We start from the raw sequence: 144,179 nt of genomic DNA on the forward strand, positions 1-144,179 counted from the left end.
AAGCTCAAGGATCAAATTCAGCTGCATTTACAACTATGAGTAGGGATATGCTAGAGCGCGCGTGGGGGCGAAATAGACTACTGTATAGATATGTGTCATGTGACAAAAGGAAACCACACCGAACATTTGTAACACACTGTCTGAAGCTTGGGCAGTTATTGTACATGTTATACATTTTTTGTAATACAGTCCTTTCAAACCCGATGAATTATTTATAACCACCCTGTATTGTAATATTCTTATTGAGTAGAGGTACAATCTACAATATTGAAAACACTACCAGGTTAGCATAAATATTACAGATGAAATGTGTTCCTTGCGGAATCATATTTAGGGAGGGTAACTCTTTTGTATTTGGTAACATGAACGTTTTTAAAAGGTTCTATTTCATGGCTATATTATTTTCAAGTATAATGTGTTGTTAGCAAATTCAGTAGCATCGTATTTTTACTAAGTACATGTTCCCTTTATCTGTCTTATATATCAGCATAATTTGCATAATAGTTTCTAGCCATCTGGAATTAATTTTGTTCACTTCCATAATTTTGTTTCAGTAGTTATTTAACAGACTTATTTATTTAGTTGGTAGACATACAAGTTAAGCATATACTCAAATTATGCACAGATCTCTTGGATTTAATTACTGTTATATATTTCTCTATATCAGCTATAAGGGAATCTGAATATGGAAGTTTACAAAGTACAATGGCAATTCCCTATTGTATCAAAAGAAGAAGGAAAGGTAGAAGTATCTTTGGAAACAGTTAGTGACCAAAATGAAGTCAATATACATAAAATCTATAATATACATAAAATCAATACAAATCTATTTGCTATTTACATTGTACGTAGTACACATACAAATGACTTCAAAGAAAAAAAGACACACACACACAAGAAGAAGAAGTTTGTGAAAATCGAAATACTTATGGCTCTATATGCAAAAGAAAAATGTTTTATAAAAAGTTTTTTTCTTGTTCAATACACACAATTTTGAATGCCACTATTCGATTGTATTATTTCATTCACACACAAACACACATGCCCAATTATCCAATGCTTTCACAGCTTTGCATTTATTTGCCTTTCAACTTCTTTAACATATACTTCAGGTACTTTTTGAGCTCTGAAAAAGAGAGAAAACGATTGACATAAAATATATATCTTATATGTAGGCTTCTTTTTGTCCATGGTTGACTTAAAGCAGGTTATGCATTTCTACCGCAGATGTAAACTAAGAACAATTACTTATATATATATATATATATATATATATATATATATATATATATATATATATGTTAATGAACTATAAGAGATGAACTATGACAAACTGTAAGAGGTGATTCCTTACATTAAAATAAGAGAAAACGTTCATATTCATATGGACCTATGGCGAAAAATTTATAGTTTCAGAGCTAGGGCTGTCCAAAATCGCGAAAAAGCCAAATTTGAACAGGTCCTATTTCGAATTCCAGAAAACTGTGGATGGTGGTCCTTATCAGCGCAAAGGAAGTCACGCATACGCAATCCAGAAATGCATATTTCATTAATTTTCAGTGGGTGTACAGAGTATTGCATACAGGGTGAAATTTCAAGACATGACATCAATCTAATTTTGAGATATCCTCTGACTACTTTATGATTGGTCCAAACTAGGCAAACGATAAGCCTTGATAGCAGTAAACACAAAATCCTTTGGCGCGATGTCAGAAGTGTTAAGGATCGTCAGCAGCACGGTTTCTCGTACTCGGGAAAACACATGATGTAATGTTTTCTTTCACGCTTATAAGTGAAGAAAACGTGAAATATACCGTGACGAAATACCTCGCATCTCACATTATTCCGTACACGAAAACATGGCGCTGTCTATTCCTAACACTTCCGACTTCCCTCCGAAGCATTGGATGTCCATTATTGTCAAAGCTTACCTCCTGCCTACTTTGGTCCCTCCTTGAAATCAGGGTATATCTGAAAACTATTTAGATTATATATGAAAATTACACCCTGTAGGGAATACCCTGTATACCTATTGAAAATTGACGAAATATGCACATTTGGATTGTGTATGCTTGGCTTCCTTTACGCCAATAAGGACCACCATCCACATTTGTGGGATTCGAAATAGGGCCTGTTGAAATTTGGCTTTTTTCGCGATTTTGGACAGCCCTACTCTGAAACTATGCATTTTTCGCCATAGGTCCATATGAACTTTTTCTCTTGTTTTCATGTGAGGCATCACCTCTTACAGTTTGTCGGTATAGTTCATTAACACCCTCTATATATATACACAGCGTTTTTGTTTCTAAGAATAAGGGTGCTACATATGCTTTAAAAATGTCTGATTCTTACATCTTAATTTTATAATACAATAAACATAGTGGTAACAGAGGGCTGCAAATGGAAACCACCTGAAAGTTGTTTTCGTTTTGATAGGTGAATTTAATAGTTCTTGACTCGCTGATTCCGAAAATGAAGTCCGTTTTTTCTCATCACCCTAGGTTTTTCCGCAAATTGACTTTGAAAATCCAACCCAGTGCCACAAAATTTGTACGTAATATGGGAACAGAAACACGAAGGAGCTATACAGATGTCTGTACTGAAATGAAAATCTAAATGAATACATTCACCTACAAAAATATGTTCATTCTTATATATATAAAACCCTACATCTGATGAATATGTAAGAAAAACAAATACTTTTCAGTTGTTTTTCAAACGCTTTTTTCTGGGTTTTGGGATAGGTATGTCTGGTCCATGACCCACAGGTCCTATAGCCAGTGTTCGAAGTGGAAAAAGAGCAGAGGCGGTATGTTTTATTACGATTTTGACTCGACGTACCGGCTACCTAAATGTTCAAATACAGTGAGGGTATGTTACCTAAAAGATTGCATTTCAATTTACATAATGGCTGAAAACCACTGGAGAGCTTCTCTTTAGTTACGAGGGGGGAGTTAATCCGTCGCCGACAACTTTCTGAAATATATATATATATATATTCTCTTATGTTTTATTATAGAGAATTATACACAAAAATGCTCAAACGCTGAGCTTATATATTAACAATTTCCTGCGGGAATGTTCCCGGACCCCCCAACCACTCCACAGAGGTATTCCAAACCCCCGGAAAAATCGTCCCTACAGCACAACCCCTAAATCCGCTCATACCCTATATGAATTAAGACAAAAAGACCCGAACATACATACGAAAGAAACAATTCAATATGGCACATCAAAATATAAACTAGATAAACTTCTTTGAAGACAACTCATTTTAAAAACAAAGGTAGAAAAAAGATAACAAAAATGTCGATGTTATTAACTTAGAAATTATTTGTACGTAAGAAATAAAAAAAAAAACTTTTTATGTGCAAAGCTATTCCTTAACTACTGTGTATAAAAATGGATTTATTAAAGGTATTTAGCATCTCCTCTCCAGTGATGGTATGTCTTGATCACTGAAAAACCGTAAAATATTTTAGCCGTAAAATAGAATAAACTTGAAAGGTTCACAAACTACTATTGATTGCTAAGAAAATCATGTTAAATGTCGAATTTTCGCTGTCAGCTGTCAACATTGTTAAGGCATTGGTAAGAAAATGTTTTGTGGAAAAATGTTTACGTTTACATTTTTTTTATATCATACTTCTCGTTCATACTATCCCCACTAAAACTTTTCGTACTTATGTGTTCACCATCTTTGAAGAGGATAGAGAAACCATGAGTTTCTCGCGAAAAGTTCTGGTCGCTTGTGTTACAGCATCCCTAGATAGTACACTTGGTTGACTATTTGACCTCATGTTACAAACTCATACTGTAGTATCCCACAGATATGAGAAAATATTAACATCGTTTGGAGTTGTGATTTTGATTGCCGGAACATTTTCGATTCTGGGGAGTCACCTGTCTTCCATTAGATACTGTCGTTTTGTTTCAGGATCATACGCGAAGGTTTCATTGCCTGTCATTATTTGGCCCAAAACTTCGTCGTGCCTCTCCAACAGGTCTGTGCACACTTCCACCCTCCATTGCTTTTGTTCATCAGTATGATCTTTTGAAAGTATATTAGGGATGCCAAGTCATGCGTTAAAATTTTCCGCACAATTTCTCTATCAATGTTCACTTTGCTTGCTATAAATCGCACAGTCAGTTGCCGATTTGCATGCATAATTTGACGAAGTTTGGCAGTTTTCATCTGTTCGACTCGTTACAGTCCGCCATACCTCTCGTCGCCAGTCACTTGTTCTCTCTTCTCCGATAATCGTTTAACTCATTTGTATATTGATGTTTTTCTTCATGGCATTTTTGCCGTATACCTGCTCTAACTTATCCTACGTATATTTCACTGCCTTTTTCCCCAACTTTACCAAAAATTCCACGTTTGTTCGTTACTCCGTTTCCAGCTCAAACACTGCTGTGAGACATTGAAATATAAGCTTCTGGAAAAATATAAAGCTGCTTACGTAGGCTGCTCTCAATCACATATGGAGGCGAGTTCGCGAATTTAATTTTCAGAACTTATTATACAGAGATTGTTCAGTCTACATTTGGCCAATTTCGACTTACTTAAAAATTTAGAAGAATCCATGGCGCCAGGTCCGTAAGTGCTCGATGTGTTTCCCTTGGTTCCTAACAATAGCCCGACAGCGTAATTTCCACTGTAATAGGCTTCTCTGAAGAACTGGGAGGGGAATCTTATCCCATTCTCTTTGCACAGCTTTCCAAAGTCCTTCCACAGTTGTCTCACGCCGTGTTCCCAAAGCCCGCTTCAGCAATACAAATCCACAATAGTCCATAGGACTTGCATCTGGAGATTAACAGGTACTTCATTGAAATGTATCACATGTATACCACTTGCCTCCTCCATCTCCCTGTAGAATGCGAGGGACGATCGTGAGGTATGTGATAAGGCCTTGTCCATGTGAATGCGCACCAGATTGGCGTCATTTCCGTACATTGTTGGAATCTCATGCTCGTAGATCGGCCACATGATCTGCTCCTGAAAATACTGCGAATTTATTTTGCAGTTCTTCGCCGCCCTACGAATCTTCAGTTTACCTCGGTAACAGTAGCCAGTAACGACCATGAACCCTTTTGGGACGGATTCTTTACAGACACGGACCCACATTCTGAAGTTCTTGGCGCCTTTCTCTCGGTACATGATGGCTCTCGGTTTGCCGCAATCGGAAAGGTAAATCCATGCTTCATCGAGCGTTACGACGTACATCCACCTTTGTTTTGCCAAATGTCGTTCGTACAGCTTCCGGGCGTTACACTTTCATTCCTTTTGGTGGGCATCCGTGAGAAGATGGCCGCGAGCTTCCATGACTTTTTCCAGCTTGAGTTGATGGTGTAACGTCCGGCTCACAGTCCCCTAAGACACGTCAAGACGATTAGCCATACACCTTTGTATTGGCGGATTTTCTTGCATTGCCATTTTGCGAAGTTTCCTCTGCATGGTGGAGGTGGCCTTGGTGCATTCCCGCTTCCTAGGCAATTTCATTGGTGATCCAAATGGTGGAGCTTCATTGCCCTTGTACTTTTTAATGACATTTTTTATTCCACTTAAACTGATGTTGCAACCATTTTTCTTGCACTGTTTTCTAATGACAGGAACACTAAAGTGGGCGTCATAAAGAGCCGCAACATAGCCTTCCCAAAATCAGCTTAGTTTGGGCAGCATTTTGGTCACAGAGCGGAAACCCACACACTTGGAAACAAATTTAACACAACACACAACAATGGTCCTGTTTTGTGCGTTATTGTCGTCCGCGCAGAAAAATAAACTCCGTTTCCAGGAACTCACTGCACAACACTGCAGGACACCACGAGCCAGGTCGGGTGAGTCTATTCTGCCCGGGAGGGGGAAGGAACGAAGTCGGCCAAACGTAGGCTGAACAACCTCTGTATATAAGAGGAGTGATCAGAAAGTAAGCTTACAAAGCCTGAAATGTGTATAACCAATACAGCCCACAGATAGTACGTACATTAGTTTACTTTTCAATATAGTCTTCATATCGGTTGAGGCATTTGTCGCATCGTGGGATGAATTTGAAGATTCCCTCCTGGTAAAAATCCTGTCCTTGCGTGTTCAGCCATGTTATCACGAAGTGTTTTACCTCCTCACCTGAAGCGATGCGACGACCTCTTGAGTGCTCCTTGAACTGCGGGAATAGGTGAAAGGAATGAGGTCCTGGATGTAGGGAGTGTCGTCGATGATGTTCCAGCGAAACTGCTTCAATAGCGTGGTGGTCTTCTGGGCTGTATGCGGGCACGGGTTGCCTGAAGGAAGATGACGCCCTCGGTGAGAAGTCCTAGCCGTTGCATCCTGATTGCTTCGCGCAATCGTGTCATGGTCTCACAGTATCGGTCAGCGGTCACTGTGCGCCCTCTCTCCAAAAACTACACGAGTATAACACTGGCGCTGTCCCAAGCCACTGTGGCCATCACCTTCCCGGCAGATGGCGTCACCTTAAACTTCTTTGTCTTTGAAGAGGAGGGTGTTTCCGCTTCTTTGATGACCGCTTACTGCTGGGGGTGTAATGGTAGACCCATGTTTCGTCACCCATGAGAATGCGGTGGAGAAAACAGTTCCCTTTCGTGGAGAACCGCTCCAAAAAGTTGCACACTTGTCCCCATGCGCTTTTTCTTGTGTTGGTAGGACAGATTACGTGGAACCCATCGGAAACAAACTTTCCAATACTGCAGAATATCGTGCACAATGTGACAAATGCTTCCGAACGATATTCCCAGTTCTGCCAACAGATGCCGTAACGTGATCCTCGTGTTGTCCTGAATCAGCTCCTCCACGCGAACTGTGTTCAAACTTGTTGATGCCGTGCTGGGTCGGCTATTGCACTCCTCATCGGTGACGTTTTCTCTACAAGCCGCAAATTTTCGACAGCATTCTGACATGCTGACGAGATGAGATATTACAATCTCTCTCTAAACCTCTACCAGCTGCCGGTGAATTTCAGCCGCGGTTACATGTTTCGCCCACAAAAATCGAATAACTGAGCGGACTTCTTTACGAGTTATGTTTATCTACAACTAGTGCCGTAGATGGCGGGTGGCTGAAACTCAGCACAGTTGCCAACTCTATTAGAATTACTACACACTCTTTTCTTTATAATAGACCAAACTCCAGAAATATCGCGTCTTGAAACCTTACTTTCTGATCCTTCCTCACACACACACACACACACATATAAAGGTAACCAAGAAAGTTCTGTCGTTTTTTCACCCACCACCTTCGAATATCGATATGTTACCTAAGGCATACCTGGAACATCAAAAATAGTACCCATCAGCATCAACGACTTTCTGCCAACGCAACGTTCTGGAAGACCATGGATTCCATCGTGGTAGAACTTGGTAGGCCGTGAAGCTAAGAAGGTATCAAGTGAATTTTGCACCCCTACTAGGGATTTGAACTGGCAGTCCAAGTGATTGTCCAAGGAATGGAACAGGCGATAGTCGGACGGTGCAATGTTCGGGGAGTAGGGTGGATGCAATAGTGTTTCCCATCCAAGGTGTAGAATGGTGTCCTGGATCATCCTAGCCACGTGGGGCTTAGCGTTGTCCTGTAACAGAAGGACCCCTTTGCGATTCAGAAGTTCTGGCTCCAGAGTTTTGAGTTTCTCTTGAACACGGCTCAACTGCTAGAGTATACACTTGCATTCGTGCTCTGACAAGCTGGTACCAGTTCCCGATGCACGATGCCGTGAGGAGTCCACCAAACACACAGGAGGAATTTCTTCTGGTGCAGTGCTGGTTTCGGTTCATGGGATGTTAACCAATGATGACAGCGCCGTGGAGCTTCGTTCAGAACCCATTTCTCATCACATGCCAACAACCTCCCCAGAAATGGCTCCCTCCTCAGACGAGACAGCAAAGTAACATAGCAGTCTGCTCGCGCTGCCTTCTGGCCAGAAGTCAAATCATGTGGGATCCATTGAGCTAACTTGTAGTGCTTCCCAAGTTGATTGAGGTGCTCCACTCACACTGAACTGTAGTTCCAATTCCTCACATGTCTGGCCACTGTTCGCCTCAATTGGTGCCTGAAGATCTTCATTTTGTACATGTGTTTGTTTTCTAGCACCTGGTGCGTCTTTGAGTGTTTCGTCACTGTTTTTAAACTTGTTAAACCATCGCTGCACTGTCTGAATAGTCACAACAACCTCACCAAAAGTCTGGCATATCTTTCGCAACGCTTCAGCACGTTTGACTCCAGCTGGAACTCGTACAGTATACACGCCCTTATGACACTCTGTGGAGGTCCCATGTTCACTCTGTCCTTAAGCATGTTCACGGTGTAACTGAGCTGACACAACCAGGTAGTATGTTGGATATACCCACACCAACAACTGACCTTCGTCTTATTCATTCGCATTCAACTCACGGTGTGAGGGCCAATTGAACACAGTCCTCCGCAAAAAGCGACACTTTCTTGGTTACCTTATATATATATATATATATATATATATATATATATATATATATATATATATATATATATATATATATGTGGGGTGTTAATATATATACTACACCGACAAACTGTAAGAGGTGATATTCCTCACATCAAAATAAGAAAAAGTTCATATAGACCTATGGCGAAAAGTGCACAGTTTCAGAGCTAGGGCTGTCCAAAATCGCGAAAAAGTGAAATTTCAACAGGGCCTATTTCGAATTCCAGAAACTGTGGATGGTGGTCCTTATCAGCGTAAAGGAAGCCACGCATAAACAAGCCAAAAGTGCATAATTCGTCAATTTTCAATAGATATACAGGGCATTCCCTAAGGGTGTACCTAGGTAATTCTCACATATACTCTCAATAGAGTTTACAGATATACCCTGATTTCAAGGATGGTCCAAAGTAAACAGGAGGTAAGCCTTAACAAAAATGGACATCCAATGCTTCGGAGGTTAAAAACCTGCAGCTTCATATATATATATATATATATATATATGTGTGTGTGTGTGTGTGTGTGTGTGCGTGCGCGCGCGCGCTGACGATCCTTAACCTTTAGGACACGAAGTAACTATATTTAGTTACCTAAAAATAAGGCTTGGGACACGAGGTAACTATTTATAGGTACCTTGCAGTTTGCCCACTAAACCTAATTGTTTTTTAACTTTTTGGGTATCAAATACATGCACTTGCATGTCCTTTATTCAGGGGACATACTAGGCAACTGCTGAATACAGAAATGATGTTGTTATTGTTTTTTAAAGTGAAGGAACGTGACTGTTTGTATTTGTCATACAAGCTCTTTAAAACGCATTTAAATTTTTAAAGTGCGCAGATTTGTTCTTAGAGGTTTAACACAACAATAAGTTAATTGTTGTGAAAGAAAATATAAATAATCACTCAGGAGACGTTTCCCTTCCAATCTTGGTGCCAGGGACGTAATTGGGAATAGAGGATGTGGGGGGAGAGGTCTTGACCTGGCTGAGAAAGAAAGATTTATTTCTGCACGTGGTAACAACATACAGTGATAAGAGAGTTGGTTGGGTTTCTGGGCTACTACAGCCCTTGTAAGACGTAGATATCGTTGTTTCTCTTTTCATATGTGTGTTGTTAGTCTGAACTGAGTGTTGTGAGCGCGTTGTTTCCTGCATACGAATTTTAATATAACATACAGTAGAATATACCTTTACGGACCCTAAAATTTGAAAATTTGTTATATACCGTTGGTTTTACTTGTGAGACTTTGGTGTTTCGTGTATTAGTATAAATGGCATTGAGAGATGTTCTCGGTTCAAAAGACATTCGAGACGAGTTGGAAGCAATGGACACAGATTCGGAGTGGGATGAAGAACAAATTGAATTTCCTTTCTCAGACACTGACGAATTTAATTTTGATGACTTTGATGATGATTCTCCCACCCCCTAATCCTTGATTACAGTGATCGGGTGTAAAGCATATTAATTATGAAACTTCCATGTATTCTCCGTAAAATGCTTCAACTTTTGTGAGTCTACTGCTATTAGAGCCTGAGCTACGATCATTTGAAAATAACCTTGCAGTTTGTCATTTTTGTCCTAATCAGTGGCGTAGTTACATTATAGTTTTGAGGATTGTCCTAATTATGCTGTATGTATCTTATGTTAACACTGCTGTTATATGCTATTGAGAATATATCAAAGAACATTTTGATGCACATTTTATACGCATCGTCAATTTCTAGAGCAGCAGAGGGGGGATGGAACTCAAAATTTTTGTTAGAAAAGTTTTAAAATTCTGTTTTCCCCCACCCTGTAGTCCTAGATTAGAGTGGTCGGGGGTAAACGATACTAATTATGAAACTTTCATGTATTTTCTGTAAAATGCTTCAACTTTCGTGAGGTTACGACTATTAGGGCCTGATCCACAGCCATTTGAAATTAACCTTACATTTTGTTCAAAATTGGCGCCGTATCCCAAACTTTATTTTTTAAAAAGGCTCCGTAATTAAAAGGTTAACACTTCCAACATCGCACCAAAGGATTCCGTGTTCACTGCTTTCAAGGCTTATCGTTTGCCTACTTTGGACCAATCATAAAGTCAGAGTATATCTCAAAATTTGGTTGATGGCATGTCTTGGAATTTCACCCTGCATGGAATATTCTGCACACTCATTGAACATTAACGAAATATACATTTTTTGATTGCGTATGCGTGAGTTCCTTTACGCTGATAAGGACCACCATCCACATTTCTCTAATTCGAAATACGGCCTCTTGAAATTTGGCTCTTTCGCGATTTTGGACAGCCCTAGCTCTAAAACTATGCACTTTTCCCCACAGGTCCACATGAATTTTTTCTCTTATTTTGATGTAAGGAATCACCTCTTACAGTTTGTCGGTATAGTTCATTAACACCCTGTGTATATATATAAATATAATAAATATTTATTTTTCCATAATTTATCTTGCTCAAGGAGAGATTAAACCTTGAAACTCTGCCTCCTTGCGTACACCACTGGCCACTCGATAATTTTAATAATGTCTTCAAAGAGAAAATCACTGGAAGTTCCAGAGCTACGATTTGATTCTGTGGGGGAAGGGTTGAAAAAGCCAGGTTCACTACTACTGCCGTTGTGACTTCCATCTTGTAGAACCAGAAGTCGCCACAGTCATGTGCTCAAATCGATCAAGTCTTTCCAATATTATTGACAAGAGAACATGTAGCGAAAAAATATGTATTTTTGCTGATGACTGTATAAACAATTTAAAATTGTCAATACTATCTTAAATAAATAAAACATCAAGTTTGTACTTTCGCAATCATTCTAGATATACTCGTACTTAGATTACTGATTACCCTTGATTGTCTACAACTGTAACAATCCCATGAAACTTACCTCATCTCTTCAATTTTCCTTTTCATTACTTCTTTCAACCTATCTTGTCTACGTTCCTGTTCGATTCTAGTCGCTTCCTCATCTTCAAATTTCTTCTGTTGCTCTTCGATTTTCAGTCGTTCTCTTTCATAGATTTGCTTTTTAATATCACGTCTATATTGCTCCAGAATCTGCCAAAGAAAAAGGAAACTATTTTTTAGAAACAAATGTACAAGCTTCGTAAAGTAGGAGAGTGAATTTCTTAAATTGTAAGAGAAATAAAATAGCCTTTTTCTTTAGTTAATTTATTCTTGTGGAAAGAATAGATTAGGCCAGTCGAATTAGAAATCGCTTAGTGCTCGTGGACATAAGTAGTACTGATTTTTTTCTTCATAAGACTATTTTAATTCTTCCTCAACAACATACCAAAAGTCTCCGCTGATTTGATTTGTGATAAGACCGCCTTCTTGGAAAATACCAGACGAAGAGGCACCATTTGATTTTTAGTTAGTCTCTCAAAAACTGCTAACTTTAGAAAGAGAATAAGCAGGGTTAATTTCAGAGAACTAAATTTTCTATCAAACAGAGTTTTTGGATTTTGCTTACCACTCACTGTTCTCCAGAAACTGATGGTCACTTTCCGGAACAATATATTTATAAGCACCTGAGAATTGTCAGTTTCATCGAAATGTTGAAATACTTTTAGGATTAGAATTGATGGGGGCCGCGATAGCTCAATGGTAGAGCGCTCATTTCTGACACGTGAGATCCCTTGTTCGATCTCAGCTCCCGCGAAGTTTACTTTGTGGTGGACGAACACCGTGTGTATGGTTTTCCTCGGGTTTCTTCTGTTTCCTCTCACTTTTTTTTATTCCGTCTCATAACCGTCTTCCTTAACCTCGGTGCACAATTGTGGAACGCTTAACTTAAAAAGAAAGAAAGAAAGAAAAAAAAAGGAAAAGTCGGATCAGTGGAGACTTTTAATATGTTGATGAAGAAGAGAACTGCAACAATCGTAGGAAGAAAAATATTTATTACTAATTATATCTACGATTAATGGCTAATACGACTGGTCAAGATAGAAGCACAGTCTTGTTCTTAGGACGATGTACCATCCCAATATTTACAGGTTCGATTAGGGGAATAACATCTCAAGTATAAGATCCACAATAGCAGAATAATTTGATTTCCTTATTTGCTGAATTATTTCCGTTTCTTAACCTCTGTATCATAACTACAGATCCAACCGTTTATACCTGTTGAAATAGATATCTGTAATATTATAATATCCAATCTATAATGCAACTGCAGTAAACTTAATCCATTGCGATGACAAAATAATGTCGCCTTTATCAATTAGGATATTATTAGCGTTAGGCGGGAAAGATTATACCTAGTTCTTAGAAGTACAGTACTGGAGTTCAGGTTTGTGAACTTCTGATAACTGCAATTTAAAGGATTTGATATCTGTCTAGGCCGATCTTGGAATCGTAAATAGCCGAGATGTATATAAAATCCTCGGTTACTTATGATATACAGGATGGACCAATTATTTTGATATGCCTTTTTAACTTTTAAACTAATGGGTTATAAACACTGAAATTTTCTACTATGCAAATATCGACAGGGGGACATACCCTGCAATATCACCAGATTAATAGTGTTGCCAACCCAATATTAAGTTATGTTGTTTTAAATACTATTACGTTAGGTTATTACATATCTAAAATCTACATAGTAAACGAAGTCTTATAATATCACACTTCTTATACAATGCTGGAAATAAGAACGTTGCAACAATATCACGAATACAGAAAAGCAACAGAATTTGAGGCATCTACAACGGTAATAACGCAAGTAAAATAGACGGGGCCAATGCACATCCAAACTACCTTATTGTCAAATATTATGATCATGATATAACATATTTCCAATAAATATGAACGAAGTTAAAAGAGATTGAAAACGGCTTTTTTAATTTTATTTTTTCAAAATACTTTATTCGGAAAAGCTGCTGAGACAAGGATTAGAAATTAGATTTCTGTGCTTTTGGCATCTATGGCCATATTAGCCCGTCATGTATGAGGAATGACGTCCCTTGGCAATCACACAGAATAGGAAATTGGGAAGGAAGAAAGGAAGCGGCCTGGGACCATTATATGAGGTACCATCCTGGCATTTGCCTGGTGCGAATGTGTAAAGCCTAGGAAACCCTCAATCACGATGGCTGGTCTGAAAAAGATTTTAGATTTTTCGACCGAGTGCTTTATTGGGAATCGAACCCGGGACCGCTCGCACCAAAGGTGAGAACATTAGCTACTGCGGGGCCATTAACTGTTGTTATATATATTACATTCAATCATATAGATGATTTTCAATAGATGTAGAGATCTTAATGTCGTTCACACCAATTTGAAATCACAAACCGTTCTGGAAATATGGTAAACAGTGATAAAGTTTGCAACACTGCTTAAAATTATAAAATTCCGATAACTTGATGTAGTTCCTTCCTTCCTTCCACCTCATACGAGGGTTTTTTTTCATTAAAGGCACAGATCTTGCATCCTTGATTGCCTATATCCTGAAAATTGAGATTATAATAATTAGTATTAAGTAAGTTGTTTAATTTTTAAGGTTGAATACTATATGACTTTTTTTTTTTTTTTTCATTCATTTATGCATTTGCTCTTGACTAAGTTCGCAGAGTTGTATAAGAATATCTGATGAGTTCTTGTTTGTTATTTTATCCAATTACAACTACCAAAAACAATCGTTGGAATGTTACAGAAGCAAATGATAGTAACAATTGTTTTAAAAAGTTTTCTAAATACAGTGAAACCTGTCAACTTGGCCACCTCTCTAAGTTGGCCACCTGCTTATCTTGGCCTAGTTTGTCTTGAACCTGCATTTTCCCATAAGACATTCGTTACTTACTACTCTATAAGTTGGCCACCTGTCTATCTTGGAAGTTGGCCACACTGAAGCAATGTTTATCCTATGATGATAATGATAAATTTACCTGCGTATCTTGGCCACGCAAAATACAGTTTTGTTATTTTCGTTAACTCTTTTGTATTCCCATATGAGAGGCAGATCTTCTGTATTTATGACTGGAGAAAAGAAGCAAGGATTCCTGCGATTTGCTCTTGGAGGTCAATGGCCAGAAGACTACCCTGATAAAGGAGTGGTGAAGGAAGATGTGAATAAGAAAAAAGCACGTACAGGAATTCAGGAAATGGTTGTACGTATTTGTTTATCCTGTCTGTTTTGGTAAAACCATTAGCTATATCAGCTCCTCTCATCAGTGGGTAGCTTTAGTAATTCTGGAAAATTCTCAAGGTTAAAACTAACCATCTCAATTGTCAACTATTGGCACCTGTCGGCTTGTCAAAAGGTAGCGGAGTTTTTCAGATATGAATTCCCTCAAGATTTTCTCAAAACATCTTTTGCTCCGAGGGAAACACTTCTAGCTCATTAATAAGAGGTAGTTACCTACAATATTAGAATGTGCATATCTGCCAAAAAGAATAAAACAAATACGTCTAGAATGAACCACTATTTAGTAACAACTGAAAAGAAGTCATGTAAATTGCATATGAATTTCTCAATTTATAACAGCTTTTCTTGTTTTCAATCTGAATAACTCAGTGTGCTATAATATCAATTTCAATAAACTGCGTACATACGCTTCTGTTTCATGGTTGTTTGTGTTATCATGTTTTCAATCCGAATAATCCAATGTACCAGACTAGTTTTTAGGAAGAGAAAAGTATGCACATATATTAAACATACTATAGTAATATTTTCTATTACTGTATATTTTTATTACTCTATATACATTATTTATAAGTAACTGTCGTGCCACTGCTTATTAAAATTTTACAATCAAGTAATACTAGAAATCATATTCTAAAAATACACAAATCACACTTATTTTCTGTAAGTTGGCCACTTTTCGATGGAACCGATGGTGGCCAACATAGACAGGTTTCACTGTACATTATTTGAAGCAGTACAGCAATCTTTACCAATATTTTTCATATCTCCGGACCGATTTGAGATATCAAATTGCTGTAAATGACATTATGATTTTTAAGTCTGTTGAGAACCATCTATGTGTTTGGATGTGATACTTATCTAAACACTTTCCAAATAAAGTCCTTTTTAAATAAGTAAAATTTTCAATTCCTTGTAACTTTGTTTTTATTTATTCGAAATGCGCCGTATCATGATCGTACTATTCGGCATTAAGGTACTTTGGATATGTTTGTGATACTGTAACACCCTTGATTTGTAAAACTGAATAATAAATGTGGTATTGTAAGTTTTAGTTTTACGTGTACTATAAATGAAATATGAATAATCTGACGTACTCCCATTTGGACAAAATTAACTACATTGAGTTGGTATCACCGTTAGTCTGCTGGTACAGTATTGTAGAGTATGTGAAACAATATCGTTCTGTCGATATTTGCGTGATACGAGTTCAAAGCTTTTTTTTTTATCTATTAGTTTAAAAGCTACAACGATGTATCAAGTTAAATGGTCAATCCTATATGTAGTCCAACCTCCAGTGAAGGCATGTGTACTTTGGATTCCACACTAAACTGTGGTCTGTGTAGATTCAATGTTGAAATAGAACATCAAACTAATTAAGAATTAAACTACATCGAACATTAGATTTAAAAATAAATAAGTGAAAGTATGTACAGTCCGAAAAAAAAAAAAAACTGAACACGAGCATGTAAGTCTATTGTGAAACGACGAAGTCTTTTGCTCCAAAATAAGTGTGCACGGGAGGACGCCGAGGTTTGTCCTGGAGTGATTCGTGCCACTTAGTCGTTATGTTGATTCCCTGCGCTGTTAGGCGTAGTTTCACAATAAACTTACATGCTCATGTTGCAGGTTTTTTTGCTGCGGACTGTACAAATTGAGAGAAGTATGCTGAGATGTACTGGAACAATTAGCTAAAAACTGTAGGAGGAAAAAATAAACATGACTTAAACTGCTCCATTCCTGAAAAAGAAAAAGAAGCCGTATTTTTATCGAAAAATGTATTATTCATTGTTTTTATAATAATGCTTATCAAAGTATGATGCTTCTTTTAGGTACTAAACGTTAAAAGTGATTATCAATATGTATATTTTTAGAAACTTACTTTGCATTGTAGATAAGACATTTAAACTTCGAAATAAAGGTTTTGATTTTTAAAAAATGCGTAAGTTTTGGAACCGGGCTATATATATATATAGGGTGGTAAATTTCTGTCCTATCTGCTTATTCCAACTGAAATAAACATAATTACAACCATCTTGTACAACAAATGCATATTACAAATAACACTAGTTAATCGACCGGATTATTAGCAATATTTTAAATATTAACAAAATTACCTGTTTCTTTCTTAACTGTTCCTGCCTTTCCCTTTCTTCTGCCTCTGCAATAGCTTTCTTCCGTCGCTCTAACTCTTCTCGATCCTTCATTAGTCCCTGCAACTGCATCTTATGAAGATCTTCAATTTGCTTCGCCCTTGCCTGATTTAACATTCTTACTTCATCTCTTTTGCGCTGCGCTGCTTCACGCTCCTTCTTCCTCCATGCACGTTCCACCTGAACAGAAACAATGTCTTACATTCTATTTTCTTATACAGAGCGTTCAAAAAGTCTCTATACACCTGAATTGTCACATATTCAAAGCAACGAGAAAATTATTTTACTCAAAATTTATTATATCTTATGGCATAAAAGCACTATGTACAGGGCATAGCATATACACACACATTTTCACAGCAAATGTTGGAAATGTCCCCCATGAGCCTCCAAACATGTTTGCATAACCCCAGAAGTAAAAATCCGGAGGAGACAAGTCAGGAGACCGAGGTGGCCACAATCCCTTTGAAATTATTCGATCTCCAAAAACCTCTTGCAGTAATCTCATGGATTGGCGAGCTGTATGTACTGTAGCACCATCTTGTATCCAAGCATTACGAATTTCGTCTTCCGTTAGTTCTCCCATGAACTGGTGAATAATTTCACAATAACGAGTTGAATCTATTGTTTGTCTGAAAAATATGGGGCCGACTATTCTTTTTCTGGATATTGCAATCCACACCCCTACCTTCTGGTCATGCAGAGGAACTTCATGTATGACATGTGGGTTTTCTGCACACCAAAAACGTGTGTTCTGGGCATTGACGTAACCGGAAACCTAGCTGCAAACTTATCTTTGACTGTCTGTTTGTACTCACCTTGTTCACGGAACACATGTTCAACTAGGAATATTCGTTGTTCCAAAGTTAACACCATTGTTTCAGAGACCGCTAACTAGATGCAAAATCACTTCAACGTCACTTTGCCGACTGGAATCTAAGAAAGGAACTTCACGCAAGGCGATAATATAGCAGTGTTGCAAACCTTCGCATAAAATTTTATTTCATGAGACTTTGAATGCGACTTTGACTTGCCGTGATTCAGGTGTATAGAGACTTTTTGAACGCTCTGTATTACTAATGCTAGAGATTTCTAATTATTTTTGTTATCATTAAGAATAGAACTAAATCCATAATTAAGGCAAAGGAAAAGCTCGTTCCTCTTGCAGACAAAATACACTGTATCTATACAAAGCCTGTTTTGCAAAATAAACATAACTGCTCACATAACGAAACGAAAATACACTGTTTCCATTGAAATAAATTTATTAAAGAAGTTCGCGCTCATCGAGGTGCCAATCCTTTAACCTTGATACGATGTTTACAAATTCCAAGTATTTGTTTTTGATAATATTTATCCAATTTTTGCGACTCCAACAGCTTTGAAGATCTTTTCAGAGATATTCAGTACTCGTTGGAATGTGTTCACCGACTCATGTGAAATTCATCCCACAAGAGCTTAACAGGTGACAAACTGTGAAACTTTGGTGGCTATTCCATTTCTGTGTTGATGTGAGCCTGTTCATTGTTTTGCAGATAATTACTGTATAACTTGGGAGAATGTTTGGGGATTGTTATCCTGTGGTAGTACAAAGTTATGGCCCAAATCCGCGTTCCTAATTGAATTTTATCTCATTTAAATGTTGTGATATAAGTTTTCTTCAATTATTCTGTTGATTGAATTTAAATCACCAACTTGATTGCCTATAAAGCAATCCAACACAATAACAGTACTTTTTCCGTGTTTCATTCTAGGTATTACACAGTCGGATTGAAAGCACTTTTCGGAAGGGCGATGCACAAGCATCTGACGTTGGGAACCGAAAAGTTGAAATTTATGTTCGTCGGTAAAAGTACCCCCTTCCATTGTTCATTGCTTCAGTCTTTATGTTTTTCCCCAAGAGTACCTTTCGGTATGTTTCCTAAACAATAAACTAAAGGAAACGCTTAACAGCGTCCAAAGATAAATCCTGATAAAACTAATAAAATTATAAAAACAAGTCCAATTGAAAGCCTAAATATACTAACTTCAGAAAAGCCTGCACACTTTTTAGTATTAGAAAATCCAAAGAAATAAGGAAAATAATCGAAATTTTAGGAAAGATACTGGAGAGTGATGAAGAACTTCATAAACTAAAAGATAAAAGATGGCACGAGGAATAAATAAACACATCAAAGGACTCTAAATTAAAAACATATATACCAACACTGGATATACGAAGACAAATTGGGCACATTGAAACAGAGACTATGCAATATCTTTCGGTACACGGTCCCTTTAAATCACACTTTAAGAAGTTAAATATCGATAATAAGATGTGTGAATGTGGGAAAATTCAGAACCCAGAACATATTCTATGGAATTGTGAATTCTATAGAATCGGAAGAAATTAAAACAGAGGGACAAATTCAAGGAATTAGGCATAAAGAAAATTTTAATGGACAAAATTTCGACAGACCTGAAAACATATTAAAATATATAAGGAAAGCGTGGGAGAAAAGAAAATACTATCAACAAAATTTAAACTGACTACTAACAAAATTCAATAAAAAGGTACAAGTTCCCGAATCAACAAACAAACAAACATACACACACACTAAAAAAAGTTTGATAATAATCAAAAACTGCATGAATACTTTCTTTTAAGTGTTAGTGTTAGTATTTGTCTAGTAAATAGTGCGTTGTTTGAGTTTAGTGTTGAGTAGTACAGATCAATAGTCTTGTTTTTGAGTTTGTGTGGGAAATAGAAAGTGGTTGTAAATCTTTCCAATAATTAGTTGTAAACCAAAAGCAAATGCGAAATTAGTGAAAATGTAAAATGGAAATGTTTAAAAACCATATAAGATAATAGCGTAAAGTGTGTAAATGATGGCAGTAAATAAATGAAATAATAATAATATTAATAAAACATAAAAACAACGGGAAAAATATAATGCATAATCTTAAACTGAAAATGCCATATTATCAAGCAGCTTACTTAAAGAGAAACAGATGAAAACCAAAGAGGAAAGAAGAGATGTGAGAGTGTGTGAAAGTATCCATACATAATGTATGTGAGAGTATCCATACATAAAAGGAGAAACTATAATGAGGAACCACAAAGATAAATATGTGAAAGGTGAAAATGAGTGACAAACAAAAATAAAGAAACAGGAAGATACCAAAAATATGATGAGACAAAAACATAAAACTAAGAAAGACTAACAAATACTAAGCATTTTGATAAATGTATTTTTTGTTTGTTTATTAATTATTTTTGTTTTGGATGGTGGAGGAAGTTCTATTTTGTAAGAAAAAAGAAAAAAATAATTTGAAAAAGGAAAAGTAAGCACGTTTAAATGTATAAGGTAATGTGCTGCAGAAAAAGTGCCTTACCACAAACTGAAAGGGATTAAATCGAAAAGAGAAGAGAGAAAATGAAAAGTGTGTAGAGAGAGAAAAAGAGAGTGGGAGGCAGTAGCAACTGTTATATAATAAGTCCTGAAGATACAAGCAACGGCAGAGGAAGAAGAAGTAAAAAAAAAAAAAAAAAAAAAACTATGTACTACTGACACATCACGACCCGCGCAAGCACTATCTGTGCGGAACGCCAGCTATCACTTTTCAAGTCAACTGCACAATGTGTGCTGTTCTGTCTTTGCTGATATAGGTTGTACTTTGCACACACTTATACTTGTTGTTTTGTTGTATCATTGTTATATTATCTCTGTGCAAATATACTGCTTCTCTTATGGAGCAGTGTTGCACGAAGGTGGACATAAGTGATGGTAATGAGGAATCCTCTACCGGTGGAGGCGATGCGCCAACAGAGGCGATAACCTCCCAAATGGTCATTAACATGGATCATTGGGCCAGGGAATGTATGTGGTACCTGAGCACGGAGGTTGAATGATCTGAGGTAGGAATTATTGCTGCACCTACCGACGGACAGCAAACTACTCAAGTGGTGATGTCCAAATAATCAAACGGTCTACATCAGTCATTGGTACAGGTAATGTACGGTGTACTTCTACCGTAATTACAAATAGGCAGCGTTTGGGATTCTGTCGCTCTACCGGAAGAGAGAGCTCGCCTCTCATCCAATACGGTGATTTACACGTACTATTGGGTTCGGGAGAGATACTTAGTACCTAACGTTTCGTGATATTTCAGCATGTAAACTTGAGGTAGTCGGGGCTGCCCAACAGTGGGTGGATTTGGACAACCCTAACGGGAGGTTGGAAGGATTCGGCATATCTCCCAAATATGTGAGTAATACGTGTTATTGAATGCGGGTGGACACGATGGTGCACACGTAGTACCACTACACGGAGTTTGAACGATCAGAGGCAGGGTCAGGAAACAGCAAACCCTCCGGGAATTCCTCGAGATCCGCAATTTACGTTTGTTTCTGCCAAGTAATAATTATACCGTGCGATCGATAACTTATAAATCTTACTCCAAGGGGAGTTGAGCTTGCCTTATAACACGCGGGTGCCAACAATTTATGCAGGTAGATTCCGACTTGTTAGGAGAGTTCCCCCAATCAGTAACTATAATTGGTAGAAATTTAGGGGCCCTAAAGGACCTGTATAGGAGGGGTCTCCCGCGCCAATAATGCGTACGCTAACCATACAGCCAAGAAAGAGCTCAATGCTACTTCTGCACTTAGGTTTGGTACCTAGTTTTAAATCTTTTATTTGATGCAGTAGGCGATAATTATAGTGGTTTCTTGAGAGTCTTCAATATCTCCGAGTACGATTCAGGAAAAACACTAATCTCTTAAACATATTTAAAACTCACTCATCTGGTACGGACATTTTCTTCAAACTCCACGTACCTTCCTGTGAGCATGGTGCCTACGATCAAATGTTCACCTGTGTTGCAAAGGCTACCTCGCTCGGTTTGAGACCATGTGAGCTTACGATAATCGATATGGTACACTTGAATTTTCCCATGACTCTCTTTCTCCTTTCACTTTCTTTACAAATTCTTTCATCATTACTCATTTGCAGTTATCGCTCGTCTTCTAAATGGCATAAAACGTGGTGTACTAAATACCTCATTTTACCTAACTTCTCGACATGAAAAAAAATCCTACTATTAAATCCAATTTTCTGGATATGGAGAAACTCTTACCTCTTCTTGAGCTCTTTTAGCCTTCAAGGCATCCTTCTGCGCTTGTGCGTCTGACGCTTTTTCTTGCATTGCTCGTAGTCTAGCCACTTCTCTCTCTTTCTCAGCTTTAATTCGGTTCTGCTCTGCCTCATGTGCTGCTTCTCTTTCTGCCTTCTGACGCATGAATTCTTGAACCTAAAAATAAAACAATAATATACTACATATAACAAGAAATCAACGTTACTACCAACACAATGATAAATAGTAAAACGTGTAACACATACACTTCACTAGCAGAAGTGCTTCCTTTTCACCCGGTAACAGTTAATGGAATAATATGTATATTAAAATTGGGCAGGGAATGCTTAAAAACGGGACGCTACTTAATTCCTACAGTCTATATGTCGTTTATAAAAAATGGAAGAGTATTATGTGTGATCTAATAGTCAAGAAGTTCATATATAAATTAGTGAGAGACTAGGTTTTCTTTTGCGTGTAACCTAAAGTTGTATTTAAATACATGATGCTATGTGAGAATAGATGTATTCATATGGTGAGGAATGAATAAACAAGAATAATATGTGCTAGGTGAAAATAGCGTTTTCTGTTTGCATGGCAGCACTTATATGATATCGTTATAGTACTACGAGGTAAGATCCTTATATGTTGTGCCTGTATATACTATTTGGTAGCTCAGGGCTAATAAGAATGTTCTGGTGCAAGTCCAATTTAACAGGACAAGTGTGAGAAAGTTATATTAGCAACAATAAGTTGGAGATATAAGCATTACAGAGAACAACTTTTGAACATATAAAATTAATTGAGAATATTTGAAACATATATAAGCTTCTGTCTTCTGCTCAGAAAACTCATTGACACGAGATCAAGTTCACTAGTTCCTGACCCCTAACAAGAATATTTCCCATCGCTTTCTCGCATGCAAAAGTGTTAGGTTTACTCATTTAATGACAATTGTTACGATAAATTGTACTCGAACTAAATTTACCCGAACAAGCTCCTATATGACTCTTCTTACAGTATAAATAGGTTTCGTGCAACCGAAAAACAACACTCGATTCTAAGCAGTCAAAATGATGAAAATAATTATTTGATTTTTTTATGTGTTTCGCTCTGTATCTCAATTACCTGGATGCTAAATGTGATGATGGCCTAGAACCATCCTAACATTACATGAAAACATTAGTAAAAGATTCACTGAAATCAATCTAATAAACGTTGGGAGGTGATTCCTGACACAGAGATAAGCAAAAAAAAAAAAAAAAAAAAAAATCCTATGAACATATAGGATATTGGGAATATTGACAGAATTAACGAGGGCGAAAGCGTGGGAACAGTAAGTTCGAAGCGGTAGATACCGACGTGCACAGACACACAAACGCACGTTAGTCGGGCACATCACAGGAGATGTTCAAAGTGTCTACCATGGACAGCAATGCATGCATGACAACGCCAAATCATGTTGGGTCATGACGAGGAGTTGCACAGGCCTTATGAATGCGCTTTTCGTTGAAATCGTCGTCAGGAGTAGCATAGACTGCAATTTTAATGTGTCCCCACAGGTAAAAATCCAGTGGATTCAGATCCGGAGACCGGGTAGGTCAATGTACTGGACCACCGATCCAACGTATTGGGAAGTTGTTCAACCACCGGCGGATATTTACATTGAAGTGCGCAGGAGCCCTATCATGCATGTACCACATGTTGCGGCAAATCGCTAGGGGAACATTTTCCAGTAATACAGACAGTGTGATCCTGCAGCAAGATCAAATACTGTGCTCCATTCAGTCTTCGGAGTAAGGACCGATCAGTTGATCATGGGCAATACCACACCACATTGAGTCCAGATTGGTGTTGATGATGAGTGAGACAGTATCATGGGAATGTGCATCCTTTTATATGTGTGTGTGTGTGTGTGTGTGTTATGCAACTTGACGATACCATGCCTTCCAAACGTGGCCTCCCCAATGAACAGTACTGAAACCTGAAATAGCATGACGGTAGTAATAGCATGACAGTAGTAGTCTGTTGAATGAATCACTGGCAGAACGCTTCATGTGGTTGGAAATCCGCTTTTGCCAGTTCTTGTACCCTTTGCACGTGATATGGGTACAAGGCATTTTCATGTAACGCACGCCACACAGTTATGTAACTAACATACATTTCACGGGTAAGTTTCTTCGTACTCGTATCTGGTACAATGTCCACAGCTTCTAACATACGTTCGTTCACAACAGGTGTTCGTATACAACAGGGTCGACCAGCATCCACATGGGAAGGTAGTATGGTTCTTGTTTCACACACGCGCCGACAAACTGCTGCAAACATTCTGTAGATGGTTGGCGTCTGTTAGGAAAACGCTCCTAATAGAGTCGCGCTGCTTCTCACTCATTGCCATCTGCACGTACATGAATAACACGTCGGCCTGTTTGTGGTTTCAATAGTGCACTATGTTTTAATCAAGCATTGCTATTGACCTATTCAACACTCGAAGCACAATGACTGCAACCCTGTACGGTACCGTCTTGAACACAAGCGCCAACTCTACATTTTATAGATCGCCATCTCTAAGCTTATTGGTTTTCGATATCAGCCGCTTCAAACTTACTGTTCCTGCGATTTCGGCCCTCACTAATTCTGCCAATATGCTATATGTTCAAAGGACATTTTTTGCTCATCTAAGTGTCAGGAATCACTCCTCTCGACGTTTGTTACAATAATTAAGTTAGATCCTATATCTATCTATCTATATCTATATCTATATCTATCTATCTATCTATCTATCTATATCTATCTATCTATCTATCTATCTATCTATATATATATATATATATATATATATATATATATATATATATATATATATATATATATATATATATATATCGAGAGAGAGAGAGAAATGTAGATAGATCTTATTTATTATCTTTTTTCTACTATACAACAAGATTAGTACAGATGACAGTGGGCGCATTTATTTCGGGTAAGGAAATGGTAATGACTAGCGTCGGATATTAGGCAAAATCCCTATTTCTTAGTATTAAAAGTATTATAAAAATGAATCCGGTAAAGTTCATTTGATGCATCTTTGCCTAGATTTCAGCTAAATCTATTTTGACTATTTTGTTCTGTATTGTCTATATTATTGCTTAAATGCCGAATACTGTTTATTTTTTGGATTTTTTCCAAAATCAGGACTTCGTTGAGATAAGTACACTGACCTCTTCTTTTCAAGAAAACTTTCTATTCGCTCCAAGAAACTTGAAAGTTACAGAAACTAGCTTAAGTCAAAGTCAAACTCCACCCTGATATGTAGAATGAATGTTGCCACTAATCGCTTTTTCACAAACCTTTGCACTCTTCAAAAACAAACCGCGTAACTCAATTTGTATCACTTCGCGCACGAGTATTCAGCGATTGGTGCAGGAGAAAATGCTTCGTCTGTTTCCCGCAATATTTCTGCTGCTGCACGTGCATGTAATCCTTCACTGGTAACCTTCCTGCCTGCATGGCCATCATCAAATATAGCGCGCGCTGTGCGTATTTGTCAGTGGGTGTATCTGTTTTCCTGTTAAATTTAAATTTTTGTGTAAGATGTCAATCCACATATAGAAATGTGCTTTTAATTGAAACTAAAATGTTCTTAGTGTGATTTAAAAATACAATAATTGCTACTTAGGTTGAACAAGTGGAATTTCTTGGGGACTATTTTCTTATGAAAGAATAATGGTCATTTGGCTCATTGCAAGTGTTGCTCACTTCTGATTATATATATATATATATATATATATATATATATATATATATATATATATATATATATATATATATATATATTTTTTTTAAAGAATCGTAGACTGTTTAGTCAGTTTCAGAGAACTGGGATGCAAATGTTCATTATGTTACCCAAAAGAAAAACTGAGCCCTTGTACTAAATTTCTATTTAATATATTAAATGCATTATACTTCAGATAATTGGAGAGCCTTTCATTGGATATAAAAAGTTGTAGGCCTATTATTTTAAAGATAAGTAAGAAATAAAGATAAAAGCAATTTCACCGATTCGAAGTAGCGTAACGTCTGATGTTAATTCTGTATGTTATAATCAGGGGTAAAAGTGGATCTGAAAAGGTAGGGGTACGGTAGCAAGCGGCATGACGTCACGCCGCCCCCCGTCTATCCTTGCCCCTTTTAATTTCTTAGGAACTGGGGGACGTCGTAATATTTTTACGAGGTCGGGGATGGCGTTCTCCCGCGTTCCCTCACTTTTATCCCTGGTTATAATTCGCATATTGATTAAAAGAAACGATCGGGTTTAACTCTTAACATACCAAGCGGGGTCCTCTAGGAACCCCAGAGGGCGATATTTGGTGATACTGCTGCAACTATAAGAATCAATTTATTCTGGATTTTTATGTGTGTCCTGCATCCGTTTGGGATATACTATCTATTACATAATTAGATCAACGATGCGTTCGTTAATAAAAATACAAAAAATAAAAACACACTGGAAAATGTAAAAGCTCCATTGTTAAACTTGTATTTCAGATTTACAAACACAAAAGTATAAGATTGTACGAAAAACTGAATATTGCTCAAGTAAACATAATATTTGATGTCAACATTGCTCATTTAACTTAGGTATGCTTTTAGACATCCAAAAAATAATAATTTGAGTTGCAATACTATGTTGAGAAATTAAAATAATACTTGGGGTCCCCAGACGACCCCAGCTTGGTAAACAACGTTGACGAGTTAGGCTTGATACGTTAAGGGTTAAATGAACATTTAAGAGTCGTAAGAATGATTGTCCGTTCTCAGGAGTAACAAAATATCTGAAAAAATCTTCAAGGGATACTAAAATTGTAATCCATTCAATAAATAAACCCTTTCGCTTTTTTTTTTTTTTTTAAATGAACAATTACCCACATGTTCTCTTGCCTCTACTTTAGAGTCACGTAGTGATCCGAAACACAGTTTTGAAATGGATGGGGGTAAAAGAGCATATGTTTTAGTACATCTGCTAGTCAAGCTAATAAATATAGTAAGACAACAAAGACTAGAGAACATAGTAAGATCCAGTAGCTCTGATTCTAATTTTCCATGTTATTCCTTGACGCTATGGCAGGCTAAATAAAATTTAGTAGTGATAGATTGAATATTTTGAACCATTAATGCGAACTACCTGATATACAGAGGACGAAGATTTATGGTCAACCACGATTAGCCATGATTTGCAGTTACAGGGAAAATTTAAGAGATTGTTCAGCCCGGCTTCCAGGCATGGACGTCCGCAGGACTTTTTCAAGGAGGTAAAATACTGATTCCACGGGGGGGGGGGGGGGGGGAGGGGAGGACAAAAGACCGACACACAAACTCAGTCGCGAATACACAATATTTTGATACACGAGGGCACATAATACATCAAGTAAAACAACAGTTATTTGCGCGCATATGCTTATTAACTACAGTAAATAATCTATAATACCAGATACTATATTATTTAATATGAATATATTAAGTGTTATAACATTTAAGTAAGCAAATTAGTATGTCTTGACATGCACTTCCAAAAACCTTTCAAAACCCTGGGAGGCAACATCCCCTTTGCCCCTTCCCCGCTGCGGGCAGCCATGCTTCCTAGTGTTCTGTGTCTATATTTATATGCTGCTTCAAAAATTCTGGAGAGAGAAAATGCATCTTGGTAATCTATCAGAAGTCCATGCCATTTCATTTTCAATCTCCCGCTCTTCGGTTTGTTTCTTAATTTGTCAGCTCGAGGTTTTCTATAAACTTTTTAGTCTGTTAGTTGGCAACATTTACACACTGCCGTCTGCGTTGTTTATAAGAGCTGCAAAGCTTCGTGAAAAAACGAGTAGAAATGTGAAAGATTTAACTAAATGGACTTGGACACACTAAAGATAATTGTGCAAGTGCTGAAATGTGAAAAGGTATTAAATGAACAACATATTTTTACATGCTTTAAAATGCCTAGTTTGCATCGGTGGAAATGTTCTTTTTTTAAATTTTTTTAAAAGAAATATTTTTTAGTTCGTAATATAGTTTGGAATATTTGAAAACCTGAAAATAATACTTCCTATCATATGGAGCCACAATTAATGATTACTTATGATGAACTGGCGAAATGTTTTAGATTAAAATATATTTAATAATTTATCTATTCATTAGGAAGTTACCAATAATTTCGCTTTTCGAACTGTTGTGTGTAAAGTGTTGTATAATTTTGGGCCGTTCTATATAGCGGTAAAGTACTGAAAAACTGGTCTGCTACAAGAAATTATGATGTGGTATAAATAATTTAACTATAGGATATATGTGTAAAGAATTTCAACTTTCTTTTATTAAAAAATCGATACTGTCTATAAATATTGATCATTGTGTTTCTATATTATTTGGACACTATATATGACTTAATATCAATAAATCTTTTGAGTTTAACATCCCACGATTATGCCTGTTAGGCTAAGGGAGACGAAGATTAAAGTAACTGAATGATGATGGAAGAATTGGTGGAATGAGAAAGTGGGAGGAAACGAGAGAACCCCGAGAAAACTCACGAGCACGATGTTGTCTACCACAAACTTACTTGGCCGCGGATCGAACCAGGGACCCCAAGAACCAGAGATAAGCGCTTTACGATTGAACTACCGTGCCCCCAACTTTATATCAGTAATCACTGAATGTTTATCTTCATTATCTTCCTTAAAATCCTTGCACATAAGAAAACTGGTTTCTACTCAAAATATGTTCCTTATGTAGACATAGTAACCAATCTTAATTTTCAAACCTTTGAAGAAAGAAGATGGGTATTTTATATTGTTCTTACATAAATGATTAAACAGTAAAACTGACACTCCAGAATTAGTTTCAGAGTTGTGGATCCATGCCCCAACAAATAAAACTATAACAGCAAACAACGGAACATTCTACCATAAAAAAGCAAGAGTACGCATATTAGATTAAGTCTCGTTTGTGGAGAGTGTGTGTACTTCATATAACGAAATGATCGAATTTCATGTTCACGAAACAGGTTCAAATCAAATGATAAACATGAACTTCTGTACAAGTAAAGGGTCTTATATGTTTGTTACTTATGTACTTGGCACTACAGCTAGACACTAAGCCTGTTGTGTCATGCCTATAAAATAAATAAATAAATAATTTTGAGTTAGATTTTAGTGTCTCTTGTTGGAATTATAAAGTGCCTATTTTCTGCTTTTAATATTTAAACATTTGGTCTCTAGTAATGATTTCCTTATAACGAGGACAACTTATTTTAGGATTGAGGATAATTTTGACTTGAAATTTACAATTCTATTTCCTTCTTGCAACTCGTTTCCCAAACGTGCCATTAGACATAACGTACATTATGATAAAACTAATAAAAACCATTTGTAACTAGCAGTGGGAAATCCTAATTTGTCATGTGGTTGTAATTGACTCGGTCATCAGGGTGTCTACTAAAATTCCAAAATGAAATTTCGTGACTTTTTCGTGACCTTTTCATTACCAAACCATCGTAACATTCAATAACAGTACTTATATTCTTTAGCACTTTACCTTATCTCTAGTTTCAAAGGCTATTCCCTGGAGCGATAAAAAATTGGTGTCTTCTCACATCGCTTTCACTATATCCACTGTACACAGGGTGTTCCAAAAGTAATGATGAAAACTGAAACCACAGATTCCTGGCACCAAAACGAGAACAAATGTTTATATGACATACAGTCCGGAAATGGACAAGGGCGGAGGCTAAACAGCTTCGAATGTGGGGAGAAAGGAACTTCACACTTACGGAAAGGAACATGCCGATTTACAAAACCGCATTGAAGATGCGTGTGAACAGTTACTCAAAAAACCGGGAGTGATAGAATGCATTCGAAATTCACGATTAGCACGTTACATAGATGTGGGAGGACAGCATTTTGAACATCTTATGTAGGTGCGTTTATTGTTAGCACCTATGACCTAGTAGTTTGTAGTGCTATTCTGTGTAAGATTGTACGTTACAAAAACAGCACATCGTTGTAGATTCTGCCTGTTATTTCATTACAGGACATCACTAGTTACACTTGTTCTTATTTCTACCCTCTCTCTGCAAGTTTCTCTCTGGTATACCCACTGAGATTATGCAGCCATTCTAAGTGATCTTTGCTTTGACCCCCATTGTACATGTGCGTGCAATCGTGCCATGGATAACAACTTTTTTCAGTATGGTTTCCGTCTCTACTGCACCGTTTCATTACCCTCCTACCGTACAGACATTCAGCGAATCCCTAAATGACATATGGAAAATCTCTAGTGCGGTTATGTAACATACATGTAACATTTCAAGCCGATATGATTTTTATATCTTTCTGAACCCCAATCCTAGCTCCAATCATTATCCTGCTGGCAGGTGGTGTAGTTCCCTTCACAACACACCAAACTGCATGTCATATAAACATTTTTTTCTTGTTTTGTTGCCAGGAATCTGTGGTTTCATTTCTCGCCATTACTTTTGGGGATCTAATATATTCATAAAGTTCACAGAATTATGTAGGATGTGCTGTAGTAGAGACCTGCACGGGCCGAATTTTTCGGCCCGAGCCCAATCCAGCCCGAAAGTACCTAGGCCCGGCCCAGCCCGGGCCCGAAAAGTTTTGAAGATTTTTGGCCCGACCCCGGCTCGATAAATTAAAAAAAAAATTAGCTCGACCCCCCAATCTTTGTCAAAATTTAGTACTAAATTTGACCTAACCCTCAGAAACATTTTCTAAAGTCTGGTTCACAACCTGACGCTTGCCTTCCGAATGGTACCATTGCCTCCTAGAACTTTGCCTGTCATCGAGAGAACAAAAACTCCATTCCCTGTAACAAAAATCTAACTTAATTGATTTTTAGCATAAAGTGAAGATGGCAATATTGTTTAGCGATAGGCAAAACATTCCCACCCTTCTTGTTATATTTAGAGTTCAGTGAAGGTCAAGGTCAGAGCTCAATTTACCGCATAATGCCTGCAATCCTCTATAGTGAAAGTGGAGCCGCTGAGCAATACAAACTGTAAATTCCTATTGCATTCTTTGTAACATTTTTTACGGACACACTTCTTCAGCGTTTGGCTTTATTCCAATTATCGTTTAACGAAAGTCAATAATTAGTAAAGAACTGCAATTGATCGGCCCCAGCCCGGCCCGACCTGAAGAGAAATCAGTGTCGGCCAGCCTAAAGAAATAACAGTGTCGGCCCGCCCAAGCCCGGCCCGGCCAAAAGAAACAGCAGAGTCGGCCCGCCCAAGCCCGGCCCGTGCAGGTCTCTATGCTGTAGTCTCTTAAAGAAATAAAAAACTTATGTGTATTGGCATTTGGCAAAATTTCCCTTGCATAGTTTTAAAAACTACTACGTTTATAAAAGCATATTGCAAAATTTTTTTACTGGTTTTGTATGCCTTTAGGAAGACAAGCTTACCACTGTAGTTAGTTTAGATTGGTTCAACAATTTATTATGTTTAACTAAAAGTTGTGAAAAAAAGTCTAAGAGCCTAGGAACACACTACTATGAAAGAAACATAGGCATGTTACATATCAATCTTCCCAGGAAAGAGTGATCTTGTAAGTGCTTCTTTTCAAATAGCTGCATTTTTCACACAGCTCTTACTGTACTACTACGAAACGACATATTTTACAAGTAGTCTCGAAAGCGGGGCTATTTGGAAACAGCACATTCTGGCTGCTGGGAAACTTCAGTTTTAGTAAAATTTTGTTATGAATGCAGGAAAACTTTACATGGACTAACAAAGGAATAGAGGGAGATTATAAATATAAGTGGAAGATGGTTTATATACCAGTCGAAAGCACTATTGACGCCTATTACGAACCTGTAATAAAAAATTTCCGAATGCATATACTCTGCGAGTTATATGAATATACAGGATGTCCAAAAAGTCCGTTGCCACCTCTAGAAATAGCAAACGGTAAGCCACATGCCAAAACAGGAAAACATGTGTTTGATTATTTTAAAAATCCAACTTATCAAAGGAAAAAGTGTTGTCCCAGGGCCACCCGCATGGTCCCAAGCGGGGTCCAACTCAAAATTTTTAAATAGCAAGAGGGATCAAGTAGCATATCGTTGTAAAGTTGTTAAAAATGAAAGAAGACGGAACAAGTCTCGACTCTCTAAAATTACCCTGTGGAACATGGTGACCGGTCAAAATGACAGCAAAAACGTCATTGTAAAGTCTATGGCCACCTAAAAAAATCTGAAACAGTGAGAGAGGTGTTAAAACAGGAAACTACGTGTGTCATCATTCCAAAAGTACAATTAAAGTAAAAAAAATGTTCCAGGGTTCCCCACAGAGGTCCTACTCAAAATTTTCAAATAGCAAAGGAGGCCAAGTTGCATATCGTCGGAAAGCTGTTAGGAAATGAAAGAAGACGGAAGAAGTATTAACTCTCTGAAATTACCCTGTGCAAAATGGCGGCCGGTCAAAATGTACATCCTCATTTCGATTTTCCAAGCGCATTAGCTTTCTATTTTCCGATCTGCACTTACTGTCATTGTGAGACACTTGCAAGTATTCGCTGTTCCTGGTGCAAGAATTTTTTTGTTTGAATCATTTTATACTTGATAATCCAAACAACGAGCATATGTACTATTATTATACATTATATTTTAACTAGCCAGTTCTACCTAGGTATACTAAAAACTGTCAAATGTTGATACTTTTCTTTTCTTTATTTCTTAATTTAATTTTGTTTTATTATATTTCTTTATTTATTTAGACATTACTAGGCCCAAAGAGCAGAATCTCACAGTAGGAGCATTTCCTTTCTTTCTGTTGAGTTCAAGAATTAAAACAAACTGAAACCCGACTACAGAAAGAAGAACTAAAACATAACGTTTACACAGTGTTATCGTAAAGCGTTCAAACTTTTTCCAACTGTTTTCATTTAACAGCAGCTTTCAAACGATATGCTACTTGACCTCCCTTGATGTGAAAATTTTGAGTAGGACCCCATCTGGGGCAATGCGGAGGACCCAGGGACAAATACTTTTATTTTCAATCATTGGACTTTTGGTATGATGACACACCTTTTTTTTCCTGTTTAGACATTTGTCTCAACGTTTAAGGTTCTTTGAGGTGGCCATAGACTTTGCAATGAGGTTTTTACTGACATTTTGACCGACCATCATGTTGTCCAGCCTAATTTTAGAGTGTCGAGACTTGTTCCGTCTTCTTTCATGCCCAACAGCTTTCCAACTGTATGCAACTTTATACTTCTTGCTATTTGAAAATTTTGGCTTGGACCCCGCCTGGGAGCCTGCGGGTGGATCTGGGACAACACTTTTTGCTTTGATACATTGTACTTTTAAAATGATCAAACACATGTTTTCCTGTTTTGGCATCTGTCCGTCTCTCCGTTTGCGACTTCTAAGGGTTGCACCGGACTTTTTGCACACCCTGTATGTCCATATAGCTCGCAGAGTATACACATTCGGAAAATTTGTATTACAGTTTCGTAATAGGCGTTATTAGTTCCTTCGATTGGTGTATAAACCTTCTTCCATTTCGATATATATAATCTCCCTGTCATCCCTTGTAAGCTCTAGAAACATCACAAGAAAAATTAATTGCAATAAATAACAAGAGGTAGTATGAAAAAGAAAGAAACTTACGAAGTAACCCCAGTTTACAGTACATCATACTACTCGTTTGAGTACTTCTCCACAAAAATTAAAATAGGCATTTTTTCCGTTTAGAACCACCACCTTCTCTACATAATTTCATTTTAAAAAACATGCCAGCAGTACTAGTGGTTAGTACTAGTGAGAATAAACGAGGTTTCGTAGTACTATCCTACTAAGGTAGCACAATTATTATGCACCCTGTAACCAATCTACACGAGCTTAATTTGTCGCGTTTCAGAAGGCACTGCATTACTGCAAAATACAATATCTTCTCTTAGACAAATATGTTCTCTCATCGTGTTGTTCGATTCAGTAACCCACGGCTTTCACCCAATTTCAGAAATTCTTCCTCTTAGCATATAAATTAGTGGTCAAAGTGAGACGGTATGCGATGGTATGCCATACCGCTTATACCGTCACTGGAAAGTGAATGCTAATATACGATATCTTTAATAAATTAATTTTTATACACAGTAATTGACTAATAGCTTTGTACGTCAAAGATTGGCAACACCAACAGTTTTATTTTCTTTTTCCTAATACTTTTATTTTGTTTTTAAAATGAGGTATATACGAAGAAGTTCACCCCTTGCTCCTACGCAAGTACTCGTGTTGATTGTGTTTGGGGTAGCCAACCGTCCAGTATTTTACCGGACAGTTCGGTTTTTAACTTCCTTCTCTGGTGTCCGGTACAAGCTCGAAACCTGATGTTAAATGTCCGGTAATTTTTCATCTTAATAGTCCTATTCTCTGTTCTATTCAGATTATTTTGGAGTGACGAAAGGAATTGTTTGTCGATGAATATGGTTAATGCAGAGCTTGTAATTCGCTTTGATATCGGTCTTGCGCGGAATTTGCTGAAGAATTGAAGGCAGGAATATTTACTGAACTTATCAAAACTGCTGAAACTCAACAAAAGTACATTTTCAAGAGCGCAGCTAACACTGCTTCATCTTGTGCATGTCATAATTATATTGCTAATTTTATTTTCTTTTTTGCTTTAAATACAGTGTATTATTGATGGCAGACTTCAAAAATTGCATGTGCCAACTCAACCAAAATTGGATTAACAAAATTTAATAAATGCTTGAAAAGTAACTAAAATTATTAAATTCGATCTCCGAATCGCTCAATTTTATGTGAAGTAACCACTTTCAGGTTGTTCGCATTTCTGATGAGCGATGATCTCAAAATCTTAAGAGTATACATACGTGAAGATTTCCATTTTCAAAAGTTGGCAACCCTAGTTGTGTTGGTTGCACATCAGGCTCATATAACAGAAAGGAATGAGTCCGTTAGGCTATGTAATCTGTGTCGCGGGCCATGGGCCCAATCCAATCAAAAGGCAGTGTATTGAAAATGTGACTTGTTTAAACTGAGATCGGAAAGTATTGTTATGAGTTCAAGGGAACTTCTTTTGTGTCTGCAATTATAAAGAAATACATAAATGAGTCCGGTATTTACGAGAAAAATATAGTGTAAGCTATTGAAAAAAAATATGTTGTTTTGTTTAAGTGCTTTATTGTTAAATTTGTTCTACTGCATATTGTTTTATAGTTTTATATTAAGCGTTTTATATTTTATTGTGCCATATTCAATTGTTTGTTTCTTATGCACATGTCTTGCTTAAATACATATAATTGCCGTGTTTTGAGCACAGGTGGCTTTAGGGTCTGTCTGTTGTGGGGGTGGACCTTCCGGAAGTCTGGAATAATTCTCAATCAAGTGGGGGGTCCGTGAGTTCTCCCGCAGGAAATTGTTTAAAATTGTTAATAAAAAGCTCTGCTTTCAATCCTTTCATATATAGTTCTTTATAACACAACACAAGGGAATATTTTTTATTCTTCTCAGAAAGTTGGGGACGGGGCAAAGTCTCTCCATGCCCCATCCCCGTAACTACGGAGAAACTCTTTCATGGTTCTGAGTCATTATGTAAATCGAAATGCAATCTTTTAGGCAACATACCCTCATTGTATTTCAACATTTAGATAGACGGTATGTTGAGTCAAAATAGTGATAAAACATACAACCTCTACTTTATTTCCACTTCGAACACTGATATAAATTACAAAAAACTATACATTGAAATGACACAGCCAACTGCTTCATGATGCCAGTTCAAAGACAAGCTCAGGAGCGAATTTAGTGCGAATTAGGCCGAATTTTCATGAATGTGATAGAAGTGTGCTTTGCTTGCGATTTGGTAGCGTCTAAAGCCGACCATACACATTTTTGGTGATGAATTTTGACATTTTATAGAACAAAATTTTCCAGTCTTAACTTATATTTGTACAGATAAAAAATTCGTGACCTAAAAGCTAAATTTCGTGACTTTTTCTTGACTTTCATGACCGATTTCTGATTTCGTGACTTTTTCGTGACTTTCGTGACCGATAGACACCCTGGTCATTGTTAAAAGGAGATACGTGCCATTTAAATATCTCCTATGGGCCGCGGTGGCTCAGTGGTACAGCGTTCACCTCTGATACATAGGGTCCTTGGTTCGATCCCAGCTCGCGCCAAGTGAGCTTTGTGGTGGACAAACACCGTGCGTGAGTTTTCTCGGGTTCTCCTGTTTATTCCCATTTTCTCCATTCCACCATTTCATTAATTTCTCATCATCATATCCTTTAGCCTAGACGGCATAACACTAGGACGTAAAACTTCCATTGTATATTTTATCCTTTTCCTGGCATTGTTGGAAACAAAAAAAGATGTCATTTCATTTCATGTATCCCGTATTAACAATGACCGATTCGATTTATGATATCTCGTGACGGCGACAAATAGCCTTGATGTTGTCGTCTCCTTTAAAACTCAATCAATCAATCAATCGATTTGATGATACACTTGTACGAAAAAAAAGGTTCTACACTGATACGACAAGACTAGTATCTTTTTCGAAACCGGCCCTTATGATATTAATTTATACTCGCCCCTCGTTTTAAAGGACTAAAAGGGCAATAGCGATCCGATATTGCAGATTGTTCGTACGTTCCGACACTACGTCTGTAAAGGCTAATATTTACAATTACGAAATAAAGATGTCCTGTAGTGTACTTTCAATAAAGCACACTATCCAATCTGACAATTTAAAATAACTGTGCACTGCAAATACACACTATAACGCAGTAAATTCAACATTTTAAGTCAAAATCAAGATTTTCACACTAAATAGGCTGTTCCAGATTGTCTACTGCGTCAGAAATCTGTAAAACTTTAATGAATTTAGAGATACTGATTTAGAAAAAAATGTAAGCAAAAGGCTAGTAGTCTTCTGTCTAAAATGAACACATGCAAATACTTCACATTTTTAAATCCTTTTAACTATTTTTTACCTATCCACATTCCCCCTTCCCCCATGTTTTAAATCCTCTTCGAATTGAATCTAAGCTGAAGATGGATCTTCCGAAAGCGCTACTTAGACGGTTTTGTGTGTGTGTGTGTGTGTGAGAGAGAGAGAGAGAGAGTACTAGCCTTTTGCTTACATTTCTTTCTAAGCATTATCATCGCTCACAATACTGTGATATTAGAAATAGTGCTTTAATGATTACCTATATGAATATCATGCAACCAAGTTATTCACCTATTTTCATTACAGCAAAGTGTAAATTGATATTTTGCTTCTGGTACAATGTCACGGATTTTGTAAGTTATCGGTTCAGTGTTGCTTCATTAAAGTGAGATTATTCAAGTAAGTGTTGTTCCTCAACGAAAAGAATACAACGAAAACTAAGCAAATACAGAAAGCATTCAAGTAAAAATTCCAACCTTTGCCTCCAGGAGTCTCTCTTCTGCTCTTTCTAGTTCTCTAAACTGCTGTAATTGTCTATTGATTTCAAGCATCTGCTTCTTCATGTATTCTTGTTCAGCTACTTTTCGTTTCTGATTCTCTAACTCCTCCAACTGAAATTGCAGTTGTGCTTCTTTCATCATCTTTTGCTCCTGGAAAAAACAGAAGTATATCAGGATATAGTTTACAATATTGTTAGTGTTTAACGGAGGAAAAAATGTAGAAGATGAGAAATATATAAAATAAAATATAAAACTGATGAATCTTACTGAGCTGATAAGCAAGATAAACGTACTTTTTGTAAACCTAAAAATTGATACTAAACAATAACCGCGCTACCTGTTAGGATGAAACTGTTATTGAAGTACATCCTCATCAAGCTTTTTATTTTGACACTTGCAAAACAACAGTATCGGCAATGTATGATTAACTGGTAAACTTTAATTATTATCCAACTATAATATTGTTATATCAATCCATAGATCACAACGAATTGAATGAAATGGAATGCTTGAGGAAACTATCGCGCGTAGTTGTCGATAAAAATGAATTTTTGTGGCGTTAAGAAATCTGTCGATCATTGCCAACTATAACTAATAATTTTACTTCCGTTGAAACAGTTTACTTATTTATTTATTTACTAGCAGAAATTGCTACCATGAAAGGATTGACGACAAAGGCAAAAAGAAATTATATATATATATATAATTGAAAATCACTGTGTTTGTGACTCTAAATTTCCTGAATCATCCGACAGATCTCGATCAAATTTGTAACATGGATGAAGTTCGAGGCTGGGCTGATTTTAGGCTATTTACTTTGATGGTAGAACTGAGGGTTGGGGGAGGGAAGGGGGTATTAAAAAATAAATAAAACTTAATAACTCCTGAACCACTCCACCGATCTTGATCAAATTTTCAACATAGATGAGGTTCAGGCCTGGAATCGTTTTTATGATTTAAATTTGACAGAGCAACGTAGTGGAGGAGGAGGGGGAAATATATAAAAAATCAATTTATATAAGACTGAAAGTTACTATTTTTGTAACTTAATAACTCTTGAACTATATGACCGATCTCAATCAAATTTTCAAGATACATGAGGTTCTGATCTGGAAACATTTCTGTAATTTCATTTTAACGGTGGATCCTAGGGGAGGGGAGGGGAAGGGGACGTATAAATAAAAACTAATAAAACCTAATAAGTTTTGAACCACCCAACCAATTTCGATCAAATTTTCAATATATATGAGGGTCGGGCTTTGAGTGTTTTATATTGTTTCACTTTGAAGAGTCAACTTAGGGGAGGGGGTGGATATATGTTTAAAAAAATTAAATTAAAATGACTGCTTTTCTGACTTCATCAGTCTTGAACCACCCGACTGATCTCAATGAAATGTTCAACATATATGAGTTTAGGGACAGGGATTACTTTAGGCTATTCACTTTGACGATGCAAGGTAGGGGAAGGGGAGAGAAATTTTAAAAATCATCAAAAATGACTGATATTAGTGTTGAATCTATAGTTTTGGGGTCGATGAGAAAAATAGTGACACTTCTGATGCTGTTTTAATCCAACCCCAGCCCTGATAGTTGGGGAGGGGAAGGGTACAACGTAGCGAAGGGGGATAAACATTTAAAATAATCAAAAATGACTAATATTAGTGTCGAATCCATAGTGTTAGGAGTAGCTGAGATTAACAGTGACAATTCTGATGCCGTGTACCGCAGCACGGAGGAGGGGGAAGGAGAGCTATATATGATAATAATAATAATAATAATCGAAAATTACCAATATTAGTGTCTAATCCATAGTTTTTGGGATCATTCAGATGAACAGTGACATTTTCGATCCGGTTTAAATCCAAATTCAGCCCCGCCACTTGGGAGAGGGGAGAAAGAAATATATAAAAATGATCGAAAATGGCCACTATCAGCGTCGAATTTATAGTTTTCTGGGTCGCTTAGATGAACAGTGATACTTTCGATCCCGTTTAAATTCAACTTCAACCCCGCAACTTGGGGGAGGGGGAGGAAGAGATACCTAAAAGTGATCAAAAATGACCGATATTAGTGCTGAATCTACATTTTTTGGGGTCGCTGAGATGAACGGTGACACTTTCGATGCCATGGCCCGCAACATGGGGGAGGGAGAAATATATCTATATCTATATCTATATCTATATCTATATCTATATCTATATCTATATCTATCTATCTATCTATCTATATCTATATATATATATATATAAATGATCAAAAATTACCAATATTAGTGTCTAATCCATGGTTTTCGGGGTCGCCGAGATGATCAATGATCTTTTCGAAGCTGTTTAAATCGATGCCATTAAAAACAAAAACAGCATATTTTACAGGCACTAAACACATGAGATACGGAATTGTGCATTTAAATTTTCATTTCAACTCAGTGAAGCGGGTAATATATGCTAGTAATAATAATAAAACTAAATATACTCATAATAATCGTGATAGGATGTGTGAAGAACTACATCTGAAAATGACACTATATAGTCGGAGTAGGTTGATAACGATTTCAGCTATGTAATAGAGAAAGCGCTACTAGAGGCGTGGGAAGTGTACCTATGTCTACTGTGACGTATTAGCATTAGTAAATTCACCTAGCAACTGTTTTTAGTCGACAGTTGACCGTCTTGTACGTCCTTTATTTGGCTGTTCTGAGTTTAGTCTGGCTTGTGTGTGTCGTTGAATTGTGTCAAGGAGTATTCTACCTTTAGTGCGTATTCCAGTGCTCCTTTTGGGTTTGTGCGTGAACATCTATGTGACATTACGTGAGTGCGAATGACAATAGTCATCTCTAGTTACCCACATCCAAAGTTTCACCCTCTTTCCTCAAGCCGTTTGAAAAATACAAAGGTGGTGTTGGACTTTTGCCTTTCCTTGTTTGTTTAATTAATTCTGATATTTCATCAAAGAAGCAAGCGCATGATTATGACTATACTATAAACTTTTAGTTTTTTTTCTGTAAAGTTGGGAGCTTTATCTATGAAGCCGCATAATGAGAATGCCGTCTTTAGTATGGTTGAAAAAATTGGACTGGCGGAACTAGTGAGCAAATATAAGACAAATGTGCGTCCTATACAGCATTCATACAGGAAAAGTAGGTAGACCGTAAGATATATTACAAATTTGTGTATACAGGACGTTTAGCAACCCTCCGCGTGCGTATCGGTATATTTGACATGTTAACTAAAACATAAAGAACTAATAGAGAGTAGACAAGAAGTTTTCCTTATTAATTATGACTCTCAATTATTAGTAATTAAAACCGATAAAATACATGATGGTTAAAGTGTACGTTATGTGAGAAATACAGAACATCAAATTACAAAGAACCATTATTACATCATGCCATATCGAAATTACAATTTGAGTAGATTGGCATTGCTATTTTAGAATTTAGTGTAAAGTCATACCTAATATTGATGGGTTTTTATTCAAAATGGTTAGAACTTATTCTCCTAAGGTCTAAAACATCTACTGAAATTATCAATAAAGTCAAGATTGTATTTTCCACTCAAGGTATACCTAAAACTGTAATTTGTCACAATATACCATTAAGCTGAAGACAATGTTTGTAAGTTGCGAAAGATTGGTAGTTCTTCATTGTAACAAGTAGTTCCAGATACCCAAAATCAAATGGTCTTGCAGAAATAACTCTGAGAATAACAAAACGAATTTTGAGGAAGTGTCATGAAAACAGAAGAGTTTGTGTTGATATATTAGAATACAGAAATTTTCCTTTCTTAAAAAGTAATGTGACACCAGCGTAATGTGAGTAATGTGAATAAGTCTCTAGTTCGTACAATTTGAAGAGTTAGAAGCAAGTTACCAATTCGTAGAAAGTTATTAAGACCATAGATACAAAAAATGCAGATAAATTGCTACCTAAAAAAAAAAAAAAAAAAAAAAAAAAAAAAAAAAAAAAAAGACAGCAAAAAGAACAGAGTTGTTTAATACAAAAAATAAATATTAGGTACCAGGCCAAGTTGTTGAATTGGAATAAACTCCTAGATCTTGTTTGGTGAAAATAGTGATTACAGAGTATATCGCAGAAATTCATTTAAGGAAGCCATTAAACATTCGAAAGTTTAATGATCTAACAGAGGAGGTTAAAAGAATGACACTGAACTTAATACCCAAGTACCGAGCAAATATAACAAAATAATGAACATAACGTAATTGAAAATAGACCTGATATAGGTAATCCAGAAAAAATAAGAAAATTTAACAGGTAGTAAGGAAACCTCATTGGATGAAATATTACGTGTAAATCATTTCCTGTGGTTCCACAAAGCTTTGTAAGCAGGGGAAGATGTAGTGCATGTGACTGGCAACACTGTATAAGAGGATGACAACAGTAGTGATGCATGTTATAACATATTAACAAAAGTATAAAGAGCTAATAAATAGTACGTAGAATTAGGAATTAAATTTCTGGGCTGTCGGCATTTATGGCCATTTAGCCCGTCACATATATGAGAGATGACATTTCTTGGCGAGCACACTATCCGATGAAAGGGAAGGAAGGAAGCGGCCTGGGACCATTATGTTAGGTACCATCCCGACATTTGCCTGGTGTGAATGATGGAAAGCCAGAAAAAACCTCAGTCAAGATGGCTGGCCTGAAAAAGCTGTTATACTTTTTCGAACGAGTGTTCCCACCGGAAATCAAACCCGAGACCGCTCGCACCAAAGGCGAGAGCGTTAGCGACTATGCAATGCGGACCCACAGCTAATAAATAGTAGATAAGAAGCTGTTCTTACTAATTAAGACTCTGAACTATTAGTAATTACAACCCTATAATATCATTCTCAATATGCATTTTCAGTGCTTCAGGATCATTTTTCTCGTCACACTTGGAACTAAGCTTAATTATCTTACAAAGAGGCTTTTGAATGTCTCGAAATCTCACTTTTAAGGCAAAAACTGCACTATACTTCCGGCCCATCTTGTTGGATTAACTTTCTTCAGAAAATTCAACTTGTTGGCTTCTGGTCAACCGCGCTCCACAAAAATCTGCTGAGTATATTCCATCGCTTGATATTGTGACTAAGAAACACATACAGGCACTGAACAATATCACAAGTCTTTCATTTCTTCAATTTCTTGAATTGCGTTATTCATTACAAGATTTAAATTATGGATTGCACAATGTACATAAATACACTCAAAGTAATGGCACAATTTAATATTTCGTAATAATTACTTATAAACTTTCGTAATAAGAACTAAATAATTACTTATCGTATATTTGTGTACACAATAACATGTGTTCAATACTACATTGACGTAATGTCTTGTAATATTGGACCCCCTCCCCCAAACTTTGGACCCTTTATTACAAAAATTACTGCATGTGTGTCTTATTTAATTTTATTTTGTAGCTTTTAAATGTAGAAAGTGGAAGGTTTGAAGCCAAAGAATCTCTGTGCACAATTTCCTATGATAATTAATGTCTATGTATTCAATTCAATCAATAATGTATTTTAATAAGTATCATCACTATTTGTATCCCAACTTTTCGACTATAAGGCAACTGTACTATATGTAACTTTTGTTAGCATTGCAGACCGTATGCCATACTTGAAGATATTACAGTAAAGGGTTTCTGTCCCTGTGAAGGGCTTGGCCATTTATTGTAGTAAAGGATTCGATTCTCGTCTTTTCCTGTTCGGCAAAGCCATTTATTACAGTATTAGGGTTCGAGTCCTGGTACGTTCCCGTGAGAGAAAGCCATATATAACAATACTGGGTTCGATCCAGGTACGTCTCACTCCCTATCGAGATAAACCCTTTTGTTACTGTATGTGGTTCGTGTCCTACGGTCCCAAAGTGGGCTTGCGCTTTTACCATGGTCTAGGTTCGATTCTCCACCGTTTGAATGTCTTCTTTAGTATTTACTAGCGGGTTGGATTGACCATTAAAACTGACCATATAGCCGCTGGACAACAGGTTCAGAGTTCGGTCAGAACGTTTCGGGAAACCGGCACAAAGCTAACTCCAATTGTATTCTTTAGCGCTGATGCAATTTATTAATGTATGAATTACTAAGTTGCATAGGCGCTAATCACTCGTGCTGTAAAGAAAAATGAATTAGGTTATTTCTTAAAATTAACATATATGAATTTAGATCATGATTGTTATTTTGAAAGGATACTCAACTTTTGGATTTTGATTTAATTAACACTTGAACTTCACAAACAAATATTACATAAGCAGTAGCACTTCACTTTAGATAACCAATAATTTAGGCCCATTTAATACGAAAGACGCGGATGTCGCGGTTGACACGAATTATTCGTTATATTTCGTCACATGGTTGTTTTTTGTTATTCACTAGCACCCTTTACTCACTGTGACAATCGAAGGGGAATTGTCATTGGCGGCTCCAGAGGGTCTGTCCAGAAGGTTGCGGGTTGGTTTCCTCTCATCTTCTTTTGATGAACAAGTGGTCTTTGCTGCTTGCCTACTCCATGTCGCTGCAATGACCTTTTAGATTTACTTGTAAAGGAACATTTTCAACTTGTCGTTTATCTTCGTTATCATTGTATTGGTTCGATTTTACGACACTTAAAGTTGCTATGTATTGCACTAACAAAAATTAAACGTTATTTCAAATTGTTTTTTCATTTCAGTTGCGCACCAAATTCAACGTGGTTGCTTCTATGAATGTGATAGTCAGACTAAAGCACCTTTTCTCTCCGTCTCGTCGTGTTGCTAGGCAAAAAATCGGTTTGCTACGCAGTTTGGTGATGTCAGAAGCTAAAAATAGCTATGACAGCCCATAGACAGGAATGTTTTGAGACGACGATTGTTCTTTGTGCTGAATTTTAGTTCCTTATTTGGGAAGGAGAGAGGAACTCTGCGATCTCTGTCGCAGACGAAACGCACATACATATATGCACATTCGTTTGTTGGCTGAGAGAAAAATTCTTGAGAGTGCTTTTATGCGAGGTGCATTTAAAAAGTTAAAATTTTTCTTCATTAATAATCGATCAACTAGACCGTACAGTTACAAAGAAAAAGTATTTGAACAACTGTTTCAAGTATAGAAGGAGAGAAGGAAATTTGACATCAAAAAGAAAATATAGACGTATCAGAAATTTATATAACTACTATTCAAGAGGAAAGGAACATTGAATCAACGGTAGACAGCTCATTTCTGAAACGCTGGATCATCATGAATACGATTTCAGATTCACTATAAGTTTTATAGTGAATTAACACTTGATTCGTGGATTTTCTCAGGACCTTTTACTCTATGAATCCATCATTCATGCGGTTTTCTTTTTCTGATCCCTAGTCTAGAAAATTGGAATGGGATGTTAAGCTAAACTAGTTAGTTATGAATTATTATGCAATCATAATATTACTAACCTTCTGTACTTGTTCAGCTGCAAAAATTCTGGCTACTTCATTCTCTTTAATCTGGTCCAGCATTTGTTGCACTCCTTGCATTCTTATCGCCCTTTTCCGATCTCTTTCTTCTTCCTCTTCCCTTATCTCTCGCAAGCGTTTTTCTTCCATCATAGTAGCCAGACGACGATCTTCCTCATCCAACTCTTTCCTAAATAAAACCCCCAACAATGCAGTACTACAAGCTTTCATATAGCACTAACATACGAAAGAAACGTACATACTGAATGATCAGAAATAGTTGGATATATAGTTTCTGGCTTATAGTTTTCGTCGTTATACAACGTCGTCATACGTTTGTTCTGCTACGTGATGCAGTTATGTTTCGTTTGCAATTATTCTTTTCATACTTATCATCTAACCCTACATCCATTCGGTTACCATCATGGGAGTATACAAGTCTGAATACCATGATCCTTATGTATGAAAGACTAAGGACATTGTTTATATATGCGCGGTAATTCAATTTTTTCGGGATGATTAATTCAATTGGCTATCTGAAATTATCTACCAATCCTACTCAGAAATCAGTTTGAATTCAAAAGTTTACTTCATTTCTTGCAAAGTTACTATCCTTGGTGTATAATGTGAGGTCCTGATTTATACGGTAGTTTTTACAGCACTGAAATTGGAAACTGCCTGAAATAGCTATGAACAAACAAGTTAAGTGCAAAACCGATCTACTCTCATACACTGGTAAAATATGACAAAATCATTCCGAAAAACTTAAATACAGCGCGAATAGTAAAAGAATAATTTCGATAGTCTTTCACTTGTTAAATTATACACGCTGCACGGACCTTAACTTACCATGGTCTTTACTATGTGAACAGGTATGTATGATACTGTACAAACGTAGATATAGAAGACAAAACATATTATCTAGCTCAGGAACGTTTTTGGAATGTGAATAATTTACAATGTTTTCTTTTTTAACTTGATGGTCATCTTTAAAATCAGAAGCAAGCAACAAACTAGCAATGCTAAACTCTAACTAACTAACTAACTAACTCTATGGCCTATGGAACCCGGAGGTTCAATGCCGCGTTCACAAAAGCTCTCCACTGACTTCTATCCTTAGCTAACTGCATCCAGTTTCTACTTTGTATTCCAATCTCTGCCAGATCCATCTTAATATTGTCCTCCCATCTGCGCCTAGGTCTTCCTAATGGTCGTTTTCCGATTGGTCTTCCTGTCAAGACTTTGAAAGCGTTTCTACTTTCTTCCATTCTAGCTACATGAGCAATGCTAAACTCACTTTTCTAAAACCAAGTTCCATTGTTTTAAATTTACGAAAGCTTTCTGGGCCGACTATGACCCTTCGTCAGGGTGTGAGAAAGGTTAAACCTTTTATCTTTTTTTAGAATTAAAAGCAAAAAGAATCGGAATATGTGAGAAATTAACTTTACAACGAGAAATAATTTTCAGTGGTTTGTGTGCACCAAAATATGTAAACAAGCAAACAGTTGATGGTTTAAATGTTGATAGATGCTGTTACTTTTGAACTGTATTTTGATTTGAAGTTTTTCTTGCATGTTTTAATTGAAATTGTCTATATTATTGTACCACGAATTTATTTACATCTCCTCAGTTTGATGCACAATAACTATCCTCGAAGATTGAAAATTATTTCTTGTCGTAAAGTAAGTGTCTTTTTCTTTTAATACATTTCTCTATCTTTAATTTTAACATCCAATCTTTTCCACACCTTTACTAAGCATCGCAGTAAGTCCAGGAAGATTCTGTGAAATTAAAACATCAAAACTTGCTTACAAAAAGTGAGGTCATCATGACCATTAACTATGGCTTCTGCCTAGCTCGTTTTGGATTAAACGAAGTAAGTAATTGTTCTAAATATCATTTTTTTTTTTTTTAGATCATTTACACGTTTCTTGGAAGATCTCAAGAGTAAGAAAACATTTTCCGAAAATTTTAACTTCAATTCTAAAAGAGTTTTCCGCAAATATTCATTATCTTCTTTTATGTTAAATATCCATGTAAGAAGATCCAATTTTCGAGGAATATGTCAAAAATATGGAACAATGGAATATTACTTTCGTTACAGATGCAGAGTGTCTACTAAAATTCCAAAATGAAATTTCGTGACCTTTTCTTTCCCAAACCATAAAATTTAGTAACATTCTCAAGAGCGAATTTGGGTGCAAACTGGACCGAATTTTCATGCATGCGACAGAAGTGTGCTTTGCTTGCTATTTGGTAGCATCTAAAGCCGACTAGATATTAATGGTGATGAATTTTGACGCTTTATAGAACAAAGTTTCAGTCTATACTTATATTTGTACAGATTAAAAAAAAATCGTGACCCAAAAGCTCAATTTTGTGACTTTTTCTCAACTTTCATGACCGTTTTCTGATTTTGTAACTTTCGTGACCGACAGACACCCTGAAATGTGACATATTTTTTTAAAAAAAACCTAGAAAAATAATACAGATCTAATTAAATAATCAACTAATCGCTGAGCAAATAAACCGATTTTCATTATAAAACTAACATAGTGTAACAGCTTCGCCAACTAAACAATTTAACTTCATCAGACACTGTCTAATATTATTTTATAATAAAAATAGTTTTGCTTTGATCAGCGATTAGTTGATTATTTCATTATATTATATAATAGGCAAAGTTAGTATAAGGAGAGTCAGATACAGATCTGTTGGTAACCATCAGCTGTATCAAGTCAATTTTCCAAGTAATAATTTGTCAACTTTCGAGGTAACATTTTAGAGCTTCCTTAAAAGAACTCGAGTGAAATCGTGTTGTACTTTTGAATCTACTTAGACTTGCAAGTAACAATAGTTATATTAAGCAGCTGATACATCAAAGGTCATCAGACACTGTATGGATGTGATGTAAAATAAATACGGTTAACATGTCTGATTTTACCGTGATACTTGTGTAACAACAAGAGCCTGTTCATTTTAAGTTCTCCAAAAATGCTAAAAAGAATGTAAGGAACTTTTTGAGGTATGAAAGTTGGTATATAATAAAATAATCAAGAATTGCAGAAATTGAGGCTGAGGTGGCTCAGTGGTAGAGCGCTTATGTACATCTAGCGCGTGGAGTCCCTGGTTATATCACTGCTCCCACCAAGTGGTGGACAAACACCATATGCGTGGGTCTTCTTCGGGTTCTCCAGTTTCCTCCCACTTTCGTCATTCCATCACTAACATCCATCTCATCATCGTCTCTCTTAGCCTCGATGCATAATCGAGGGATGCTAAACTTAAAAAAAAAAAAAAAAAAAAAAAAAAAAAAAAAAAAAAACCCTGCAGAAATTAGGATATATTTAGTGTTGCAATGTTTTTGCCCGCTATACATACTTATAAACCTAGAAATTATAGTTCTTTATTGTACACCGCTGAGTTTCTCTTTCACTTCATAATGTTCTACTTACTTGATTTGAATTTTTTCAGCAACTTGTGCATCACGAATTGCATGACATTTTGTACCTAAAATGATCTTATTTGCCATTTTAACTTCTTCTTCTTGTTCCATTTGAAGATTCAGAGCACGCGCTTGGAGTCGCTCCGCCCTCCGCCGAGCCTCTCGCTCGATATCGTTCAACTTCTTTCCTTTGGCCTGTTCTCTGTCACGATTTTTCATCTGCTCAATCATTCGCGCACTCTCCATTTTCAAAGCTATCTTTCTTTCTTCAATCTCTTTCTGCCGTTTCAAGAGGTCTTCCTTCGTAACAACCTTTAATAAAATTAGGGCGAAATTATACTGCTGTCACCGAAAGTAAAAACTGTTATGATGTTTGTAACAGAACTACAAATTAATGAAAAAAAAAAAAACTGTAAATGCAATTGTAAGTAGGAAGCAGGGGTGTAGCCAGCAGGTTTATCTAGGAGGAGCCCGTCATTTGTGAGGAAGGAGAGTCAGCTACAATGTACTAAGCAAAAAAAAAAAAAAAAAAAAAAAAAAAAAGTTACAGCTAGTGATTTTGAGATCTGAAAAAACCGGAAACTTTCGGTTTCCGTCCAGAAAACTAAATACACTGTTTTTTAAGTTTTTTTTTCTTTTTCTCCATAAATATTATGTATCAGGTAGTTTAACTTAAAATACGCCTATATAAAATATTTTCATGCTTCATATTGGACATGATCCGCACTGGAGTACTATATCAATCAATTGTAGCAGATGCAGTAGCGAGCTGTGCATTTGGTCATTCTTTACACGGAAGAGATACCAAACTATTTTTTGATCGGAAAAATAATTTACCGTAAATTATTAATTATATGTAAACTTTGTTATTTTTAAATGACTAAAGCAGGGTAATCTTACGACAGTGTTGGGAAGTAACGTAACGCAAGTAACGCGTTACTTTTTAAGTAACTTTCCTAGTAACGCGTTACATTTTTTCCAAAGAAACTGTAACGGTAACGCGTTACAAATTTTTAAGTAACGTACCTAGTTTGCGTTACTTTTTTTGCGTTACATTTCGGATGAGTAACTACAATATATGTATTTTTTTCGGAAACAAATGTTTCTTTCCTGTAAGTGAATTTCTCAGAATGAAACAATCGAGCATGAACTACGTATGTCAGTGACCGACAGTCACACAGAGAAACAGATAAGTTCGTAGTGCCATTTGCTGTTTTTTGAAGATGAGGACAGCCTTAGGGAAATCACGTGTACTGATTGCAAGCATCTGGAAGATTTTGTCGTAGGTTTTGACAGCTCCAAATCAATACATTCAGTGAGTGAACTAGTAGTGCAATGATACCGGTAGTCTATTTTACTTTGATTGGTGGTGTTTTTATAAAGATGGAGAACGAAAATATTTTACCGTTCGAACATTTGAAAGAATACTTTTTCTTTAGTGCTGAGGATAATGGTGGACAGAATTTAAAAGTAAAGTGTCTGAAGTGCCCCGGCGGAAAATATTTATCAACAGCTAGGATGTCATAATTAACGATTTACTGTAAGGGGTTAATATGAATAAACTGTGTTTTAATGAGCAGGCCTACTTTATTCCTAGAAAATAGTTTGTTAATACATGTAATATTGGAGTTCTTTCAGATCAGTTTGCTTATCCTAGAGTCCCGTTGATTATAGAGTAGTGTAATGTTTCTCTTTATTCTTTATTTTTAATTTTACATAACAATATTGTTATTATTATATAATTAGTTTAGCAGAATAATAATAAGCAACCATTTTTTCTAACGCATAGGGATGAACACAAGTCAAGCTAAAACTCGACTCGACTCGAATTCAAGTCGAGTTTCGAGTCAAGTCAAGGGTAATATCCTCGAGTCGAGTTCCGAGCCGATTCAGTTTTTCGCGTCGAGTTTCGAGTCCAGTCGAATTTGATAAATGGCTCGTTCGTTTTAAGTCGTCTTGAAATCATGGCCTGATTACACTGGAAAACGAAAGCCATGGAGTACTTTTAGTGTTGCTCACGAGAGGGGACACTGTTCGCATCCCGTCTCGTCTCGATAACGAGAACACAAGAGATTTTTTATAACAAGCTCAGTTCGGCTCGGCTCAACTGAGAAGATGGCTCGAGCCGGCTCACTTGGGGTGAACCATCGGCTCGATCTGGCTTGGTAGGGATGAGCCATTTGCTCGGTTCGGCTCAACTGAGCCGAGGGCTCTAGCCGAGTCGGCTGGGTGAGCTGTTGGCTCGGCTCACTTCTCGGTTCGGGTCGATAGTGAATGAGCTGTGAGCCGAGCTGCTCGAGTCGTTGGCAATCCTAAACCCGGGCCGAGCAGTTTTGAAGATATTTCTCCAGTACCCTATAACTTTTAACAGGGTTTGTCTCGAGCCCGAATACTCAACCTAGACCCTCAACCCAAATTCAGAAGCTCGTGAACAATCTCCTTGACTACTAGACTTCACGACTACCGAGGTTGGCAATCAACTAGTTTTTTAGTATTCAGATAGAAACCGCCTATCTTTCTCTTTATATACAGTGTTGTTATAATAATAATAATAATAATAATAATAATAATAATAATAATAATAATAATAATAATAATAATAATAATAATAATAATAATAATATAAGTTGTAGTAGTAGTAGTGTCATTGATAATAATTATACTGTCTATGTAATATACTTGAAGAATGTACTCGAAACTATACACCGGATTTGGCTCGAGTCGAGTTCTCGGGTTGAGGTCAAGATGTCTTTCTCGCTCAAACTCGCTCGTGTCCATCCCTACGAGTAACGCAGTATGGCATTTTATCAATGTTACATTATATGAAAATGTTCATATATCAAGTAAAAACTTGTCCTTGCATTTACATAAAGCGATTCAGAACGTGCAATAATAATAATAATAATAATAATAATAATAATAATAATAATAATAATAATAATAATAATAATAATAATAATAATAATAATAATAATAATATTATTATTATTATTATTATTATTATTATTATTATTATTATTATTATTATTATTATTATTATTATTATTATTATTATTATTATTATTATTATTATTATTATTGCGGTAGTAATAGCAGTACGGAAAATTGAACGCATAATTTTTTTTCACATTCTTAAAGTTTCGGACCTAAAAGTAACGCGTTACTTTCGAAGTAAAGTAACAGTTACTTTGAGGGGCGAGTAAGGCGTTACGTTTTAAGAGAAAGTAAAGTAACTTGTAACGCGTTACATTTTTACAAGTAACTTACCCAACACTGTCTTACGATGATGTTTTAAAAGCCGGTCATTTAGGGGGGGTCCAGGAAATCATTTGGGGGGCCTGGCCCCGATGGGTCCCCGTGGCTACACTCCTGGTAGGAAGCTATGCTTATAATTTCCTTTCCAAATAGTTCTAGGAGAATCTGTAAGTGGCAGCACCTCTCTCGTACCTTACGTAAAATTTGCGGTTGGATGGATCAGCCACTCTAATCGTAAAGGTACGACAGGAAGGTTGGGAGGATAAAACTTCTCTAAGTTTAAAAAGTGTTTAAATTAATTCATAGTATTTTTGATTTAACTTACAATGAAAAGTGTAATTGGATATTAGGCTATGAAGACAAAGCAAAAATTGAGTGATGGAAAACACAGGTTTGATTATTAAAAATTATTTATGGGAATTATGAAGTATATTTGGTAAGTAATTTCTACGTAAAGTTTATAAAATTGTATTTGCTTCAATATTTCTGTTTGCCATTCGTACAAATATTTGTGATAGAAATAGTGGTTTGGTTAAATGAGTAGTGGAAATAAACCTAAGTTTAGGAATTGGGAAGAAGATTTGAATTTCTACTTTATTTAACCATCCCTCTTTTCAATTTAGCAACAGGAATTGTAGTGGTTACAAAAAGTGATTGCTTATTACGACATGAACACCTTTATATTCAAGACTTGTTTGAATCATATTTTATATCGGTTAATTGGGTTATTTTGGTAAGTTTTCGGGTATGTTTTGTTTTGTTGAGAATAAATAATTATATGTTAAGGAAATTATTTGAGCTTCTTGCAAAATTATTCATTGAAAAAAGAAGTCACATCCACATTTAAATATAAATTTAAAACAGACATTTGGTTAGAAATTACTGCTGAATATTAAACCTTATAAAAAGGGAGGTGTTATTAAGTTACTTGTTCGTTTTGCTAGCTTTGCATATTATTTGTTGAAGCATACATTTCTTTACCTTAGCAATAAAATTTTAATGTTAGAAAATTTTTGGATTAAGTGTTTTGTTAAATTTTAAAACATTTTTCCCAATCTAAAAATTGCATATTATATATATTATTCTAAGCTGCATTCACCGACCTTCCTAGTAGTTTAGTGAAGTACCTCTGATTTTGGGTTGATTTCTTTGTCTAAATTTGCGTTAACTTAGTAACCTTTCGGCTTTATACCTCTCTTGAGCAGGTGTATTACATTGCACTCGATTATCTGTGTACGTTACATGTTCATTTTTTTTTAATTAAAATTTCTTTTATACTTTTTGTGTATATTCAGAGTCGTTGCATACAATAATATGGATGGCCAAATAACTTCTTACTGTTGGATTTTATTTTTAATTGTCAATACTGTGTGACTTGAAGTAACAACAATAGAGGTTGAGTTGTATTTGAATTGCGATATAGCTCAAAATACTATATTATTGTACATTTTTGTGGTCAAGTAGGTAACATTCGTGCTTTCTATGCGCTTTGTCACGGGTTTGATCTCCGGTGAGTGTACTCAGCCTTCGATAAAATCTTGGAAAGTAATTCGGATCTCATTTTAAGTAATAGGTCTCATTTCATCTAGTCTTTTTATTGTAAAGATAGTTCCAATCATCCAAAACAAAAATGTCGTTATCTGCTAATTAATATCATGTTCCTTTGGGATTGGCAGAGTTAACAGTTACTACTCAATAGTACAAATTTACCAATTAGCCGAGTTAAATATCAAGTCACAATCTTGATTTAACAGATTTAACATTACTTGTCAAAGAAAGAACGTACAATTTTGTTAAGTTTCCAAAAAACTTGTTTGTTTGTTGTTTAGCACGCTGTTGCAGCATCTGGGCGGTATGCAACAACGACCTAAAATTTAATATGGAAATCGAATTCGCAAATCATGGGCATGACTTACTTGTCATTTGGTTACTCTTTCACAAAATAAAGGTAAAGCTAGAGAGAAAATTGCTTGACAAATTAGGTTTGAAAAAAAAAAATAGCCTTTTTTTCTTTCTTTTTACATATAAGAGACCCTACCGTAAGTGAACCTGCAGTTTAATGGTTTTTTTTTTTTTTTTTTTTTAATGATAATTTACTTTTGGATATAGCTACAAGCGGAGGCCAAAGATATGATGAAGCTATAGTGATAAGTGGTGTATCCTCTTGAAAAGAAAGACTAGAAATCTAATCTTTTATGTTAATTGTGCAGGATGTAGCAATATCAGCAATGGTTAGCACTGCTGTAGTCAGAAGAGAAATAAATACACTGCTTCCTATAATTATACAGGGTTTTCGCCACAGAATGTGGCATAAACCCATCCTTAACCCATAATAATTTCATATTTCATTTTAAGCGCCTCAATACTACCAAGCAATAACCGCGGTATCATCTCATTGGTCACAAACTGAGATGCCCTGATGCACTGAAGACCTTTTGAAAAGATATAATGAGGCGAGAAACAGACTTACTGATAAATACACACACTTAAAATATCTCTCTGACAGTTGTTCTTTCAAGCATTTTTGGGAACATATTCATATCCTCTCTAAGAAAAACAGACCGATCTCGAGAAGGCTGAAGGGCTCTGAAAAGTGAAGGAAGATTTCGAAGGAGTTGAAATTAGTAAACAAACGAGTGAAGAAACAGTCTGTGAAATACAGAGTGGAACTCGTATTCTTATATAAGAAATACAAGAAATAGAATACATTTATATAAACTAATAGATCATCAGTTTCCAAACAAAGAGGCTTTTATTTCAGGGTGAATATTTTTTGATTATTTTGTGAATATTCATAAAAACTTAATAAATAATAATATTTCAGGCAAGCAAGGAGCCTAAAAATCTATTTTGTATTTCAAAATTCCAAAGCAATTTTACTTACTAGATAAATACATTTTTGACAGAAGTTTTCCTGAAGTATTGGCTTTTTAAAATTTTTTCTAAAAGAAAACTAAAACTTAACATTTCGAATTTACAGCGTTCGCTTTTAATGACTTAGTCTTATTCCTGACTATATTATGATCATTAATTATGCCGAAAGGGCGTCCTTTTTCTTGAAGACAAACAGAACATTTAATGGGAAAAGAAATAAACAGCAAATTGTAAACGTGGATATGGACCATGAGAAAGCTTTAATTTTGGAAAAGACATAGTATAAAGGTTTTTCAGAGATAAAACTGAGAAAAGAAACTTCTTAAGAAAGACAGTTTATTTCTAATTCATGAAAATGTTTATGAATGATAAACCTAGTTAATTATTATTTAAAATTAAGATGAATTGGGATATAGGAATTTTATGCCCTTTATGTGAGTATTGTGTGAAAAGAAGAACGGGCGAGATTATAATAATCAGTCTGCATGGGTTATTGATAATACTTAATTAAAATTTCCTAACATAGCTTATTCCCTATAATGAGAAACAAATCAGAGGTTTATATTTCTGAAACAACGAGGCTATTCTCTGGTTTACAGTGATGAATAAAAACATTTTACCGACAAATTACAGAGGTTAAAACATAACTTAAGTAAAATATGTAAAGGAAACAGTGAATGAGCGCGCAGACTGATGAGTAATATTAATCTCATTTATTAAAGAATAGAAACTTTAATTTACTAAAATATGTAAAAGGAAATCATAAAATAACACAATCAGATTTTGGAACCACATCGAGACAGAACTATTGAGGCTACTTTGATAAATATGGGGAAAACACCTTAGCACTAAACTCATTCAAAAATGAGAAAACATGCATTCACATCATATAATCAAGGTAAGTTAGATTCTCCAGAAGTAGTCTTCAGTTCGCTTTGTAATAGGAAATTGATATTCAAGAATTACTTTCTCCAATGCCATATTAAATACGCACTAAATTTAAGTGACCATCCCTACTTATCTATTCACTGTCAATGATGTGTATATGTTGGTTAGTTCGTGTGTATTTGACGCCTTAGATCCAGATTCAACCCCTGGTGGAAACATAGAACTTCTAATGTTGACTCAATATCATGAGGCAATTAGGAAGCTATCATAGTTATGATCTACAAATTTGCTGATTAAAACTGCATTTCCATTTATATATATATATATATATATAATTCGCTTTTCAAAAAAAATATTAAACAAATAAATGTTCTTCATAGACATATAACTGTTTCAAATAATAAGTAAATAAAAGGGTAAAAAATATAGATTCCTGTTCCTAAAATATCGAGTGAAAAAAAAAAAAAAAAAAACAACGAAAGAATAGATCAGAAAGACTGTCATTAACTGTTATTTTTATAGCTCTTTTCAGATGAGAAGCAATATGAATACTAGCCAATGGTACACGATATTTATCACAACTTTGCCGGATGGTAGACTGCCCCTTACTTTCTCGTACTTTCTCCATCTAGCGTTATTGCACATGAAATGACAGCATTATCCATAAAGACAAAACATGTTATTCCAACAAAATTTAGAATTTTCATTATGCATGCTCGAAATATAAATTAATCACCTGTAAATTCATTGAACTGCAAAAGCCCCGTCATCTGTTTTATCTTGCGATTACTATTGGCTAGGACAGTTTCCATTTTGTTGCTCTCTGACCCTACCTTAAATTTATAATGGGTTTCAAAAATTTTAATATTTAGTGAAATCTTCCTCTTCATGAAATCAGGCCTCAATGCTTTAGGACTTCCTTAATAAACGAAATTAATTCCAAAGCATTTGTTTTACTCTTTTCAAAAATTAAGTTTTTGCCTTTCTCTCTCTGATGCGTATTTCTTTCTCTAAACAAAATAAATAAACACTAAACATAATTCTTGGAGCAAAAGAAGAAAAAAAAAGCACAAAAGACAATGAGAACTGAATTCATCAGGAAACAAAGCGAAGAACAGTTACGGAGAGGATATTTTCCGAATTCTTCTATCTAATACCACAAATATATTAATAACACCATTATAAATTATCTCAAATAATTAAAGATAACAGTACAATAACAAATTAAATGTATTAAAACATAAGTATATAAATCAAATAAGTTATACCAAAATTACAAATAATAGCTATCTCTAAGCTCACATAGTTGATTAACACAAAAATTACATTATAAATAACAAAACAGTAAAGAGCAAAGTTAGTGTATAAAGTTAGGAGGCCATGTTTCCACCCAATTATATAAATCTTTCGTGACCCATACATATCTCAGAACAGTCGACTTTCTTTTGAATGCGATATTTTATTGTATCATTTAGATGCTTAAACTTTTGTACATTAGGATGACACCTTTATAATGAAATAGTCAAACGTCAAACATGATGCTAAACAGATCATATTGGCTATTCCGGATAAATAAATGTTAGCTTTTAAATGCTTTATGAAGGAAATGTAATTTTATTACCTTTTTTCCTTAAACTGCTCGTATTACAAATCATATATGGAAATGTTTGTAAGACATGTTAATAAGATATTTTGTTTGGTATCCTGTGATAGGGTTAGGGTTAGATTTCCTATTCCGAAGGAAATACTGAACTAAAACTTGAATCACAATCTGCTCGCAGTTATTCGCCAGACGCAATTGGTTTAGGCTATATGAAAACATCTGAAAGTCTGTATCATAACAACCAGTTCACACACACACACGCACTCACAAAGCTATTTGCACTATCTATTCATAATTCTTAATTTCTAACGTGAGCAATTAATCTGCTAATTCAATAATTCTAGTTAGCGCTTCTGGTATTAACAACATGCACAATAGTACAGAAAGTCGGTGTATACTTTTGCCTGTCGCAAATTAACACCACCATACGAGCCCGGTTGGGCAAAGCAGACCCTTCAAGCCCTTCAAGAATATGTAACTTGTCATTTGAAAAGGGTTATAATAATTCTTTTGTTCTGATATACTCCTTACATTCCTAAGAAACACTCACCGTGCCTTTTTCTTTCAGCTTCTCCAGTTCGTCTGTTCGCAAAAGAAGAGCACAATCATTCTTCTCCTTCATAGGTATTACCAAGTCTCGAATTAAGTCTCTACCATAAATCCTTACTCTCTCTTTGTTCTCTGTGTCATTTTCAGTTAATACCTTTATCATGTCACCAGTTGTCATTTTACTATTATCCTATGGAAAATTTAAGATTATATTTTTTATTCCAACCAAACACAACAACATATCAGAGTAATTGCATTTATCATTTGACAGCTCAAAAGAAATACATAATTTAATACTTTCAATAAATAGTGAAACAAAGACAGATTAAAAGTTCAAATAATAAATTTCTCATTAAATTCCAAATGTCAGTTTTATTATAAATCACAGTAAAACAGTTCTTTCAGTTTGTTTTATAACATTAATATTGGACTCAGAATACGATGTAATATGAAATTACGGAACGGTTTCGATAAGAACTCCTATCTTCTTTAACAGTTAAATCGAAATTGTTAATCCACTTTACGCATCGGAACAATGCCGGTGAAGCTGCAAAAAGTTAAATTAGTGCTACGAGGTATGAGGTGGATCGACAGGTGAGGTTTCGATTTAACTGCTGAAGAAGATCCTATGGAAACCTTTCGGTAATTTAAGGTGATGACACATTCCAAGGTAAGTTTAATATTAATGTTAATTATGCGTCGATTAATTTACATAAGCAATTGTCTTATATCATGTAGGAAAACAGCAAAATATTATGAAAAAGACTCATCGGAATTATATTTATTATTAAGCATTCATCTAATTAAAAAGCATTTAAAAGCAGACAGATGTCTTCAAATTTGATTTTCAGTCAACCTTTTTCCTAGAGACAACAGATTTCTCATATATTGCTTGTGAATCTACACACGGTTCACACAGAATATGGAATTAGAACTCACCTTGGCAATGTTTTCCGATTTTGCAAACATCTGTGTCCTCTATTCGTGAACTCAAAGTATAAGGTCAAGAGGCGAATACAAAGTTCATTAAGAGTAAAGCTAAGTCAAATATTCAATTATTAACTTAATTGGGAATAAGCTTAATTTAACTTTAGCACACATAAAACCCACATCTTTTTAGAAAATGAATGCAAGACCTGCATTTCAGATTTTCAGCAACAACGTAGCTAATGCTCTTAAGTTCTACTGGAACATTTCTTCACTGGGACGCGAAAGCACTGAAAATTTTACAAGGGACTTAAGTCAAGTTTTTCATGCCTTAAATTCGTTTTCTGATCCAAGCTCTTTACAAAGGTTCAACATTTCACACCGTACTCATACATTTTCTCTGTATTCCTAATACAACGAGTTCTACTTTCGCGCCAGTCAGAATCATGGAACTATTTAGGGTTTCTCTTCTGTACATTAGATTGTGAAGTTTCTTTGGAGTAAAGGATTTACATATGTGTTAACTTCAAAATTAAATCAAGATCCCTTGGAACGCCATTTCGTTATCATAAGATAATTAAGTTGAGATAACCATCCTTCGACTGTAGATTTTCTACAGTTGCACCTGTTGCAATATGCCCCCGCAAAAAGAGCTTTGTCATCTAGGGTAAACTGTGAATTGAAAGCGGATATAACTCGTACGTCGTTTGTGAACCAAATGTCGCTATTAGCAAGCCTACTGAACCATGTAATAAAACAAATTGAAACAACAACAGATGCCTTCTATTTCAATTCAGACACAGCATGTACCATCACCATCTCAGATATTGTTGAAACTTTTTTTTTTATAGCAACTAGACATGTTTTTAAGGGAACCACATTTTTCTTGTTTTGTCGAAAAAAAAAATCCCGCCAAGTAATGGACCATCAAAGACGGGGAGTACAATTTATGAATTGTAGAAGACATGGAAATTGGTCAACTTCGGAGCCTCACCATTCAGCTATGCAGACAGGAGTTATAATTCTTGTTGTGGTATGTACATAAGGACATAAATAAGCTATATTTTATTATAGTTTGCTTTGCGCACGTGTATCTTTTTGTACATAAATTAACAAATGAACATCAGTTTATCTGAAAAGTAGAAGTTTGCGAATTTTTTCGAGCACTTCCGGTTTGAATTTTAAAATTCTGTTGTCACAGTTGGTAAGACCTATTTACCCGCTTTGGCAAAAAGAAATTGCATTGTTTCTGTGTGTAACCGTTTTGTCGCAAAAAATTAGAGAAGTTGTCAAATTTTCAGAAATCGGCATTTTTGGGTGCCATTTTCTCGAAAACACCATATTTTAAACTTCTGAAATTTGTTAGATGGTTCAACTTTACATGAATAATAAACACAACAAATATCATTCTCGACCAATGCTTCATGAATTAACTACAGCCTTTTGAAGTTAGCGAAGTTCCGTTCCGAAGTTGATGTCACAGTTGGCAACACTGGCAAAAATAAAAGTGCAACGATTTGATGTTTGTGGTTTACATTCATTAAATGAAGATTTTCCTGGCTGCTTTTTATTATTTTGCTCAAAAAGGCTCTGAAATAGTAAAATGAGCCTCCCTCTACTCTTCCGTTTTCTCAAACCGAAGTAATCTGAGGTGGAAATTACGATTATGAAAAACACATTTTTTTTTTTCGTTCACTTGAAACAGCCATCCAATAAATTCTGATGATCTATAAAAAGCCTGAATTATTACCTCACTGATGATTTGGAATGCTCCAAACAAAGTTCCAATAAGTGCGATGCCATTATAGTGATCGAAAATGGACAAAAAAGTTTAAAAAATCGAAACGTTTTCTTACGCGTTCCATCAAAGAAATGTACAGACTTTTGAAACAAAACAATCCCAGCATAAGAATGGGTCACTTGGAATTTTATAGTATTCGACTAAAGTAGGCCAGTCCGCAACCTGCGAGGGAAGTGTGTGTGTATCGTGCAAATTTTAAGTTAGCTGCAACTGCGTTGCAACAAATCAAAGGTGCAGCCTGTACTGAAGCTGTCATGAGTGACCTATTTTTTTTCTTTCTTTCTTTTTTTTTTCTTTTTTTCTTTTTTTTTTTTTTTTTAGTAGTATGATCCGCAGAAAATAACAGCTGTCTTCTTCAAGAATGTGGTGAATGTCCTGGAGTGGAAGGAATAAGTGTGGAGTCTTTAATTACTGATCCTGATGAAAATGAAAGTGTTACGTATGCCATATGGGAAAACAATGATCTCGTTAAAAAACTGTGCCACTTTCTGTTTTCGTATCGTACATTGCTATCACGAAAATCCAAAGAGAATTAATTGCGAAAAGCATCGTATAAAATTTCAAGATACAAATTCTATTTTACTTTATGTGAACTTCGCTGAAAACTAGACTGTTATTCTGGAAGGTGAAATTGGGAGTTATCACCAGAAAAACGAGCAAATTTCTATCTTTACGGCAGTGGTATATTATTATGAAACAACTGACAGTTTTGTTGTAATAAGCGACGACAAAACACGATTCAGCTCAGGTACTCATAGCCATAGACAAGATTCTAAAAATAATCGAAGCAAAGTGAAAATATAAGTTATAGAAAAAGGTTCGAATACGTGAAAATACATATCTACAATATCCCAAACCGTGTCAGTGATTTCTGATGGTGCTGCATCCCACTTTAAAAATCGCTTTCACATGTTCCAGATGCAGACAGGTCCGATAAAGCAGTTTTTTTTTTTTTTTTTTTTTTTCAAGAGTGAATATAACAAGTCTGCAAAAACGAACTTTTGTTACATACATATATTATAATCAGTGGTGGGTAGCAGAAATATTATGAATAAATCATGAATTACGTGAAGTTGAAGTGCTGTTTATGCCTCCACATGGACCTTCAACAGGGTGCAGGTTTCCAGAAGAGCATAAGAGAAGTGAAAATAAGTGTTTTGTAACTAGCGATAATGTATTACGAGTTATGAGTGCACAAACACCTATTGGGACATCTGTACGGTTACATGCTTTCAGCGAAGAAGACACTAAGCAAGCAAATGATTGGTTCATGTGAAAGAAAAAAAATTACAGTGAAATTTTATTTCTGAAGACCATTTAAGTACGTGAACTTAAAATTTGTGTGTTTCGTAATCGTAATTTCCATCTCAGATTACTTCCGTTTAAGAAAACGGAGGAGCAGGGGGGGGGGGGAAGACTCATTTTACTATTTCAGAGAGCCTTTTTGATCAAAATAATAATGTACTCCCCGTCTTTGATGGCCCATTACTTGGCGAAAATTTTTTTTTCGACAAAACAACAAAATAAGGGTCTCTTAGAAACATGTCTAGTTGCTATAAAAAAGTTTCAACAATATCTGAGATGGTGATGGTATATTTTATTTTTTTATTTTATTTTTTATGTTTATTTTTTTCTATTTTATTTTGTTTGTGTGTCTGAATTGAAATGGAAGGCACCAACAGAAAATGACTTAAAGAAAAAGTTAGTTATTCAAGAAGAAGGAGTGGAAAAGTGATATTCCCGATCTACAAAATTCATCCGCTGTTGCAGAAAAATGCCTAGTATACCATCTATCTGGGTATGATATAAGAAACAATGCTAAATTTGTTGAATGCAATATATGTGCGAATTCTCTACTTCAAACTGAGCACCGATCTTCTTCTTCTTCTAAGCCTTCCGCAATATTCAAAATTGGCTGAAATTAACGATTATGAATGAATTACCCTTCAGAGGGTGTGTTTGATTTATCTGTGCAGGTGGAAAAATCAAGGATCGAATAAGGAAAGACTTATTTTATGAGTGTGTGTAGACAGTGTAAGTTCTCTCTTAATATATAACCATTCATGTTCACAACACACATGGATATTCTTCTTAAACTAATCTATAATTATATTATTATATTCTTCTTCCGAATGAAACAAATCCGCCGAAAACTTCAAATATCAAAGGCAACCAAATCATCTTGTAAATTATCCAAAATGTTGGACAAATAACAACCGGTGAGAAGGGTATTTTATCTTTTTAAAACATTACATTTATAAGCATTGAAAAATATCTTCTTATATTAGTTTTCTATGAGGCAAAATTTGAGACAGTCGCATTTCAAAAAAGTAGTTTGGAACTGCTGTATCAATGGAAAAGTATTTGTATTTATTGGAAAAGTTATGTCTCGTCTCATATCTTTTGACAAAAATTGTCTTGTCTAGTCTCGTGAGCAACACTATTTAATATACACCTTATAAATATGTGTCTGTATTGTTGGATTGTATTCATTTGAACCAAGAAAAAGAAGCATCTAAGTTTATTTTTTTATTTTTTTATTATTATTATTATTTTTATTTTTATTTTTTTTTTTTTTTTTTTTTTTTTTTTTTTTTACAGAATCTTCTAAATGTAAACTTGGATGCGTCTTTCTCTTGGTGAAATGAATGACCAATACGCACTACCTATATATAAAAGTTTCAGAGTCCAGAGTCCACCCGCTTGCCATTTAAAAATACAAGTATAGTAATTAAGCAATTACCTATTTTCCAAAATAAGATACAAAAATGAAAAAAAAAAAATCAGTTTAATATCCCACAACTATGCCTTTTAGGCTAAGGGAGACGGTGATTAAAGCACGTGAATGATGATGGAAGAACTGGTAGAATGAGAAAGTAGGAGCACCCGAGAACACCCAGGGACACGATGTTTTCCACCATAAACTTACTTGGCCGAGAATCAAACCAGGGACCCCACGCACTACAGTAAGCGCTCTACCATTGAGCCACCATGCTCCACCCCAAAAATAAGATACAGACATTTCTTTTGTATCGGTTTCTTTGAAGAGAGGCAAAGTGACTATACTTATTACAATTTTATAATTTGTCGTAGTAAAATTATCTACCCTTACATTAAAGGATGCATAAAAATATTGATGCGTTAAGGGCCAGGAACCCTAACCTCCTTGCCTACTCCAGAAAGCTTCAGAATTTTAGTAGTTATTGATGAATGCGTCGCTGCCTCGTCAACAAATGCAAATGCCAATAATATTATTATTAGTATTAATAATAATAATAATACAGGGTTGCCAAGAACTTTTCAAACCAATTTTCCCTGACAATTCCAGGTTTTCCAGGCAAGATTCTATTGTTTTCCACACCTAACTCCTTCCTCCAAAAAATGAATGAATGAAAAGCTCTCCACAACATCCACCCACTGCTTTCCATTCACTTTTCTCCTTTTTGTAAATACACAATTAACAAGATGTAATTTTTCGATATATCTCTTTCATTATAATAAAATTACAATACCGTACACATGATTGCAGTCTACATAAATAATTTCTGTTACGAAACTAAACCAATTACTACTATATGTTGCCTTAGTTTCCACAGTTCTCTACCTTAGAGATGCTTTCAAGGTCTCAATTTCATGTTACAAATTTTGCATTCAATGGAAGTCTCCAATGAAAGTTTGGCTTCCTTCTTTTCTAAAATGGTAATCTGATCAGGTATGCGCTTATTTTCCTTTTTCCTTAATTCGTTTGCAGTGGTTTTTGTCCTTTTCCTTTGCATGGCTTCTTCATAACTGCATATGATCCACGTACGTACTGAAGCATTTTTGCCTATATAAATATCAAGGGGCCCTCCAGCACATTATATAGTATCAGGAACAACTCGTAAACTCACCAAAGATTCTTCATGCATATTTTCCACCAGTATGTCATTCTTAACTAAGAAATACTCTTAACAGAAAGGACAAGTAATATTTTAATTATGTCCCACAAATCAACGAATTAGTAGAATCAACGAATCAAGCATGTCTTTTAACCTATCTGTCTATACATTAAATTCTCCAAATTTCTTCTTCTCTTTTATTGCTAAAACAATAATTTGGAACATTGATATTTTCCGTTTACAGCTTTGGCAGGTACAACTATATTCTTGTTATGGAGTTAGTCAGGAACATTATACATCTTCCCTTCGCTTACACTTTGGTTAGCACAAATTTTACTTAGAATAAGCCATGACAAATTTCGCACTATTTTGTGTTTTAATGGCCATTTTTCAATAATTTTTGAAGTTTCTAAAAAAAAAAAAATAATGTCATCAGTATACAAAATTCCCTGACATTTCCAGGTTTTTCAGGTTTTCCAAATCGCTGGCAAGCCCGTACATAATAATAATAATAATAATAATAATAATAATAATAATAATAATAATAATAATAATAATAATAATAATATAAACGTACATTTTCCCTATCCACAAATCTATTATCTTAAAAAAATTCTATGTGGCGAGAGAAGTGGTGGAATAAATACCTCTTTTTGGATTTTAAAGAGGTATTTACCTCTTATTATAAAAAGAGCCCTTTACTTTTCCCACAAGTCATATATTCTACAGCCACTATCCTGTGCTTTTGAATGTTTTTGCAACTAAAATCTTGTGACTTTATTCTCTTACTCTTATGTACGCAATATGAATGTTGACAGCGCTAATTAAGTGCTTTTATTCCATATACAATGTTTTGCAACATTCTCGTTTGTGTATACCCACCCACGCCTGCTCCATATGAACGCGCTACCGCTCGCCTCGTCTGCTGCGCTTCTATCCTGACTCGGTTAAACAGTCCATGCTTTTTAGTGACCACCTAGCACAGGATGGTATTTTTGGATCAAAAGATAGAATACATTTCAATCAAGAATTTTCTTGTAGGTCTTATATCTGGAGAACCATATATAGTATAGCCAAACCCAAACTATAAGCTAACTCAGTGTGATGACCTACTTTCGAAGAAAATACGAAAATTCGATTTAGAAGTCCTTCAAAAATTTTGTGGCCCCTAATCCAATTGGCCAAAGAGATCTAATATATTTCAACAACAATTTTCTTGTAGGCCTTATCTCTGGAGAACTACATATAGTGTAGCTAAACACAAACTATCAGTTAATTCAGTATGATGTGCTTAATCCATAGAAAATACGAAAACTCGATTTAGGACCCGTTCAAAAATCTTGTAGTCCTGATCCAAAAATTAATTATTGGCCAAGATCGCAATCTGTTGATCAATTTTTGGTTTTCCTAATTTCCTTGTTTGCATAATAGTTCTGATCGTGTAAGTACAATGAAGCCCTCTTAATTAGAATCTAAACAGAGAAAAAAATTCACATCCCAAAAATGTGTTTATTATTTACTGAAAAAGAAGTATATATGCATCTATATATAATAAGTCTTACCATCTGTGCTTTTTGTGGAACTCCTTTCGCAGAAGCATTATTATTTTGAAAATCCGGTTTTCCTGTACCATTTTTATTAGGACCTTGCGTAGTTTTGTCAGTTTCGTTTCGCTCCCTAGTATTATTTGTCGAACAGCTTGAACCATTTGTGTTACGAGTCATATTTACTTGTGATAAAATAAAATATAATGCACAAATCAAAAAGGTAAGCCAATTTTTATGTCACAAATCAAGTAAATATCAAACAATATAAATCTGAACAGGGTCTCGAAATTCAAATAATACAACACACAAATTGTTACGCATACGATTCTCTCTTGTCTTGTAAACAACACGTTGCTATTGGAAACCCGTAATTTAGTTTTTATCTACAAACTAGCTTGTATTTTAAATTTAAGCGTCAGGGTCGGCTCATTCTGTACTATTCGTAAAATTTTGCTGGTCAAAAATTGGAGTAAGAAATAGTAAATCACTATAGTGAAAAGAGGCAAAAGAATAGAAGGTGCAGTTTTATTATACGGATACACAGATTGTAAAACGTACATAAAATTTTGGGCAAGTCTTTAATTTGGCCTGTGTGAAGTTGGCCTACCAACAGTTTTGGCTACACGAGATTTTTATTGGTCTAGAAAGTACTTCATTTGGGCTGTTTGGGCTAGCAAATTTTAGTATTTGGGCTACTCTGAAAACAAAGGTACAGCTTCACAAAGTTTGAGGGGCCAACTTCACGTTAGCCCCCCAAGTGTTTGGGCCAGACGAGATTATTATTGGGCTGGATAGTACTTCGTTTGGGCTGATTGGGTCAGCAACTTTAGCGTTTTGGGCTATTGTAGTTTCCGAAATATGGGCTATTAAATTTTTGAAACGTGATTTTCCTGCTGCTTTTGTCGGCGTCAACTTCACTAATATGATATTTCTGACAAATACGTTTATTGGAATTGACAATACTTTGTGTCGACTAGCAGTTTAGGAAGTTTTAAGATTTGAGCTATATTTGAAACAGAATGATGAGCTATCCAGTCCAATAAGAATTCCAATGGGGGATGCTACTTTACCCTCCTACTGTCAGTTATATTTCTTATATCATCAAATTCTTCAATTCAATGTGCTAACCGTAAAGCCGTTTGAAAATTGTTAATAGAAAATTCATTGCAAAAAGTAATTTGCTTAGGTTAGGTGTGTTGGGAGCTGTTTGTGTGTTTTCTGAAAAAGAAATGTTAGTGAGATCTGCTGCTGTAGGTTGGGGTAAAAACGGTATAATATTGGTGTACTTCTCCCTCAAACCTAAGCCAAGTGTGTTAAGTTTAATCGTTGTCGGCAGTGTTGAATTCAGACATTTTCACCCGGGGGGGAATGTGAACTCCTCAGGGGGGAGGGTTGTTTTTCTGTATTTTTGCAAGAAAGCAGCATATTTAACAATTCCATTGACATGCACATCTTACCTAATATTGAGACTAAATATTGATAAATATTCAATGAGAGATTATAATTAAAAAAAAAAACAATCGTTTAATTTTATCTACAACATTAAAGACTGGCAAAAATATTTTAGACTAAACTTTAACTCCTATTTACAGTAGCTATTTTTGTTATTATTTTCTATATTCAGTAGTTACTGTTTGTTATTACCTGACCAGGGTAGCAGTGCGGCTTTGGGAGGATGGCGCTGCTGTTGTGTTTACATCAGTTTCTTGGCAAGCGCGGTGGGACAGCGGAGCGGAGAGTTTTACTCTGCAGTGTATCCAACGGTTTTTAAAAGTTGCAGTTTAGATGTTATGCATAGCCTAATCTCTTTCCACTTAATAAAGAACACCGTAAGTTATGTGATTGTAGTGAACCATTCCTGCAATAATGCAGATGTATTGTGAATAGTGATATATGAATGGAAATTACCAATTTAAGAACAACATAGCACAATTGACAATTCAGTGAGCTTCTACCATGTATTAAAAGAATTGTATAAAAATTGATTACGTTTTATTCGATGTCATTATAAAACAGGAGCAACCTGTAAAACGCTGCTCTCGTTAGTTTGTTCGCAAGTTAATATGGAGTTATATTTTTTGTTGTTGATGTTTTCTGCTTGTTACTTAAGATGTTCTGCAAATAACTTCAATAACTTTTGAAACTGTTTGTCTAAACTTGAGCCAAGGGCGGATAAAGGCTGAATGTTTGGAGGGTGGTCGTTCGAAGTCAAATCAAATTGAGAGTTTATTGCAAAAAAAAGTAAAATAACTTTAGAAAAGCAGAAGTAGCTATTGTGTGCAATTTCTAAAACAGAAATGGCCACCTGCGATTTCGAAGGTGGACACTTTTTTTTAATAGCAAGAACGCCAATGTAAGTAATTTCTTGCAATTTATTATTTGACTTCTGACAGTAAAACAAAAAAAAAGTAAGGCCTACCTATTTTAGGTTTTATTTTACATTTATAATACAAAGGTGAAAATTCTTAGGTTTTATTTTTAAAATAAAAAATATCCTATTCTGGGGGCCAATCGCCTCGATCTCCGCCCCCCCCCTGAATCTTCCCTTGACTTGAGTATGTGCGTGAAGTGGTTTATTACGAACAGGACAAAAAGAACTGTGATAGATTGATTACAAGTAATCCGGTTAGAAACGCTACTGCTTGCATTTTAGTTCCAAAACCGGCCGCCCGCACTCGTTCGCTGGTCAGATAATACTAATGTAGAAGTTTTTAAAAAGATTTAAATTAACTCAAATATTTTTTGTCCTAAAACAAACATATATAGGAATATCTTAACAAAAAGTTATCATTGTTTCTCACACTTCTGATTCTACATCAAGCATATTAGCCTTGGTTTCTTCACTGCATATACATCAATAGTTTAGTTTACGAAATCATCAGTAGATTAGTGCCGTGTCGTAGAAAATCAACGCTTAGGGCGAGAGTATACGACGGCACCCCCGTACATATGAGTGAGGTCGACAGACCAGCCGCAAAAGGTGAGAAAATTTTAAAAAGTAAACCCTGCTCTTCCGTGATTTTGAGCACTTTTTAGTACTTTTTGCCTTTCATTTTATATATGTGCATATGCCCACATGTGCACATGTATTTTATTCCTCTCTTTTCTTTTTCCGTTCCGAATTTTGCGCTCCTTACTTCGGCGCCCGGGGCCGTCGCCCCGCTTGCCCCTCCGCCATGGCACGGCAGTGAGCAGGATCTTCGTAACCTTCAATAGCAATCTTTCACTTATATACTACTATTATATTGATAAATTCTATATAAATCTCTAACCCAGGAGGGATAACTGTTCCTCCCTGATCCCTCTGAATCTCACCCTTTAATTGACTTATTTTTAGTTAAAGAAAGGTATGTTTACTTTAACAATCGTAAAACACATTTACGTCTGTTATTTCTGATGCGAGAAATGGGATTTAGGCGCTTTATTTCAAATAATGCAAGAACTGTGCATATTCAAGAACTGAAGTCTGCTGACATCAGAGATCATATGGAATGATCGAAAGATTTTCCCTATCTTTCCTTTCCTGAAAGATCTTCCCTATCTTTCCTTTCCTATCTTAATCTCTGCTAGTGCTACCTACTAATATACATACAATACTGTATAGGGCAAGAGTATAGTACCTACTAAAATACAAACCTTTCTTCAACAGTTGACAATTTCATGTTCTGCCAAACTCGGTCATAGCGTTAAGAAATACAGGTTTTATTGACTATTTGGTATTCTATCTTAGATGCTACATGTTTAATATTTATATAGAATGTGTCTGCGTCATTTATATCTACATATATTGACAGATCGGATTTCGTCTGCACGTGCACGGAAAGAAAAGCAAATAATTGGGTGAAGTAATTTCTTCATTTTGTGACTGAAATTTTGGGAGTTTCTCCGGGGGGGAATAAATTTTCTTCGGGGGGAGATTCCCCCCGGGCTACCCCCTGAATTCATCCCTGGTTGTCGGCAGGGTTGTCGCGATTATAGAAAGTTGGGTTAAACTGGGTATTTTGTTTTTTACTTTATTCCCCCGATGGAAAATCACCTAATTCGCAACCTCAACTATACAATTATAGTTTTGCATGTTCTTATAAATATAAACACATATATTTTTCATTGATAAGATTGCTTTTCAGGAAATCATATTAACGTAGTTAAGGTCGTTCAGATGACAGTAATGGTGCCGGCTGGAGATGTATAACGGGGGTTAACAATAAGCATTTCAGAGGACAAGATAAACAATCACATATTAAGTCGACCTACATGTATAGATCATGTCTGATTTATTTTCATAGAAACTTTGATTAGTAGAAGGAATTTAATTTAAAATCGAGCTCTAGGAATTTCTAATATGATTAATCAGGACGAATATACAAATTACTTCGTAATAATTAAGAAATTACACAGGGTAAATATAAAATTAATAATGTATTAGGTAATACTAATAAATTTAGGTCTCTAAAAATTAGATACGAATTTAGAAAAGGAAGTAATATGAAAAGTAATGATAAAACGAATATATTAAAATGCATTTTTAATAGTTCCGAGGGGGCACGATGATGGTTGCTGTAGTGCGAAAAGAAACATCAGTGAGGTAAGTAAATAAGTGTGCGACAGTACCCAGAATTTGAAAAGAAATATGTAAAATTGATGATTTGGCTATAAACCAGTGTTCGATTTGTAGGCGGGATGCCTGGGATTTCCCCCTCTGGAAAAAACATTCTGGCTTCTGTTTTAGCTAATGTCGTCCCAACCAAGGATAGTGGTTTTCCCCTCTCTGTACATAGTTCCTTTATAATGGAATCACTCGCTTAGAGTATTCTGTTTTCCAAGTTTGGACGACGCTTCTTCCGTCTCACTTTCCTTTTCTTCTTTCCCGTACATGATCCTGTATTTGTTTGTGCTAGCTACTCGCATAAAAATTACCATTTGGGAGTTTTAAACGAATCTTGCAAGAAAACAAAACCAAAGATCCGTGTTGTTTCAAGGTCTGTAGTTATTTGCAAGGTCCCCTTCCTCTTTGTCAGCAAAGATGAAGAGGAAGATTTGATATTTAAGCTTACCATTGAAACTCGGAGCACCCGGCATCAAAATACCAATAATGCGTTTCTTCTTCCGCCGACAAGAAAAGAAACAATTGAGATACTAGCAAAAGCACAAGTGGACCAGAGTTTTCCCTCTTTCCCCGTGCATCACATTACAGAAGAAAGAAATGTTTATTGCTCATGCAATCAACGTGTTTGAAATTTTGAATCCTGCAGCCTCCCAAACCAAAGGTAAGAATGAATACAAGTCTGTGTTGTCATCTACAGTAGTTTTTTAAAAAACTAATAAAGGAATAGAATTGGAAAATTTGATCTCAGGAGAACACTGGAAACCCACACTATTATTAGAACAGAATAGTTGTTGAGAAAAAATAAAGGCAATGGGGAAACTTAAAAGTATAGAGGAAATTCAAGTTACTATACATTCACGCTTGCGGGATCAATGCAATATTTGTTTTTGTCTAGCTGTTGCCGTTGTTACAGTTCACTTTTGCCGTAAACTGTAACAATATAGGTTCATATGTTTGTATATATATATATATATATATATATATATAAAGGCTTAAATTTTATATTAAAATTTAACACTGAGAAACTTATGGGTTATTTTCGGGAGGAAGTATTGTGGTTTGCATATTTTTAATTTGCGCCAGTTGGTGAACATTACTGCTGCTGACTATGTTTAGAATTTAGCATTACACTACTGGTATTTAGGCTTGCTTTTTAGGGTACAAAATTTCCATTTATAACAAGTAAATATGGTTTACAGAACAGTTATGAGGTCGATTAAACATGCAGAGCAGAAACATATAATATGCATGTTAAAGAACCGAGTTAATAATTGCATTGGTGAAATAGGCGTATTTGCGTTGAATGTATAATAAATTTTTACAGAAGGTTTTCTCCGTAAAATTAATAAAGTTTAATTTTATTTAGATTACGTAAAACTTCCGAACTATTGCAGATGATTTTCGAGGTTGCATGGTCAATTTAATGATAACAGCGACGGTTGAGGATAAGCGAATATGCCTTGTTACTATGCTTGTTGGATGTTAGAAACAGGAATTGTAGTAGTTTAAATTAAATATAAAATTTATAATTGATATATAAAATAGTGATAAAGCGGGTTCCTAAATTTAAATTAGAAATTTAGAAAGTGAAATAATACAAAATTTAATAATAAAGTGCGATATATATATAAATATTGATGTTAGAATAATAATAGTTGTTTTAGAGGGGGCTTTGATATTTTGTGTAGTAAAAATAAAATAAGAGGTAAAGTAAGTGCGTTTATGTAGGGCACTATCTAACAATTAAAAATTATCGCCAAAATGGCTAATTGGACCACAAACTTTAAGAAAATTTTAATTTAGAACAGTTTTACGATAGTTTAAAAATTTGGGTACTTGGCAATCACGTGAGTAAGACATAAAAATTTAAACATTAATTTCCATGGGAATTTGTAAGTTAGTAGCCATCTTGTTATAAATTTGTGATTTTAAGTAAAAATAACTTTGTAATTGAAAACTTTTCGTAATGATGAGAATTTTGCAGAAAAAACTAAATTCTTGATCATGAATAACTAAGTTCTTTCAGTTTGCACGAAATTTAGGTAGGCCTATGGGGCAAAATTTAACTTTATTACTGACAGGTCTCGGAACATTTATAAGTGTCCTTTAAATATCGTCATCCATTTTATCAGTCTCAAATATGGAATACGCTGTTAAATATTAACAGTAAAAATTATAAAGCAACTAATTATATTCTCTATATGCTATAATGGAGTATGGCTTTAAATACTGCTGATTCTAGTAATAATTAACTACTAACATGAATAGTAATTGTCTCATATGCTACTTCAGTCTGGATAATAATATTTATGTTTCGTTCACGGCTAATACCTCACAGAAATGCAATACTTTGGATGTGCTAAGTACTTGAAGTACATTGAAAATATGTTTAGATTAATTTAGAGTAGATTAGCTAGGTTTAGAGTTTTCTTTATTAGTTAGTAATATATAATTGATTTCAATGTGTTAAAAATGTAATGAATGCATGTAATAAGGTGTAATAATACTGTTAAGTTAAATATTAAAATGTGATGATATGTTTAAATATATGAATCACATGTATGAATCACAAGTAATCATCTGAGCGCTTTAATAATACTGTTGAATATTGAAATATGATAAGTTTAAATATGTGAAACACATGTCAACTGAGCGCTACTTATTGAAGACAATAAATTTAATTTTGAATACTAAATAATAATAGTAATTATATGTTTAAATAATGTAAACAGCATAACAAATAAAATGCTACATAATAAGAAATCTGTAAATTGGTATTACCGTAAACTTTACTCTAAAACTCAACGTTAATATAATCTATATAGTCAAAATATACTAAATATCTCAATAAAAGAATATCTAAACTAACCAAAGCAATAAATACTATAGTTTCACAACTAACTACTTAAATCAAAAATATATTTAACAGCTACAGTTTATTCTAAGATCATATATACATTGAAATACATCAATGAACTATCAATTTAAGTTCAGCATCAGAGAATAGTAATAAAATTGTATTAATAATTATCTATTGTCCAAATTATGATCTATATCAAATATGGATTGTTAGTTTCAATGCTAGTAATACGGAAACAAAACTTCATAAATGTTGTAAACATAAAGAAAATGCAAATAAGGAAGAGTCTGTGGGTTGTGATAAATGTGAAGCATTCTTCCATGTAACTTGTATTGGGATGTCTAAAGAAAACATTGAATTGATAAAACAAAGTGGTGAGCAATGTTTGTGTAAAGTGTGTAATAAGAAACTAAAATTAAATAATCGGTCACATAAAATGGCCCCGATATCTTGTCCTTATGGTAATTCCCGTGACGGTACTAATAGTAATATAACTAGTAATAAAAGATCCGAAACGTTCATTGGATCTAGCAACCCTAAAGCCTCTATAGGGGGGTTAATGGTGGTTATCAGAAACAAATACCGGAAATCGAGATTGAATTAGAATCTCTCCTCGAAACTCTAAAAGATCTAATAGCTAACCGAAACCAAATGATAACTAAAGTTAATTCAAAGATCGATAGTAGGGCAGTAAAAATAAAATCAGTTAATTCAGAAGTGAAAGCAGTAAAAGCAAAAGTAAATTCAAATATTGATTCAATAAAGGTATCTATTGGTAATCTAAATGAAAAGTGTCAACTAAATTATTGGCAGTAAGATCGGAAATTCAAATGGTGAAAACTCAATTGATTGAAAGTTTAAAGGGAAAAATTATAAAAATGAGTCAAATATAAAATTTTCCCCATCACCAGTAGTCGGTTGTGATATAGGAGGAATGCATCTAAATTGTATCTTGGACACAGACGCTGGACTGTACCTCTTAAATTATAACATGGTCATCATGACAAAATTTGTATTCTTCAGCCAAACTGAAGCCAGTGTCAAAGATGCAATTGAGTGCATTCGCCGCTAAAAAACTTCACAGCAAAAGGTTCAACAGAGCTGACTATTAATATTCAAGAAAATTTATTTAAAGTTCCCGTATTGTGGTAAAAAAATATAAAGGCTAATCTACTACTGGGATCCCCTTTCTTTGTTAAATTCAATCCAATATTGGATAATAAGAATAAACAGTTAGTAGTAAAGAGTAATAAATTACAAACTGTAGTTCTGGGCATTTCATATCCAAAAATATTATTTGTGCATTTAGAAGACGAATCCCAAAATGAAGATCCAGTAGTTGGAAAATTATACCCAATACCACAAGCAATGCAAGCAGAATTCAAGCGTGAAATACAAAAATGGATCAAGTTTAAAATTGCCTAAAAATGTCCAAGTAGCTACCGTAACCCAACTCGTTGCGTAAAAAACTCATCGGGAGGCATCAAACCTATAATTAATCTTCGTTTACTAAACTCTAAAGTCATTACACCAAAAATCCAAGTAAAGCCTATTAATAAAATCCTTACGCAAATTGCAGGTTCAAAAATTTTCAGCTCTATAAATATCACTATGGGGTATTATGGGATTCAGCTACATACTAACTCATATAAGTGTCATATAAGTGTCCCAATTTCCTTTCCTTAGGGCGGCAATACATTCTTTATGTTCTACCAATGGGGTTAAAGTCAAGCCCTAGTGTTTTCGAAAATGTAATGAATTCCTATTTCGGATTAAATAATAAAAATTTCGTAGTAATATACCTAGAAGACATTTTATGTTTTAATGCTAATGTAAAAAATCATTTTAACCATTTAGAACAGATCTTCAAAATTTTAGAGCTAGGTAATTTTGCATTAAACTTCAGAAAGTGTAACTTCTTTCAACAAGAAATTTTATTCTTAGGCCATATAATAAATGGGACAGAAGTTAAACCAAATCCTAAACAAAATGAAGTTATTAAAAACTTCCCGATTTCAACCACTAAAAAAGTTAGATCATTTTTTGAGTTATTATCGTGGAAAAGGAAGTTTATTCCAAATTTTTCTGCTTTGACATCACCTTTATTTAACCTTTTGAAAAGGACGAATAAATGTATATTAACACCGGAAATTTTGAACTTATTTCGAAAATTAAGAATTTTAATAAGTGAGACGCCACCATTAAGTCAAGCCGATTTTAATAAGTCGTTCCATATATTTACAGATGCTTTGCTGGAAAATCTAGCAGGTTACGTTGCGCAATATAATAATAACGGGAATATTCTAATTACTAAATATGCTAGTAAGAAATTAAAAGTAAATGAAATGTCGTATTCCGTTTTCCAATTGGAATTACTAGCAGTGTTATTTCTGTGTAAAAAGTTCTCATATTATATATTAGGTTGGAAAGTTGTAGTGCATTGCAATAAACGTACTGTAATGTGTTGTTTAATATAAATTTGATAATTATATTTGAGTATGATTAAAACTTTTTAAAACTCATTTAAACATAAAAGCAATAGCAACACGCTTTGAAAACCAGAAATTTCATCAGATGTATAAAATTTGTAAACAACTTGGTGAAAGGGAAAGTGTCTTGCCATAAACATATAAAAGGACTCACTTGTAACAACAAGATAGGATTTGATTTGGAGGAATTGAAGATTCGACTACCAAGGTTCTTTGAGTTCTTTCAAGAATGGCAGCACACTCTCCTGGTCAGTAAGTTGTCCTTATTCTCCTAATTGCTCATTTGTTATGATGACACTTGCTATGCCAGATTGTTGGTAGGTCTTCCAACAATAGGCATCACTTATACTACTGAGATTTATAATTTGTGTGATTAAATAGTACATTTGTTTTGAGAATGCAAATCTCAAATTGGCTCCCAATTGTTAATGTATATTTGTAAGATGTCTGCTAATGCTAATGGCACATATAACTAAATGATTAAGTAGTCTCTTTAACTGTGCCTATAAAAATAGCCAAAGGCAGAATGTGACAATGTATTTTATCTGTTCATTATCAATACAATAAATCTGTTAACAGATCCATTCCATTTCATTCACACACACACTTAAGAAGAGAAATCCTTTTTTTTAAATTAAACATGGCTCTTTTTTCGGCGAAAACAATCGTACGTATAGCAATGTCATCTTAACATAATCCTAATTAATTTCACGCCAATAATTCTTAAGTTTATTTGTTATGCTTTTGCTCAAAACACTCTTAGCAGGACTAAGGTTGACATTTTCAACTCACGTAGTTGAACTTAACAGTATTCTTTGTAGAAAGTAGCCTTTCGTAAAGATTCTTGCTATTGCTTCCGTTATGACCTACATAAGATACTTTAACTATGTAGTTTGTGCTTCTTTTAGATTTCACCCATATTTCAGTTCCTGTAACATTGCTATCCAGTTGCTAAACACAGGAACGCAACCTTTAATGCAGTTTTAGTTTATCTATCTATTTATATATATATATACATACATAAAATATAGTTTAGTGTTTGAGAGAGAATGAGGTACAATAAATCGGCAATATTTGACCATAAGACCGCTCCTCTCTATTTTCAACCAAGATAGTTAAAAAAAATAGTAAAAATTTATATAAAATCGCTAGATACAGAAGAATAGGCCCCATTTTCCATTAGCCTAGTATATAAATCTAGTGTTACAAAAATATTAGAATAGAAACTTAGAGGTTTCCGATTCAAACCTCCCTTACTCTCCAAACATCAATGCCTTTTCAGCGCCTTCATGTTCGCACTCCTATAGATTGTATTGAAACAATCTGGGCTAATTAGAACTTCTCTATAATAATAATTAAACTCAAGAGGTCCCAGACTATAACCTCTTCTTATAATTCCATGTATGGATCTTGCATTATGCAATTTTGTCTTATCTCTCTATAGCGCGCAAATTGAGATCAAGACTAAACTCTGTACCATTAAGTCCTATGTTTTTTTTACTAGGCAATTAATAAACCACTAATTAACTTATTAATTTAGGGTCGTAATCGCTAGTTGCACTAAACATAAATATAAGCGATCATCACACCCTAATCCCCTTACTAACCATCACAATAATTTGGGTCCATAATCGATATATAGGCGATCTTTCACCCAATATATATACTAAATACAAGCAAATTTGCTCTCTAATCTAATCTATTAATTAAAGCATCATTAATGCTTCTTAATTCCATATTAAAATACTGCATTCAAGCAGCTTTCATGCTAGCTATACATATAGCATCAAAATGCATGTCTCCACTCCCAATATTTAGTAAGTTTAGGCAAGTTACTCCTTACTCATTTCATTACAATACTAATCACATTGCATTTTCATTATCATTGCCTCATAATATCATTTTATTTCATTCTATTGACTGACGACTTTTGAATAACAAGTCAAAAACAAAACACCTAACAAAATTACTTTAAGAAGTAAAAATTGTTCAGGAAGAAAATAAGTCTGAAGGTTTCTGTTAGTGTATTTTCCGTAAACATATTATTTAAAATGTTCATAACATCCTATTTTCCAAATTCTTGCGCTTTTAAAATAACTATTTGTTGATATTTTCATTCTCTTTCCGTCAACAGTATCACTTGTTTATTACAGCACTTTTACTTTCAAATTTGTTACATGGTAAATATTTGTAACTTCTAAATACAAAACAAGGAAGTTTAGATCACTTTCATAATGACTTGTTGACGTCACTTTCACTTTCAATTTCTATTTCTCCCATCACAGTTGAGTCTATTTTGTAACTTTCACTTTCAAAACATCCTTCTAGTCTCAAAAATATTTTGCCATTTTCTTTTGACAAACATGTTATTCCTTCATGTCATCGAAAATATTATTTCTACAACTGACGAAAATTAAATTTTCCTTCCGTCTCAAAATTAACTTCAATACAAATAATAACAATTTGAAATTGTCAATATTTTCTAGATTATTTCAAAAATAAGGAAAACAAATATATTTTCAATAACATTTCATGTTTGTTACAAGTCAACCACTTTCAAGTTCTCTAAAATAACAAAATTCAAGGAAACTCTGATGCACAACATTTCCTTTCACTTTGTATAAAATCTTTAACACCCAAGCTTTTGGTATCAGTCTCTCATCCAGACTCATCGTTCTCAATCAACGCTCAACATGTCTCAAACTTTTAGGTAAGACATTCCTTCTTTCAAATTTATTGGCTTTAATAATTTGAACTTTAACTACTTTGAGATTCACAACTTAGTCTGTAATACCAAGATACATTCAGTATTTCAACAAAGGAACATTACATATTTCCTTGCTTTAACTTCATATTTGCTTAACTATCGTTTTTCAAACTACCGTCTCGCAAATATTTATGAAGTCAGTCTCATTATTCATTAATTAAATGGCCGCATATAAAGGACAGGTTAATCATTTATTTACTTTACTATTACATTGCTTTGATAAAAATAAGTGCGTTCTTTCATTGTAAAATTTAAGAAAACTTATTTTCATTTATAGAACCCTACAGGCATAACCATAGTATTTTGCCTAGATATGGCTGAACGCACATAATTAAGATTCCTTTAATAACATACCAATAGTTATAATTACAAATAGTATATCTTTTTCTTTTAGTTTAATGTTGATGGCACTCACAGCCTTTATTCTCACCCAAGCTATTGATCCGCAAGGTGTCCAACTACAAATAGGAGCTGAATTTTCGCGCATTCCTAATGCTTTGCTTTACTCTTCATTTGCGCCTTTAATATATTCGGTCGAAATGCACCCTTTAGATCTTCAATTCTTTAATGTTTCTTGTGCTAATACTGGGACCATTCAATACTGTGATTTGATCACATCTATTATTCAAGCAGCTAATAATCTTACTTTAGATATACAAATGGCCACATACACATCTCGATTTGGATTTGTGCCTACCACAAATCGCAATCCCAGAAATTTGTTACCATTTGTAGGTTCTTTTTTACAATGGCTTGGTGGTGTCGCATTACAAGATGATATAGATAGCATTAAAACGCATGAACACCAAATATGGCAGCACATATCTCATTTAGAATCCAATAATTATTTGGTACATTCACAACTAACTAATGTGAGTAGTATGCTTTCCCGTTTAGCTTCCCAAACTAAACACTTCTTTCAAGAAGTTCAATCAGCATTTAATAATTTATTACAACATGAACATAACCTCACATCTCAGGTTTTAAATAATAATAACATAATACATTCATTCATCCAAATTTTCTTTAATTTAGATCAATTATTAATTTCTAAATTACACACCCTTCTTGAATCGGATTTGTATAGAGATGTATACACCGCCTGTACTCAAAATTATTTGCCATCCACTTTGGTACATTATAACACATTAACATCAGATCTTAAACTCTTAAATTCTAAATTGATCTCAAAAAATATACAGGTTAATCCTTCTTTCACCACAGATTTAGCTTACAAAATTGCTCCTGTCTCATGCAAGGTTACGCCAGTTGCGATTTATGTCACGGTCAAAATTCCAGTATTACCAACCTATACACATTTTAGGCTATACAGAATAATTAAATATCCAGTAGCTTCAAATGCTACAACCTGTTTCCCACAGTTAAAATCAGATCTAGTAATATTTTCAAAAAGTCAGGTCATTCCTTTGGATTCTTATAGCACTCACTTCTGTAGTGTTCAAAATAAACCTTTTTTCTGTAAGTTACCTATGGTCTCAGCACAGCATTCTAAAGAAACATTATGCCTTACACACCTACGTTTCCCCAAAGTAGCGGGTCTATATCAAAAAGTTTGTGAATTTAAATGTTCATTGGATTTAAATATGACAATCACTCAAATTAATGAAACTTCATTCATTATTACAAATCCACAAACTGATTTGTATTATTTGCACTCAAATGGTTCAAAATTTCCAATTCATACGTATGGCACCAAAACAATACATGTCACAATTCTTTGTGACACAACAATTGTGGATCAATACGCAAATATCCTGATCACCCAATTTACTCCTTGTTTGAACAGAACAATTCAATATAACCACTTTCTTATACATCACACCCTTCATGTCACTGACACCCTCTTTCAGCTACCTAAAGATAGGACTTTTCCTTTTATATTAAATTTTACTAACATCCCTCTAAATTATTCGCAACCTATTACGGAAATCACTCCTATTAATTCATCCTATGTACCTATGTCATGGTCAACAATTATCCCGGATTCGTATGTCTTTCCTGTACATGTGACGAGCATTGGTATACAGTTTCTGTTATCTGTAGCTAATAGCGTAGCGATATTTATATTATATAAAAGACAGAAAGCTACTCAAAAACAAACAAAACAAATTGAGTTAGTACCGCTCAGGGAAATGTAACTGACAGACTGCAATTTTCCATTCCAGAATATTTCTCCTTCTTTTCTTCTTTATGCCCCATCCCACATTTGCATTAACCTACCATGACTTTACCTTATTAACGATTCTTCCCTTAGTCTTTCTCATCCTAATTCTCATAAGTCTTTATATATTTCAAAAATGTGTAATATACACTACTTTTCGGAAATTTAAACAAGTAAATTCCTATTCAATAACCCCATCCGCTAACTTTCATCTACTTCCCATGCATTCTTTTCCTTCTGCTCCAACTACCTCACAACAAACAATACCTTACAATAATGATGTGATTTTTTTCTAAAGAAAAACTTACTATGTAATTCATATATTGATTTAGTTCATATTAGTGCTTTCTATGCAAATTATGATTTCAGCACTTACTTTTAGAAATGATATTGAGTTTATAGTTCAAACAAGAGTAATAAGCATAATTTTCAAAATACAAAAATTTTAATACAAGCATTTGGTGTGAAATTAAAATTCCCACCCAACATATTTACTTTTATGTTGAACCTCAATTTACCAGTTAACTAAAACTAATATTTGTTTTATCACCCAACACCCCACCCTGTCCTAAGCCATCAACCGCTGGCCAGAGAGAAAGAGAGAGACAACACCCATCATTCTCCGTTAAGAAGAAGATGCCATCCAGTTTCCCAAGGTACCATCCAGCTTCTAGGAGATACCAGCCAGTCCAGCATCTGATCCAGTACCAGTTTCACATCTTACACTAAGAAGAAGCTAAGAAGAAGAGGCCATCCTTCCAGCAAGCCCTTCCAGGCGTATTCCAGTAAAGAAGAAGATGCCTTCCATGCAGCCCAATCCAGCTGACCACATCCCAGCTGTTATCCAGTCAGAAGAAGATGATTTCCATGCAGCCAGCCCAATCCAGATGTTTACATCCCAGGCGATAGTTCAATCCGTTACCAGGGTTGATTTAGATGTCCTACACAAAGGAACTGTTCGTTTCCAGAACAGACCGCCAGTTTCTATCCCAGGCTCCAGTATCCAAGAGAAGCTGATGTTCCGGATGCAGTCTTGTAGCAGCCTGTTATGTTTCCACATCCCTGGAGATGACAATCCAGCAGTACAATGAAGGCTCCACCCCAGAGGTTTTCCAGAAGAGCAGCCGATGTACAGCGCAGATTTGGCTCCAGATTCACCATCAGTTGTCCAGAGCAGCTGCAGTAGCAATTCTCCAAATTCGCCGTGGTGGTTTGACCATTCCCCGTACCTAATTTGGCTTTTGGGAATGTTACACCCAGACGTCTACATGGTTTTGCCCAGCATGCTTCTGTACACCATGGACCTACAGCTGTTTCAACAAGCATCTACATCTAATATCCAGCTTCCAGTCTTCAAGGACTCAGAACTTCACAGCACATCCCTAGTAACATCCAGATGATGCTTCAAGATCTCTTTCTTCACCACAATGGATCATGCAAACTTCCGATGTTCATCTCTCGTTTACACCATCTTCGCCCTACAGCATCACTGTTTTGGTTACTAGTGCCCCAAACAGACTTGCAGATGACCAGCGGCAGTATTGACATCTTATGACATCAGTTCGCAGCCAGGGTTTCCGTCATCCGACATGATGTTCAGTGCAGTCATCCCATGAAGAGCTGGCCTCTCAACAAGGATGCTCCCTGTTACGTCGCCCCTGCCTGATACGCAGTCAGCGTGATTCTATGGAGTCGCGACCATGAGAATCAGCACGCTCCTGTCCAATGGTTTCGTCTCTCACCAGATGCTCCATCTTCTCAAGTCATCGCTCATCGACGCCCATCCAGAGAGCATCAGCCAAACACGGATAAGACTCTCTTCTCGTAATTCAGAAGTTTGTACAGCATCCATTCACTCCAGATGCTCCAAAACTAAAATTTTCTGTACAAGAAGTCTATAGCTGCATTTCTTCTGTATTAAATAAATATTTTAGCTTCTTACTTGAATACATAAAATAAAATAATGTACTGGTATCATATCATAAAAACACCCGTAACAATATTGATTGTCAAGCATTTCATATCAATCATTATTTTACATATTTTTAATTATTTAGCATTCTTTATATAGTTATTTTTCAGTATATACTCAAATATTTGGTTGCTATCTTTAATTACACATGCTTATATATTATACTTTGACTTTGCAACCAGCACTACACACAGCATATATTAGTAAGTCCTAGGCAATTTGCAACACTTTGCTTTAATTTCATTCTTACTTGCTTTAGTGTTGAATTTTATTAAATTTGAGTATAATTAAAATAAATGTAAAGCTGTTCTTTTTTGAGTCATGTCCTTAAGACTATGACTAAGAACTAGCTTCAAGCAAGTAGGGCTGTGTGTTGTTTAATATAAATTTGATAATTATATTTGAGTATGATTAAAACTTTTTAAAACTCATTTAAACATAAAAGCAATAGCAACACGCTTTGAAAACCAGAAATTTCATCAGATGTATAAAATTTGTAAACAACTTGGTGAAAGGGAAAGTGTCTTGCCATAAACATATAAAAGGACTCACTTGTAACAACAAGATAGGATTTGATTTGGAGGAATTGAAGATTCGACTACCAAGGTTCTTTGAGTTCTTTCAAGAATGGCAGCACACTCTCCTGGTCAGTAAGTTGTCCTTATTCTCCTAATTGCTCATTTGTTATGATGACACTTGCTATGCCAGATTGTTGGTAGGTCTTCCAACAATAGGCATCACTTATACTACTGAGATTTATAATTTGTGTGATTAAATAGTACATTTGTTTTGAGAATGCAAATCTCAAATTGGCTCCCAATTGTTAATGTATATTTGTAAGATGTCTGCTAATGCTAATGGCACATATAACTAAATGATTAAGTAGTCTCTTTAACTGTGCCTATAAAAATAGCCAAAGGCAGAATGTGACAATGTATTTTATCTGTTCATTATCAATACAATAAATCTGTTAACAGATCCATTCCATTTCATTCACACACACACTTAAGAAGAGAAATCCTTTTTTTAAATTAAACAGTAATGTTCGCTTTCACTTTACAAAATATGAATCAAAACCACAAAAATTTTGCCAAAGTTACATTTTAATTTAAAATTCAAACACACAAAAGAGAGAGATAATGAATAGCCAACATATTGAGCCGGAATACACCGGAAGTTTAAAATGATCCAAGCAACTATCATATAAATTTTATATCGTATGAGGCTAAAGATTGCCTCAAATATCAGAAATTAATTAATTTACAAGCGTCCGACTTGTATTGCCAACAACTAAAACAACGCCTAAATGCAAATCCAAATTGTAAAAATATAAAAGTAGTAAAAATTTAATCTTTATAAAAAGGTCTAAATTTAAACCTTGCTTGCTCGTGATCCCTATGGCATTAACAAATAAGGTAATATTATATATCCATAATGTTAAACTGCAAAATAAATAAATGTATTAAACTAACAAAAACTTTAGTCTTTTGGCAAAAACAAAAACAAATGTATACATAGTATATCAAAAGTTGTGAGTTATGTGCTCAAACAAAATTCTCAAATCAAATCCTAGCGCAAAAATATTCATCTTCAGGCAAATAGACCTCACCAAAAGCTGTGTATAAATTTGGTAGAAAAACTTGCATGTAGTTCTAAAAACTATTTTATTTTATCTATTGTAAATATCTATTCCCGTTTCGTATGTTATTTACCGCTTCAAACATCTACAGTTACAAAAACTATTACAGTTCTAAAAATATTTTATCTCATTCTATATCCCAATCAAATTGTCTCAAACAAAGGCCCCCAATTTCTCTCAAAAAGGTAAAAAATATTATAAAAAATGTAAAATAAAACGTGTTTTTTACTACTACATATAACCCAAAAACAAAACACTGAAGCGCTCGCATCAAAAACTTAACCGTATAATCCAATTAATGTGTCAAAATAATCATACAAAATAAAAAAGTATTAAAGACGCCTCAAAACCTCCTTAATTATTCTTATAATAGTAGCATTAATAACACACCGGCAAAAATATTTGTCATTCTCAACAACTCAAAAATTTTAAAAAACTTTCCATGGCCACCAAATTTAATAAAAGTAAATAACTCAAAAAAATTATCCAGGTAACTCATAAATTATTAACAATTTTCATTTATAGGAAGTAACTAGGGTTTAAAGAACAGTTATGACGTTGATTGAACATGCAGAGCAGAAACACACAATATTATGTTAACGAACCGATTTAATAATTGCATTGGTGAAATAGGCGTATTTGCGTTGAATGTATAATAAATTTTTACAGAAGGTTTTCTCCGTAAAATTAATAAAGTTTAATTTTATTTAGATTACGTAAAACTTCCGAACTATTGCAGATGATTTTCGAGGTTGCATGGTCAATTTAATGATAACAGCGACGGTTGAGGATAAGCGAATATGCCTTGTTACTATGCTTGTTGGATGTTAGAAACAGGAATTGTAGTAGTTTAAATTAAATATAAAATTTATAATTGATATATAAAATAGTGATAAAGCGGGTTCCTAAATTTAAATTAGAAATTTAGAAAGTGAAATAATACAAAATTTAATAATAAAGTGCGATATATATATAAATATTGATGTTAGAATAATAATAGTTGTTTTAGAGGGGGCTTTGATATTTTGTGTAGTAAAAATAAAATAAGAGGTAAAGTAAGTGCGTTTATGTAGGGCACTATCTAACAATTAAAAATTATCGCCAAAATGGCTAATTGGACCACAAACTTTAAGAAAATTTTAATTTAGAACAGTTTTACGATAGTTTAAAAATTTGGGTACTTGGCAATCACGTGAGTAAGACATAAAAATTTAAACATTAATTTCCATGGGAATTTGTAAGTTAGTAGCGATCTTGTTATAAATTTGTGACTTTAAGTAAAAATAACTTTGTAATTGAAAACTTTTCGTAATGATGGGAATTTTGCAGAAAAAACTAAATTCTTGATTATGAATAACTAAGTTCTTTCAGTTTGCACGAAATTTAGGTAGGCTTATGGGGCAAAATTTAACTTTATTACTGACAGGTCTCGGAACATTTATAAGTGTCCTTTAAATATCGTCATCCATTTTATCAGTCTCAAGTATGGAATACGCTGTTAAATATTAACAGTAAAAATTATAAAGCAACTAATTGTATTTTCTATATGCTATAATGGAGTATGGCTTTAAATACTGCTGATTCTAGTAATAATTAACTACTAACATGAATAGTAATTGTCTCATATGCTACTTCAGTCTGGATAATAATATTTATGTTTCGTTCACGGCTAATACCTCACAGAAATGCAATACTTTGGATGTGCTAAGTACTTGAAGTACATTGAAAATATGTTTAGATTAATTTAGAGTAGATTAGCTAGGTTTAGAGTTTTCTTTATTAGTTAGTAATATATAATTGATTTCAATGTGTTAAAAATGTAATGAATGCATGTAATAAGGTGTAATAATACTGTTAAGTTAAATATTAAAATGTGATGATATGTTTAAATATACGAATCACATGTAAACTAAGCGCTCTAATAATAATGTTAAGTTGAATATTGAAATATGATGATAAGTTTAAATATGTGAAACACATGTCAACTGAGCGCTACTTATTGAATACAATAAATTTAATTTTGAAAACTAAGTAATAATAATATGTTTAAATAATGTAAACAGCTTAACAAACAAATGCAACATAATAAGAAATCTGTAAATTGGTATTACCGTAAACTTTTACTCTAAAACTCAACGTTAATATAATCTATATAGTCAAAATATACTAAATATCTCAATAAAAGAATATCTAAACTAACCAAAGCAATAAATACTATAGTTTCACAACTAACTACTTAAATAATCAAAAATATATTTAACAGCTACAGTTTATTGTAAGATCTTATATACATTGAAATACATCAATGAACTATCAATATAAGTTCAGCATCAGAGAATAGTAATAAAATTGTATTAATAATTATCTATTGTCCAAATATGATCTTCCTCTTGAATTTAACGCTATTGTTATAAATGATTAATTTTTCTTCTTCTTTTCTGCCATTGTTGATGTTTGAGTTTTAGTTGTCTGCTAACAAAAAATAAGTGTTTTACTAAACTTCAAAATTCACTTTCATTAGTATATATATAAAAAATAATATCTAAGTTAAATTGTAGTTCATAAAATAACTAAACACAAGCCTAAACATTTATCAAACTGCTCATCAAAATGCCATTACCACAAGTTCTTAAATATACAAATAAACAATTTGATTTTCTTTGAAGTGAATAACTGTCGTGCATAACATCAAAAATGCTATATTATAATATATTCATTTAAAATGTAAAAAATAGAATTAATGAGTCTAATTATTTGGTTTCTAAAAAAATAGTAAAACGCTAAAGCCAGTATTTAGTTTGGGTAATTATGTAAAAATATCGAAATAAAATAATAAAGTACAACAAAGGTGGCTTCTCGAAGCCAGAATTTTTTAGTATGTTTTTTCTCTTCTTTCTATGGCGTGCAAAAGCACGTTACAAAAAGTGGTTACAACAGCCCACATTGAACTTTTTTAATGTAGTAAAGTACTTACTACACCGTGACTGATCCGTTTGGGACATCAAGTTTTAATGCTCGTATGATTTTCTCTATCGATCGTAGCCACATAGGCACCGGCATTAAATTGACAACAATACACCACTTCGGTTAATTTGGATTTTAAAACAATCGAAGAGTTATGTAGGTTCCATTTGGCTTTCAAGAAAAAGAAAAGAAATAGGCAGAGCCAAGACTTTAGAGTTGTTCGCAGCAAGTTAGATATGGATGAGCCCTCTAGTGTTCTCTCGTGTTGAGTTGATGGTAGCTGTGCGTTCGTTCTTGTGCGGGGTGCATTTTACACCGGTGTAAACCGAATACTAACTTATATCGATCAATATTATATATGAAACTACTGATCGATAGAAGTAAATATAGCCTTATTCAAAGAAAAAACAGCCATAGTTTGTTGTATGTACGTACCCTTAGTATTACTCTTTCTTTAATACATTTTCTGTTATTATTTTGGTACTCTTGATAATTGAATGTTTTGTTTAGCTAGATTTTGAATTTGAACACGAAATATTACTCTGATTAGAGGAGGCTCCAGGAAATATTTTTGGCCATCTCACAACTTTGAAACCCCACTGCTCCTAATGTATATGCAAATGCACTACACATTGTGTTCCACCTATCCCCCCTGGCAAATTAAAAAATAGAACCCTGCTATAAACCTCTATAAAATTCAGAATCCGGAAGATCTACAGGCATTTTTGAACATACTGGGTACTCGTCAATTGAAAGGTAAGGGAAAAAACAAGGAATGGCCATGTATGTGCTTTTTCGGGTGCTTTATCCTATCTGTTCGTGGCTCTTGGTACTATTTGACTGTATATGCCATGCATATGTAGATGTAAAAATGTCCATGTAAAAAGGGGGAAAATGTAACTAACCCTATTCTTATGCGGTTTTCAATATTAAATCGCAGATTTCTCGAAAATGTAGTTTTGTGACATTCCTTCTTTTTCCCCTTTACTCTTCAATTGATTGCGAACCAAAGTCAATCTATAGATTCACGGGAAAATTGTATTATTACGTGCGGCCATTTTGTGAAAACCACCGAATATGAGAGGGAAAGGGACGATAGTTGCAGAAATTTCACTTCGTAATAATGATATATTTACATGAAAATTTTGTTTATTATGAGTAGTTAAATTCGTTCTTTCTGTTTACACATACTCACATAGGTCTATGAAAGGGTTTGAACTTAGCATTAACATGTCTATGTCAATCTATTAACGTAATCTGAACAGGAAAATCTTACTGTATTCAAATTGATTAAGTTACTGGATGTCCTATCTCGTTTGCTGCTTTGATTCAGTCTAGATAATGATATAGCTGTCAATGTTGAATCTAAAAGACATATAGCCAATCGTCCTAGCTTTCACTACAAAGGTTTAAAAGTGTGCTATAAATTCAATCGTTGTTTATTGGAGCTCGGTAGTAATATATGTGAATTATACTGCAGTTAATACTATTTATCCTTTCTGATAGGTCGCTTTGCGCACGTGGTGCTCAATACTGTGTTGCCAGCTTTTGCGTTGTGTATTGAAACACGAAATAATTCACTGCAATTAAATATCAGTTTTATAAAATTAAATGACCCAAAGGAGAACTAAAATGAATGCTTTCAATAACCACCAGGTCCACTACTCAAGTTGACATTCGACTAAAACAATGTGCAATTGTTTATTTTCAAATTGACAACTTGCGGAAAGGTCGGATGCTTATCAATGCAGAGCGAGAGAAACAAGTCACTATAATTGACTGAACGTTCTGTTGCCACAGAAACAGTTCTTCTTGTCTGATTGTTATGACCACGTGCAGGAAGGAAAAACAGGAAAGTATCTGTCAAGGACAAGTTGTATCAAGTAAAGTGTATATGTATAGGTGAAGTTAAATAGGTTGTTACGACTTACTTTCCGATATTGCGGTCAAAGCAAATCCTCACATTTGAAATAATTAATTAATCTTAAATATGTTTATTGTTAGGCATAGGGGTTTGTTTATCTTTGCGCGTTTAATGTTGATCTGGGCTAAATGAATACAGAAGCAGGTAATATATAAATGTAGTTAATCGACTGTACGAGCGCGGTATAGATATGGAATGGTCGTGATGGGTAATGTGTCGTATTACAAACATGTATTACATTGATATGTTGGGAAAATATATGAATAATTCTCCGTTGCACTCTAAATTAATTACAAAATACAGGATGCTCTTTTGTATGGCAATAAAGAAAAAAGAATCCATCAAGCTCTGTATAAGAATAGATAGCCTTGTAAACTTCACGTAAGATTCTACCAGATACAATTAATGATAAGATAGGAAATTATTATTACCATAGTTATATTGTTTGTGTCACTAGATGGCGTAAGCGCAGTTAAAAGAAGAAGATAGTGTAAATAACATTCTCATCGTATAGCCTGCACCCAGAAATTTAGTTAATTAATATTAAAAATCAAATTTGGGCAATAAAACCTATTTAAAAAGGAAATTTCGGATATTAAACAATGTTTGGATAAATATAAGAGCCAGGTGGACTTAGAGGCTAACGTATCTCAATTTAAAAAGAAACCAATAGCCAAACGTAATGAACATCGCCATCTTACTAATAGTTTTAAAGGGCGTGTTTTCTTAAACCTTTAATTTTGTAGAAAGTGAACTGGAACTTCCTTATAAAATTTATTCATCGTATGTTTTCTTCTAAAAGTTTGATAGGAGTATCTGTTATTACTATAACTAATTAAAATAAATTCGCGGTTGCACGCATCTTATCAGACCATAAAGGGACATGTTAAACATGTAAACTGAGCGCTTTAATAATAATGTTAAGTTGAATATTGAAATATGATGATAAGTTTAAATATGTGAATCACATGTCAACTGAGCGCTACTTATTGAAGACAATAAATTTAATTTTGAAAACTAAATAATAATAATATGTTTAAATAATGTAAAAAGCTTAACAAACAAAAATGCAACATAAGAAATCTGTAAATTGGTATCACCGTAAACTTTTACTCTAAAACTCACTGTTAATATAATCTATATAGTCAAAATATACTAAGTATCTCAATAAAAGAATATCTAAACTAACCAAAGCAATAAATACTATAGTTTCACAGCTAACTACTTAAGTAATCAAAAATATATTTAACAGCTACAGTTTATTCTAAGATCTTATATACATTGAAATACATCAGGTAACTATCCCTGTAGGTTGAGCATCAGAGGATAGTAATAAAATTGAATTAATAATTATCTATTGTCCAAATTATGATCTTCCTCTTGAATTTAATGCAATTGTTAAAATTATTATTTCTTCTTCTTTTCTGCCATTGTTGATGTTTGAGTTTTAGTTGTCTGTTAAAAAATAAATGTTTTACTAAACTTTAAAATTCACTCATTCATTAGTATATATATATATATATATATATATATATATATATATATATATATATATATATATATCATAAAATCTAAGTTAAATAGTAGTTTATAAAATAACAAAACACAAGCCTAAAAATTTATTAAGCTGCTCATCGGAATGCCATTACCACAAGTTCTTAACATTAAAAATGATAATTATAATATATTTATTTAAAATGTAAAAAAAAAATGTAGAATTAATGACTAATTATTTGGTTTCTCAAAAGAATAGTGAAATGCTACACTAAATATTTAGTTTATGTAGTTACGTAAAAATATCGAAATGAAATCGAAATAGAATAATAAAGTACAAGAAAGATGGCTTCTACAAGCCAAAATTTCTTTAATATGTTTTTCTTTCTTTTTTCTATGGCGTGGAATTACAAAAAGTGGCCACAACAGACCAGATTGGATTTTTAATGTAGCAAAGTGCTTACTACAAAAAGTGTCGACCCAGCCAGGATTTTATAATAAGGTGGAATTGTCATTTCTGATGAGAAGCGATAAAGTTAAAGAAGTTTAATTTATTGTGTTAACCCTTTCATATGCTTGCCTGGAATTTGTGCAAACGAATACTTTATGAAACAACGATTGTTAGTTTCAATGCTAGTAATACGGAAACAAAACTTCATAAATGTTGTAAACATGAAGAAAATGCAAATGAGGAAGAATCTGTGGGTTGTGATAAATGTGAAGCATTCTTCCTTGTAACTTGTATTGGGATGTCTAAAGAAAACATTGAATTGATAAAACAAAATGGTGAGCAATGGTTGTGTAAAGCGTGTAATAAAAAATAAAATTAAATAATCGGTCACATAAAATGGCTCCGACAGCTGGTCTTATTTGTAATTCCCGTGATGGTGCTAATAATATTATAACTAGTAATAAATTATCCGAAACGTTCGTTGGATCTAGCAACCCCAAAGCCTCTATAAGGGGGGTTAAATGTGGTTATCGGAAACAAATACCGGAAATGAATATTGGATTAAAATCTCTCCTTGAAACTTTAAAAGATCTAATAGCTAACCAAAACCAAATGATAACTAAAGTTAATTCAAAGATCGATAGTGGGGCAGTAAAAATAAAACCAGTTAATTCAGAAGTGAAAGCAGTAAAAGCAAAAGTAAATTCAAATATTAATTCAATAAAGGTATCTATTGGGAATCTACATAAAAGTGTCAACTAAATTACTGGCAGTAAGATCGGAAATTCAAATGGTGAAAACTCAATGGACTGAAAGTTTAAAGGAAATAAGTTTTAATATTAAGTCTGGAAAAAGTAAACTTAAATAGTAACTCTGTTTTAGATTTGAATGAAAATGTAGCCCAGGACTTAAATGTAGAAAATCAATCTAATGATAAATCTGTGTTAATGATAAAAATGAAGAAAATAAGATATGTCCTATGTTGTGTCCTGTTTCTAGGTTAAGAGTAGAAGAAGTTCGTAGTAGAGAACTTTATGATGTGAACGTAGGGCATATGAATAATCATAACAGCCATTCTAAGAGAGTGAATAAGAAGCTTAACAATAAAAACACTGACGAATCAATTGAAATATATAAAAATCTTTCTTCTACATGAGCAGACATAAAAAACGAACTCGCTATGAAGTATCCAAATCGAAGATTTTCAATTGGTTGGTAGGTCGGTGTTCAAGTCAAAACAATGAATCTAAAATTAACAAATGGTGTAAAAAATGAGTAAAGGCACTCTGCCAAATCAAACAAGCAAAAGTTTCGCCTCCGGTAGTAGCTCCTCCCAAAATTCCAGATTGAGAGTGGTAGTTTTGTTCAATTCGTTTGCGTTGCTGTTTATGTTTGTAGTTATAAAAATTTTATTTCACATTTTTTAAAAATTGGTTAAGTTTTTTCAATGCCTACCGTATGTCAACTATGAAATCAAATCTAGGACGAATAACACTGAGAATACTGAGTCTTTATACGTGTTGAATCCTCCATATTGATAATAATATTATATTAGGTAATTCAAATTGTAACTGGAAAAAATGTGAAAAAAATTCGAAAGAGACCACAACAAGAAAATAATTTAGAATTAAAAGATCTAAAATCTAAATTAGAGCCTTTGAGAATTATTACGTGGTTTGTGTTAAAGGAAAATAAAAATAATGAGTCAAATGTAAAATTTTCCCCATCACCAATAGTCGGTTGTGATACAGGAGGAATGCGTCTTAATTGTATCTTGGACACAGGCGCTGAACTGAACCTTTTAAATTATAACATGCTTATCATGACAAAATTTGTATCCTTCAGTCAAACTGAAGCCAGTGTCAAAGATGCAATTGAGTGCATTCACCGGTAAAAAGCTTCACAGTAAAAGGGCCAACAGAGCTGACTATTAATATTCAAGAAAATTTATTTAAAGTTCCCGTTTTTGTGGTAAAAAATATAAAGGCTAATCTACTACTGGGATCCCCTTTCTTTGTTAAATTCAATCCAACATTGGATAATAAGAATAAACAGTTAGTGGTAAAGAGTAATAAATTACCAACTATAGTTTTGAACATTTCATATCCAAAAATATTATTTGTGTATTTAGAAGACGAATCCCAAAATTATTTAGGTAAAAAAATCATTAGCTACTACAAAATAAATTTTTAACTAAAAATAATATATTATCAAAATCCAATAATTATGGGAAAATTTCTGAGAAAGAATTGCGAAATTATATTAAAGAGCATCATAATTTAAATGAGAACACGCGCACCAAAGTTCTGCAGTTATTACTTAACTATAAATTTCTTTTCCGTGAATATCGAAAACCTATTCGTTGTGAACCTTACAAAATTAAATTAACAAAACAAGATCCAGTTGTTGGAAAATTATACCCAATACCACAAGCAATGCAAGCAGAATTCAAGCGTGAAATACAAAAATGGATCAAGTTAAAAATTGTCCAAAAATGTCCAAGTAGCTACCTTAACCCAATTCGTTGCCTAAAAAAGTCATCGGGAAGTATTAAACCTATAATTAATCTTCGTTCACTAAACTCTAAAGTAATTACACCAAAATTCCAAGTAAAGCCTATTAATAAAATCCCTATGCAAATTGCAGGTTCAAAAATTTTTAGCTCTATAAATGCCACCATGGGGTATTATGGGATTCAGCTACATACTAACTCATATAACTGTACCAGTTTTCTTTACTTAGGGCGGCAATACATTCTTTGTGTTTTACCAATAGAGTTAAAGTCAAGCCCTAGTGTTTTCAAAAATGTAATGAATTCCTATTTCGGATTAAATACTAAAAATTTCGTAGTAATATACCTACGTGATATTTTATGTTTTAGTGATAATGTAAAAAATCATTTTAATCATTTAGAGCAGATCTTCAAAATTTTAGAGCTAGGTAATTTCGCATTAAACTTCAGAAAGTGTAACTTCTTTCAACAAGAAATTTTATTCTTAGGTCATATAATAAATGGGACAGAAGTTAAACCAAATCCTAAACAAAATGAAGTTATTAAAAACTTCCCGATTTCTACCACTAAAAGTTAGATCATTTCTTGAGTTATTATCGTGGAAAAGGAAGTTCATTCCAAATTTTCCTGCTTTGACATCACCTTTATTTAACCTTTTGAAAAAGACGAATAAATGTATATTAACACCGGAATTTTCGAACTTATTTCGAAAACTAAGAATATTAATATGTCACCAGCCAGCATTAAGTCAGCCCAACTTTAATAAGTCGTTCCATCTATTTAGAGATGCGTCGCTGGAGAATCTAGCTGGGTACCATGCGCAATAGAATAATAACGGGAATATTCTAATTATTAAATGTGATAGTAAGAAATTAAAAGTAAATGAAATCTCGTATTCGTTTTTCCAATTGGAATTACTAGCAGTGTTATTTCTGTGTAAAAACTTCTCATATTATATATTAGGCTGGAAAGTTGTAGTGCATTGCAATAAACGTGCTGTAATGTTCGCTTTCACTTTACAAAATGTGATTCAAAACTACAAAAATTTTGCTAAAGTTACATTTTGATTTAAAATTCAAACACAAAAGGGAGAGAGATAATGAATAGCCAACATATTGAGCCGGAATACACCGGAAGTTTAAAATGATCCAAGCAACTATCATATAAATTTTATTTTCCATGATGCTAAAGATTGCCTCAAATATCAGAAATTAATTTACAAGCGTCCGACTTGTATTGCCAACAACTAAAACAACGCCTAAATGCAAATCCAAATTGTAAAAATATAAAAGTAGTAAAAATTTACTTCTTATAAAAATGTCTAAATATAAACCTTGCTTGCTCGTGATCCCTATGGCATTAACAAATAAGATAATATCATATATCCATGTTAAACACTTCAAAATAAATAAGTGTATAAAACTAACAAAAACCTTATTCTTTTGGCAAAAGCAAAAACAAATATATACATACTATATCAGAAGTTGAGTTATGTGCTCAAACAAAATTTTTAAATCAAATCCTAGCACAAAAAATATTCATATTCAGGCACATAGACCTCACAAAAAGCTGTGAATAAATTTGGTAGGAAAACTTCCAAGTAGTTCTAAATATTATTTTATTTTATCTATTGTCAATATCTATTCCCATTTCGTATGTTATTTACCCCTTAAAACATGTAAAGTTACACAAATTATTAAAGTTCTAAAAAAATATTTTTATCTCATTCCATATCCCAATCAAATTTTCAAACAAAGGGTCCCAATTTCTTTCAAAAAAATAAAAATATTATAAAAATGTAAAATAAAACATTCTTTTACTACTCCATATAACCCAAACAACAATACACTGAAGCGCTCGCATCAAAAATTTAACCGTATAATCCAATTATTGTCAAAATAATCATACAAAATAAAAAAGTATTAAAGACGGCTCAAAACCTCCTTAATTATTCTTATAATAGTAGCATTAATAGCACACGGGAAAATATTTATGTCATTCTCAACAACTCAAGAATTTTATAGAAAATTTTGCCTGGCCATCAAAATTAACAAAACTAAATAGCTCAAAAAATTATCCAGGTAACTCCTAAATTACTAACAGAACAAAAACAAAACAACAATCAAAATTAATAACCCCAGTAAAAATACAAATAAAAAATTTGGCAATGGGTAAAACTTACTTTATATTTAACGCGTATAAAAAATAATTCATAAATACATGCCAACATATAGTGGCCCGTATATTGTAAATAATGCAAAATAACAATGTAGCTCTAACGGATTTAAATAGGAAAAAGTTAAAAGTCAAAATCTATCAAATATCAAATTGTTCGATTGTTCGGCGGAAAAGAAGAGAGAATTATTACAAAATTTCATATTAAGAAGAAAAAAATAATAATTACAAATTAACTTGTTTTTTCTTTTTTCAGCCTCGGGGAACATTGTTACAGTTCACCTTTGCCGTAAACTGTAACAATATAGTTTCATATGATCGTATATACATAAAAGCGTAAATTTTATATTAAAATTTAACACTGAGAAACTTATGGGTTATTTTCGGGAGGAAGTATTGTCGTCCGGATATCCTTAGTCTGCGCCAGCTAGTGAACATTACTGCTGCTGACTATGTTTTTTGATTTAGCATTACACTACCAGTATTTAGGCTTGCTCTTTAGGCTACAAAATTTCCATTTATAGCAAGTAAATAGGGTTTTGAGAAGTTATGACGTTGATTAAACATGCAGAGCACAAACATAATAAGCATGATAAAGAACCGAGTGAATAATTGTATTGGTGAAGTAGGCCTATCTACTTTGAACGAATAGCAAATTTCTACATCAGGCTTTCTCCGTAAAATTAATAAAGTTTAATTTTATTTAAATTAGGGAAAACTTACGAACTATTGCAGATGATTTTCGAGGTTGCATGGCCAATTTAATGATAACAGCGACGGCTGAGGATAAGCGAATATGCCTTGTTTATACGCTTGCCGGAGATTAGAAACACGAATTGTAGTACTTTAAATTAAATATAAAATTTAAAATTGACATATAAAATAGTGATAAAAGCGGGTTGCTAAATTTAAATTAGAAATTTAAAAAGTGAAATAATACAAAATTTAATAATAAAGTGCATATATATCTAAATATTGAAGTATGTTAGAATAATAATAGTTGTTTTAGAGGGCGCTATGATATCCGATGCAGTAAAAATGAAATAAGAGGTAAAGTAAGTGCGTTTATGTATGGCAGTACCCAACAATCAATAATTATCGCCAAAAAAGGCCAATTGCACCACAAACCTTAAAAAATTTTAATTTCGAACAATCTTACGGTATTTTCAAAATCTGGGTACTAGGCAATCACGTGAGTGAGACAAAAATTTAAACATTAATTTCCATGGGAATTTGTAAGTTAGTAGCCATCTTGTTACAAATTTGTGACTTTAAGTAAAAATAACTTTGTAATTGAAAACTTCTCGTAATGATGGAAGATTTGCAGAAAAAGCTAATTATTTGACCATGAATGACTAAATTCTTTCAGTTTCCACAAAATCTAGGTAGGCCTAGGGGGAAAATTTAACTTTATTACTGACAGGTCTCGGAACATTTATAAGTGTCCTTTAAATGTCGTCATCCATTTTATTAGTCGCAAACATGGAATGCGCTGTTAAATATTAACAGTAAAAATTATAAAGCAACTAATTATATTAGCTATATGCTATAATGGAGAATGGCTCTAAATACTGCTGATTCTAGTAATAATTAACTACTAACAGGAATTGTAATTATCTCATATGCTACTTCAGTCTAGATAATAATATTTATATTTCTTTCACGGTTAATACGTCACAGAATTGCAATACTTTGGATGTGCTAAGTACTTGAAGTACCTTGAAAATATGTTTAGGTTATGTTAGAGTAGGTTAGCTAGGTTAGGGTTTTCTTTATTAGTTAGTAATATATAATTGATTTAAATGTGTTAAAAATGTAATGAATGCATGTAATAAGGTGTAATAATACTGTTAAGTTAAATATTAAAATGTGATGATATGTTTAAATATACGAATCACATGTAAACTAAGCGCTCTAATAATAATGTTAAGTTGAATATTGAAATATGATGATAAGTTTAAATATGTGAAACATGTCAACTGAGCGCTACTTATTGAATACAATAAATTTAATTTTGAAAACTAAATAATAATAATATGTTTAAATAATGTAAACAGCTTAACAAACAAATGCAACATAATAAGAAATCTGTAAATTGGTATTACCGTAAACTTTACTCTAAAACTCAACGTTAATATAATCTATATAGTCAAAATATACTAAATATCTCAATAAAAGAATATCTAAATTAACCAAAGCAATAAATACTTTAGTTTCACAACTCACTACTTAAATAATCAAAAATATATTTAACAGCTACAGTTTATTGTAAGATCTTATATAGATTGAAATACATCAATGAACTATCAATATAAGTTCAGCATCAGAGAATAGTAATAAAATTGTATTAATAATTATCTATTGTCCAAATTATGATCTTCCTCTTGAATTTAACGCTATTGTTATAAATGATTATTTTTTCTTCTTTCTTTCTGCCATTGTTGATGTTTGAGTTTTAGTTGTCTGTTAACAAAAAATAAATGTTTTACTAAACTTCATAATTAACTCTTTCATTAGTATATATATATATATATATATATATATATATATATATATATATATATATATATATATATATATATATATAGATAAGTTAAATAAAGTGGGTACCGTACGTCAAGACAGTGACATAACATGACAGGTTGGAGCCTTTGAAAGCAGAAGATTAAGTAGTACCTGCCGAACATCATGGGAACAACGTACCGAAGAATAGATATTTACTGTTTCATTTGAAATTTTCATTATAACAGTTTTTTTAATAATCATTGTTATTTTACAATTCTTATGTAATTACTTATGGTTGTATCTAATTGCTTTCAAATCTCGATTATTGGATTAACTTCTTTACATGAATGTAAACAGATGCTTTCAAATGCCGATATTGTAAAATTGCTCTTTATAACGGAAACGTGTTACAAATTGTAAGTTAATTGTAATAGATATCATATAAAGTAAATATAATCTTAGTAGAAGTTAAATAATAGTTCATAAAATAACTAAACACAAGCCTAAAAATTTATTAAACTGCTCATCAAAATGCCATTACCACAAGTTCTTAAATATACAAATAAACAATTTGATTTTCTTTAAAATGAACAACTTGCGTATAACATCAAAAATGCTATATTATAACATATTTATTTAAAATGTGAAATATAGTAGAATTAATGAGTCTAATTATTTGGTTTCTAAAAAACAGTGAAACGCTATATCCAGTATTTACTTTGGGTAATTACGTAAAAATATCGAAATAAAATAATAAAGTGCAACAAAGGTGGCTTCTCGAAGCCAGAATTTCTTTAGTATGTTTTTTCTCTTCTTTCTATGGCGTGCAAAAGCACGTTACAAAAAGTGGTTACAACAGCCCACATTGAACTTTTTTAATGTAGTAAAGTACTTACTACACCGTGACTGATCCGTTTGGGACATCAAGTGTTAATGCTCGTATGATTTCCTCTATCGATCGTAGCCACTAGGCACCGGCATTAAATTGACAACAATACACCACTTCGGTTAATTTGGATTTTAAAACAATGGAAGAGTTATATAGGTTCCATTTGGCTTTCAAGAAAAAGAAAAGAAATAGGCAGAGCCAAGACTTTAGAGTTGTTCGCAGCAAGTTAGATATGGATGAGCCCTCTAGTGTTCTCTCGTGTTGAGTTGATGGTAGCTGTGCGTTCGTTCTTGTGCGGAGTGCATTTTACACCGGTGTAAACCGAATACTAACTTATATCGATCAATATTATATGTGAAACTACTGATCGATAGAATAAATATTCGGCAAGTATGTATATGAAATCATGAACCTATGCGTGTGTATTATTTTTGAACATCAAGAAAGCTGTGAAAATAATACCGATATCAATGACGGAATGTGAAAGTAGGTTTAGTGCTATGAATCAAACATCGAATAATCTGAGGAATCGTATGCAGATTGTAACACTTAGCAAGCTCCTTTTTGTATCTATAAATGGCCCATTTTTGCGTTTCTTTAATGCCGAAAAATATGCAACAATGTGGATAAAATTGAAGCGTCACAGTGCTACATACAGACAATCCTACCGGGAAAGCAACAAATGTCGAAGAATGTTCACATGCATCTCGCCTTTTCAACTAAAACGTAAGTAATGTTTTTCTTTGAAAAAACAACCATAGTTTGTTGTATGTACGTATTTTGTATTACTCTTTCTTTAATACATTTTCTGTTATTGTTTTGTTACTCTTGATAATTGAATGCTTTGTTTAGCTAGATTTTGAATTTGAACATGAAATATTACTCTGATTAGAGGAGGCTCCAGGAAATATTTTTGGCCATCTCACAACTTTGAAACCCCACTGCCCCTAATGTATATGCAAATGCACTACACATTGTGTTCCACCTATCCCCCCTGGCAAATTAAAAAATAGAACCCTGCTATAAACCTCTATAAAATTCAGAATCCGGAAGATCTACAGGCATTTTTGAACATACTGGGTACTCGTCAATTGAAAGGTAAGGGAAAAAACAAGGAATGGCCATGTATGTGCTTTTTCGGGTGCTTTATCCTATCTGTTCGTGGCTCTTGGTACTATTTGACTGTATATGCCATGCATATGTAGATGTAAAAATGTCCATGTAAAAAGGGGGAAAATGTAACTAACCCTATTCTTATGCGGTTTTCAATATTAAATCGCAGATTTCTCGAAAATGTAGTTTTGTGACATTCCTTCTTTTTCCCCTTTACTCTTCAATTGATGATTGCGAACCAAAGTCAATCTATAGATTCACGGGAAAATTGTATTATTACGTGCGGCCATTTTGTGAAAACCACCGAATATGAGAGGGAAAGGGACGATAGTTGCAGAAATTTCACTTCGTAATAATGATATATTTACATGAAAATTTTGTTTATTATGAGTAGTTAAATTCGTTCTTTCTGTTTACACATACTCACATAGGTCTATGAAAGGGTTTGAACTTAGCATTAACATGTCTATGTCAATCTATTAACGTAATCTGAACAGGAAAATCTTACTGTATTCAAATTGATTAAGTTACTGGATGTCCTATCTCGTTTGCTGCTTTGATTCAGTCTAGATAATGATATAGCTGTCAATGTTGAATCTAAAAGACATATAGCCAATCGTCCTAGCTTTCACTACAAAGGTTTAAAAGTGTGCTATAAATTCAATCGTTGTTTATTGGAGCTCGGTAGTAATATATGTGAATTATACTGCAGTTAATACTATTTATCCTTTCTGATAGGTCGCTTTGCACACGTGGTGCTCAATACTGTGTTGCCAGCTTTTGCGTTGTGTATTGAAACACGAAATAATTCACTGCAATTAAATATCAGTTTTATAAAATTAAATGACCCAAAGGAGAACTAAAATGAATGCTTTCAATAACCACCAGGTCCACTACTCAAGTTGACATTCGACTAAAACAATGTGCAATTGTTTATTTTCAAATTGACAACTTCCGGAAAGGTCAGATGCTTATCAATGCAGAGCGAGAGAAACAAGTCACTATAATTGACTGAACGTTCTGTTGCCACAGAAACAGTTCTTCTTGTCTGATTGTTATGACCACGTGCAGGAAAGAAAAACAGGAAAGTATCTGTCAAGAAGGACAAGTTGTATCAAATAAAGTGTATATGTATAGGTGAAGTTAAATAGGTTGTTACGACTTGCTTTCCGATATTGCGGTCAAAGCAAATCCTCACATTTGAAATAATTAATTAATCTTAAATATGTTTATTGTTAGGCATAGGGGTTTGTTTATCTTTGCGCGTTTAATGTTGATCTGGGCTAAATGAATACAGAAGCAGGTAATATATAAATGTAGTTAATCGACTGTACGAGCGCGGTATAGATATGGAATGGTCGTGATGGGTAATGTGTCGTATTACAAACATGTATTACATTGATATGTTGGGAAAATATATGAATAATTATCCGTTGCACTCTAAATTAATTACAAAATATAGGATGCTATTTTGTATGGCAATAAAGAAAAAAGAATCCATCAAGCTCTGTATAAGAATAGATAGCCTTGTAAATTTCACGTAAGATTCTACCAGATACAATTAATGATAAGATAGGAAATTATTATTACCATAGCTATACTGTTTGTGTCACTAGATGGCGTAAGTACAGTTAAAAGAAGAAAATAGTGTAAATAACATTCTCATCGTATAGCCTGCACCCAGAAATTTAGTTAATTAATATTAAAAATCAAATTTGGGCAATAAAACCTATTTAAAAAGGGAAGTTTCGGATATTAAACAATGTTTGCATAGATATAAGAGCCAGGTGGACTTAGAAGATAACGTATCTCAATTTAAAAAGAAACCAGTGGCGGCCAATGTTTGTGTTGCAGCGTTGCGCAACGACCAAAGTATTTCAAGAAAAAATATTATTAGCAACAGTAGTAAAGAACAGAAAAATACTTTCTAATGCTCTCATATATACTTTGAATTACATATTTTTTACTTCTGTAACTGTCCGTTTCGTTAATCCGTTTTAAAAAGCGAAAAATAATCCGTCACAGAGTCTCTAATGTATATTGTGTTGCAGCGAGCATACAACCACTAGATTCCTTCAGCGCTGGAATTGGAGCAAATGTTAAGACTCCTTTCCCCTATCTCAGAAGTTAAAGGGTCTGGTCGTTGCAGTGTTTCTGCAACACAGCACGGTTTCCAGTGAATGAGAAGGTTTTTCGTGCTAAATAAGTTTCCTGAATTTTATTTCACTAGCAATTAACAAATGGAATTTGTTTTTATGCATTCATATTTTTAAATTACGGTACTTATACTGAAGCAAATCAATATAATGACAATTAAAAAAAAGTGATTGCAAAATTACAAAATTACAGAATTGCAAAATAAGAAAGAAAATATGTAGTAGAGCAGAAATCAAATGAAAGTAGATCCCCATTTACAAGTTAATTCTTAGCTTATATAGATAATGAAGGTTTCTTCTACAGTAGTTTGTGAACCAGATATTAATAAGTCAATATGTAGAATTGCTCTCCCCCTCTGTGGATGATATTTTACTGTATACATATTTCTTTTATAAAATAAGTATATTTTATACTCTTGATAAAACTGTATAGTGAGGAACGCCACATTGAATTTGGAACTAGTTAGCAATGTTCAGAGGGGTAGCCACGAGGGGGTCCACCGGGTCTGGACCTCCCAAATATTTCGAAACTTGACTAACATTTGTAGACTTTCCTAACAAGCTATACTTGTTTAACAGAGAAATGAGAATTGAAAAGAAAAAGAATTGCCGCTTTCAAGAAATTGATAATGTCCCAAGAAAGGTTATCACCATTGGTTATGCTTTCCATCGTAAAAGACCCGGCAATAAGAATACTAGAATTCAACCAGCATGTATTAGGCAGATTTGTTCCAATCAAAGAGAGAATGAATTTACTAATTAAATAAGGTGATTAATCGGATTAAATGTTCTGCATTTTTTATTTTTTAAAAGCAGAATTTTATTTAATTTAACATGTCACATAGCATTTGCATATAAAGTTATGCTGATTAGTCAATGAGTTCACTTTATATCTTCTGTCTCCGATCGTTCGTACTGCAACACCCGAAACCACAATCCACCGCCCGCCACTGAAAGAAACCAATAGCCAAACGTAAAGAAGATCGCCATCTTACTAATAGTTTTTAAGGGACTGTTTTCTTAAACCTTTAATTTTGTAGCAAGTGAACTGGAACTTCCTTACAAAATTTGGTAATAGTATACATGAGAACCCCCTGTCTTCCGTGCGCGAGGATACTTCATATTATATATTTATACGTTACCAAATTAAATCACTGCGTTGTCTTCATTATATGTGCTTAACATTCTATTTTTACTTTCTAGAATAAATTTTGTTGATTTCGATTCGAAAAATGTTAAATATATTAAAATTTATATCATGATGCAGACCAAAATCCTTGTTGCATATAATGTAATGCGCTATAGCATATAAAGTACAAGGGTCTAATAGGTACGTTCTTTTTTATTTTCGTATCAGTGGATAAGTAAATGAAAGTGGGTTTGTTACCCCCTTTCTAAGTTCGTAGATACTCAATGAATAATCCCTAAGAGTATGAGCGTCCAGCTTCTTCTGGAACTCAGACGGTCTTACGTATACTATATCCCGAAATTTATTCATCGTATGTTTTTTCTACAAGTTTGATGGGAGTATGTGTTATTACCATAACTAATTAAAGTAAATTCGCGGTTGCACACATCTGATCAGACTATAAGGGGACATGTTAAACATATTTGCTTCTTAAGCGATACGTCTTAATATCTTGTCACTGAATTATAATTAGATGTTGCAGTATATTATCTAGCGAGACCAGATATTTATCTAGATATATAATCGAGCGAGAAAAGTAAGTAAAATGGGACAAGCTGTTACATAACGAAATTATTGCAATAGAATAACGATATTTATCAAGTTAGTTTAGGTCGAGTTGATAGTTCACATTTGCAGCTCATTTTCGTTGGAACATTCTTTCAACTCAAGCATTGGTAATTGATTATTAATCAATACGAAATCGAGTTTGAACATTAAACTAAGGAAGTATCGCATCTTCTTATTTGTTTTTTAATAATATGTATATTAGGGTGATTCATGCGATCTATGCACTGGTTATCCGAAATAGAGTTAATTATTAAGGCACGATAAGATTCAATATGAGTATCTATATTAATTGAGTCGGAATTTCCTTTATCAGTAATAAATAGATAGGTTAAGCTAGCTAGATTAGTTAGGTTAAGTATAGTATTTTAGACTAAGTAGGCTAGCTATTAATTGTATTATTCTTGTGTTAATTTTATGTACTAAAAGAATGACGAGATTGAAGGTCCGTATTACTGAGGTATGATTTGTGATAATATGGAGAATAAACGAAGATGAGACAGGGAAATGTAATGTTAATCAAAAGTGGATATGAATATATCGTTTCTGTCGAATGGTGCTAATAACGTTGCTTATGTTTTTAAAATGTGAGGAAGTTATCCTCATATAAAAATAAACATTTCTGTGTTGTCCAGCTCTATGCTGAATCTTTATAATATAAAAAGAAAGGCATATATAAAATTGTGTTCTATGTTATCAGCATAAACTGCCAAGGGATGTTCCTGATTGTTTGATTCGAACATCTAATTAAATACAGAAAACCAGGTATAGATCCCCGCATATGTGCGTTGAAAGAAAAAAGCTTTATTAAACAAATTAAACAGCCTACATAATATAAAATATAAAAATTAACTTGACATGATTCATTATAGATTTGTGTAATGCAGCTTTCAAACAGGATATAAATTATCCATGATTTTGTCATTCATTTACTGATATAATTTTTTGATGTTATGAGCTGCATCATGCACCTCTAAACAATAAACACCAAAGTTCATAGATTTTCAAGGAGATATTTTATTTCAATTTAAATGAAGAATAATATAAGCTAGATAGAATAACGTATGTGTGTATATATATGAATTGTGTTTCTTAATAATATAGTAAGCTCTGAGGTTTCTTGTTCGGAGTGGCACTACTACAAGTACCTGGAATATTTATTTATACATCTGAATAAATGACCGTTGCGCTTCTGAAAACAAGAATTTTAGGAATGATCCAAGAAATGGATCAAAATATTGCCATCTTCGCCAATAATTAGATGTTGGGTCAGGAGCCACAAAATTTTTGAATGGCCTTTAAATGGAGTTTCCGTATATATTACTTAATAAGCACTTCATACTGAGTTAAGTGATAATTTTGGTTAGATACACTATATGCAGTTCTCCAGATAAAAGACGTGCAAGAAAACGTTTGGTTGAATGAAATATATTGATTTTTTTTTTATCAGGGGCCACAAAAATTTTGAATGGCCCCTAAATCAAGATTTTGTACTTTTTTGCGGAATAAGGACATCATACTGAGTTAAATGGTAGTTTTGGTTTGGCTGCATTATATGTAGTTCTCGAGATATAAAGCGTACAAGAAAATACTTGATTGAATGAAATACATCCTGTTTGAAAAAGAATATATGTCTACGGTTGCGGGCCTGTTTTGTGTTGATATGAATACTTTCTACGATAGCCTTCATATTACTATAATTGTTTGTTGTAAACACTGTCCTTAACTAAGCTTAGTGTTCAATATAGTTTTTATAAAGCTTCCTCTTCTTTGTTATAGTATGTGAAAATAGGATACTTTAGTGAATGATCTACGAAAAAAAAAAAACTAATTTATTTTTGATAGGAAATGTCAAAGATTAGTAATTGTTAGAATGGTAGCCAGAAAATTATAGGTAAGCTCCGTCAATTTAATGAAGACTTGTATGTGAACTAATACAGAAAAGGCTGATATACTTAAATTCAACATAAACATAATGAGTAGTCTAATATACTGCTCTTTTTATGCGTATTTGAATGGATAGGATACATCTTTCGAAAACATCTCACGTAGAAACATAATCTTTCAGATTGTGAGTGTAACGTTTCAGTGATATTCTTCATAAGATAATGAAACTGCTTAGTGAATAATTGAAAGTTTAACTGACGTTGGAAATAGGGCCTGAGTGTAATCGGTGCTAGATTGTTTTATGGACACATACAAGTAAAATGTACGGAAAAATATCAAATGTTCTTTCAAAAGAGTAACATGTAAGTAGTGAAAATGTGTGCAGAATTTACGTCTTGACATCCCTAATAATGTTAAAGAACTTAATCCAAAGCGTACCCTTCTAAGCACGTAAAAGTTCATAAGGAAGCGATGATAGACAATTTCTATGTGAATGCAATAGATTAAGCCACGATCCGTAACGATAAGGCTGTCCCTCAAATACAGCATCTAGTAACATGAGAAATACGATGTATTTCGATTACCTTGCTTATGCAGTCGCTTACGGGTCATGGTCGATAATTCCGCCGTACCAAACCTATGTACTAAGTGAAAGAAACCAACGCTAATTATCCGCAAATGGCGGTCACAGATTAGACACACATGAACCTCTTTCCAACGTTTTATCTATTTATTTGTTGTTGGGCCGCGGTGGCTCAGTGGTAGAGCGTTTACCTCTGGTGCATGGGGTCCTTGGTTCGATGTCAGCTCGAGCTAAGTAAGCTTTGTGGTATATAAACCGTGTGCCTGGGTTTTCTCCCGTTTCCTCCTACTTTTTTCATTCATCTCTCATCATCACCGTCACCTTTAGCTCAGCTGGCATAAAAGTGGGACGTAAAACTTAAATATTTCATTTCATTTTTCATAATTACTTGTTATTTTAATGTACCGTACCTAGAAGTACTCCTCGTTCACTTCCATTATTCACACCGTTTATCATAAGTATTTCTTATTTTCATGCTTTCTTTGCTCTTCACTAGATTTTTATTCCTACGTATTGTGTTATTGTGCAAAGTTAGTACTTTCCAACTGTTTAATGTTACAAACTACGCACTGTTTAGAAATAACGAAAACAATCCTTACTATCTCATTTTCCAACCAACACTATAATCAACCATTAGTGGGTAGGGTAAAGGGGAAGCCCCCTATCAAATTCATGTCTGTGAAACAAAAATAATACGACTCATAAGAAAATACGATGCTTGTTTGGATGAAGGAGCCCAAAAGTAAGTAGAAAATAGTTTTACAGGAGAAATGAGTTGAAGTAAATGAAGCGTACCGGTAATTGTTCTGTGTCTCATTTAAGCATGGAATAGAAGTACATTTTATAGAAATGAGAAATGCTGTAGAGACTATCTGTACTTAACGGAAGCGCGCATAAGGAATATGATACATTCATGTAAGTAGTTAGCTCCAACTTAACCTAACGTAAATTAGCGTAATTGTACATTTTTTGAAAATGAAAAGCTGTCCCCCGTCAGCTAAATACTTATTTCCTGTACAATAGGTTGCACACAAGAAGATACTTATATTAATAAAAACTTAGCAGAAAATGCAGTCTTAATTACTTAAAAAGTGTTTCTTAAGTTGAAGTTGCATGAATGTGTACATATTTACTTTAGGAGGATTGTTAAATATAACTAAAATGTGAGCACATATGGCATCAAAATTGCAGTGCATAAAACGAATCGTTGACAACCCAAACCAACTTGTGCTAGATGACCACTACAAAGCAAGAATGCTTTATCATCCTGACACCCCGTGTAGAGCCGCCTCTACGAAAAATTACAACATTTGTCCGTTCGTTCCTGCAGATATCTCGAGCTTTGCTGAGTTGAAACCTTTTGTAGGGTAATTTCTACACTTCAAATTGTCATCAGACAAACGATAGCAGAAGCGCCTTATGTTGTGCAATTAGACAGCAGTTAAGATTCTTCGTGCTTCATATTGCGATTTCCTCTGGGCGTCAGGAGGATATAACGAGTCAAGGTATGAGCGCCATATGGGAAAAACTATCGCAGTGAGGGTTGCTTCCGTAGGGAATAGACGCGTTAGCGACGATGGGTAATTGGGTGTACGTATAAACTAGAATGGTGAAATAATCACTAAATGGGTAAAAAGAAAAATAACCTTTTATGTGGCGACTTGCTCGTGGTGTGCTATGAGTTATTTTCAGAGCATAATAAGGTATGAATACAAGCGAAGCGCTGGACAGTAGTTGACGAGTTGTTAGCAATTAGAAAGCTAAATCATTTATTTAGTCTTTTAGATCGAAAAACTTTCGAATAAAACTCATAGTGAAACCCAACTGAAAAAAATCAATAGAAAAAAGCAGTTTTAGCCTAAAAGCTCCAATTTTTTACCAAAAGCATAAGTAAACGGCATAGGAAATCACTCCTAAGGCACATATTTAACATATATTTGTCATAAACAAAATACCGGTAATAAAAGACCATAATGCAGACAAAATACAAAAAAAGAGTAATAATGATATTTTTATGAAATTGTTGTGCGTATTGCATAACCAAATCATTATCAGAACTTCAAGCCCCGATGTGAGCCACGTAAACATCTCAATGACCTCCAAAGAATCTGAAAAAAACTGCACTTCGTGCGTCCTCGGGAAGTGACGAGGCGTGACGTATACTATATCCAAAATGTTTTTCGGTACACCCTAACGAAGAAGCTCGAGTCTATTGTTTCTACTGTCAGTATATAGTTGAACAGTATCTCACTCTTTATGCTTCTTATTTACAAAAATGATTACCAATTTTAGTGGGTTTTTTTTATTTATTTATTTATTTTTTTTTACAGATTTAAAATAGATTCAAAAATAAAATTGAGGTTGAGATGAAGACTAGAATTATATAATTAAGGAAAGGAACTTACTAAATGCATAGTGCTTATTGCTTTGTTGTATCAACTATTTAGACTTGATAATATTCTTATCTTGTGTATCCATTCTGAAGAAATGAAGACAAGAAGTCTAAAAAGTGATCATCAGTTTTGGGTCATTCCATGTGAAATCAGCAAAGCCCACAACCCGACCGTCTTAGATTTTTACCAAATTTTAGTATTTCGTAGGGATGGTCGAGATATGGAATTGTGTAAAGTTGTAGCTTCCTGTGTGACGAAGTTTCTGAATTATGGGGGCTCAAAATACGAAAAAGTCGTCAACTTTGGTACATACACGAAAATTTGGACAACACTGCTCTTGATCTAATTAGCGTAGGAAGCTGATTCTTGTTTTGTTTGAAAGAACATAAAATAAGCTTCCCAACGATATATCGCATGCCTAGTTTTGGAAGAATATCTATTTATGGTCACCCAGTATGTCCTTTTGACCTTGAACTTTTGAAAATACATATCTTCCATTTTTCTAAAACTCGTATATAATTTACACACAAGGCTACTCTATAACATAACGGAAATAGAAGTTGGGGCAGTAATGGAAACTTTCAATAAAATTGTTTTTTTAGTAACAATTTGTTTGTACCAGACAGAGTTTTAATGTATAAAGCAGTTTGCAACACTGTATTTAATGTACTAATAATAATAAAAAAAAACAGCCATCGTGTCCAAGCTGGAAAAGAGTTTGTTCTTTTAAAAAAATAATGTACCACGAAAGCCACAAGAGTGACGCTTCCGCTTCGTAATTCTTATCAGTGACATATTTTAAGTTCATATGTTTTATATTTTGCCTTGCCCAATCATATAATTGTTTTGGTGTTATTATCTGGTCACTATAAGGTCTTTTCAGACTTGCTCTTGCAAGAAGTCTCTTTCAAGTGTCCCGAGTCCATCACGTGCGGCGGCAGAAAAAAAAAAAAAAAAACAGATACGGAAAAATCGCTTTAATGTATCTAATATTGAAGAAGTTCTTGTGATTTTTGTAATTAGCTGCTGCTCCATCGGAGAAATAGAATAATTTTGTTTCGGACTTTCAGAACCGAATTTAGCTCTCAGAAAGGTAATAAGTATTTTCTGCAATAGGTGCACTAAAATTGTATCATGTTTGAGACAGTCGCATACGACGATCACATTGTCAGCTATAACTGTAGACGTCTGGAGATTTCTGGAGTATAAGCAAAATAGTTGCTTGCCCGTTATTCCAGTGGAAACCTTGTGACACTTCTAGGAAAACGAACGAACAATTTTCTGCAAAATCGGAAAGAACAATGCACTGTTTATCAAAAAGTTTTTCTTTCAGATCCTTAAGATATGAAGATTGTTGATGAGTACCGTCAAATGGGGTGAATAGAAACATGGGGGTGAATAGAAACAAAACTCCCAGATTAGTTTTGGATTTATCTGAACGATAAATTAATCAACAAAACTGAAATTTCTTAACATAGTCTTATATGGCTAAAGTGTTCACAGCAGAGATAAAATGTTTTAGTGAGTTGGAAACACTGCGATAGACGGCAGCAGCGTTAATATGTTACTGAAATCCTACACGGTATTTTGGCGCTCCTCAAACTTTCTTGATAAGTACGACATTTTCATATTTGTTGCATTTGAACATATGCCTATTTTGTAGTTTGTTGTTTCATTTACTGACGTTCATAGTAAAAGTTTTCCTTTTGTAAATTATTTTTAATCAAAATTTAACTTTACTGGGTTATTGTTATGATTTTTAATTAGTGGGGTGAATAGAAACACTTCTTGAGGAGTGGAAAATTCTTGAGAAGCGGAGAAAAGGACAGGAATGAATCAACAATCTCTAAGAACAAATTTCCGAGTCTTCTGAAAAATAAAAAAAATGTGTGACAAACTGAAGGAGGAAAATATCAGGGCTGGATTTCAAAAGTGTGGAATTTTTCCCCTTTGTCGAGACCAAATACTGAGGATGCTGCCAAAAAGAGACAATGAACGAGAAGAAACAGAACAGCAAAAGACATCTCAGACTGTAAACCGCCCCCTTATGGATCTTCTCAAGAGCATGAGAGAATATGAAAAAATTAAGCAAGGAAAGAAGAGAGTACGAATAGATGTTTCTGGTAAGAGTTTTGGTTTGTTTTCTGAAAATGATACATTTTCATCAAATCACAACGAAACTCAACCTATCCTTGTATTGTCGGAAGAGGAGAAAGACAACACTCCAGAAGACAACATTCCAGACGATCACGAACTAGATGATGGTTTTCTAAAGCTGGTGATTTTGCTGTGGTAAAGGTTTATGAGAAGCTAAAGCTCGATGATACTATTCACTACCCAAGTGTGAAAATGTGAACATGATGGATAAGTGGGAGTGTTTTATAAGAGAGCACATAAACAATGAAATTTTCAGAAACTTCTGAAGAATCGTTCTTACTACATGAGGATATTGTTACGAAACTGTTGGGTTTTATTAGGAGTTCGTCAGCACGCTTTAAGTATATGATAAGTTTCTGGCTCCTTCGTGGCTAAGCGGTTAGCGTACGCGTCTTTGGCGAGAAAGACCCGGGTTCGATTCGCGGCGGGAACTCATGTGGTTCTGATTCCACGTTAATCAGTAGGTCCACGTCTCATGTAGCCTCGCTGCTGAACGGGACGTTAACCTTAAAATCAACTCAACTCATGATAAGTTTCCCTGGTGATTTCAGTGGTTTAAATCTTATTCAAATATCATCAAAACGGTATGGTCGTTTGTACCTATATTGTGCATTGTATTGTTTTGTAAGTTTGTAACTTATGTAATACTGGTCTTATTGAACTTATATCTTGCAGGTATCAAATAAATAGTTCGTTTGAACAAATACGCTGTTTCTTTTTACCTTTCCAACAGTATAAAAGAAACAACAATGAAAATAAAGTCATTGTTTCTATTCACCCCTATCCATGGGATCAATAGAAACATTAAGAAAAATCAAGGTGAAGAAAAGTGGAGTTGATAAATTAATATGACGTTTACTGAAGTTCATTAGCATATTAAGACCTGTTTCTTGGAATAATCTGATACGCGAAATCTTTAACATCACCAGACTTATATACTCATATAGCCAAAAATGTGTTTCTATTCACCCCATTTGACGGTAAGTTATTTTGCTGTACGACCCATGTAGTTAGTGCAGTGAAATTCTTCCTGATGTTTTCTGACAGGTCAACTTTTTGGAAGTACAGTTAGCAATTTTACTTGCACACTTCTATCCGCTGTTCGAATTATTTCTTTCAACTGCATTATAATGTCACTTTCTGGTGCATTTTGCTTCCCATGCTCTGTAGAAATGTCTATAATAATTTTGTGATCTTTCGAGCTGCGGTTCAGAGATGCTAGCGCACTTTCTTTGACGCAGTGCTCAATATCACTATTTCCAGCATCGGTGCTGCTAATCATCACGCTATCTGTTATTACAAGGTGTTGCTAGATTCTTACGACAGGAATCACAATTTTTAAATCCATCTCTTAGAGATGAACACTTTGAAATCATCCACGGCATCATATTTCTTAAATTTCTTTTGACATTCCCATGACCTTCTATATTAAATGCATTGTAGCAAACTGTCTTCTTGAATCTTGACGATGACATTATTCTGATATAATAATTCGTTAAATAAAAATGACCATTGGAATACTGACTTAAGAAACACCACAATCAAGCTTCTGTTTTCAAGTACAAAGTCAGCACCAGCACATAAACACCTCAATCGTGCATTTGAACGTGTGGAATCAGTCGTCCATCAACACATTCCTCTAAGTAACGTATCCACAACTCAATCTTCCAAACCTTTCTGTAGCAGATGACTGCGCAATCTAACATGCGGTTGTGCAATGTTACAGTGTTGCAAAGTACTTTATACATTAAAACTGTCTGGTACAAACAAATTGTTACTAAAAAAAACAATTTTATTAAAAGTTCCCATTACTGTCCCAACTTCTATTTCCGTTATGTTATGGAGTAAGCTTGTGTGTAAATTATATGCGAGTTTTAGAAAAATCAAAGATGTGTATCCTCAAAAGTTCAAGGTCAAAAGGACATACTGGGTGACCATAAATAGATATTCTTTCAAAATTAGGCATGCGATATATCGTTGGAAAGCTTATTTTATGCTCTTTCAAACAAAACAAGAATCAGCTCCCTACGCCAATTACATCAAGAGCAGTGTTGTTCAAAAGTTTCGTGTATGTTCCAAAGTGGGCGATTTTTTCGTATTTTTGAGCCCCCATAATTCAGAAACTTCATCACACAGGAAGCTACAACTTTACACAATTCCATATCTCGACCATCCCTACGAAATACTAAAATTTGATAAAAATCTAAGATGGTCGGGTCAGAAATCCCTGTTTAATTTTTTGATTTCACATGGAATGGCCTTTTCTGGAATGTCGATGTTATATTCAACCGTAGCTAATTTTCCGATAATTTATGTTTAATTAATTCTTCTAAGATACCCCACAGGAAGGAAAATAGGGGTCATAATGTCTTAATCGTAAAGCGCTCACCTCTGGTTTATGGGGTCCTTCGTTCGATCCCATTCCCTGCCAAGTGACCTATGTTGTGGACAAACACCACATGCATTGTTTTTTGCCTGGTTCTTCTGTCTCCTTCCATTTTCTTCATGCATTATCATTATCACAGTCTCCCTTAGCCTCGGGGTATAATCATGAATTGTTAAACTAGAAATTTCATTTCATTTAGAACATTTTGAAAATAGTTTAATTATTTCACAATAAAAACTACTTAAAATTATGTATATTTGATCACAGTTAATTTCGAGTAACTGTCACTTCTGTTGCTGTTCGCCGGCACACACCTTCGAAATGTTCACTAATAAGGTCCTAAAGAAATTGTAGCAGCTTTGTAAATTACCAAATTAAATACGTTATTTTGTCACTCTTTCGTACACTCCAAATACCAAAGTTACATATGTCGGAACTTTCTATTTTCATGGTTAATGTTACGGAAAATAATACCGGATAATTTTCCTTAAAACATTTTAAAATTTATGCCGGAATACTCCGTTTAGTAGTGGAACTAGGTAGATTATCCAGGTTCACTAAACAACTTATAAAATAGCCAAGTCAAAATGTCTTTATACTTTTATTGCAGAAGATGAATACAAAATAAAATAATGAGATTCAATTCTATAACAATTAACAAGATACAGACTAATTCAAACCTCTATTTAACCCAAAAAGAGTAATTTTTTCTATACTATATTCAAGACTGGACTTTTTCCTATCTCACGTAGAATATCAAAATACCTTTAAGTTCGTTTTCGGATTTCTATCTCAGTGAAATATAGATTTTCAAATTTGTCATTTCAATTAATACACCATCCGACTAGTAAATAATGAGACTGATTTTATTGTAAGCAAACAAATGAAGATAATGTAATAATACGTGTTTATTGTTCAAAGTACATCCTTGTTGCGTCAATACAGTGAGTGACACGATCACGAAAGAAATAGAATGAATGACCTCTGCATTTCGGTATATGGTATGTTTCGTAATTCCGTTGTCAGAGCTGCTTGGATGTCTTCAACATTGTCAAAAAAGTCGTTCTTTTAATGGTAAGAAAAAGGCGTGGGTGAGGTTGTGGCTTTTTAAAACTATCCACAAAGAGATAATTAAAAATGTTATGAGGGAAAATTAAAATTACTAACTTTGCATCTGAAAAAAAAAAAAAAAAAAGATAACGGACGTAACAGGACAAGAAAATAAACAATGAGTCCAGTGTGACTGTTCAAGAAGTTACTGAAAAAAGTAACAGAGACTCCTGAAATTATCTTACATATATTTTCACGGTTACAGTGTTAATAATTTTAATTTATAAATATGTATCCTACAGCGTCCATTAGTAAATTTTGTGTGTATGTGTGTTATACCACTGATGAATTATTTTTGTTCGTTAAAGAAATTATTTCGAAAATTAGAAGAGGAGAAAGAGGGTTGGATTTTTGTTTGGTCTTAGTCAGTTGGCAACATGGTTAATTTTCACATAGTAATTTCTAGTAGTAAATTTTTAATTTGCTTGTTATACACGCAAGGAAACATTAAATAAAAATTTATTTTTTTTCTTTCTTTTGTAGTTCAGGACAGTGGTGTCGAGTAGATTTCTGAATGTGTGAGATGCAGGAATGAAGAAGATGGAATCTCATTAATAATGAACCATTGTGATAAAACTCTGTAAAGAGGTTAGAAACTAATCTCTTCAAATAATTGTTATTGTAGAAAGTATTGTCATTATTTTATCGTACAAAGTTCTATCCATTTCCATCCAATAGTACTTTGAAATGTTTTTCATCTTCTATTTGATCCTGTATCAATTGAATGCGTTTAAAATTTTACGTAATTCTTCTGGACTATTACTTCTAATTTTATAACAGTGTATAATTGTTTGTTTCTTAAATTCCGATTTTTTAAAAAGTAAATTCGGAAATCATAATTAGTTCCCGAAATTAAAATAAAAAGCCCAAAATACTTTCCAAAATTAAGAAATAGAAATCCAACAATGGCAAGGAAAATGGCAAAATAAAAGAAGAACACACACGGGTTTCTGGAAAAGAAAATAGATACTAAACTATTTAAAAACTTTAATAGCCTGTAATCAGTTTACTAATCGAATATAAAAATATGGATCATAAGAAATAGAATGTTTCATTTTGCAGTTAATACTTGCAGTTAAAAATTTCTAAAAATTCACAAATTACGCATCCCGTAAAGAACGACATCCAACGACCCATTCATCATGCTTAAATAGTAACAGTGAAACAAAATGATAAACGCAAAACACTATCACACTTTATTCACAGACAGTTTTGTTACTACTACTTCAGAAGACCTTTAAAGCACAAGAAATACTAAAGGGAAATTTATTTTTCACTACACTAGCAGTTTTTCACTTAAGAAAGTGAAAAACACTCAACAATTTCTTAAGATTTTCTAAAGAAAGACTTTGTTTCCTGTCAAAAATAATTTGCTTTAGGTGTGAAAATAAGGTTTCCACATCTACAGATGTCACTGGAGCATACTGGCAAGATAATTTGGAAAGGATTCATTTAATTGTAAACATTTACTTCAGCATCACCTTCCATAGCATTAGCAATATTATTCAATTTTCCAAATTTGAGGTAGTACTTAAAACACGATCACACTTACCGAATGCGCACCCTTGTAACCAGGTACAATACTCTGATCATTGACAGCGTGATTGAAGGTTTCCGGAAAACTAGATGAATTCTGCATTTTTTTTTAAAGCTATGTAATAGCGTCTGACAACTTTGCAAAATATGTGACAGTGAAAGCTAGGTCCTTTTCCAAGGCATTATTAATCAAAATTTGAGTCATCTTAATTGAAGACGCATCATTTTCATCAAAACTATCAGTGTTCCCATTGATGGGTTCGAAGTTCTTAACATAATAGAGAACAACTGTAATCCATGTACCTCATCTCGTAAAACTGTGGGAGCGGGAGTTTAGAGGCTGATTCACGAAAGACACTGGTTCGTGAGGAAGCTTTCAAGAAAAAAAAATTAAAAAAAAAAAAATCTTTTTCGGTTTTGACAAGAGAAGATCAACGTCGGAAAAATGAGGACATGCTTTCTCTGCAATTCTGTCTAGTGCGTGTGCAGACAGGTGATATGCAGCGTACTTGGGAATAGGTCCTTAGGTTTTTGCAGTGCTCTTCATATATGCAGCTCCGTCTGTTACAAAGAAGAAGCCCATTGTGTTTTACTCATATTGGCCACAGAATAGTCATTGATTTTGTAAAAAGCTGTGCAGTTGCTGTACCTTTTCCCCCTTTTAGAAGCGGAATTTCCGAAACACGTTCAGACAATATATTAATAACCTCAGGAATTTACCATGTAATTGTGAAACCTGAAAATAGCACTGGCTCTCTGAGCCATGTTAGTGCAAGGAAAATGAAAAGAGGACACAGTTTTTATTATTATTTTTACAGGATTGATAAATTGCTGAGTTGATATTTTTCAACAACTCTGTCCTTTTCCTGAACATCGATATATACGTATTTTTTAGAAAAAGTCCTTCACTTACAATAAAGGGAATTATGGGAGTTCTTGTTTCAATTAGTTCCTTTTCCTCTTAATCTCTACTAATAATGTGTTATCTCCTGCTGATTTTTTATTGCTCTTGCCTCTAATTACTTTATGTACTTCTTCGTTCATTACACTAATTCTGGATCTTAAACCCATTATTTTTTTCGTAAACATTTCTGAATATTTTTTATTTCATCCTTCACATACACACACACACACATATATATATATAGAATGAGCTTATAAACAAAGAGAAGTTGAATGATTTGAGAACACCTTGTCATGTACCGATTGGTACAGAATCAGTAATAACGTCTCATAGCATTGTTGTTTAAAAGGTCGCCAAATTCCAAATATACCCATTACATGTGAGTACAAGAGAAAATATTCTGAATACTTACAGTACTTCAGAGTGTGAAGTATCATAAAGTACTAATTAGATTTATAATGTAAAGTAACTGTACGTAATATATTTATTATTATTTTTTTCCAGTGCAACTTCGAATAGCGTCATGGCGTCCTCCTATAGCTTTCCGCTGCAATCTGATTCCAGCCCTTGTAGTAGTAAAGAGAAATATGAAGACCTTTGCAGCCCTTCGGAATTTGAAGACTTAAGTAATAGCTGTGAATCAGAGATGGAGATTTCTTGGTCATATTTACCAGATACTGTTCTTCTGCATATATTCCGGTATCTCTCTGCAAAAGAGTTACTGCAAGCCGGTTTAGCATGCAAAGCGTGGCTTCGAGTCTCATATGATGAATTCTTGTGGAAAGATCTGTTCTATAGGGATTTTAATATAGATTTGTCTGTTGGGATTGTACCAGGTAAGGTGTATTTCTTAATTATGTGCGTTAGTGTATAATCGGCAGCACAATGTTGTCCTTCACTTGAACTTATTTGGTTACTTTTCTCCCTGGTAATAACAGTATATAATCTATTCAAAAATAAATGACACTTAATAGACTGAGAGTTATTCTGAATAATACATATTATTTCTTGAAACATTCGAGAAACTCGGCATAATCATTGCAGCTGCTGTACTAGATTTATTCTTTCACTGTTTTATTATTTTAATGTATCGTTATCGACTAAAGTAAATAGGGTATGCCGAGATAATAGAGATATTATCTTAGTATGTGATTACTGCTAATGTTTTATTGTGTTGAAATAGGAAGTTTGGTGAACAATAAATATTTACTGTAAGAAAATTAGCGCGTACTGTATTTGAAAAATAAAAAGGATAGCGTTGGACGGCTATGGGAGTAGTTGAGGCCGATTTTAAAAAATTTAGCGGTGTTCTTATTATGGACATTGGATTGCCTAACATAACAGCTAGGTTGTAGTATATGCCACGTGGTCTGAGTGAAAGAGCACCGAAGAGTGAGAGGGTGTATGGCTGTTTTGGGAGCGAACTGGGTAACCTAGAGGTTGACGCATCAGCATGGTACGCCGAAGATCATGGGTTCTAATCGCGGTCCAGTCATGCAGTTTTTCACTCTTTGTGTATTATTGAAATAGCACCTGTGGAGATTTGGTGTGTAAAAATAAATTTAAATCGGTTTTCTTCTTCTTTCATTGATATAATATATATTACGTATTTTTATAAATAAGAATTATATGTGTACAGTTACCGGCAAAAATAAATATACAGACCTTACTTTTTAATATATATATATATATATATATATATATATATCAATAACCTCGGAATTAATTTACCAGTTGGACTAGTTTTCGATACATAACAAAGAATTACGTTGTCCTTATAACAAAATAAATATTGAACTAAATGTGTGCTCTACTCGTTGCGAAACTTGATGGTGTATACAGGGCCGGATCCAGGATTCTCTGAGGGGGATGCACCAATAACTACCAGTACATTTGAATTAAATTTGAGTTTTTTAAATGCCTTTAGGCATCTGTGATGTGAATGAGGAATTCCTTTGGAAATGCTAAATCTGGTCTCGAATAATTCTTTTGATGATGAAATTGACAAACTATTTATTTTGCAAAACTCACTGCTAGCTTCTCACTTTAGGTAGTGTATATCTACAACGAGGGGGGGGATGCACGTGCACCTTTGCACCCCCCTAAGTCGGGCCCTGACCTATATAATAATAATAATAATCTTTATTTTAGTGCCGCGAACAGCTTTTGGCAAAAATATAGCACGTGGTATCATAGTATGCGATGGAATAATAATACTACTAAAAATAAATAATAAGTAAGAAAACAATAAAAAGAAGGGTACTAATATAAAACACAATGTAGATAAAAGTCAGTTAAGCAGAAATAATTCCTGATCAACGCAGTAAAACTTATCAAGTTTTCCATCCATCTAAAACAACAAGAAGCTAAGAACAGCAGTCATAAAATTAATGTTTCTAAACGTCATTGATTAAAAACTATCAGTCAGATCACATAAAACTTTCTCATTGTTTAATACAATAAGTCTAAAATGAGCTTAAAGAATATGTCAATCTTTTTAAAATTTCACATTTCCAATTCAGAGGAACTAAAATCATGGTATTTCTTATGCTATGATTTGGCACTTTAAAACCTATGTTTTGTAAACAATATTCACTGATATAAATGTTATCTAGTATTTTTTGCATATATACTCGGTCGAAATTTTTTCGTCTATTCATAAGGCTTTCCATACCTCAATAATCAATCCAATATTCATAACTATGTGAGTAATAGCTCATTTTCATTTTAAAACATAGCAGTCGAATAAAACATTTTTGCACAGATTCAATCTTGTTTGTCAAAGTTTTAGAAATGCTGTTCCAAATTACCGAACCAAATTCTAATTTTGGTCTTACAAGTAATTTATATAGAAATACATACGTTTTATCTCTTTGAAATGCAGGCCACTGTTTAAAAATAAAACCTATTATCCTTCTGGCACCTTGTACAATACAATTTATATGATTAGAAAACTTTAACTGGCTGTCAAATGTAATACCTAGGTCTTTAATAATGCTTACTTTCTCAATTTGTACACCATTGACCTCATATTTACTGACATAATAGTGAGTTTTATTGGTGTATGTCATAAATTTTGTTTTCTTATTATTAATTTTTAGAAAATTATTTCTACACCACGTGTTTACTGCATTTAAATCGTTTTGCAGTAAATAATTATCAAACTCATTGTTGACTAATCTGAACAACTTCATATCGTCAGCATATAGGAGAATTTTAGAGTATTTTTATTTTTCTGTAAGGCCATTTAAAAATAAAGAAAATAAGAGTGGGCCCAAGGGCGACCCTTGTGGTATTCCGTTTTCTACATAGCCTACACTAGAATGTACAGGTGTTCTGTTTGACAGATAGATTTCAAACCAGCGAATGTACAAAGGTGACAAACCAATATTTGATAACTTGCTAATGAAATACTTATTACTGACAGAGTCAAAAGATTTTGATATATATCTATGTATATTACATCGACTTGCAATTTATTTTTCAGTGCGTTATAGGTAAAGTTATATCATAGGTAAAATATAATATTAATTGTCCAGGATTTTGGAAAATATTTACCTCTCCATTAACCCACTTAGAATATAACACAAGTGTCTTAGTTTACAGAATACAGTTTATTATAGAGTTTACAGAATATAACACTTGAGTTTTTAATATAACACAAAAGATAAATTTTTGTAAAGAATAGATTCTTACCTCAGTGTTTTTAAAATGAATTTAAATGCTAACGTTTCAACTGCTTAATTTTTACATTTATCTTCAGAGCCAAAGCTATGGCAGAATGTTAGCTTACAGTTCATTTTTACGTGAAGGACGTTGAGATAGGAATCTGTTATTGAGCTGTATTACATACGAAAGATGTTCGAAATATTTAGATTTGTTATTCATATGATTGTAGGAAAGTCCTCGTGGTTAGCTGAGTACAAGCGTTTAGTATATCACACTCCAGTTGTAGAGACGGAAGTGTTAGAAGAACACGCTCATCAGGTGCTGCATGTTAGCTTTGCTCACAACGGAAAAATGTTTGCAACGTGTTCCAAGGATGGTTACATATTGGTAGGTATTTTTTCACAAGTGGTGTTCATTAACTTTTGCAGAGAAAATTAAAAGGGAAATGTGTGTGTGTGTGTGTTTTGCTATAATCTTAAAGCTAGGTAAAGAATAATGTACATTCATTTTTGTGATCAGATATGAACGAGTATTTCTCAAGAAATTTCAACCTGTCCATTTAAAAGAAACTTTTTTATTTTATTTATGTTTTTTTTTTTTTTTTTTTTTGCTTTTGTTTTGCCCTTTATTTGATTTTCTTACAAAAAAAAAAAAAAAAAAAAAAACTGAAAGAAAAACAGTATATGCCGTACGCGATCCGATCTTAAGTAAACTTGGGACTGAGGTAGACATTGACTTGCGTATTACTCATGTGAAATATTTTCCTGTGCAGATCTTTGGTTCCGAGTTATAAGGCATCGAAGTTGGGGTGTAGAGTTAGTAAAATTTTCTCAAAACTAAATTTAAAAAAGAAAAAAACATGATTTATTGGTATTTAGAACAAAAACTAGGGCAAAATTCAGTACATGGAGCAAACCTGTCAAACGTTAAAATCAGATCACGCATTTACCTGTTACACGCTTAGTAAATCCAGATTTGCTAAAATTAATGAAGGACACTTTCTCCGCAGTTGGGAAACTCGTTATAGATTTTTTTCGTTTGTTTCTTAACATGTAAGTAGTCACGTAGGCCCAGCTACTTTTTACTAGTATTTCTTAAAATAAATGTTTCACTAGAGTGTTATTATTTGCAATGCCGTGACTACTTTCAATACACAGAAGAAAAAGGACATCGCCTTAGAAAATATTATTATTTCATTGCTTTCGTAAGAGCCTTGCAGATATACGGAACAACTTTAAGGATATATATATATATATATATATATATATATATATATATATATATAGGGTGAGTCAAAATAAGTGTTACAACCCAGTATCTCGCGAACTATACATCAAATAAGAAAAATATTAAGCGTCAATGTACAATACGGAGGGGCCTAAAAAATGAGTCAAACACGAGATTCCCCCTGCTTCCCATTTTGGGGGGATGGGGTGTACGTGAAATTTTCAAATGGGAACATAGATCGAGTAATACCTCGTTCGAAAGAGCATGGAAAATTGAACAATTTTTGATATGGGGCACCATTTTCAAGATGGCCCCCAAAAATGGTCCTGTATCATAAAATTTCCAGTACTTATAAATCAGAAACGGCTGAGTAGAAAACGGTGGAACAAAAAATGAAAAATGAAAAAGCTATAGGCAACGTGGAATGGCAATGTTGCGTTGTCACTAGGGCCCCCATCATGGGGCCCCTGTACCAACTTGAAAATTTCAAATGGGAATATAGGTTGAGTGATACCTTGTTTGATAGATCATGGAAAGCCAAACATCTTAGTACAAAATTTGTTTTGATTTCGGGCAAGCCTGTTTCAAAATGGCCGCCGAAAATGGTTCCACATTCAAATACAAAGCGCAATGTTCAAATTGAGTGTTATACGCCAATATCGTGCGAACTATGCATCAAGTAAGAAAAGTATTAAGAGTCAATGTACAATACCGACGGTCTAAAATATGGGTTAAACATGAGGTTCCCCCGCCTCCCATTTTGGAGGGAGGGATGTACGTGGAATTTTCAAATAGCAACATAGGGCGAGTGATACCTTGTTTGATAGATCCTGAAATACAAAACAGCTTAGTACAAAATTAGGACCTCGTGTTTGACCCATTTTTTAGGCCTGTCTGTATTGTACATTGACTCTTAACATATTTCTTATTTGACACATAGTTCGCTGGATATTGGCTTGTAACACTCAGTTTAAACACTGCGCTTTGTATCTGAATGAGGAACCATTTTCAGCGGCTATTTTAAAACAGGCTTGCCCGAAATCAAAACAAATTTTGTACTAAGCTGTTTGATTTTCCACGATCTATCAAACAAGGTATCACTCGACCTATATTCCTATTTGAAATTTTCAAGTTGGTCCCAGGGTCCCATGATGGGGACCCTGGGGACACCGTGACAACACCATTCCACGTTGCCTATGGCGTTTTCCTTTTTCATTTTTCGTTTCATCTTTTTCTACTCAGCCGTTTCTGATTTATGAGTACTGAAAATTTTATATGATGCAGGACCATTTTTGGATGCTATCTTGAAAACAGTGCCCCATATCAAAAATTGTTCAATTTTTCAAGCTCTTTCAAAGGAGGTATCACTTGACCTATGTTCCCATTTGAAACTTTCACGTACACTCCCCTTCCCCAAAATGGGGAGTGGAGGGAACCTCGTGTTTGACTCATTTTTTTTAGGCCCCTTTGTATTGTACATTGACTTTTAATATTTTTGTTATATGATGTATAGTTCGCGAGATATTGGTATGTAACACTTATTTTGACTCACCCTGTATTGGTGGAAACACACTTAACATTTATCGACAGCTATGTGAAGTTCATGGTAAAGATATGATGAGTGAAAGTGGAGTGAGGCATTAGTGACTCATGTTTAAAGATAGCTGCACAAATGTTCATGAAGACCAATTCCGATTATATTCATCCTGTATTGATTGTATTGTTACTGATGTCAGATAAATTAAAAAAAGAAAAAGCAAAAACATAATTCATTTTTGCTATTTAGAACAAAAACTAGGGAAAAATGCAATACATGGAACAAACCTGTTAAACGTTAAAATCAGATCACGCATTTACCTGTCATTCGCTTAGTAAGTCCAGATTTGCTAAAATTAATGAAGGACACTTTTCCCGCTGTTGGGAAACTCGTTACTAGTATAGATTTTTTTTGCATGTTTATTTTTTAACGTTTAAGTAGTCGCATTGGTTAAGTATTTTAATTATGAATAAAAAATTATGGAGTGGGAACAGACTGATTGACAAAAAAGAGAAGAAAGTACTTGCAAACTTTGGCTGTAAAAAAGCTTAATGCTACTGTGTTTCGGGATAGGAAAGATGTACCATTAGTTAGTTGACTTTTTGGAACGTGGTGCAACAGTTACTGCTGAAACATACCGTATTTGCGTGAATATAGGCAGTACTTTTTTTCCTTACATTTTGGCTTGAAAAGTCATGGTGCGGCCTATAATCGAGATTTTCCCCCACAGATCATAAATCATCAGTTTCAAGATGACATGTACACATATTATTTTGCAGCCTTCAATTTGAATCATTTCAGTTGTAACGACATATTCACATTTCCTGTTTTAAACTACAAATCAAGCAAATCATTTTCCACATCGGGATATTTGCACTTTTGCCCTCGAAATGAACACCAACTTTTCAAACTATTTAAGAGTTTCTCTTCAGTTGCACACAAGCGACAAAGATATCAAATCTGCATCCAGCTTCCCTCTTCCTGTGTTCCTTTGCATAGCTGATAACTTGAAGTTTAAATTTCGCTGTGTAATTAGTACGCTCCTTTCTCAACATCACTTTTCTCGAATAAATCAACTTTGAACTTCCTTACACTGCCTCTTAAATTAGTCACATTACCAGAATTCCCAATACGCAAAACATGTCCTGCTGGTGACGAGTCACCCTTAGTTATACGAGAGTTGAAGAAGGGAAGGGAAAGACATGAAACTGAAAGTACTGTCTGAACTTTCTCGTAAATTTAGTAGTGCGGCCTATAGTCGAGATTTACTTTTTTCTATAATCTCGTGTTAAAAGTTCAGGTGCGGTCTATGTTCGCACGCAGCCTATATTCGCACAAATATGGTATTGTGAAACATTACAGAAGTTGCGAAGAGCAATTGAAAACAAACACCGAGGAAAACGGAGTGCAAAAGTCCTGACAACACCCGCCCACACTTAGGAACTCTTGCTGGCCTTTCATTGGAGGTTTTCGAGCACACACTGTAAAGCTCCGATCTCGCAAAAAAAGTAGCTACTACTTGTTTCCCCACATGAAGACCTGGTTAGCAACGCACAGCTTTGATGACGATGCAGATCTTCAGACTAGCGTGCAGAAATTATTGAAAACGCAGACGGCAACTTTTTATGACAAGGGACTTCGTAAGTTTGTTCGTCGCTATGATAATTGCCTAAACTTGCACGGCGACTATGTCGAAAAGTAGCGAAGGAGTATCGCTTCAAAATGTATATAATAAATAAATAATTACTTTCATTTGTCTTCTTTTTATTCCTAAATGTGAAAATATGAGTTACTTTCTGGATAGACTTCGTATTTTTATAAATTCCTGGGCAATATATCACTTGGGTCAATGTTCATTAATGCTACAGAAATATATATATATATGGCTCAATTTTAATTTCATTTTTCCTATTGTTTTATAGGTGTGGAATTCTAGTTACCCAGCACGAGTAAAGTATCATAAAGACATGAAGACCTTCTGTTGGAAATATACTCAATATTCTCAATTTAATCAATCAGACACTTTACTCTTAGTGTCTGGCGTTCATTTCGGAACACCTCATAGTACCTCTGGAGAAATAGCAGTTTTTAGTCTACATGGTAAGTGTATAATTTTCAAGGCTATTTCTGCTCTGAAAGCATGACATGTTCGTTATGATTGAAGAAAAATAATTGAATATAAAATATTTCAGTTTAACATCGCACGATTTATGCCCTTTAGGCTAAGGCAGAGTGATGATTAACCCTTTAATTAGGAAGCATTGATAGCATTACCATTAAAATATTGAGTTTGCTTTTATGATTGAACCATATCTCCCTGATCATAATTTCGTAATTTTTAAAGTATATTTGTACTTTGGTTACAAAATACAGGGTGCTTATTTCAAAGCAGCATTGCCATAAAATAGGTCTTATGTGTAGCTACTGAACAGCATTGCCCTATTATGGTATAGTATCATAAGAATACTCAGTAATTACCAACAGTTTCGTTGAAATATTTTCCTACAGAGCAAGAAACCACAAATAAAAAATGAAAAAATGATATTTCACGGAACGTAGGAGATAAAACTTCTGCAATACTAAATTGGACTGTCTCCTGTTGACGAAGATTATTAGTATCTAAGCGACCTGCAAATCATGTATATGAATATTGTATGAAAGCAGTAATGCCAGTTAAGTGATCACTGAAGTTATAATTCGTGCGGATAACGCAATAGAATGCGATGTTGCTTGAGAGCAACACTACCCAATAAGGGGTTAAGGTAAGTGAATGATGATGGAAGCATTGGTGGAATGAGATTGTGGGAGGAAACGGGAGTACGTCGAGAAAATCCACGGACAGGATGTATTCAATCACAAACTTACTTGCCCGATGATTGAACCAGGGACCCCACTCACCAGAGGTAAGCGCTCTATCACTGAGCTACCATGCCCCTAAGGAAAAATAATACTGTATTGGTTTCATCTCGCCATCGTGAAATGTAATATCATACACAATTATCTTAATCGCTCTTAATGAATATCGTGAAATTGAATATATATGTATATTAAAAAAGTATTAAAGAATGTGTATTTTCATCTCTTCGTTTAATCTTATTTTCGAAGTCAACACGAAAATATAGTAATATTATTTTGATTAGAAAGCTTTTAAAAGTCGTGATGAAAACAAAAATCGTAACTTATTAATTTTGAATTAGAAAACCGTAATTTCCTTTTCGAATGAAAATCCTTGCATTCATCGTAAAAATATTGTGAAAATGATAAACATGTGAATTTGCAAAGCACTAGAGGAAGGATTAGGAACACGAACATATCTCCTGTTTATATTCTAACAGATGTGTGGTTCCCCCTTAAGAATAAGAACGTCAACTTGTAAGCGCCTGTAAGATTGATGTTACTCTACAGTTAATGCTAAGAACTCAACAGACTTTTCATGTTCAGGTTCTTAAGAAAGAACCCCAAATTTAAAGCTATATAGCTATATGTATATAATTAATCTTCTTTTTGTATATTTATAATTTAATGTAACTTTTATTTTATTTACAACATCAACAATATATATATATATATATATATATATATATATATATATATATATATATATATATATATACGAGGGGGGGGGGTCAAATGAAAACCATAAAAGTAGAAATAAAAATCCGCATATGGCGCCAGTGAGCTGTAAGTTGGCAGCAGCCGGCAGATGCACAAACACCGGCGCAACAACAGTTCCAAAATGGCAGCCCCACTAGCCACATGCACCAGCGAGGAGCAGCGTTCTGTGATTCGGTTTTTGCGAAGCGAAGGTGTGAAACCGATTGACATTTTTAGGCAAATGAAGGTTCAGTATGGAGATGCGTGTTTGTCACAGCCGATGCTCCACGCCCCGGCCAGGCTCGGCGCGTAGTGACTCCAGAGACCATTGCAGCCGTTGAAGCCACAGACGTAACACCATTTGCAACTTTCCGGCACCATTCATAGATTTGTGGCTGTGACAAACACGCATCTCCATACTGAACCTTCATTCGCCTAAAAATGTCAATCGGTTTCACACCTTCGCTTCGCAGAAACCGAATCACAGAACGCTGCTCCTCGCTGGTGCATATGGCTAGTGGGGCTGCCATTTTGGAACTGTTGTTGCGCCGGTGTTTGTGCATCTGCCGGCTGCTGCCAACTTACAGCTCACTGGCGCCATATGCGGATTTTTATTTCTACTTTTATGTTTTTCAGTTGACTTACCCTCGTATATATATATATATAGTATTCTTCCTGTTCCTTTACCCTTCTTTCTTACACATTATGTTCGAGGAGGTAAGAAGGTAAAGTAAAAGGAAAATGGAGAATTTTATAAGACAATGGGTTTTGTTCAATACTAACGTGTTTTCGGATTGAGTGGCGCTGTATTACTCAAGTGAACCATTATGAACCGAACCAAGTTATAAATTTATGATTTGTGATACATATGACAGCATAATAAGAACAGTTGTTTTTATTTTCTATTCATGAAGTTCCTAATTACTAATGTTCTAGAAATTCTCTAGTTTTTATTTTGATTCCTGTTTAAATATATTTATATAACTTACTAAAAAAAAGAAGTTTTAGATATTAGCCCTAGATTACCACATAATCTTTAAAATATCGTTGTCTGGCCGACATAGTGTTTTTATTTTTTTTCTTCCTTGGAAATTGAGTTGTCTTGAGATACGTCGCTATGTCGATTTAAGTAAAAGTATATTTTGAGACTCACCAAAACATCTTATAAGCTGTTACTCCGGAGTTTGAGGTATGGCATTTTTCATGGCGATAAATATGCTTTATACACTTACTAAAAGTTGCAGTAACTCAACTACGATAGAAATGAGATACGTGACCATGTCAGCCAGCCAGCCGACTACAAAACACGTAACTGTCAACTGATAAAAACATCTTCGAAGAATATCTTCCCAAGTTTCATAATTCAAAGCAACAATAGTCTTCTTTTTTACTTTTTTGGGAGTCAATGTGGTTCACTAGTTAGTGAATAGTACCGTGTTCGTCAGCTTACTCCGGGTCTCTCATTCCTCCCATTTCATTCCACCAATTGTATCATAATCATTCATCTCCTTTAACCTACAAGACATAATAATAGTACGTTAAATTTGGAATTATTCTTCTTCTTCTTCTTCTTTATTATTATTATTATTATTATTATTATTATTATTATTATTATTATTATTATTATTGTCACTTTTTTAAATGTGTACAGAGTACCTTGAAACTTATATAAAATGAAGGTTTGTTTACATATATTGTTGATTTTGCATTTGAGTATGTATTTCATTTTACTTTCAGGAAACTTCGATCTCCAGTGTAGGGTTGTGAACAAGCCGTATGATATTTTCGGTACCTGGTACAATGACAGATACTTGCTGTCTGGCGATCTTCATTGGCTTGCTCACTTATTGAGTACGTCTATTCTGTGGTTAAGCAAAGCATCTCAAGAATCATCATCCGAACATGTGGCAATCATGAACCAGTTATATAAATTCTGCAATCAGAATGCAAGTTCTATTCGAGCGATAATGGTGGCGAACTGCTTGGCTCCAGAAGAGGCGACATCAGGTGAAGAAGAGAAAGAAGGAAGCCCATCTCGCCAAAGGAAGGGAAGTAAAGATAACAGCGGGAAGGGAAATCCTGTTTCTCATCAGGAAATTAGTGCATCGAGTAACCAAAATATAAGTTCGGATTTCAGGCTATCAGATTTCGACAATGGACCACCTTATGATGCATCACCTACTCAGTATGTTAATATTTATCGATTATTTAATTTAAAGTTACCTTAGTCATTTGTTAATATTGTCCACTTGAAGAGCTGTATTATAAACACGAAAACTACTCATCTTGCCTACCTTGCCCTTCATTAATGCTTTAACATTTGTTGAACACTAATCAAACGTCAAATTTTGCAAGCACCTTTTTCAAACCAAGATTAAAAGAAAAATCAGATAAGATCAATGGAACAAATGGTTAACAACTATCTGTATTAACAAATTATAACACATAAAGACAGGCGTCATATTGCTTTGAGTGTTCTTATTATTCATAGTACGGATGTTCATGCAAATTCTGACCAGAGTGTGCATTTCAAAGTTTTAATTTTTAATTTTGATTCGAATTAGAAGACTCTCATTCATTCACTGTCCCCTCTGGCTTAGGAATTAGTGCGCGTACGATTGGTGCATGGGATCGCGGTGCTTAATACGAGAGCCTTGAAACTTGGACGCTTTACGGTGGTTCGGTAAATGTAGATCTACTTTCATTTAGCCTTGGCACGGAAGAGGGGCGCTAAATTCCAACACCCAATCTATCTATGAGCGGTGAAAACTTTGTTAATAACCTGTACTGTGTCAATCTTCGGTATATTTGTGGTATTTTCGAAAATCTGATATTCGAATCTCAATGTATTAGAGTTCCCGATATGTTCTTTTAGTCTGTAGATGCGCAAACTCCCTCATGGCTATGTGGTTAACTACGGAGTTTCCAGGTGGGACATCATGTGGTTACGTTGTGGGTACACGTCTCATATAGTCTCACTGCTAAAATGAACACTACTCTCAAAACCAATGCAACTCTGGTATTTATGATCGATGGTTTGATCCCAGATCGCGCCAAATGGACTTTGTGGTAGACACACATTGCGTGCATGGGTTTTCTCGGTCTTACCCCGTTTCCTCCCACTTTTTCATTCCACTATTTCGTTCATTGTCCTTAGCCTCAGAGCATGGACATGGGACTTAAACAAAAACCAATATATATATACAGGGTGTCCGAGAAGTCCTTCCCTGATTACAGAAATTGATAACTCAGGCTAGAAATAAGATAGAAATATGAAACTGGTGTTGAATTGTTTACAAAGTTTTGGTCACATCAGTACACTTCCACATGAGCACCCTTGGTAGCACGTAGCACATCTAGGCGATATTCAATTTCCATCCACACATTAGCCAACATCACTGGAGGGATCGATGCAACGACTGTGGTTATTCGTTGCTGCAGGGTTTCAAGATCTGGTACACGTGTTCAGTAGACCTCATCCTTGACATAACCCCATAAAAAGAAGTCTAATGGGGTTATGTCAGGAAAAGACTGCCGCACAGCCTCCACCGTGTCTGCTGAGGTTCTTGGTCGACCAGACTTCGGAAGGTCAGCAACCGACCCTGTGTTCTTGAACTTCTGATACCAGGCTTTAATGCTCTTGACATCAGGTGGAGTCCTCCCAAATGTTGTCTGGAACTGTCTCTGCACCGTGGTTGGTGATCGTGTCTCATGGTACCACAGGACACACTGTGCCTTCTCCTGGTTGTTTGGCATGGCTTCTTGGGCTTCTTACTTACGTACTACAAACCTAAAGCAAAAAAAAAAAAAAATTGAGACTTGGTAAAACAGAACAAACCTAACACAGACAAAAACTTTTATAGTTTGTAAACAATTCAACACCAGTTTCATATTTCTATCTTATTTCTAGCCTGAGTTATCAATTTCTGTAATCAGGGAAGGACTTCTCGGACACCCTGTATATATATATATTGATAAATAAAGGAAACAACCGATTTTTAACACATCAATTCCTCTGTAGGTGAGAACTCAATGTTACACAATGCGATCTGAGTGAATGAAAAGAGTATGGTGGTTCACTGGTAGAGCACTGTCCTCTGGTGCGTGAAGTCCATGGTTCGATCCCCGATCAAAGAAGCTTGTAGTGGACAACATCGTGTCTGGATTTTCTCTGGTACTCCGGTTTCCTCGCACATTCTCTGTATATCTAGTTCCAAACTTACTGATCACCCAACTTTGTTTTACAAATATTAGTTTTGATCCAGGTTTCTTCCTTGTTTTCAGGTGGTGTACTGTAACAATTTTTCCTTTTCATGTTTTTCCTTTTCATAGCTTTGAGCGGCTATGAGGTGGTTGAGGCTGAGTCAGGGAAAATTTACTTACTTACGGAAATTCAGGAAAAATCAATATCAGAATTTCAGTGTGATGCATTAGGTCTTTGTTCACACTTCTGAGACATTTGAAGAACAAGTTATTAAGAAATTTTTAGACAAAAACTTGGGAATTAAAATTCAAATAAGAGAATTAAAATTAAACCTCGACTTACGTACTCTGGACAGAAGTTGTGATAAGAATATTTACTGCTTTACTATTGCTCCAAATACACACACACAAAAGCAAAGTTTAGAATTCTAATGTAAGCTGCTTGAAAATCTTATAAATAAACTCAAAAGGTTATCATGTTGCTCTCCTGTATCCTGTTATAGATTATTCAAAAAGTCGTGTTAAAAAACGCAAATTTTTGCTGCTGATTGTCATCATTATCAAGGTATAGATTTGTGTGTGTGTGTGTGTGTGTGTGTGTGTGTGTGTGTGTGTGTGTGTGTGTGTGTGTGTGTGTGTGTGTGTGTGTGTGTGTGTGTGTGTGTGTGTGTGTGTGTGTGTGTGTGTGTGTGTGTGTGTGTGTGTGTGTGTGTGTGTGTGTGTGTGTGTGTGTGTGTGTGTGTGTGTGTGTGTGTGTGTGTGTGTGTGTGTGTGTGTGTGTGTGTGTGTGTGTGGAAAGTCTTGACAATGTTGGTGCTTACCATGCCTTTTGAAATAATCTACGTAAGGACACAGAAGAGCAAGATGAGCACCTTTCGAGTTCATTGACAGCGTAAGGTATTTTAATTGAAAGAAACCCACATTCGAAGCAACAGAGTACTTGTGTGTTATAATTTGTTAGTTTTCATATTTGATGCCCGGGTAATTCCCATTACTTTTTATTCTAACCTTTGTCTTGAAAATATTAGCAACAAAGATTCGACGAGTGATGATCATTCAATAAATGCAATTATAAGAGTGCAGTAAAGAAAGCTGAGTAGTTTTTGAGTTTATTTTAAAATATAAGAAAAGAACCTAATGTTTCGTTACACAAAAGTGTTCTTTTATTATCTCAATATCGTTTATTAATTTAACTAAGTTAACAAACTTAAAAGAAATACTGTGTTTAAAATAAATAAGTAGTCGTTATAATAATTTATTTGATTGTTGTAGTGTTTAACATTTCGCTTAGTCTAAAACACTATTGAAACACACTGCGTACAATTATAGATGTAATACGTACCAGAGAAATTTGTCCAGAGACCTTCTACTAGTGGAAAAAACAATTTCAAAGTAATAAGTGTTGTTTGTGTATTTTGTATTCATAGAATGTTATAACTTCAAAATTGTCCCGGGTTTGATTTCCAGTGGGGGCACTCGGTCGGAATGGTGTTACATCTTTTTCAAGCCTACCATCCTGAGTAAAATTTCCTGGGTTTTGCTAATTCACTACAGGCAACTGCCAGAACGGTACCTAACATACAGATTCCAGGTCATTTCTCCAGATAGTGTACTCATTGAGGATCGTCATCCCTCACATGTAACTGACTTAAGGTCACAGATGCCGGTAGTACCCATAAATATGTATACGTACATAAATATTTCGTAAGGAAAGTGTTAAAAAAGCCTTACGAAGATGAGGGTTTTCCTCGCTATTTGTATTGTATATAAAATATTGTGAAAGAGAAATGTCCAGTTTTGTTCAGAAAAATAATGTCACCCTCTGTTTTGGAAAAGTGCTGTATTCTTATTCATAATTGGAATTAGGTGGAATAAATATGAATATTCTTCGGCCAATTAAGATCTTTATTTCAAGCATTATAATTTTTTACCTTGTTGGCGAGGAAATGAACTTTTCAAAGAGAGATGAGTACGTAGGCTTTTATGAATAAGAATATATGTCCAGTTCATCGTATCTTCCCAATGTACCGACTTCAGTTGTAATTAACGTCATCTTTCAAGTATAATTTATTTGACAGAAGATTTTGATTTTAATTTCTATGTGTATATGCACATACATTCTCTTGATGCATTATTATTCAATCTTTACGTGATATTGAGTCTCGCCATTAAAAAGGTGGAATACTGGAAACTTGTAATTTATATGGTAATAACTACAGCTTGGATTTTTGGAGGTTACTAAATAATGTTTTCAAGTTAGCACGTGACTTTTAGGATTCCAAACTGGAAATTTATGTCCACCAAAAGAACCTTCTCCACCCAATCAAGAAACTCTCACCAAATTTTAAGTTTTCATTCATTATCCGTAAATATTGTATAGATATAGTTTGACTTCTTCCTCGTTCACCGCTAGTATTAACATTAATTTATTGCGTCCTTACATTATCTACAATAATGAATGTAATTTTGTTTAAAATATGTCACAACATGAAATGTTTCATTACATGTTCGCACTCATTGTACCCTGTATATGAATTTGTGCGATTGAAGCATTGTAAAGTTAGTTTCGTTGCTAAAATTAAAAAAGAAAAAAAAAATGCCCTTACTGGATTCAAGTGTAAGGAGACAACATTGTAAAATCACCCTCTAAAATTAGACTAAATTTACAGAAAAGTTGTGATTTCGTGGGGAGGTCCGAACCCCAAGACTCACCTCCGAGCGTACTCCCTTCTTCTTCGGAATGCTTGGCCCATAAGAGGCAGAGTCTGGTCAATGCTTTGAAACTTGCTGCTGAAGAAGACACTATTAAAGAACTGCATGAAATTTATAATTACAAAATGCTTGTCGACTCCATAACGAAGTTGCATACTCCTTGCATTTCCAAGCAGGAACAGTGGAACATTCTTCAAGTTGTAAAAAAAATACTCTGCAGTGATTAGCAAAACTCAGACTTGAAAATTGTTTGCGAAATTGGAGATCCAGATAATTTGACGAACTTGAAGTTTGCCAAGGAAACAAAATATGCTCGCTTGGTGTCTGTTGACGTTGAATGCTCCTCCTCACAGTATAAAAGTACTGACAAACAGTTAGTCTGGTATTTTCTAACATTGAGATGATAAATGTTGTCAAATTCAATCATTTCTATGTCACTTTTCCACGCCTTGAAATACCAATAATTTGAAGGTCAAATTGTGATATTTACATTTTTTGATGTTCAGCTAATATTAAATACATAATTATTTTTCAAGTGACCGAACATCAAGACGTATAGAATTTGGAACCAAAATATTAAAATTATGTTTGCATTGCAGTATAATTATTAATTAAAAGAGTTTTCATTCCACTAAATTTTAACCAAAAACGGAGTTTTTTGTTTTTTGCCCGCCTTTCGTCCATCAATTTTAGTACTTTTTTCTGTGCAAAAATTCTGTCCTTAATTAATCAATCAGTGCTCATCTCTAACATCTCATATTCAGCTTTTCTCTAACATAGTACTAATTGAAAGCCTTACTTTCTATAGGTTCATTAAAACAAGCATATACGAATATTAAAGATTGTTAACAATTTGTAAAGGGTTATACTATAGTGTCGTAATATCTTTTCGTAGATATTATCCTCCTGCAAATTGGTACTCAGAACATGGTCTGGACTATGGAACTCCGATCCAATATAACGCTGACTATCGCCTTGTGGAAGGGGGCTCTGAAGATCTAGATAGATCAAGTGAGGAAGAAGAAGAAGGTATTCCAGGCGACTCTGATTCTCAATCTGTGAATTCAGAACTTTCCTTAGAATCTGAATACGGAAGTGACGATGATGTTCTGGATCCTCGAGAAAAATTTCTTATTTTCACTACAGGATCGAAGACTTATACGCCGCATCAAATAGGTAGGTAGTATTTTAGAGTGAATTGACGTTGAATATTTTTTTTTTCTAAAAGTTTTTCTAATAAGCCTTAAAGAAAACATGTGGAATAAGACTTCTAGAAGCTCAGATTTTGAAAATCGTAGTGTGAAATATAATCCTTGTAAGACATTGATTTCCAACCTGGGGGAACGCCTCCCTGGAATTTGTCGTGAGAAGCGAGCAGGGAGGGTTCAAGCCACTGACAAAAAATAAACTACATTCATAATTACAAATATTACGAATGTTTTAACTTTGTGGTGGACAAACATCGTGTGCATAGGTTTTCTTGCGGTTCTCCCATTTACTCCCACTTTCGTGATTCCCTTAAGCTCGGTGCATAATCATGCGACGTTGAGCTAAAAGAATATTCTAACAAGAGACGTTAATTAAATATCGTACAAACACACACACACACACACACACATATATATATATATATATATATATATATATATATATTGAGAAAGAAATGTGATGTCATTAAGAACAAAACTGGTAGAAAATAATACTCTACTCAATATTATGTAAAAGACTTGCTTTAAGTAACATTTGGTGAGGAGGAGGAGGAGATGATGATGATGATGGTGGTGATGATTATTATTATTATTATTATTATTATTATTATTATTATTATTATTATTATTATTATTATTATTGTGATATTATTATTATTGTTGTTGTTGTTGTTGGACATTTGGAAATTCAGTGCTGTATCCGAAATCATAAGAGGAGTTAGACAAAAAGCACATATGACCAATAAGCGGAAAGAAGTGGGAATATGTGTTTACGAAGGGAAGCGCCAGGTTGGGAATCACTAATACTTTAAGAACTTGTAATAAAATATTAATGCAGAGTCAACTATATGCGATAATAGTTGCTCACGAAAAACGTTCAAGCATTATGTCGGGCTTCCTTTCATAGAACTCAAAATTAGGTTCAGAAGAATGCGACCTAAATAAAACATGACATAGTATAATAGGTAGTATAAGTAATACACGCATATCAAGAACTAATATTTTGCATTAAACAATTTTCTGGAACATTAATTCAAAGAAATCAGTAACAACGGTAATAACCTATGAATATATGTAGTAACAAATTCTGTTAGCGAGCTTCCTCGTAGCTATGTGGTTAGAGAATGCCTCTCCTTCTAAAATGGTAAGGCATACTATGTTATGGTAATAAATGCTTTATCTCAGTTGTTGATTTTATCCCGAATAACCTAATAAAACAAAACTAAGCGTGAATCCTCACAGATAATTTTATTCAGTTCAACGTCTCATGTTTATCTCCTTTAGGTTAAAAGAGACAGTTAATTTTTTGTGCTGTCCCACTTGGAATTGAACCGAGGACCACGTGCACCAAAGGCATACGTACGAGCACCAACCCAACGAGGATGGCTCACATATAGCTTGTGTTCAAAAATATTTCGAAAATTCTGATTTATGTTCACAAGTTTTTATTTCTATTTCAGTGTATTGAAGAACATAATACGCGGAAATTTTGTCATGTAGATCGTTTTAGTGATGTGCCATATTATAAGTAAAATCAAATAAATAGCCTCTTTTTACATCTAATGTGATGTTTTTATAGGTTTTAAGCGGATCAAACCATTCACTTTTCCCCGTCGTATTGATCCTGGTCCGAGTTTAAAAGAGCGCATCGCTGAGCGAGAAAGGGAGAAAAGAGAGCGAGCCAATGCAGAAACTCCCCGCCCAGAACCCAATTGGCTTGACTACGAGGCAGTCGCTGACCGTTTTGATAAGGTTGATCATCTCATCGATCTACATGGACACATCATTGGAATGGGATTGTCTCCAGACCACAGGTAATCAATCACTTTTTATTGTATTATATAATTAGCATAAAATATTAGGGTTCAATTTTCGCAACTAACTATATATATATATATATTTTTTTTTTAGTAGTTTATAGGTGATATGGTGTGACAGTGGATATGACTTCCTTTATGATCCGCTTTAACATTACATATTGAAGGTAATCTACGTTAAAGTATTACGATATTGTCAACATTCTGAAGACCTCAGCAACCTTTTAAGAAGGCTTTATCTGAAAAATTAGGGAACTGGCTAATTCAAATAATTCTTTAAATATTATCATTAGAGACGAAATTTTTTAGTTAATGCGATATGTGCGAAACGTTAAAAATATGTATATATATTTCAGGGTACCTCAAACTTTTCGTTTCTGATCCAAAAATCAGTTTTACATTATTGCGAATATTTGCGAAATTCGGCATTACTTTCGATAAATGCGAATGAAAACGAAAAAATGAAATTCTTGTTAATTATTGCTAATAATAACTAAAAAGTGCATTTCCAAGATTATTTAAAAAAAAAAAAAAAAAAAAAAAAAACGTTGCATTTACGAAAAAGCTCTGCGAGTTATTTTATCCAGATACTGTTTAACTTGATAAAGATGTAGACATCAACAAAACTGAACTGTTGAAAGATGTAGACATCAACAAAACTGAACTGTTGTTTAAATCCTTGACTGTGTTTTGTGATGAAAGTATTTATGATCTGTTGGTTGCTTACTGTGGTAAATTTAAAAGTAAGGTTATTAAAGTTCTTAACAGTGAGGATAAGAAAGTTGACATTGTATCATTGTTAAACAGTTTAAACATGAACCACAGGTCTTTTGCTGTCAGCTCGTTACGTTCAACATGGTTGCCAATCTCGAGTGTTGATGCCGAGAGATTCTTTTCGAAGTATGATATGATTGTTACTGACAGGAGAACAAATTTAAAAGAAGAATTGGTAATGTTTTGGTGCATACTATCCTTAACTAAGGATGAGGTTAGAGGAAATGTTTAAATTTTTACATTAATTATTATATTTCAGAGACTACATTAGCTAGAAGTGTACCTAATCAAGGTATGTCCCTATTTTTGTATTAGATATACACCTTACTACAAAAATATACTGTTTACAAGTTCCATATTTAAAAAAAAAAAAAAAAAAAAAAAAAAAAAAAAAAAAAAAAAAACTTGTGCTACATTTAAAAAAAATAAGTGCGATATAAATGCGAAAATTGTGATAGTTAATACTGCAAAATATCAAAATTGTTGTGAAAAAGTTTCGTCTCTATCATTATATGAGATGAGGTAAAGTTTTTTGCTGTATTAGGTTTATTCTAATTGATAGTGTTTAGTAAAAAAATGTAATCTGTGGCACCACATTTTATTGCTTGGAGTTTGTTTTTATTTAGAAAGTACAATAGTGTAGTGATATAATTTTTGATTTTCCTCTTTTCAGGTTTTTGTACGTGAACAGCCGTCCCTGGCCTCAGGGCTATGTGATCAGAAATCCTCTGGACCCTCCACCAATAGCACAAGAGATAGATATTCATGTGATTGACCTTGTTACTTTAAAACAAGTAGGAACTATGTTGAGATCCCACAAAGGATATACACCGAATAACGAGTGTTTTTTCATATTCCTTGACGTCTGTAATGAATATGTAGCCAGGTAAGATTCTTTAGTTTTATTTGAACACACACACACAAACATATATATATGTATGTTTGCTTTATTATAACTTCTAGAATAGTGCTATGTAATTCGTGGGCACCATTTTTAGAACACCCAATATATACATGTATATATAATCACCCTGTGATAGTTTAAATAGCACCAGCTAATATAACTTATCAGTTAGAGTATTCTTTGTTACATATGTGAGATGTTCGAAAAAGTTGCATTGGTATTTTTAAGGAAGGAAGAAAGGAAGTCTTATAATGAGATTTAATCAAACTGTCGTTCTCTTAACGATCGTCAGCACTGGAATAGTGCAAATGATACGTTTGGTGTCAAGCAACTCGTAGTATAAACGCTTTATTCCTGTACTGTCGAGGCGGAAGGAGATACTTTCAGACCCATAGATTCATGTTCTAAATTTTTTGATTATTTCCTGTTGGCCATAAATCAAGAAAATAAGATTATAATGTCAGACTTTGATTCTTTGATGTTACAAAATAGTTTGACTTTAAAACCTGGCTTTATGAAGTTATTTAATTAGATAAATTGTCGTAGATGTCGGTATTAAGAAAATGCGTTCATAGAATTGCCTCAGATGTGTTACCCGTGTTTGTTACGTGTGAGCATACAATATATATTTGAAATACTTATTTGTCAAAAATGCTTGTAATCCTAGACGAAAGAATAAACACTTGGTATGGCTGTTCAGAAACTTCAGTGTTGACATTGTTATATTTAGTGTTAAAAGTTGACGTCTTACAGCTCATACTGGTTTCAATACGCGTCATTGTTCACTCTAAAACAGTGGTTCTCAACCTAATTCCTATCACGACCCTCATTTTATCATCATATCCTCTTGCCAGCGACCCCCTCATAATTTGTGGTTTATAATAAGCTTGTGTGGGATTTTTTATATACCTATTGCGGAGATCTTAAGATACCCATCTATTACTATAATAGTAGAATCCATTTCTTGTATATAGTGAATACAGTAACTTTCTAAAAGCGAATGGATTAAAACCAAATTTGGTCAGTTCATTCATATTACAAATATGGCATCCGATCCTCTTTCATTTTGAAACAACTCTGCACCTTTTGAAAATGTTTAGTAGACCTATTTTTTGTTGTTCTTAACAGTTTGTATAAAAATAAAAATGTGCCTATCAGAACAAAATTCAAAATAATATTTAAAAATATTTTCCGGTATTAGTTTCTAATTATATTTATCTCTTCCGCTTATCTTCACTACCCCCATGAAACCCTCTCGATTCCCAGGTTGAGAAACCCTGGTCTAGAATGACTAATTGATTTGTATTTACGTCCTCTGTAAACAGTAGAACGACATCTACAGTTTAAAGAGTTTAAAATGGGATTTAGACCATTGTATTGCGTTTGATGGTTTTCCACTGCGAATCGAACCCGTGCTCGTACACCAAAGGTACGCACGATATCTTCTTGAATTGTTGAGGAGTGTGGTGCTATGGTTTCAGACTTGTTGAACCATTTTCGTACCCGAAATCCAATGTTAAGGATGTCCAAATTTTTCAGAAATTTTATTTCTGAAGTGTCAAAGTCTATATGTATCATATTTCATTAGAACTAAGATTCCGTCATTAAAGAACCGGACAAAGAATGGATTTTGATAACGAAGTTTATTAACAATTATATATATATATATATATCTTCCATAGCACTACAAATAATACATATTTTTTCTTCAAAATTTGTGTGAATTTTTGTAGTTGGTTTTTCGTCCGTTGGTAATGTCATCACTGAAAACGGAAAGAAATAAAAAGTTTATTGACTATGTCAAGTGCTCAGTGAACTGACTTGTTTATATGCTGTGAGTTGTTTGAAATGTTTTCCGGTACGTGAATGTGTAGTTACCCGATAATGATTTTATTTAATTTTTGTATGCTGCCTGTGTTATTCGTAGTGTGTACTCTCTTTATTTTGTACAACAAATAGCAAATAAATAGAATTAGTGTCCTTTGAGTTTAATGACTTAATACACATTTCTAGTTGTGTATAACGAAAGAATAGAGGTAAAAAAAAAAATAATAAGTTTCTGGTGTTTTGTGGATAATATATTAATCCAAATACTGCTTCATACCACTTCACATTACACTAACATTTTAAACAAAACTCACTTCAGGCAACGTAACCGAACAGAATATGGATAGAACGAACTGAGGTGAATTAAATTGAAATAATTTTCTAAATTATACATTGGGTTATTTTGTGCACACAAAACATCAATTTTCGCTTATCTGTACTGTACACTTCTATTAAGAGTTATGGACAGAAAGAAAGAAGGGTTATATTATTATATATTAATTATATAGCTACCCAGAGGTTTATTTAATTCATTTGGTGTATCTTTTCAGTGGAGCAGAAGACAAACATGGATATCTGTGGGATCGTCACTACGGAATATGTCTGGCGAAGTTTCCTCATTCGGATGTTGTAAATGCTGTAGCTTTCAACCCAGTGGATGCTGAAATGCTGGTAACCACCTCAGATGATTTCACAATTAAAGTGTGGCGCTCTCATCACAAAGCTCGGCAACTAGGCATCGATACTTCCAAATGCCGGCAGGGAAAACGACTTGCAAAACCCTCGAAACGGAGTTGTAGTCGCCAGCAGTAAATGAATTTAAAATAAGAAGTGAGAATGCAAAACATTTCATGGGAAGTTTAAATTGGTGTGAACCTATACAAAACAAAAGATAAATCCTAGCAGGAAGTCCAATATTCAAAGATTATTCCATTCAAAATTCCTGTGACATTTGTATGTATATTATACATGTAAATATATTGTTTGTATAAAGTGAATGTTGGGGATGAATAAAGTATATATTGTTTGTTATAATGTTCTTTAGTTAAATAAATGTTTTATTTAAATGTTGTCACCAGCCAGGTCAATAATGAATGTTATCTGATAAAATATCTTTGACACTATCTGCGGAATGAATTGATTAGTTACAAGTAGTACTCTTAGATTGGCTTCAGATATTTCTCTTTTTAAGTCGCTGAATACTATATTAAAAACACACCCATCATTCAAAACTTATTATATTCATAAATATGCCAGGGAGAACACGTAAAACCTACTGTATTTACGCGATCATGCGCACCCTGTTTTTGATAGAGGGAAACGAGAAAGTTATATTTCGGATATAAAACTTAAGCATACTAGTTTAACGGCACAAAATCCGAGAATTTGAAAATCAAAATTCTGTAGAAATCCTGGCTCCTAAAGAACTATATTTTTCTTCTACCCACCACGTTTGTATGGGATCGGCGTTTCTAATTCTTTTCCTCTACTCCCCATTCCTTCTTCCTCAAATCATGTTGTATCTTGTCCTTCCATCTCATTTTATGTCTTTCCGGATGGGGGCACTCAGTGAAAAAAGTGAAAAAGATTTTTCAGGCCATCCATCCTGAGTTTTCCTTAATCACACCAGACAAATGCCGGGATGGTACCTAACGTAATGATCCCAGGCCGCTTTCTTCCGTCCTCATTCCTTTCTTTCTCCAATTATCCGGGTAGTATGATCGACTAGGAACATTATCCCTCATACGTGCGGGTTAACGTGGCTATAGATGCTGGAAGCCCAGGATTAATTCCTAATCCTAATCATTTTGAATCTTTCCCTTTTCCTTTTACCCGTTACCTGCAGCTTTGCAATTCGCTTTGCAGCATAGCCATATATCATTGCTGGACTTGATACCGTTTTGTATATACGGCCCTTTTAACCTGCAACTTCCTTGTCACACAGCACCCTGCTGGCTCATCCTTCTCTAGTTTAACCAACTAGATTGTATTCTGTGTTGGATTTCTGTACGTAATCCACCATCCTAATCAAGGTCAAGATACTTAAATATTGGGGTAAGTAGTAGCCGTAAGAAGTTCCAGTCTTCTTTGTTGAGTGCCATATATTCTGTCTTTGTTCTAATCATCCTCATGTCTCCTTCCAACACCCTTTTCCCTTCTTCCAGTTCCTTTTTTGCCTTAGTTTTGAATGTTTGGCATATAAAGATATCATCCGCAAACAATGTACTCAATGGTGTTCTACTTTACCTCCCTCATCAACGCATCCATTATCAACTTGAACAAATATGGGCTGAGAGCTGATTCTTGACGGAGACCAACTTCTGCATGTAAACTTTGTCATACACTACTTTTTGGTTGAGTCTCTGCTCCCTCCTTGGCGGGAGCTCATGTGGTTCTGATTCCACGTTAATCAGTAGGTCCACGTCTCATAGCCTCGCTGCTGAACGGGACGCTAATCTAAAATCAACTCTCTGCTCCCTCGTACATGTCCCTTATCAGCCGCACTTTTTTTTTCTTTCTTTCTTTCAAAAGCCACCTCTTCTCTCATGCATTGGTATAATTCTTGTGTGGTCACTGTCGTACGCCTTTTCGAAGCCTATGAAAACGAGGTGCAATTTCGCTTGCACTTCCCCGTATCGTTCTATCGACTACCTCAACGCAAAGATAGCATCACTTGTTCCTTTCTTAGAATGAAACCAAACTGTTCCTCTCAATTAGTCGTACCCTTCCTTCAACTATTCTTTCCCAGATCTTCATAGTGGAAGACGTTAATTTAATTCCCCTATAATTTCCACAGTCGTGTACATCATCTTTACCCTTATAAATGGGAACCTAGGAGATTCGCTTGAAGCAGCGAGCTGACAAGACGTGTTTTTGAGAGTTCCGAGCGTTCTGGTGCAGTGTTGCCATCGCTATTGGAATTTTACTGGAACAGTGAACAGCAAGAATAGAGGCCTTTGGAGGGAGTGCTTCTGTTATTTGGGTGTAGGAAATTATGCAAGCAAAGCGATTTTTGGGAGAGTAATATGTCTGGCGGTTGTGATAACTATTGTGTATTGGGAATATAGAGAGAAGACCGGGACCAGTATCCACGGACAAAATAGAGTAAAAGCTTGAAGAGGTGTTTGGTAAAGCTGAAAAAACATGAAACAGACTGTAAACAACTTCCCTTATGTTCATTCTTCATAATCGAATTGCACAATATTAATGACTAAAAGTGGGAAAAGACATTACAAAAGAAGGGGAAAAAAGCAAGCCTTTGGAAACTTTCAATCCGGACCATCAGTGGATATAGATCAGATCTTTTCTTGTATTCTTTACCAACTTAAAGAAAAAAGAAAAGCATTTGGAAACAGTATAATAAGAAAATTGCAATTATGAATGGTTCACCGTATATTCTAAACAAACATTAATCCTGTTCACGTATGCAATGTTACGATACTTATATTAATGAATCAAAAATTTTCCAGAATTATTTAAGGTTAATATCTGATTATGAACAAAGATGAGTATATTTTTCTTTTCCTATATCTGTTTTTAGTTTAATTCATTATAAATAAAAAGAAATAAGATTCACTGTAATGTTTGCAATTCCGAAATATTTCATCACTGTTTTCGCTCTGCAGTCAGGTTTTTTAGGTATTTAAGCTACTTGTTTAGAAAATAAAATGGCGATCACCATGGCAACGAAAAGGATGTGACGTGACACTATTTCAGTCTATATCGAGAGGGCCCATTTTCTGGAACAAAACCGCAAAGAA

General features: G+C 34.2%; 2 protein-coding genes across 5 annotated transcripts; one reads left to right on the forward strand and one right to left on the reverse strand.

Annotated features, from left to right (window-relative positions):
- Positions 1-628: 628 nt before the first annotated feature.
- LOC145673463 (cilia- and flagella-associated protein 45-like) lies at positions 629-65,878 on the reverse strand. Its single transcript, XM_081743187.1, has 9 exons — positions 65,555-65,878; positions 57,388-57,576; positions 48,228-48,529; positions 44,773-44,962; positions 37,332-37,505; positions 21,876-22,049; positions 16,722-16,937; positions 11,350-11,519; positions 629-1,126 (listed from the first exon to the last, which is right to left on the reverse strand). The coding sequence occupies exons 1-9, from the start codon at positions 65,714-65,716 to the stop codon at positions 1,063-1,065; spliced, it is 1,641 nt and encodes a 546-aa protein (XP_081599313.1). The 5' UTR covers positions 65,717-65,878; the 3' UTR covers positions 629-1,062.
- Positions 65,879-105,728: 39,850 nt separating this feature from the next.
- Positions 105,729-141,472, forward strand: Fbw5 (F-box and WD repeat domain containing 5). Of its 4 annotated transcripts, none has more exons than XM_081743207.1 (10): positions 105,729-105,884; positions 114,990-115,094; positions 117,451-117,782; positions 120,845-121,002; positions 125,302-125,479; positions 128,711-129,158; positions 134,784-135,064; positions 136,676-136,910; positions 138,361-138,573; positions 140,970-141,472. In XM_081743207.1, exons 3-10 carry the CDS (start codon positions 117,470-117,472, stop codon positions 141,229-141,231), a joined length of 2,088 nt encoding a protein of 695 aa, XP_081599333.1. In that variant the 5' UTR covers positions 105,729-105,884; positions 114,990-115,094; positions 117,451-117,469; the 3' UTR covers positions 141,232-141,472. The 4 variants fall into 4 exon arrangements, with proteins under 4 accessions (XP_081599333.1, XP_081599351.1, XP_081599342.1 ...); XM_081743216.1 differs by lacking the exon at positions 105,729-105,884 and adding an exon at positions 106,107-106,239; XM_081743225.1 differs by lacking the exon at positions 114,990-115,094 and having other exon boundaries at positions 105,757-105,884.
- The last annotated feature ends 2,707 nt before the right edge of the window (positions 141,473-144,179 follow it).

This window comes from Thermobia domestica, chromosome 2 (assembly GCF_964235325.1).
Source record: "Thermobia domestica chromosome 2, izTheDome1.hap1.1, whole genome shotgun sequence".
NCBI classification, from domain to species: domain Eukaryota; kingdom Metazoa; phylum Arthropoda; class Insecta; order Zygentoma; family Lepismatidae; genus Thermobia; species Thermobia domestica.

Coding starts and splice junctions, on each gene's coding strand:
- Fbw5 (XM_081743198.1), top strand. CDS start 106,217: ATGTTCTTTCAAAAGAGTAACAT. Junction 129,159..134,783: donor TATGATGCATCACCTACTCA/GTATGTTAATAT, acceptor ATCTTTTCGTAG/ATATTATCCTCCTGCAAATT. Junction 135,065..136,675: donor TTATACGCCGCATCAAATAG/GTAGGTAGTATT, acceptor ATGTTTTTATAG/GTTTTAAGCGGATCAAACCA.
- LOC145673463 (XM_081743187.1), bottom strand. CDS start 65,716: ATGACTCGTAACACAAATGGTTCAAGCTGTTCGACAAATAATACTAGG. Junction 48,530..57,387: donor AGCTGAAAGAAAAAGGCACG/GTGAGTGTTTCT, acceptor ATTTTATTAAAG/GTTGTTACGAAGGAAGACCT. Junction 11,520..16,721: donor AACAGTTAAGAAAGAAACAG/GTAATTTTGTTA, acceptor TTTCTTTGGCAG/ATTCTGGAGCAATATAGACG.